The 133,675-nt window shown below is 44.0% G+C and overlaps 5 protein-coding genes and 2 pseudogenes across 6 annotated transcripts; 5 read left to right on the forward strand and 2 right to left on the reverse strand.

Moving 5' to 3' along the window:
• Positions 1-11,319: 11,319 nt before the first annotated feature.
• On the forward strand, positions 11,320-13,655 carry LOC129069487 (ubiquitin-like protein 4A; annotated as a pseudogene).
• Positions 13,656-19,527: 5,872 nt separating this feature from the next.
• RAD54L (RAD54 like) lies at positions 19,528-42,839 on the forward strand. The gene is made up of 18 exons (XM_054572217.1): positions 19,528-19,566; positions 19,665-19,751; positions 21,251-21,370; positions 28,344-28,404; positions 29,128-29,263; positions 29,667-29,736; positions 29,856-30,144; positions 30,588-30,712; positions 31,010-31,160; positions 36,006-36,132; positions 37,379-37,453; positions 37,568-37,698; positions 38,234-38,344; positions 38,502-38,625; positions 38,968-39,046; positions 39,373-39,552; positions 42,369-42,532; positions 42,629-42,839. Exons 1-18 carry the CDS (start codon positions 19,528-19,530, stop codon positions 42,837-42,839), a joined length of 2,280 nt encoding a protein of 759 aa, XP_054428192.1.
• Positions 42,840-42,967: 128 nt separating this feature from the next.
• On the reverse strand, positions 42,968-60,927 carry LRRC41 (leucine rich repeat containing 41). 2 transcript variants are annotated; one of them, XM_054572167.1, is made up of 10 exons: positions 60,729-60,927; positions 56,959-57,045; positions 55,791-55,861; positions 48,644-49,787; positions 45,610-45,870; positions 44,891-45,055; positions 44,692-44,790; positions 44,030-44,152; positions 43,768-43,843; positions 42,968-43,655 (listed from the first exon to the last, which is right to left on the reverse strand). In XM_054572167.1, exons 1-10 carry the CDS (start codon positions 60,925-60,927, stop codon positions 43,436-43,438), a joined length of 2,445 nt encoding a protein of 814 aa, XP_054428142.1. In that variant the 3' UTR covers positions 42,968-43,435. The 2 variants fall into 2 exon arrangements, with proteins under 2 accessions (XP_054428142.1, XP_054428143.1); XM_054572168.1 differs by lacking the exon at positions 45,610-45,870 and having other exon boundaries at positions 60,729-60,893.
• A 314-nt stretch (positions 60,928-61,241) lies between these two features.
• On the forward strand, positions 61,242-67,994 carry LOC129069416 (cytochrome b-c1 complex subunit 6, mitochondrial). Its single transcript, XM_054572170.1, has 4 exons — positions 61,242-61,425; positions 64,297-64,323; positions 65,077-65,238; positions 67,699-67,994. Exons 1-4 carry the CDS (start codon positions 61,372-61,374, stop codon positions 67,729-67,731), a joined length of 276 nt encoding a protein of 91 aa, XP_054428145.1. The 5' UTR covers positions 61,242-61,371; the 3' UTR covers positions 67,732-67,994.
• Positions 67,995-69,882: 1,888 nt separating this feature from the next.
• On the reverse strand, positions 69,883-70,476 carry LOC129069415 (proteasome maturation protein-like; annotated as a pseudogene).
• Positions 70,477-76,712: 6,236 nt separating this feature from the next.
• Positions 76,713-99,514, forward strand: NSUN4 (NOP2/Sun RNA methyltransferase 4). Its single transcript, XM_054572169.1, has 6 exons — positions 76,713-76,819; positions 80,696-81,039; positions 85,789-85,943; positions 87,723-87,883; positions 97,354-97,478; positions 98,057-99,514. The coding sequence occupies exons 1-6, from the start codon at positions 76,727-76,729 to the stop codon at positions 98,331-98,333; spliced, it is 1,155 nt and encodes a 384-aa protein (XP_054428144.1). The 5' UTR covers positions 76,713-76,726; the 3' UTR covers positions 98,334-99,514.
• Positions 99,515-110,293: 10,779 nt separating this feature from the next.
• On the forward strand, positions 110,294-129,483 carry FAAH (fatty acid amide hydrolase). Its single transcript, XM_054572171.1, has 15 exons — positions 110,294-110,599; positions 117,414-117,527; positions 119,379-119,513; positions 119,729-119,862; positions 119,941-120,147; positions 120,399-120,439; positions 120,664-120,788; positions 122,252-122,377; positions 122,889-122,986; positions 124,133-124,232; positions 124,538-124,578; positions 125,447-125,486; positions 125,991-126,099; positions 126,557-126,702; positions 126,957-129,483. The coding sequence occupies exons 1-15, from the start codon at positions 110,405-110,407 to the stop codon at positions 127,083-127,085; spliced, it is 1,740 nt and encodes a 579-aa protein (XP_054428146.1). The 5' UTR covers positions 110,294-110,404; the 3' UTR covers positions 127,086-129,483.
• The last annotated feature ends 4,192 nt before the right edge of the window (positions 129,484-133,675 follow it).

Consider the following 133,675-nt stretch of genomic DNA (forward strand, 5'->3'; position numbering starts at 1 on the left):
TAAGGAATTTTATTGCCATTATTGCATCTAAAATTAATAATTTCTCAATATACCTCACTGTTGTGGCTCAGTGGATTGAGTGCTGGCCTGTGAACCAAAAGGTTGCCAGTTCGATTCCCAGTCAGGGCACATGCCTGGGTTGTGGACCAAGTCCCCAATAGGGGGTGCATGAGAGGCAACCACACTTTGATGTTTCTTTCCCTCTTTCCCTCCCTCCCCTCTCTCTAAAAATAAATACATAGTAAAATAATTTATCAATACAATAAAATACAGTTTGTGTTCAATTTTCCAAATTTTCTGATAAACTTTTAACAAGTTTTAGTATCAGGGTGATGCTGGCCTCTTAAAAAGAGTTAGGAAGTGTTACCTCCTCCCCTGTTTTCTAAAAGCATTTGTGTAATATTGGCAGTATTATTCAGTATTTGATAGAATTTATCAGTGAAATAATCAGGCCTGGAGTTTTCTTTATGGCAAGCTTTTTTAATAACGAATTCAATTTCTTTGATACATATAAAGCTATTCAGACTTTTAATTTCATTTTGAATTCATTCTGGTAAGTTGTGTTTCTCAAGAAATTTGTCTATTTCATCTAAGTTATTGACTCTATTAACATAAAGATGTTCATAACACTATTCTTTTAAAAATGACGTAAAATAAAGAACAAATGTAGAAAACACACAAAACAAATATAAGCCTTAATGAACGATTCTGAGGCAAACATTCTCGTTACCACTGCCATGTCAAGGACGAGAACTGGCCCTGGCTGGTGTGCTCAGTGCGTTGAATGCTGGCCTGCAAACCAAGGGGACATTGATTTGATTCCCAGTCGAGGCACATGCCTGGGTTGCAGGCCAGGTCCCTGGTTGGGGGCAGGAGAGGGGCAACAGATTGATCTATCAATGTATCTGGCACACCCATGTTTCTCTCCCTCCCTTCCTCTCTCTCTCTCTAAAAATAAATAAAATCTTTTTAAAAAATAAATAAAAACAATTGATACGTCTTTAAGTTTCTTATTTTCTAAAGTCTTCCTCTCATCCCTTTCTTAATTCTTTATAATTTACTTGCGGATGAACCTTGGCTGTTTGGCTGGCAGAGTTTACTACAGTCTGGATTTTGCTGATTACATGCCATGATGCAGTTTTAAATGGTCTTCTGTCCTCAGTATTTCCTGCAAATTGGTGGCTGGATTCAAAGACTGGATCAGACTCAGATTGAATCACTTTGGCAAGACTATAAGTGTCATATAAATCTAGTAGTCAGTTATGCTTGTGATTTTTTTTTTCAGGTGCTGATGCTTATTGCCTGTATGCATTAATCCACTGAGGGCTGCAAAATGGCACTGTGAATTCTATAGTTTCCTTTATTTCTTAGTTGAAATGATTTTATAAAGAGAAACATCCTCTTATCTACTGTTCGGTTTCTAAGTGGATAGTTCCCATAGGAAAAGCACAATAAATGCTTGAGTCTTTCTTTTTCCACCAGTTTTCAAGATACTGAATTGGAATCCTTTTATCCTCAAAAGGCGACTATTTAAAAAAATATCATCATAGACTTAAGGATTTATATATATTTGATGGGTTTCCATTAACTGGAATTATTGACACTATTGAATGTCAAGTGCCCTTACTTTGGCCAGAGGAGTCTCATCAAGTTGTCTCCTGAGTCCTTTTGATATCACTAGTATTTTTCGTTTTTATTTGGTAGAAGAAAATTTTCCTGGTTCATCATATACATTTCTTGTCCCAGACTGGAATCAACCATTCTCTAAGAAGCTGTTGAGTTTTTTTGTTTGTTTGTTTGTTTAAGATTTTATTTATTTATTTTTACAGGGGAGGGGAAGGAGAAGGAGAGGGAGAGAAAGGTCAATGTGTGAGAGAAACATCAGTTGCCTCTCACATGCCCCCAAGCATGTGCCCTGACCAGGAATCGAACCAGCAACCTTTTGGATTACAGCCCAGCACAGCACTCAGTCCACTGAGCCACACCAGCCAGGTTAAGTGAGAAATTATATTTCAAGACTGCAGCTAGGCCTTATCAATGGACAGAGCTAGAAGAGTACACACACACAGACACACACACACACACACACTGTATATATGTGTGAATGTATGTACAGGCATACACACTATATATAAAATATATGTGTGTATATATACACATATACATACATATGATAAAATAGGAGTACATATTGAGACTTTCAATTCAAATTCAGGATTAAAGAGCTTTTAGTTAATCTCTAGCTCCTTTCTTCCATGCCAAGAATCCTGGTTTTCAAGGACACAGGAGATGATAAAATTAGAATATGCCATAATTGCCCTGACAGGTGTGGCTCGGTATGTTGGGCGTCATCCTGCAAACTGAAAGGTTGTCATTTCAATTCCTGGTCAGGGCACATGCCTGGGTCACTGGCCAGGTCTCTGGTAGGGGGCAACTGATCAGTGTTTCTCTCACACATTGATGTTTCTCTCCCTTTCTTTCTCCCTCTTTCTCCTCTCTTTAAAAATAAATAGCCCTGGCGGGTGTTGCTCAGTGGGTTTAGCACCAGCCTGCAAATCTAAAGGTTGTCAGTTCAATTTCTGGTCGGGGCACATGCATGGGTTGCAGACCAGGTCCCTGATTGGGGGCATGCAAAAGGCAGCCAATCAATGTTTTGCTCCTTTTCTCTCTCCCTTCTACTCTCTCTAAAAATAAATAAATAAAATATTTGAAAATAAAAATAAATCTCTTTAAAAAACAGCATGCCATAACTACTCATTCTTTAAAATCTTATACATGAAGACAGCAACATAGGTATACACGGCTTTCCTTCTCGCATCAAAACTATAGCTGAAATATAGAACGACCGTCATCCAGAACCATCAGAAATTGAGTTGAATGGAAGTCTGACAACTATGAAATTAAAAAAAAAAACACATTCAAACTGGTAGGAGGGATGGAGACACAGAACAGGCTGATCCCACAACCACGTGTGCTGGATAAACATTTGGGAGGGATACCTTGGGAGTGAAGAGTCCCAGCCCCACATCAGGGACCCCTGCCCTGGGGTTCCAGTGCCAGGAAGATAAGTCTCCATAACTTCTGGCTACAAAAACCAGCAGAGATGGAGTCAGTGGAAGAAACCTATGGAGCTCTAAGCAGTTCCTCTTAGAGAGCCCACACACAGACTTACTCAAACTTATTTCCTCTGAGCTCCAGCCCTGGGGTAGTAGCTTGAAAGGCAACAGTGGCATACAGGGAGGAACTGAAGTGTCGGGCATCAAGGTGAGAGCTGGGGGACAGCTTTCTCCCAGACAGAAAGGTTGGCAGAGACCATTGTCCCTTCTCTTAATCTTCCCCTCACCAGAGCCACAGAGCTGGCAAGCAAGTGCCATATCTGAGACTCCATCAACCTGGCTAACACTGTTTTCCCCTCCCTGGACATCCCTTGAGTCTCCATCCCACTCAACTTACCAGCGCACCGAAACAGTTAAAGCGACTTTTCCATATGAATGGATAATCTTGGCTCATTCTTCACAACTCCCTAAATCCTCTCAAACAAGCAACAGCCAGCCTCAGTGAGCCCCCAGTCCCTCATACCTAATGCCAGGCACAAGAAGCAGCCAAGCTAGATTCACAGCTTAGTCTCTCCTAGGAATCTCTAAGCCCAGCACAAGGATCAGCCACCTCAGAGTGCTTTATAGCTAATGCAGGGTGGCCCCTGGCAGAACGCAGGTGGGGGATGACCTTGGCCTGCACCACTTGAGAAACCCCAGAGCCTGTGAGCCCAGTGAACAGCTACAGACCATATTGGAGCATCCCCACCCTGCCTCTGCACAGCTGATCCTCCACAGAGCGTGGTTGTTCGTGGTCAGTGGTTACAGTCAGTCCTTGGAGCTGACTGACCTGAGTAAATCCCTTCCTCTGACCTGCCAACAGAAATCAAGGCTCAACTACAAGAGGAGGGTGTACTCAGCCCACATGGAGGGTGCTACTTGAGTACCCAGCTTGGGTGATAGGGGAGGCTGTGCCACTGGACCCTACAGGACACCTACTACATTAGGCAACACTACCTAGACAGGGAGCGACAGCAGCTTGACCTAATACATAGAAACAAACACAGGGAGGCTGCAAAAATGAGAAGACAAAAACAAAACAAAACAAAACATGGCCCAAATGAAAGAACAGATCAAAACTCCAGAAAAAGAACTAAACAAAATGGAGGTAAGAAATCTACCAGATGCAGAGTTCAAAACACTAGTTATAAGGATATTCAAGTAACTTAGTGAAAACTGGAGGGTGTTGCTCAGTGGGGTTCATCTCAACAGCATAAAAAAGATCCAAACAATTTACAGGGAAACAACAGTAGAGTGGATGAAGCCAAGAATCAAATCAATGATTTGGAACATAAGGAAGAAAGAAACAACCAATCAGAACAACAAGAAAAAAAAGAATAAAAAAAAATGAGGATAGTATAAGCAGTCTCTGGGACAACTTTATGCATTCCAACATTTGCATCATAGGGGTGCCAGGAGAAGAGAAAGGACAAGAAATTGGAAATCTATTTGGAAAAATAATGGAAGAACACTTCCCTAATTTGGTGAAGGAAATAGGCATACAAGTCCAGGAAGCACAGAGAGTTCCAAACAAGATGGATGCACAGATGCCCACTCCAAGACACATCATAATTAAAATGCCAAAAGTTAAAGAAAGAATATTAAAAGCAGCAAGAGAAAAACAGTTAGTTACTTACAGGGGAGAGCTTCCCTAAGACTGTCAGCTAATTTCTCAAAAGAAACTTTGCAGGCTAGAAGGGATTGGCAAGAAATATTCAAAGTCACAAAAAGCAGGGGCCTAAGCCAATATTGCTCCACCCAGCAAAGATATCATCTAGAATTGAAAGGCAGATAAAGAGCTTCCCAGACAAGAAAAAACTAAAGGAGTTCATCCTCACCAGACCATTATCATATGAAATATTAAAGGAACTTATTTTAAAAAAGAAGAAAATTAAAACTATGAATAATAAAATGGCAAAAATACATATCTATCAATAATTGAATCTAAGAAAACCCAAGAAGAACAGAGATAGAATTATGAATACGGAGAGTGTTTTGATGGGTGCCAGATGGGAGGGGGTTGGGGGAATAGGTAAAGAGGTCAGGGGATTAAAAAGTACAGATGGTGACAGAATAGGAAATGGAGTAGCCAAAGAACTTATACACATGACCCATGGACAGGAACAAAGGCGTGAGGATTTCCTGGGTGCAGAAGGTTAGAGGGGGAAAAATAGGGACAACTGTAATAACATAATCAACAAAATATAATTTTAAAAATAAAATTTTTAATATTTATAATTTTTAATATTTATAATTTAAAAATAAAAAATGACAATGCTAAAAAATAATAAAGCGTAATATGCTGAAAAAAATCTCACATGGAAAGCACTCTCAGGATAACAGTATTAATACTACCACCAATATGTTTAATGAAACATTCAAAAAGTATTTTTCAAATGCACTTCCATTCTCCACATCATTAAAAAACTTTGTAATAAATCTATATTGTCAGGGCATATAGTTATTATATATTATATTCTCTTCATCTTAGCCCTTATGTAGTTTTAGTTCTACAAGCAATCTTATAATTAATATTTTCCTCCAGTCCTTAAGATATCTGCTCATCTTGTTTGTCTAAAGCTGGTTTTCTAGTAGATTCCCCAGGAAAGGAATTTAGGAACAATATTCTCTAATACCTTGCATGTCAATAACGGTTTGTGCCTGTTATACATACAAAGTCTGCTTTGCTAGGTTCATGCTTTCCATTCTTGAGTCTCTTTAAATATGTTACTTCATTTTCTTCTGGCATAAAGTATTGATAAATCTAATGATAATCTAGTTTCCTCTTCTAAGTTTTATGGGTATATATACTATTAAATGCCAAAAGCATTTTTTTCCTTAAAATCCAGCCATGTTGTTATCATATGTCTTGGTGCTGGTTATTTTGGGACCATATTCCCAGGTTTGCAGTATGCTCTTTGAATATGTAGTTTCAACTTTTTCCTTTTTTAACTTATTGATTTTTAGAGAGAGAAGAAGAAGTTGTGGGAGAGAGAAAAATATCAATTTGTTGTTCCCTTTATTTAGATTAATTCTTGTTATGTGCCCTGACCAGGGATTGAACCTGCAATTTTGGCAAATCAGCATGATGCTGTAATCAACTGAGCTACCCAGCCATGGTGAAGTTGTTCTTGACTTAAGAAAAATTTTCTTGAATAGTTTTTAGTATTTGTTTTGATCCCTTGCTTTGGTTTTCTTCTTCAGGGACTCATTTGTTTTAAAAGAGTAGATTGCAGTTTGATCAGTTTTGTGGCACATCTTTGTGGTATGCTTTCATTGTCTATAGTAATGTCATTCTTATGGTCCTTTTCTTATAACTTTATATGGGGTTTGACCCTGATACTTGTCTATTGCTCATTTTTTTGTGAAATTAGTTTTCCTGAACTTAATGAATGAAGTGGGGTCTAGAAAAACTTTTATGAAATCCCAGAGCTCCCTCTGCTGCTATTTTGTCTGGCTTGCGTCCTGGGGTTTCCTGGCTGTTCCCACCCTCTATGTTGGTATCCATCTTTCTTCCTTTCTGTTGTCTTCATTCTACTACATTTTAATTCCATTCCCAGCAGTTTCTCCTCAGTGTGGGGCATGGTACTAGAAGGAAGTCCTGGTGGGTCAGTTTTGACAGCTCATATGAGCCTGACCTGCTCCGGCCCCTTAGTCCTCCTCCTCATTGTGGGCCCCTTGCACTTACCTGCTATTTTAAATACAAATTCCTTCTAGTTTCATTTATTCACAATTGGCCTGTCTTGATTCCAGTGAATACCCACTTGGCTATTTTGGGCCTTTCTTGTTTTTATGCTGTCAGATGCCACCCCTTTCTCTTGCACAGATGCTGATTCCATGCTGGTCTGGTGACTATCGGATGTTTGTCCCTTCTTGCTTGTATTTTTGCCTTGTGGAGATCCTTGTCATCAAATTTAGTTGTAAAATGTTGTCCATTTTTAAATTTTGCTCTCCAGTCAGTTTCAGTTTTTATGAGGGGATCTGAAGATTCTGGAAAAACTATGCTGCCACCATAGTTATCATCTTCCCAGAATCCTTTTTCCTTTGATGTTTGTAGGATCTGTAGCAACATCCTTTCTCTCTTTCATTCCTGAAATAAATAAATAAAATGTGTGCTTCTCCATTTTATTCTTGATCAATCTTGTTAGGAGTTTACCCATTTTACCAATCTTTTTAAAGAACCAGCTTTTGGCTTTGTTAAATTTTCTCTATTTTTGTCTGTTTTCTATTTCATTGAATTTTATTCTAATCTTTATTACTTCTTTTCTTTTACTTTAGGTTTAATTTGCTCATCTTTCCCTAGCTTCTTAGGTGGAAACTTAGATCATTGGTTTGAAGCCTCTATTCTTTTATTATATAATGTAAATCTCTCTCTAAGCACTGCTTTACTTACATCTCATACATTTTTATGTTGTTTTTTTTAGTATTCAGTTTTAAATGCTTTATAATTCCCTTTGCTATCTTCTTTGGCCCATGAGTTAATTAGAAGTATATTTTATTAAATATTTGAGGCTTTTTAGAAAGTTTAATTTTAATGATTTCTAATATAACTCCAGAGGGTATACTATGTACAATGTCAATTTTTAACATTTCCAGATTATCTCAACAGCAGTGAGCAAAAGCTAAAATCCTCACCCAGTTCTTTCACCTTCTAGCTTTTTAAAAATTGGACTGCCTGGTGTTTACCCTGAGCATATGTAGGTTAGTAGTCAAGGATTTGGGGGGATTATTTTATACAATGTTGGGGCTCACCTGCTCTGTGATTCTCTTTTCCAGGATTTCTCCTTTCTTTGGTTGCTTTGCCAGCCCCAAACTCTGTTCTCTGACACCTCAAGGCAATGAAGTTGTGTCTTTTTCTACAAGAACAGCTTGTTGATTGGGGGATGCTCTCAGCAAAAAGTCAAATTCATTAATCTCACCAGCTGCATCTGTTTTTCAAGGGTACTTACCTCATTTCTGCCTACATTTGGTCATTCTCCAGTGCCTTCAAATAATTGTCTTTTAAAAATATTTTTTCCAGATTTTGTAATTGTTATTCATGAAAGGGTCAGTCTAACAGATCTGACGTCACTGGAAACCAGAACCAGAAATACTTGATGTTGATGTAGTGATACAAAATATGTATTTTCCAAGTGCCCGAAAACTTCATTTACCTGTTCAGGGAGCCTCTGCCCCTTTCTGAACCTTAGACCCCACACAGAGTATCCCTTGGCCCCATTGAGCTACTATGGCATCCTCCTTTCTCATTAGTGGTATAACCCCCTATATTTCAAGGCACATGGTCATCTGGAATAAAGACTGTATTTCCCAGCTTCTCTTGCAGTTATGTGTGGCTGAGGGAATGTAAAGTGGGTTTTTCAGGTGGGGTTCCCTGGAGTCAGAAGATGAGATGGAATTTAGGGTGCAAGATATTCATTGGCACTTGATCACCTAAGAAGAAGGGTGAAGAAGCAGGATTGGGCAAAAAAAGTCAAACTGTAAAGCCCCAGCCAACCCAGTGGGGAGCTCTGGATCACTGACTGCTGGCCAGAGTGTACATTATCAGGCCAAAATGGCTGGGCATTTAAGCTCCTGCTATCAGTCACCAGGTGCAGCTACTCTGGGATAGGTATAACCTGCTTCAAGCAAGTCTGTCAGTACCATTTTGCCAGCAGGCTCAGGTGATGGTTAGCATTTTTAGCTATAAAGTGTTTTTATTTTTTAAGATTTTATTTATTTATTTTTAGAGAGGGGAATGGAGGGAGGGAGAGAAACATCAGTGTGTGGTTGCCTCTGGTGTCCCCTCACTGGGGACCTGGTCTGCAACCCAGGCATGTGCCTGATTGGGAATTGAACCAGTGACACTTTGGTTCACAGGCCAGAGCTCAATCCACTGAGCCACATCACCCAGGGCTATAACGGGTTTTTAAATAAAGGTATGTACATCACTTTTTTAGACATAATACTTTTGCACACTTAATAGACTACAGTATAGTGCACTGGGAAACCCAAAAATTCATGTGACTCGCTTTATTGCAACCTTCATTTTATTGCAGCGGTCTGGAACCAACCTGTGATATCTCTGAGGTATGCCTATATAAAGTATGCTCAAAATTCAACAGTAAAAAGCAAATAATTCAGTTAGAAAATAGGCAAAAGAGCCTTTGGCAGGGTAGCTCCATTGGTTAGAGCAGGGGTTCCCACCCTCTGGGCTGTGGATTGGTGTGTGTCTGCAAGCAAAGCTCAAAGCTCGCCTGAGCGCCACCTTTTGTGTCCCACCTCCAGCCCCCTCCCCTGTCTTCCACGAAACCAGTCCATGTTTGCAGGTTCAATCCCCAGTCAGGGCACATACAAGAATCAACGAATGAATGCCTAAATAAGTGGAACAACAAATCGATGTTTCTCTCTCCCTTCCTTTCTCTCTCAAATCAATATTCTTTTTTAAAAAAGGAAAGAAAATGGGCAAAAGATATAAAGTGACATTTCATTGAAGAGACAGATGTCAAATAACTCCACCTAAAGATGTTCAATGTCATTAGCAATTAGGAACTGCATATTAAAATCGCAATGAGATGTCACTTCACACATACCAGAATAGCTGAAGTAAAACATAGTGGGTGGTTGGGGTGGGCAAAATGGGTAAAGGGCATCAAAAGGTATAAACTTCCAGCCATAAAATAAATGAGTCCTGGGGAAGTAAGGTACACTGTGGTGACTACAGTTAATACTGTATTGCATATATGATAGTTGTTAAAAGTAAATTCTAAAAGTTCATATCACATGAAAAAAAAATTTTGTAACTGTGCATGGTGACAAATGTTAACTAGACTTACTGTGGTGGTCATTTCAAAATGTATACAAATACAGAATTATGCTGTACACCTGAAAATATATGGGTCAATTATATATCAGTTTAAAAAAATTGTGACAACACCAAATTTGTGAGGATGCAGAACAACTGGATAACTCATACATTCCTGGTGGGAATGTAAAATGAGAAAGTCACGCTGGAAAACAACTTATTTTTTGAAAAATGAAACATTCAACTACTCTGCATCCTAGCAATTGCACTCCTGAGCATTTATTCCAGAGAATTAAGACATACTTACTCAAATATCTGTACACTAATCCATAGATCAACTTATAATAATAGTCAACATTGTAAACAATTCAAATGTCCTTCAACAGTGTGACTAGTTAAAGTGAGGCACATCCATACTGTAAAATATTACTCTGCAACAAAAAGAAACATATTGTAGGTAACTATCTGCTTTTCTCTTGCTGCTTTTAAGATTCTCTCCTTATCTTTAACCTTTGGCATTTTAATTATGATGTACCTTGGTGTGGTCCTGTTTGGGTCCATCTTGTTTTGGAACTCTCTGTGCTTCCTGGATTTGTATGCCTGTTTCCTTCACCAAATAAGGGAAATTTTCTTTCATTATATTTTCAAATATGTTTTCAATTTCTTGCTCTTCCTCTTCTCCTTCTGGCACCCTTATGATTTGGATATTTGTATGTTTAAAGATGTCCCATAGTCTCCTTAGCCTGTCCTCATTTTTTTGAACTCTGTTTTCTTCTTGCTATTCTGATTGAATGCTTTTTTCTTCCTTGTGTCCTAAATTGTTGATTTGATTTTAGGCTTCATCTCCTCCACTTTACTCTATCCAGCAAAGCTATCACTTAGAATTGAAGGGCAGATAAAGTGCTTCCCAGACAAGGTGAAACTAAAGACCCTTCATCATCACCAAGCCATTATTATATGAAATGTTAAAGGGAATTATATAAGAAAAAGAAGATTAAAATGATGAACATTAAAATGGCAATAAATTCACAACTATCAATAACTGAATCTAACTAACAAACTAAGCAAAGGAGCAGAACAGGAACAGAATCATAGATATGGAGGTCATTTGGAAGGTTATCAGTTGGGAGGGGAAAGGGGAAGAATGGGGAAAAAGGTTCAGGGATTAGGAAAACAAACTGGTAGGTACAAAATAGACAGGAGGATGTTAAGAACAGTATAGGAACTGGAGTAGGCAAAGAACTTATGGGGATAAAGTGAAGGGGGAAGGAATTGCTGAACACAGTACCGGGTGGGGAGGGGTAAAGGAGGAAAAATTAGGACAACTGTAACAGCATGTATATATACCTAAAAGAAAATACCCAGCCCACGCACCGGGCAGTGGCACACCTGCTGTGGCTGTTAGGGTGCCTGTTGGCCTGAGTGGATGCCAAGGGGCCCGCCATGCAGCTGACGGGGAAGGCACTCCGGGAATGTGAGTGCAGGCTGCAGGTAGCATCCAAAAGGCCCCTGCAGGGAGCCCACTCACTCACGTCCCCCTCCCACTGCGAGGCGCAGGGCTGGTATGACGGTGGGTACAGGGCTGCCAGGCCAGCTGCTCCAGGGATGCCAGGAGAGTTATCCTGAGCCTGGGTGCAGGCTCAACTCTGCTCCCATCCTCGGCCTGGCCAGGTGTCGGAGGATGAGCTGGTGTCCATGTTACATCTGGTCTCTGAAAAGCCGAACATCTTTGTGCGCCAGTAGTGGCTACTGTTCAGGGGCAAGACCCTGGCAGATGGGAAAAAGACTCTTTAATTACAGCATTGCACCCAATTTCAAGCTCAACCTAGTGGTCAAACTACTGGTGTTAACTGGAAGAAAGCACAGTCCAGAAACTGGTGGAGGCCTCACCCCCATGCCCACCTGCCCGGCAGCTGATTGCCAAAGTCTTGGCACACCACTTCAGTGCTGCAGATGCCAGCAGAGTCCTGGATCAAGTACAGAGGGATTATGAGAGGTCCCTGAGCCACCGGACCCTGGATGACACTGAACGTTTAGCTAGCCACTTCCTGCACCCTGAAGTCACTGAAGCTATGGAGAAGGGGTTCTCCAAATACAATTTATGGCATGTGGGGAGGAGCCCAGCCATGCTGCACGATGCATTAAATGTGTTCTCATGTTGCAATTTGGCTTATAATAATAATAGCTGGTGGGTACCTGGATACCTGTACCCAGCTCTTGCTAGATGCCCCACAACACTGAAAACACTTGACCTGAGTTCACTCTTGCACCTCAAACAAAAGGTGAGACAGCCAAGGATCCTTGCAGTGAAGTGGGGGAGCCACAATCCGAGTCCAGCCAGCCTCTAGAAGTGCCTCAGGATGAGAAAGAAAAGGGCTGTTTGGAAGATTCTGAGGGATAGGGTTTGGTATTTTGTGTTTCACTGAGAATAAACCCTCGAGTGACTTCTTTCCAGACCTCTGGCAGGTCCAGCACTGATGGGAGGCTAAGTGACAATCAGACCTGGTCCCCCTCCGCTGCTGCAGCCAGCGCACACTTAACCAAGGAAAAGCAGGTTGGGAAGCTGGGGATGAACATCACCCAGCTCTACATTGTAACTTTAGGCAATTCCCTATGCCATGTTGGTTCCCAGCTGTTGACTCTGCCCAGTAAAGGCCACTCCTTAAACCTCACTCAATTTCCTTCATCCTTACCCCATACCTGGTGAAGGTCGGGGGTGGGGGCAGAGGTCTACAACAGTCCTGCCCTCTGTATTCCATAAACAAACAGGTCAGAAGATAAGTGATGGCCAAGCATGGCCCAGAGATGGGACATCCTGGCCTTTCCAGTCACAACTCTTCCCTGGGCACCCCCCTTGCTTGTTTCTCACTGGACATGGGCAGTTCTTGCTCCTTAGGGATGACAGGTGGCGGGCTTGAGGCCACTCAGCAAGAGCTAGGCCTTAGCCAGGTCCCTGCACCATGTGCTCATCCACAGAATGGAATGGACCCTTCCCCCACCATGTGTGCACAAGGCTATCACTTTGCACTCCCCTCACTGCCTAATAGGAAGCCTCAGGGTGCCAGGGAAGGGGCAGAAGCATGGCCAGGTGGCACTGGTCTTCCCACCATGACTAGCGTATGGGCGCTAGAGCTCATCTAGGCACCTGCTCCTTGGAGGAAGGCACCCAGGACAGTTGAGGCTGGGAGGTAGCTGTGTGCACAGGAGGATGGATGCTCCAGCCATACTACCCTCCCTGCCTGAGGCCCTCTTGCTGAGACCCTGGGCTGGGAAGACAGACAGAGGCCTGATGGGTGAAGGATTTGAAGAGCAGACGGAAAGCCCATGGTCCCACCTGAGAGCTGGGAATATCAAACAGCAGGGCCCACCTAGGAGCCTGTGTGATCTGGCAGCTCATGTGATAGATTGGCCAATGCTCTCATTTATTTCAAGTCAGGAAGTTTATGTTGAAATTTTAAATAGCACTCAAGATGACTGTGAGACTTTGATCCCAAAAGAACTTTATTAGCTAGGTTGCTTTGGGTTTCCAGTGATTGGTTTAACCGTAATGGAAGCTGATTTAAACAATAAAGGAAAGTTACTGGTTTACCAAACAGAAATTCAGGGGAACTGGCATCAGATGAACTTCATCAAATACCCAGTTTTGTTCTACCTCTCCTCTGCACTCTGCAGTGTCTGCTTCATCCCAGGCTGCTGCCTCAGGATCAACAGATGGCTTCCTGCAGCTTCCACCAAGTCCCGTGTTCATAGCCAGCAAGAAGCACCTTCTTGCCCTGTAGCATATCTTCTTTCGCAGATGCCCCCAGCAAATAAATGCTGTCCTTTTATTGGTAAAAAAAAAAAAATTAAAAAAGAAACATATTGATACACATACATGTAGGGGGCCACATTGAGTGGTATCGGGGGCTGTAGTCCCGTGCAAGCTGGGGCCTGGGAGAGGACCCTGAAGACTTGGCTGGAACACGGGTAATGTGGTTGATAGGCAGGACCCGATAATAACTCAGAGGGCCCCCAGGGGGGATCAGGCCTAGAAGTAAGTTATACTCTTTGAAGCATGTTTTGTTTCTTCCTCAAATTCTGTTAATCTTGTACCAGATAACCAGCTCAAGGCTGGGAAAGAAATTTACAAAATTCCTGGACCCTGACCCAAATCCCACCTGGTTCCATAATGTTTGCTCCTTTCAGACCCAGGCAATTTAGTGTGTTCCTGCCATTGTCTTCTTTAAACATCACTTATTCTCTGTAAGCTTATGTAACTGATGTAATTAGATTACCTGTACATTCCTGCTACCTGTCCCTTCTCAGTAAAAGCCATTGAGCACAGGGGCTCAGGACATTCTACTTCAGAATCTCCTTCCCCTTTCCTTGACAGGCAAACAGTGTCTGGAACGATTCTTTCATCTGTGGCAAATCAGGGGACCTCACAGGCCAGAGTCCCCCATACATACATACATACATACATACATAAAACAATCTAGATAAGTCCCTCGACAAGTATGCTGAGTGAAAAAAGCCACTTTTAGTAAGTTACATACTATATGATTCCATTTATATAACATTCTTGAAATGATAAAACTATAGAAATAGAGAACAGATTACTGGTTACAGAGATTAAAGAAGGGTCTTTAGAAGTGGGCGAGAAGTGGGTGTTGCTATTAAAGGGCTATGTGAGGTGTACTCAGGTGGTGAGGGAAATGTTGTCTTGACTGTATTATTGTCAGTATCCTGGAGTGATGTACTAATTTTGCAAGATGTTACCATTAGGGGAAATTGGGTGAAGGGTACACAGGATCTCTTTGAATTATTTCTTACAACTGCCTGTGAATCTCCACATATCTCAAAATAAAATATTTAATTGAAAAATCAGTTTTTAAAAATTACCATCCACCTTCCAAATAGTAATAGTTATCATCAGAGGCAGATTTACCATGAAGCTAATGATAAGCTTCAGGGCCCACCTGCACAGACCCCAGGAATGCTGGAATTACTGGGGATTTGTCATCAGTATTCTAATTGGGGAGAAGGCAGATGCAATGGGAAGTATTTGTGATAAACTGCCTAAAGAGGTTTCAGAACAAAGGGACTAAATATCCAAGATTCCATAGTGGGTGTTTTTTTTCCTCCCTCATTCTAAGTATTAATATGTGAACCTAATTTTATTTTTTAAATCTTTTTTTATTTTTGTTCAATTACAGTTGTCCCAATTTTCCCCCATTGCTCTCCGCTGCTCCACCTATGCCCCACTCATACAGTCAATCCTCACCCCGTTGTCCCTGTTCATAGGTCCTTTATACATGCTCCTTGACTTGGTCCTTCCCCTTCTTTCCCCCACTATACCCTCCCCCCGCTTCTGGTTACTGTCATTTTGCTTTATTTCCATGTCTCTGGTTCTATTTTGCTTGCTTGCTTTTTGTTGATTAGGTTCCACTTATAGGTGAGGTCATATGGTATTTGCCTTTCACCACCTGGCTTGTTTCATTTAGCATAATACTCTCTGGTTCCATCCATGCTGTCTCAAAGGGTAGTTCTTTCTTTCTGCTGTGTAGTATTGCATGGTGTAAATGTACCAGTTTTTTAAAAATATAATATTTTATTGATTATGCTATTACAGTTGTCCCATTTATCTCCCCTTTCTTCCTCTCTGCACTGCACCCTGCCTCCCACGAGCATTCCCCCCAACCTGGGTTCATTTCCATGGGTTGTACATATAAGGTCTTTGGCTTCTCCATTTCCTATACTATTCTAACCCCCCCCCCCATCTATTTTGTACCTACTATTTATGCTGCTTATTCCCTGTACCTTTCCCCCTCTTCTCCCCACTCCCTACCCGCTCAGAGCTCTATTTCTGTGATTCTGTTCCTGTTCTACTTGTTTGCTTTGCTTGTTTGTTTGTTTTTAGGTTCAGTTGTTGATAGTTATGAGTTTGTTGTAATTTTGCTGTTCATAATTTTTAATCTTTTTTTTCTTAGATAAGTCCCTCTAACATTTCATATAATAAGGGCTTGGTGATGATGAACTCCTTTAACTTTGCTCTATCTGGGAAGCACTTTATCTGCCCTTCCATCCTAAATGATAGCTCTGCTGGATAGAGTAATCTTGGATGTAGGTCCTTGTCTTTCATGACTTCGAGTACTTCTTGCCAGCCCCTTCTTTCCTGCAAGGTTTCTTTTGAGAAATCAACTGATACTCTTATGGGAACTCCTTTGTAGGTAATTGTCTCCTTTTCTCTTGCTGCTTTTAAGAGTCTCTCCTTATCTTTAATCTTGGGTAATGTAATTATGATGTGCCTTGGTGTATGCCTCCTTGGACCCAACTTCTTTGGGACTCTCTGAGTTTCCTGGAGCTCCTGGAAGTCTATTTCCTTGGCCAGCTTGGGGGAGTTCTCCTTCATTATTTATTCAAATAAGTTTTGCTCTTCCTCTTCTCCTTTTGGCACCCCTATGATTTGGATGTTGGAACATTTAAAGTTGTCCCAGAGATTCCTAAGCCTCTCATTTTTTGGAATTCTTGTTTCTTCATTCTGTTCTGGTTGAATGTTTATCTCTTCCTCCTGCTCCCAATCGTTGTTATGAGTCCTGGTTTCCTTCCCTTTACTGTTAGTTCCCTGTGTATTTTTCTTTATTTTGCTTTGGATAGCTTTCACTTTTTCCTCCATTTTGCAACCATATTCAACCATTTCTATGAGCATCCTGATTACCAGTGTTTTGAACTGTGCATCTGATAGGTTGGCTATCTGTTCATCGCTTAGTTCTATTTTTGGAGCTTTGATCTGTTCTTTCATTTGGGCCATATTTCTTTGTCCCAGCATCTCTCCTATGTTGGAAGGGGCAGAGCCTTAGGTATTTGGCAGGGTGGGGCAACCCAGGTTGCTGAGTTGTGATGCTGTCTGTGGGGGACAGATCCAAGAGGGAACAATGCCACTTGCTCAGCTCTCGGCCAGCTTTCCAACACTTCCCCCACTGCCTACAAGCAAATTGGGCCCTTCTAGTGCTGATTCCCTGGTGGGTGGGTTCGTGTATGTTCTAGGACCCTGTGGGTCTCTCCAGTGGACTCTCCTATGGGTCTGGGTTTCTCCTGCCACCACAACTCCCACAGATTTTTACAGCCAGAGGTTTTGAGGTTTTCTTTTCCTGGGCTGGAACCCTGGGTTGCATGGTCTGCACAAAAATGTGGGACCACCTGGTTGACCAGCCACTGCTTTGCCACACTTGTCCTCTCCACCCCAAGCTGCCCGTCTCTGTCCCTCCTACCAGTCTGGATGTATGTTTCTTCTTTAACTTCTTGGTTGTGGGACTTCCGCACAGTTCGATTTTCTGGCAGTTCTGGTTATTGTCTTTAAATTTATTGTGGTACTTCTTTTGATTGTGTGAGGAGGCACAGTGTATCTACCTATGCCTCCATCTTGGCCAGAAGTATCTGTGTACCTAATTTTAAAGGGTCTCAACAAGTATTTACAAAAGCTTCAAGCTCCACAAAACTCGGTTCTGCTTCTCCTTACCACATATAACGTGGTAGCTAAGAACAGTGACTGGGGCCAAATTGCCTGAATTCAAATCCTCTCTAGTCCCATAAGGTATCAGCCTCTCTCAGTCTGTTTCTTCATCTATAAAATGGGGACAATAATAAACTTCTTTATAATTGTGAGCATTAAAGATTTATCTAAGAAGCTTGTAAGTGCTTGGTAGTAAATGTTATGTACAGGGGGGAGGGGGCCCAAAATAAACTTGGAATTATCTTCTGGAGTGTGGGCTCCTTTTAGTACACACTTACCCCGCTAGGTGGGTGTTCTAGGAACCCATCTATATCTGTACACCAGCTGGCCTTGTGAGAGGCTGCATTTGGCCTCAGTGAATTTTTTTTTGAAAACTCTTTCAATGCTATTGCCCATTTTATGATGGGTGATTTACAAGTGCACCTGCCCACACTGTCCTCAGTGTTTAGCAGTTTTTGACCAAAAACAGCGTTACCCTCATGCCCCACCCTCCCTATTCACCCGATCTTGCCCTGAGTGACTATAAAAAAAATTTTTTTTTTATTTCCCGGGATGTAAAAAGTTGTCAAAGGGAAACGCTTTGCTGTTATGCAAGAGGTAAAACAGAAAACAGCAAAAACACTAAAAGGCATCAAAATAGATGAGTTCACAAACTTTTGAGTAGTGGAAAAAAGTCTCGATACGCGTATTTTATCAAACGGAGAGTATCTTCAAGGTGACAAGTTTAAACATATAAGAATAAATATACAATTTTTCATTAATAAATTCCAGGTTTTTCTGGGTGCCCCCTCGAGTATACCCTTATTATTATGGAGCACCTAGGTTGTGCCTGGAGCTATTTAAATACATTAATTTACTTCTCAGAATAACTCTGTGGGGAAGGTACTTAATATAAAGCACATTTTAGATATGGAGAAAGTGAAGGTTTGAGAGATTGAGTCATTAAATCTCTAAAAAACCCTCAAAAAACCATTCTTGCCAAGCAAAACACAGTTTCCTCCGAAATACCCAGACCAAAAAAGCAGACGTCCCCTGGGGACTCTCACTGCTTGAGCAGACGGAATGACAACCCCCATCCTCGAGGACGCGAGGTTTGACTCCCATCCCAGAACTCCGCTCTGGGACGGGCTCAGAGGAGCAGACCTGTACAGCCTTTTATAATCCTTAGCCTTCTGCAGACAGGTTGCAATTCCTTCGGGGTCCAGCTTATTGCAAACCGCCTCTTGAATTGCTGGCAGGTAGTCCACATGTCTAGGACAAACGAGCCGGGGCACCCAAGCTGGAGAACCTCCAGCAAGCTCAAAAACCTCGCCTCGTCTGCTTGCCCCGCCCACTTCGCTCAACGGCTCCCGCGGCTGTTGGCCCCGCCCTTCTGCCTAAATCCCACCTCCCAGCCGCGACGATTCGGCTCCTCAGCTGCAGATCCCAGAACTCCCTCGCGACAGCATCACTAGGCCCGCCCCTTCCTTGGTTTGAGAGCGCCGAACGCATTGAACGCAGCCAATGGGTGGTGCGGTGGCAGCACCGCGGGAGGTTCGATTGACCGGGCCTGGCGGGACCGGAGAGCTCTGGCGGCTGTTAACGCGCGCTTTGTGGGGACGAAAGTTAAGCTGGAGTGCTGGGACCAAATTCATCTTGGCCTTTTTTTTTTTTCCAGCTCCGCCTGGGGTTCTCTTCCCAAGCCCGGGTCTTTTGATTGTCCTGCTTGGATCCCTGTTCGACCCCCCTTAGTCCGGATCTCGCATCTGCACTTCAGACCTGGGAAATTCCCCTTCCCCGGGCTCGGGCGCCTCTCCCTCCTCAGGCCTCGGATTTTCATCCACCTCTCCCTCTCTTGGCCTGTGATTACTCCTTCTTTCACACCCATCTGGGATCATTATACCGACTCCACTCTGCCCAGCCTGACACTCCATTCATCGCCTCCCATCCCAGACTCTGCTTGAATACTTTCTCTTGGCCTGCTCTCCGACTTCAACTAACCGGCTACTCTCAAATTCCGGACCAAGCCCCAGCCACTGGCAGAATTTCCTCCATCTATGTTGCCTCTCTAATTAGCTATGCTCTCGTTAATGTAGCAGCCCGCTCTTTGCCAGGTCCTGGTTCAATATTTTCACCTGCTGCGTGCCTTTGGCTTTTTGCTGATGGGTACTTGATATTTTATGCTCCTGGGTCTAGCTAGGCTGGGTCTAGCTAGGATGGTAAGTGTGACCTAGAGGAGACTCGGTAGTCTGTGCCTGGGTCTGATGGACTCAGGCTGGAAGGTTCCGGAGGGTGCTCAGTTTCCATTGTCTTTCAGAGGAGGAGCTTAGCTCCCAGCCAGCTGGCCAAGAGAAAACCGGAAGGTAGAACCTCTGATGATGAAGACTGGCAGCCTCGGACAGTGGTGAGTACTCGGCCCTCAAGGGGACAGGAAAGGTGAGGATGCGGGAGTGTTTGGGCAGAAAGGGGTCCTGAACAAACCCAGTCACCTCCAGAAGCCTCTTTCAGTAAACTTTAATGAGTGCTTACTATGGGTCAGGCATTGAACAAGATAAAATATTTGTCCTCACAGCGCTCACTAGAAGCTTATATCGACTCAGTTTTCCTGGTAAGAAGGGGTATTGAAAAGCAAAAGAGCACCTTGGGTTCGGGCCTTTGGCTGCTTTGGGAAGAAAGTACTCCCCAACAGCGACTAGCAGCCTACTCTTTTGCTTTTTGTCCCCTTACTCAAAGTCACAGAATAGTAAAATGTATTGGGCCTACCTTAGAGTCCAGAGCTCACTTAGGCCTATATTGGAGGGTTGGTGTCCCTCCAGTCTCTGCTAATATTCAAGTATAGTATGTTCAGCTTCAAACTGGCTCTGCTCTACCTCCTCCTTTCTGGCTTTCTCGGGCTGGTTTACACAAGACCTGTGTAAATCAAAATTAATAGGACAATATGGCATTTACTTAAGACAGAACAGTTGAAGGGCCTGACCATTGAAACTTTGGAGGAAGAGATTAGCTAAAGAAGGGCTAGAAGGCAATTTTGGGCAGGGTTTGTTTGTGAATAAAAGCATGTAGAGAGAGGGAAGGGGCCTGGTGTTTCTGTTTCAGGTGTGCCTTGTAGGATCATTGAAGCTTCAAGTACCTGGGCAAGCCGACACAAGTGGGTTCTTGTCTGATGTCTCAGTGGGCTTGCTCTGTAGCTGCACCACTGGTATACAGGGGGCTCCTCTACCTGTGAGAGAGGCACATTGACAGCCCCTTGCTACTTTCAGGGGTCTCAGACTTGAACTTGGGCAGCACTTGGTGCAGCTCTGTCATAAATGGTGCTCTCTGCTGCTGGTTGCTCCTGAAAATGTTTTTGGTGCTGGGGTCCTCACTGCCATGAAATGAACTGACTGGAGAGTGACCTCAGTGGCCTGGGAGTTGAGGGTAGCTGTGCTCTTGTCCCATCTTTGGGAAACTCAAGGAGGAAAGCAAACAATTGCTCAATTATTCCTTGGAGCTTCTGGAGTGAAGATTGGAGGCAGCATGACTCCATGCTACTGGTGGACTTACCTTTCACAGTCCTACTTCGTTCACCTCTCCCAGTGCCCCATCTCAGATCAGGCAAGTTCTTTAAACTCATTAAGCTCCCATTTTCACCTGTTAAATAAGGATAATAAATACTTAACATTGGGTCACTGTGAAAATGATACATGGTAATATTTGTGAAGAGTTTTTAACACATTGCCTGGCACTTAATAAGCATTTTACTATATCTTTTTGCACTGTTTCATTGTATTTCATTCCATTACCATTTATCCCCCCTATACTCTTCCGCCTCCTCCTACCCCCCACCGCCCATTAAACATTTTAAATGTTACTTGCCATTGTGGTATTCTAGACTTCTTCACATTTCCCATAACTCTTTCCTAGGCTCCTAAGAAATGGAAATCCAGCAGTGAGACCCAGAGCCAGGAGTGTTTCGAGTCTCCTTTTCGGAAAGCGTTGACGCAACTAACAAATCGACCACCTTGTTTGGACAGTAATCAACATGTAAGTCAGAACCATAACCTGCCAATGTATGTATGTGCCCTGTTTTGCCTAGGCAGGCTTCCACCCCTGAAGACTACAGAGTAGCCAGCAGACAGACTTCGGTGGAGAGTTGGGCTTGCTCACAGCATCTGGGAGGCGCCTGAAAGAGGCCTGGCTTCTTTCCTTAGAGATGTGTGCTAATTTGGAGTCCCCTTCTTTTATAAGTACTTGGGCACCAGATCTCAGGGGGCTCAGAAACCTTGAGGACATGAGGGCATAGGAGAGGGAAGGCTATTGCAGGGTATTGGAACCAAGATCTCTCTGTCTCTGACTCTGTGCATGGATTTGAGAAGTACCAGAGCCCTACAGCTTTCACTTGCTGCCTCTATTAAAGTCAAAAGTAACCATCACCATTACAGAGTCTGTGCATTATCTCATGTAACTCTCATTTTTTTAAGATGAGGAGGCTGAGTATTAGAGGGGTTAACTTGTCCAAAATTATAGACTAGTCCATCCAAAGCTTGTTCCACCAAACTTTCTGATGGACAGTGATGTTGAGCTCTTAGAATTTAAGAGACTAAGGGGGATAAAGGTGCCTTTCAATAACCCTTTTCAACCACACCTGAGTTTGGGTTAATGAGATGACTTTTGTAAAGCACCTAACCTTGGGGCTGGTTGCCAGGAGAACCAACCCACCAGTGAATGCATAATCAATCATGCCTATGTAATGCAACCTCCATAAAAACACAAAAGGGAGGGGTTTGGAGAGTTTCAGGGCCCCAGAGCTTACGAGTTGGTGAACAGAACCTCATCCATGTGCCAGGACATGGCACACTACAAACTCCATAGGTACAGAAGCTCTTGTGCTTGGGACCCTTCTAGACCTTGCTGTATTTCTTCGTCTGGCTGTTCGTTCATATCCTTTCTGTCCTCTGAGATAAACCAGGAATCTAGTAAGTAAACTTTTTCTGAGTTCTGTGAGCTGCCCTAGCAAATTAATCAAACCCAAGGAGGGGGTTGCAGGAACTTCCAATGTATATAGCCTGTCCATCAGAACCACAGGCACTTGGGATTGGCATCTGAAGTGGTAGGAGGGAGACTGTCTTATGAAGCCTCAGTCTGTAGAATCTGATGCATTCTCCATGTTGATAATGTCAGAATTGAATTAAATTGTAGGACACCCAGGTGGTGCCAAAGAATTGCCTTATGTGTCAGAAGTGAAGTAGTGTAGTATTAAGAGTAGAGGACACACAGGAGTCTGTTTTTCCTTTACAGGAAGGTTTTGAAGGAAAAATAGGAATCTGTTGATGGAAATATATAATGGAGATTATTTGTGCACTCAGCAAACATTTAGAAACATTTTTATATAATACTTGATAAATGCAAAAGAATACGTATATAACATGTAACATATAAAACACAAACATAGTTCTATGAATCCACCATCCAGAACTAGAACATCAGCAAAGTCATAATCCCTTTTCTCTATCCCCAGAGGTAACCACTATCTTGAATTATGTTCAACATCTCTTGCTTTTGATAGTTTTATCATATGTATATAATTCACTAAGTTTAATTGTTTATTGAGCTATAAAAAATGGTACACATGTTACCAAACTAAAGGGGTCTCTGCCTGCGTGCATCAAAGCTCAGTAAGACACGAGCAGGAGCTTGCCGCAAAGAAAGTAAGGATTGCCCTAGCTGTTGTACTCAGTGGATTGAACGCTGGCTTGTGAACCAAAGGGTCGCCGGTTCAATTCCCAGTGTAGGGCACATGCCTAGTTTGCAGACCAGGTCCCCAGTAGGGGGTGCACAAGATGCAACCACACATTGATGTTTCTCTCCCTCTCTTTCTCCCTCCCTTCCCCTCTCTAAAAATAAATAAAATCTTTTAAAAAACAAAAGAAAGAAAAACAGACAAAATAGCAAGGATTTATTAGTTCAGGAAGTGGCCCACACCTGAGTCACAGATGAGCCAATGCCCAAAGACCTGGCTCCCAGTGGCTTCCAGGGGATGGGTTACATAGGGGAAAAATCATTAATCATGGTGACTAAGAGACCTGAGGGATGTGGTCTCTAGTAATTGATTGGTGCTAGGATAGGGCAGGTTAGTTGATCAGTGCATCTGGTTCCCACATCAACTATGACATCGATTTGTCTGGTTTCCCTGCTTTCTGGAGCTGAAACACAACAGTCTCAGATGTTATCTCTAGTTTGACTGAAACTCTATCTCTGTTTAGCAGACTAGAGGCTTTTGTTCCTAAGATTTTTTTTTGATGCTGATCAGAATAATCTCATTGCCCTGGGAGTTTAATGATTAAGGGAGTGAACATGTAAGGGACTAGGAGGCAAGTGAGTCAGGATGCCGAATGAGGCCAGTTTGAATCACAAAAAAAGGAAAAAAGGTCATGTTAAAGACATGAAGTTTCTACATGGTTACAGTGTAGTCCTCTGGGACTTTTCATTCGGGATTCATTTGGTTCGTCCTGTGTACAATAAACTATATGACATAAGTGCAGGCGTGGTGAGAGCACGAAACGGGCCTAACAGCCTGGAGGTTGGTGAAGACCCGAATCTGAGGGACCTACTGATTCGGTTGAGACCTGAAGACTAGGAAGATTCGGCCAGGTGAAGCAAGTGGGACATTGTCTAGATGGAGGGAACAGCCCGTGTGAATGCTGTGGAGGAAGGGACCTGTCAGGGAGGAAAACTTTTTCTTTATCCTAGGTTCGTCTGGCTGGACTAATAATCAAATAATCATGAGACAGATTAGCAGAATAAAAATTAATACTTAATAACATGTAATAATATGTGTACCTTATGAATACATGGGAGAGACCCAGGAAAGCTAAGTAACTCACTATTTTGGCGGAAGCCATCACCTTAAATACCACTATCAGCTAAAGACAAAAAATGATGAGGGTGGAATCAGTTATGAGAAATGACCAGGAAAAGCACAGTAAACAAGTATATGCAAATTTAAGTCCAAGCCTTTTCCATTGATAATGAAGGCACGCCTGGTCCAGTGAGGGAGACACTTGTACAAATAGATCCCTTAGAAATGTAAATGTCCTTTTACAAAAGGTAACTTCTATTTGGCTTTCTGAGCTTCACTCAAGTCTGCTGTTCATTAAAAATAACAAGGCTAAAACAATTAATATCCCAAAAGACACATTTTGGGGTGTCATAAACTCTGCTTCCCATCAGGCCCCAGGCACAAGTCCCTTAGACCCACCCACAGAAGTCATAGTGCAGCCATGGAAATGAGGGCTTTAACCTTAGACACTGGTCGGGTGTCTAGGTTTGAAGGTGGTTGCAAATGTGGGTGTGGAGCCTGGGAGATAAGTACTGGTGATGGGAAATAGACTTGAAGTCATTAGCATATTGATGATATTTAATACCTCCGAAGTGTATTGTAGTGTCTAGGTGAGTGTGTATGTAGTTGGAAGAGCCTAGGGCCAAGCACTGTGGAACACTGACTTTTGAGGGGGTTAGGCAGAGGAAAAAGGAAACCCATTAGAGGACTGTGCATGAGGTCCCAGAGCAGAGGAATAGTGGGAGAGTTGAGTCAATGGAAGTCAAAAACACAATATCTGAGAAGTGGCCAGCTTTGTCTAGGAAGATAAAAAGTTAACACATTTATTGGAATTAGAGTTGTACAGGCTATTGGTGATGTTGGCCAGAGTAATTTCAGAGGATGAAAAGAGCAGAATGGAAGGTAAGGAAGAGGAGACAGAAAACTGTCTGTACAAGTTCCAAGGGGCGGAGATAAGAGGTCAAATGAATTTTTGTTTAAAAGATAAGCAGTTAAGCATTTTTAAAATGCTGGTGAGGCCTTGCCTGGTGTGGCTCAGTGGATTGAGCGCCGGCCTGCGAACTGAAAGGTCGCCGCTGCAATTCCCAGTCATGGCACATGCCTGAGTTGCAGGCCAGGTCCCTAGTTGGGCGTGTGTGAGAGGCAGCCAATGGATGTTTCTCTCGCACATGAATGTTTCTCTCCCTCTCTTTCTCCCTCCCTTCCCTTCTCTCTAAAAATAAATAAAACCTTAAAAAAAAAAGTGCTGGTGAGAAAGCTAGCTGAGAAGGATAGGTTGAAATAAAGGAGAGATTAGGCAAAACTGATCACGAGTGAATCTCTTCAGAAGAGGGAAGCTTTGACCTTGGTTGAGAGGATGGATATTCCTCCTCTTTTATCAGAAGGAAAGGATGAAATGAATTTTCAGTAACTAAATGAACAAAGTGAGAACATACTCTCTCCCCTGCCTCTGTTGGCATCAACTGAGTATTACCAGATCAGATTCCTGGAGGCTGCCCATTGCAAGTCTTGCAGCCTGTGCCCCCAGATGTTTTTGGCCAGGGGTGCTCACAGTCTCCTATGCTAGTTGCCCTAGATTGCAGTTCTCCCCCGCAGAACCTGAGGCTCCCAGTTTTATTGACAGTCTTGCTTTTAAAATTCTGAGCATAAATTCTTGGCTACACAGAGCCTCGAACCTAGCCTCCTATACTGGTAATCTTGAAAATACTGTTTCAGTTTTAGAACTGAAGGCAGAATTGATACCAAATTCGAAAGGAAATGCGTGTCGATTTCCTTCCTTTTATTCTCCTTTGACTTAAGGATAGCTTTTTTTTTTTTTTTAAAGACTTTATTTATGTATTTAGTTACTTATTTAGAGAAGGAGGGAGAGAAGGAGAGAAACATCAATGTGTAAGAGAAACATTGATTGGTCGCCCCTCCCATGTCCCTAACCAGGGACCTGGCCTGCAAATCAGGCATGTGCCCTGACTGGGTATCAAATGGGTAATCCTTCAGTTTGTGGGAACAAGCCCGACCCACTGAGCCACACCAGTAAGGGTGAGGGTGAGGGTAGTTTTTTTGTTAGCATCTTTCACATATGAATTTCTCATTATTGTTTTTTATAATTATAATAATCATGAATATTAAAAATAGTCAGTAGCCCTGGCTGGTGTGGCTCAGTGGCTTGAGCGCTGGACTGCAAACCAAAAAGTTGCCAGTTTGATTCCTAGTCAGGGCACATGCCTGTGTTGAGGGCCAGGTTCCCTGGTTGGGGGTGTGCGAGAGGCAACCAATCAATGTACCTCTTGCACATTAATGTTTCCCTCTCTCGCTTTTTCTTCTCCTTTCCCCTCTCTTTAAAAGTAAATAAATAAAATCTTAGAAAATCAATGAAAGACTTTAGTCAGCTGCAAAGGAGTATACAAATAAACAATGCATTTGGACCTTTCTCTAGGGTTTCTGCTATCATCATGTTATTTAGTGTGATAATGAAGTTCAGTTCTCTGACATTTCTTTTCTGTCTTCCAATAGATTGCCAAATGTAATCATTACATTTTTCCTATTTAAAGTACATTTGAGTTTTTAGAAATTATAATGATCTGTATAGAAATGGTTCAGAATAAAAAGGTAAACATTTCAGGGCAAGGCAGGCTTGCTTGTTTCGTATTAAACTACCTTTTTGCTAGAAGGAATATTTTTTATTAATTTTTTCCACTAATGTATTTTCATTAAAACTTCCTTTAGGGTTTTTGCTCTTGTTTTCCTCTTGCTTTCTTGGCTTCCAGCTCATTTTTGTTGAGGTTCACAGGCTACTGTAATTTCCTAGAGGGCTCAGGTGTGAATAGCCCAGAACTTTGATGGGAGTTGTCAGAGTCAGCTCAGGAGGTAGCGCTGTGGACTCCCCTGCCTCCTCTTCTGCCCCAGCCCTAGAGCTCAGTGCTGATTCCAGGCCCAGGTGATGGCACAGGGGCTTTCTGAAGACACTGAGGTGGAAACAGCAGGGCCATTCAAGTTGTGTAAAGTTCTTCACTTTTTTCTCCAAGGGTGTTGGGGAGACTGGGGGGAGTCAGCATGATTATATTTTAATATAGAAAATATGACATCTGGATATAAAGTGAAAATAAATATTAAATTGATGGGGGCGGGAAGAAACACCAGGGCCACTCTTCTCTAGGACTTACATATGTCCACCTCCTCTCACCCATTTCCCACTTTCTTTTTCTTGGTGATTGGCTTGCCCTCTCTCTTATGTCCCTTTTATCATGTTGTTCCCTTTCTTGTGCTTTCCCGTGGCAAGAAGCAGCTGACTGGGCTGATCCACATGGCTGTACTCAAACAGGTTAGGTTAGGAGGCCATATAGCTTGCCTCCTGGTTACAAGAAAGGGCCTTAGAATGAGGGAAGTCCTGCATCTTTCATGGCTGTGTGACTTGGGAAAGTGACAATGATCCAGCCTAAATTTGTTCATCTGTAGGCTGGGTATGTTGATGATATATGGACTTCAGAGAGCTGTTAGTGAGGGCTAAATGGTAACACGAATACAAGGGGCTTAGTACTGCATCTGGCACGCACTGTTAGTCATCATTGTTGTCATTTTTGCTATTGTTACTGTTAATATTATTACTTTACTAGTACTACTCCTGTTACTCCTTCTCTTTGAGAGAACTGTTTAGTTCTCAAGGAGGCTGATGTGGGAATTAAGTGCAGTAGGCAGAATTGATATGACAAAAAATAGAAATGTGAGGTATGCTTGGGAAGATGTAGCCCAATAGGACAGTGTTTGAATCCAGACATTGAAGTTCCTTATTGGTTACAGGGTTGGGTAAGTGTGTGGTACTTGCTTATTAAGTGTTGCACCCTAAGGAATAGTTAGATGTCCACAATGGCATGGTCTTTCGTGAGCTAATGGAAATGAGCCTTATGGTTGAATGAGGCTAGTAGACACTGGCCAGTGGCCCTCTGTTGTCCCCAGGTACTTGTAGAACCTTACGTCAAGCCACAATCATGAGAGCTGTTGTACAAACCTAATATGGAGCTCATCTCTTTAAGTTTTAGGCATCTGAGTGAGATGTGATCAAAATACATTGTTCTCACTGTATTACGATGCTTAAATAGACATTTTAGTCTGCATTTGTAGAAATAGTATTCCATAACATCTCCAAACATTGCTGAATCCCTGTTTCTTCTCCTTTCTTTTTAGGAAGCATTTATTCGAAGCATTTTGTCAAAGCCTTTCAAAATCCCCATTCCAAATTATCAAGGTAAAAATGGAGACCTTTCTCTTTTTGACTCAGCCATGTGAAAATGTGCCTGAATAGATCACAACATCAGCTTTTGTACATACAAGCTTACCTTGGAATTGAAGATGCCAGTCCAATGGTGACTCTGTATTGGGTGATTCCCCTGAGACCTCAAGAAAGCTGTGTTTGACAAGCTTCAACAAGGGCTGCCAAGAGTGATTGCCCATCATCTGTTTGATGGGGATGTGCCAGTGCTCAGGAAGCTCCTGGTGGGCCAGGGTGAGGTTTCATTTGGTCCAAGAGTGTTCAGTGGCAACTCCTTTATGAGGCTGACTCTCTTGGAGGCCTAGGTTCTACAAAGTTTTCCCTGTCCTATGTAGAGCATAGCATTGTGCTAAAACTGGGACTGGAAGGAAGGAGGCCAACTCTTAAGAACTCTTAAGTCTTAAAAGGCCCTTTTAGGGTTTTAGACCTTTCCAGGATTGACTTGAGTTGAGAGGAATAAGACCCAGCCCTTCAAAAGTTTGTAGTTGAATAGGGAAGTAAAACAGTAAAAACTCTGATCTGAGGCAGACTGGAATAATGATCGGGTAGAGTTGCCCAAACTGGGTTTGGAGTGGTCTGGGGACAGAGATATAGGTCATGTGGAAGCATGGGAAAGGTTACGTGAAGAATAGGCATTTGAGCTGGACCTGCTGGAGCTCCTCAACTTAGGGGCTTACGTAACAGCTTGTTGGTTTCTAGGTCCTCTGGGCTCTCGGGCATTGGGCCTCAAAAGGGCTGGGATTCGCCGGGCCCTCCATGACCCCCTGGAAGAAGGTGCCTTGATTCTGTATGAACCTCCCCCGCTGAGTGCCCATGAGCAGCTGAAGCTTGACAAGTATGTGTGTTGCTATTTTCTTGAGCAGTTCTGGTCCTCTGTAAGTGCACATACCTGGGAGGGCAGAGAGCATTTTGGCATGACTTGTCCTTGGGCCTGGCACATGTTTTCAGAGTGCTGTCATGACTGCTGCACCATCCAGAGAGTGGGTAGGTGGGGAAGGCCACCGCCTGGGAAAGAGCATGTAGGCATGTCCATTCAGTGGGAGTTGATGACATAGGAGACCCATCCCCTGTCCTAAATTTCCATGGAGCAAGAAATTACTGTGGTTTGGTTACCTGGCCAAGAAGGTCCTTTCTTAGGCAGTTGCCTCTGTGGCTTCTGGATCAGCAGGACACAACTTGCTGAGGGCATGCCCTTGCCCATGTCTGAGCTCCATATTTTCTTTGCTATATTTTCTCAGGGAAAAACTCCCTGTCCATGTGGTCGTTGATCCTATTCTCAGTAAGGTCTTGCGGCCTCATCAGAGAGAGGTAACTGGTGGTGGGGGGTGGGGATGGGGTACGGGTTAGGGCCTGCGCCTGGGAGGCTGCCGTCTCTGGAATAGCAGCAGTGTGGTTGCTGACAAAGGCTGGGTCCCGTTCTTCCCCAGGGAGTGAAGTTCTTGTGGGAGTGTGTCACCAGTCGGCGCATCCCGGGCAGCCACGGCTGCATCATGGCTGACGAGATGGGCCTGGGCAAGACGCTGCAGTGCATCACGTTGATGTGGACGCTTTTGCGCCAGAGTCCAGAGTGCAAGCCAGAAATTGACAAGGCGGTGGTCGTGTCACCCTCCAGCCTGGTGAAGAACTGGTACAATGAAGTTGGGAAATGGCTTGGAGGAAGGATTCAACCTCTAGCCATCGATGGAGGCTCTAAGGACGAGATAGATCGAAAGCTGGGTATGGAGCCTTCACAGTCTTCTACACAACTTGCTCCTTCCTTACATGTGTGCTCAGTGATGGCCAGGGTTGAGGGCAATGAGAGGTGGCAGAGAAGAGAATGCCCATGGAAAGTAATTGAAATAGTTATTTCCAGGCTAAATTAAAGAACTGTCAGACTTTTTCTTTTTTTTTTTTTTTTTTAAGATTTTATTTATTTTCAGAGGTAGGGGCAGGGAGGGAAAAAGAGAGGGAGAGAAACATCAATGTGTGGTTGCCTCTCGCATACCTCCTACTAGGGACCTGGCCTGCAACGCAGGCATGTGCCCTGACAGGGAACTGAACTGGTGATTTTTTGGTTTGCAGGCTGGCATTCAATCAACTGAGCCACACCAACCAGGGCCAAACTTTTTTTTCTTTAAGATATTCTAAAATTTGTTCTCTTGACACCTTTTCTGTCATAGAAGGATTCATGAACCAGCGTGGAGCCAGAGTGCCTTCTCCCATTCTCATCATTTCCTATGAGACATTCCGCCTTCATGTTGGAGTCCTCCAGAAAGGGAGTATTGGACTGGTCATATGTGATGAGGTACTTGACTCTCAAAGGTCTGGGTGGTAGGAGAAAGTGTGTCAGAGCCTCCTTACTGAGAACTGCCATCCCAGGGCTGTGTCAGTCACTGGGGAATGCTGAGCTTGGAGGAGACAAGTGGGAGGAGAGCCCATGGTGCCAATCTGCCAAAAGAGGGAGTAAGCAGAGTTTGGAACTCTGATGAGGGCAAGGTGCTCTGGACTGATGGCCAGAGGTTGGATCCTCTACACAAGACATTGCCAACATTAGGGATGCCACAATGCGCCCAGGCCTAAGTGAGAATTAATTTCTTTTCAGGGACATAGGCTCAAGAACTCTGAGAATCAGACTTACCAGGCCCTGGACAGCTTGAACACCAGCCGGCGGGTGCTCATCTCGGGGACTCCCATCCAGAATGATCTCCTTGAGTATTTCAGCTTGGTGCATTTTGTTAATTCAGGCATCCTAGGTAAGAATCCAGCTTTGTTTGCTACATTAGAGGGGAGCCTTACCTGTAACTCTAGCTGAGGAAAGAAAGGAGAGAATGCTAGTTGTATTTGTAGGAAGACTTTTCTTGTTAGGGGGAGCCATTGGGAGACCTTGGGTCTGTCAAGCAACTCAGCAAGGTTCATTCTGGCCATGATTTAAAAAATTTTTTACTTTTAAATTAAAGTTGCCATCCAATATTATTTTTTTAAAAGATTGTGTTTGTTTTTAGAGAGAAGGGAAGGAAAGACGAAAGAGGGAGAAAGAAACATCAATGTGTGAGAGAATTATCAATTGATTGTCTCTCATACACCCCCAACCTGGGACCTGGCCTGGAACTCAGGCGTGTGTCTGCCTTTACTGGGAATTGAACGGGCGACCTTTGTGTCTGCGGGACAGCCCAACCCACTGAACCACACTATTCAGGGCATAATATTTTTTAATATTAGTTTCAGGTATAAACCATAGTGGTTAGACAATTATGTAATTTATAAAGTGATTCCCTCCAATTATTCAAGTACCCACCTGGCAACATATATCGTTGTTACAATATATGGACTGTATTCTTTAGGTTGAACTTTATACCCCCGTGACTGTTTTGTAATTATTAATTTGTACTTCTTTAATCCTTTTACTTTTTCACTCAGTCTTTCACCCCCACTTCCTCTCTGGCAACCTTCTGTTTGTTCTCTGCATCCATGAGTCTGTTTCTGTTTTGTTTTGTTTTGTTTATTTCTATAGCTTTCACTTAGAAGTGAAATCTATGGATTTGTCTTTCTCTAACTTGTTTTACTTAGCATAATACCCTCTAGGTCCATCCACATTGTCACAAATGGCAAGATTTCATTCTTTTTTATGGCTGAACAGTATTCCATTGTGTATATATACCATTTTTAAAGATTTTATTTTATTTTTTAGAGAGGGGAAGGGAGGGAGAAAGAGGGAGAGAAACATCAATGTGTGGTTGCATCTCATGCGCCCCGTACTGGGGATGTGGCCTGTAACCCAGGCATGTGCCCAAGACTGGGAATCGAACCAGCAACCCTTTGGTTTGCAGGCCAGCTTTCAATCCATTGAGCCACACCAGCGAGGGCTATACCACCACTTTTTTATCCACTCATCTATCAATGGGCACTTAGGTTGCTTCCGTATCTTGTCTATTGTAAATAAGCTGCAGTACACATAGGAGTGCATATGTCTTTTCAAATTAGTTTTTTGGGTTTCTTTGGATACATACCAAGAAGTGGAATTGCTGGGTTATGAGGCAGTTCCATTTTTAATTTTTTTGAGAAACCTCCATACTGTTTCCCATAGTGGCTGCACCAATATGTGTTCCCACCAACTTTGCACAAGGGTTCCTTTTTCTTCACATCCTTGACAACACTTGTTTGTTGACCTATTGATGATAACCATTATGACAGGTGTGAGGTGATATATCATCGTGGTTTTAATTTGAATCTCTCTGATGGCTAGTGATATTGAGCATTTTGTCATATGTCTATGGGCCATCTGTATGTCCTCTTTGGAGAAGTGTCTTTTCGGGTCCTATATCCATTTTTTAATTGGATTGGTTGTTTCTTTAGTTCTTTATACACTTTGGATATTAACCCTTTATCTGATATATTATTTGCAAATATCTTCTCCCATTTGGTAGGTTTTCTTTGCTGTGCAAAAACTTTTTAGTTTGATGTAGTCCCATTTGTTTTTTTTCTTTTGTTTCCCTTTTCCAAGGAGGTATATTAGGAAAAATATTGCTAAGAGAAATGTCAGAGTTTACTGCTTATGTTTTCTTCTAGAAGTTTTATGGTTTTGAATCTAACATTTAAGTCTTTAATCCATTTTTGAGTTTATTCTTGTATATGGTATAAGAAGGTGGTCTAGTTTCATTTTTTTGCATGTGTCTGTCCAGTATTCCCAACACCACTTATTGAACAGGATGTCTTTACTCTGTTGTATATTCTTACCTCCCTTTTCATATATTAATTGTCCATATAGGTATGAGTTTATTTGTGGACTCTATTCTGTTCCATTGATCTGTGTGATCTATATGTCTTTTTATGCTGAAACCATGCTGTTTTGATTACTGTAGCCTTGTAGTATAGTTTGATATCAGTTAGTGTGATCCGTTCAACTTTGTTCTTTTTCATTGCTGTGGTTATTCAGGGTCTTTTGTGGTTCCATATAAATTTTTGGATTATTCTAGTTCTGTGGAAAATGCCATTAGTATTTTGATAGGGATCGTGTTGAATCTATAGATTGCTTTGTGTATTGTGGACATTTTAATGATGCTAATTTTTCCTACCCATGTGCACGGTATTTGCTTCCATTTATTTGTATCTTCTTCAGTTTCTTTAATGTCTTACAATTTTCCAAGTGGATCTTTTACTTCCTTGGTTAAATTTATTCCTAGGTATTTTATTTTTTTGGTACAGTTGTAAATGGGATTGTTTTCTTCGTTTCTTTTTCTGATTGTTCATTGTTAGTGTATAAAAATGCAACCAATTTCTGAATATTTTTTTGTTTCCTGCTACTTTACTGAATTAATTTATCAGTTCTAATGTTTTGTTTTTGTTCTTTTTTTGATAGAATCCTTAGGGTTTTCTATATATAGTATTATGTTATCTGCAAATAATGACAGTCCTGTTTTCCAATTTAGATGCCTTTTATTTTTTCCTCATCTGATTGCTGTGGCTAGGATTTCCCTACTCTGGCCATTTTTCCACTGCAGAAGTGGCAGGCTATATACAAGGCATGGGGTCACCATGAGCTGTGGTTGAAAATACTGTACTCCACCTCCAGAGATTTTTGCTCATCACATCCTAGCTGCCTCACAAGATCTTTGACTTCAGAGCAGACTGTCTTGGGCAGTTTCTTTTTTAAATAATTTTTTAGTGTACAATTAAGTGTCATTAAGTACATTCACATTGTCGGGTAACTATCACTACCACCCATTTCCAGAACTTTTTTTATCTTGCAAACTGAAACTCTACCCATTAAATAATGACCCCTTATTTTCCACTCCTCCCAGCCTCTGGTTACCACAGTTTGGGCAGTTCTTGCACATAGGTGTCTGTGGAACAGTTTGTACCACCCCACCTTGACAGTGTTCAGGAAAATCACTTTAGGCGAGACCCAGCAGAGCAGCAAGATTTTCACAAAGAATACATTTGAGTAAACACCACCAAATCAGTTACTGCCACCACCTCAGTAGCACTCTCCCCCACCTTTTGATCACTATTTTCATCTTTTCCCCCAGAAGTAAACACTGTCCTTACATTCAGGATTGGTTTTTGTATATTTTTAAACTTTATAAAAATGTAATCACATATCCCTTTACATATGGTTTCTTTTGTTTATTGTATTTATGAGAAATCATCCATATCATTGCCTGTAGTTAGTTTTTCATTTTTGTATATTCCTTTAATAAATATTCTCTTTTACCACAATTTATCTATTCTGTTGATAGACAATTGAGTCGGTTCCAGTTTTTTCTTTCTTTTTTTTTTTAAGATTTTATTTATATATTTATAGAGAGCCGGGAAGGCAGAGAGGAGGAGAGGGAGAGAAACATCAATGTGCAAGAGAAACATCAGTTGGTTGCCTCTCGCGCACCCCTGACTGGGTAATGGGCCCGCAGCTGAGGTCCATGCCTTGACTAGGAATTGAACTGGCAACCCCTCAGTTTGCAGGACGATACCCAACCCATTGAGCCACACCAGCCAGGCCAGTTATTTATTCTTTTGAATAACGATGCTGTGACCATTCTTGTGTATGTCTTTACCTGGGCATAGTATGCATTTCTCTGTCCTAAGTGTGTAAATTGCTGGGTCATATGTTATGCATGTGTTCAGCTCTGTAATCACTTTCAAAGAGATTATATCAGCAGAGTATGAGAATTCCAATGTCTCTGTATCAGGGGTCAGCAGCTTTTTCCTGAGACAGCTAGAGGCTCACAGGCCAAACTGTCTCTGTTACAACTACTTAGCTCTGCTAACGTAGCACGAAAGCAACCATAAAATGTATATGAATGGGCATGGGGCATGGCTATGTTTAATAAAACTTTATTTACAGAAACAGGTGGCTTGTCCATGGCTGTAGTTTGTTGACCATGGCACCATATCATCACCAATATTTATCTTTAAATTTTTAAAAAAGATTTTAGTCATTTTGTTGTCATTTAGTGATATCTCATTGTATTTGCCTAATGTTGAATAAAGTTGAATAGCATTTAATAGGTCTTTTGTAAGGTACCTGATCTTTTTATTTCTGCCCAAAAGAAAACCCATTAAGCAGTCACGCCCTGCTTCCCCTTTATCCTTAAGCCCTGGCAACCTCCAATCTGTGTTCTATCACAATGACTTTGCCTATTTAAGTTATTTCATAACAGTGGAATCGTATCATATGTGACCTTCTGTTTCCAGCTTCTTTTACTTAGTGTACTGATTTCAAGGTTCGTCTGTACTATAGCATGAACTTTATTGTACTGATACATGCTACTTCATCTCTCATAAGCAGCATATAGATGGGCTCTTTAAAAAAAAAATCCAGCCTGACAATTGGATTGTCTATTTATTGGATTATTTTGTCTATTTATAGTTAATGTCATTAGTTATATATTTGGATTTTAATTTACTATCTCACTATTTGGCCTTTTTAGTCTTCGATGCTTTGGTAACTCTGATTCATTCAACCAATTGCCTGTAATTTGTTCAGCTTTTTTGGTCTTGGCAGGAAGGTTGGTCTGTAGCAAAGTGGTTTGCCATTAATGGCAGTGGGAAAATCATTCTTTTTCTACATTCTTTAATTTTCCCTTCTCTCCTGTGTTTAGGAACAGCACATGAGTTCAAGAAGCATTTTGAGTTGCCAATTTTGAAGGGTAGAGATGCAGCTGCCAGTGAGGCAGACAGGCAGCTAGGAGAGGAGCGACTGCGGGAGCTCACCAGCATTGTGAATAGGTAATGGCAGGGTGGGGCTAGGTGGCAGCACCTTTCTTTGGGTTCTCCCAACTGAGCTCATCAGAATTGTGAACTGAGTCATCCAAGGCTGATCTTTTGGGGCCTTGGCCTATGAGGGCTGGGATTCTAGAAAGGGAGTGGGATCTGTGCCCTGTTTATAGCCACTAAATAAATGAAGGGGTCTTGCAGGCCAACTCCCCGCTTTCTTCCTGGCCTGGGCCCTATAGTTTGGTTTTGGGTTGCTTAACAACCTGCTGGGGAAGCTCTTTTCTGACTCTGTTGGACTTCCTTAGCAAAATATCCCTTGGAGCATTGTTAATATTTCAGAAGCTCCCTGTCATTTGGTCTTAGACCTGAAGAACCAGGCTTCCCTTCCTAGGCTTCACAGCCTTCTTGGACAGGGAGAAGCATATCTGGTAGATGTGACTCCCAGGCTGAGAGGGCTTTTCCCATGGGGGTGACATAACCAGGAGGGCGGGTCATTCTGGACTCCTCTGTTGTAGGTATATATGAAATACACTTAATGATTTACGTCTTCAAGAGCCTAGCCCTTCTCAATTGCCACCTGTTATTCTCAATTTTATTTTTTATTTTTTTATTATTTATTGATGAGAGAGAGGAAAAAAAAACCCATTGATTTGTTATCCTACTTATTTATGCATTCATTAGGTGATTCTTGTATGTGCTCTGACCAGGAATCAAACCTGCAACCTTGGTGTATCAGGACGATACTCTAACGAACTAAGCTACCTGGCCAGGGCCCTCTCACTCTCAATCTTAGATGGCAGGAAGATGAGTCAGTGTATTAGGAGCTGCTGCTTAGGTGCCTGATTCCTGTTCTTCCTGGTCTGCCAGGAGGTATGGGCTTAATTTCATTGAGTCTTGGGCCATATGACAATAGGCATTTGGGCAAATGCACAAATTCCCCTAAGGACTTAGTGGTTTAGAGCTTGCTTTCCCAGCCAGAGCACCAGGCTCAATGGGAGACTGTGGCTGCTGCTTGAAGACCAGCTATCCTTTTGAAGGGGAAGAGAAAGAGTTGTCAGTCAAAGCTAGACCGTTTGAAAGGGTCTCTGTTTCTAGGACTGAGGCCCCAATATAGATATCTTTGCCATAGGGCTGAAGGGGCTCTGACATTTGATACTACAAAAGAGTCAGTCTTGGTCCTTTGGGTAGTAACTTCTATTCTGGTAGATTGCGTGGTGGTTTTACCAGCCCTTTTATCTTTTTATCCTCTTTTGTCTAGGTGTCTGATACGGAGGACATCTGATATCCTTTCTAAGTATCTGCCTGTGAAGATCGAGCAGGTGGTTTGTTGTAGGTACTGAACTCAACTTAGGGGTGTGGAGTGAGTAAAAGCCCAGCTCCTGAGTTGTCCTTAGAGGGCCAACGTGTGGTTCAGCATTTCCTACTGACCCAGCTTGCCTTTTTTCAGGCTGACACCCCTTCAAACTGAATTATACCAGAGGTTTCTGAGACAGGCCAAGCCAGCAGAGGAGTTGCGCGAGGGCAAGATGAGTGTGTCTTCTCTTTCTTCCATCACCTCACTAAAGAAGCTTTGTAATCGTGAGTTGTGTCCATGCTCTGAGGTCCTCTGTGAGGGTGAGCAAGAAAGTGTAGGCTCCCTCAGGTGATCCGGCCACCTTTACTAATTCTTGTCCAGAGTCCTCATAGAGGCCACATGTGATTCCAGCGCTCCTCAAGGCATGAACCCTGCATTGTATACTCTGTAAACCAGACCCTTTGCTTTGAAAAAATTTAGCTTGTCCTCTGCACAGCCCATACTTGATGCTTGGGGTATATATAGGACTGTGTAAGTGTGTTCATGTACACATGTGCATATAAAATGTTAGGTGAATAAATAACAATCCTTAATGCCTCTGGTATAGCTCCCTTCTCTTTGGGAGAACACATTAGTAAGCAAGATTGTCCATTTATGGTCCCAGATGACACTGACTCCACACTGGAATTTGGGACCAAGGAAACCTGGCACTGAAGAAGGTCTTTTGGGTAGGCTTCTAGAGAGTGTTCTAATGAGCACTGAAGTGGAAACTTTCTAAAGCAATGTAGCTGGCATTTTGGTTTTTATTTTTACCCCCAGATCCAGCTCTAATCTATGACAAGTGTGTACAAGAGGAGGATGGCTTTGAAGGTGCCTTGGACATATTCCCCTCTGGTTATAGCTCCAAGGCTCTAGAGCCCCAGCTGTCAGGTGAGCCCTTTCCTATCAGTTTTTTGGTTTCTGAGAGGAGGGGTGGGGAACTGTCTCTTTGTTCTAGATCTATCTTGACTCAAGGCAGGATATCAAGAGTAAGAGTTGTGGGCCATTGGGATGACCTGGGGGTGCTAATAGTTGCTGATCTCCCCAGGTAAGATGCTGGTCCTTGATTACATTCTGGCGGTGACCCGAAGTCGCAGCAGTGACAAAGTAGTGTTGGTGTCGAATTATACCCAGACATTGGACCTCTTTGAGAAGCTCTGCCGGGCCCGAAGGTAGGGAAGAGAGGCTGCCAAAGGGGTGCCTCTCTACTGTTCCCCTAGGAAAATAGGTGTTCTGATTTTGGTGGATGTGGACCAAGATGTGGGTGCAGGAGGGACTTTTCCTTATTGATGTTATGGTCCTAGTTTCATCACCAAGCAAAACAGCCCCTGGTCTTTCAGGTGCTCCCATAGGTCAGAATCCTGGCTCCTAGCTCTTGCCTTTCCCTTTGGGAGCCTGGGGCCTTAGGCTGTGCATAAACAGTCTCAAGCATGGTTAGCTTAGTCCCTTCAGTAGCTCTGGTTCCAAGGAACTCTGCTTTCTTCTTGGGTTTTGACCTTTGGATTTCCCTTTAGGTACTTATATGTCCGCTTGGATGGCACCATGTCCATTAAGAAGCGTGCCAAGGTTGTAGAGCGCTTCAACAGTCCATCGGTAAAGGCACAGCTTCTGTCCCTGTACCCCCAATGTCGTAACATCAGACTTAAGGGTTGAAAGAGAAGCTATAAGAGGGCTCTGTCCTAGGGTCTTCCTGGATTGTTTTTTTTCTTGTGGGTATGCTGGGGTTAGGCTTGTGGGTGATGGCTGGTATTGGACCTGACTTAGTAGGCTGGGAAGTTGGGTGGTAGGCCAACTGGTGGTTGTCATAATTAGTCTGAGCATAAGAGTACTAATGTGTAAGAGAGAACAGTTCACTGGGCCAAGTAGGATTCCAGTTCAGGCTGCAAAATATTCTTTTTCTCCTGCTCCTCTCTTTCCAGAGCCCGGACTTTGTCTTCATGCTGAGCAGCAAAGCTGGGGGCTGTGGCCTCAATCTCATTGGAGCTAACCGACTGGTCATGTTTGATCCTGACTGGAACCCAGCTAATGATGAACAAGCCATGGCTCGGGTCTGGCGTGATGGTCAAAAGAAGACCTGCTATATCTATCGCCTGCTGTCTGTAAGGGTGGAGTAGTGGTGGGTCATGAAATAAGACCTTCAGGACCATCTTGGGTTGCTTTTCAGTGTCTCTCTTTGGCCCCTTTGCCTCTAGCAGTGGCCAAGGGCTTGGCCTGGAGCCTTGTATTTTCTTCTTTCCACTCCATTCCCTTTTTACAATGCCCTCTGGATGCATCTTCATTAGTTAACAAACTCCCCTGTGGCCCCATCCTTTTCACAGGATACCTGCTTTCCCTCATACCTGATTTCTGCTCTCCCACTTGGCCTTGTAGTCTTCTCATGTTCTATGTTCCATGGTGCTAAGGAGTGGTATTGGCATTCTCCAAGTTCTCCGTGATCATGCAGATTGTCCACCCTCTGGTTCCTCTTGCAGCTCATGTTGTCTGACTTGGTACCCTCTTTTCCTTTCCACAGTAATTTACCTCCTATTTTCCTAATGCACCGATTACTTTGGACACCAGCTCAGTGTTTATTTCTTCTCCAAATCTAGCTGTCATGCTGGTGGACTTCAAGGTTATCCAGCACTCTGGCCTTCCTGTTTCCTTGACCTTTCCCTATTTTAATTACTCCTGGGGCTACACTGTGGAATTTTAACAGTACCAAAACTTCACATAGTACCCAGAACTTTAATAGCTATCATTAGTAATAGCTATCACTTCCTGTCCTTCCAGCTTTCTTATACCTCCTACACCTGCTTCAACCTAACGTCCCTAGTACCATGTCCAGTCCCCAAATCTAGCCTGGCTACCTTTTCTCTTCGGCCTGATCCTAATTGTGCCTCCTTTCAGGTACTCCTTCCCTAATACCTTCTTCATTTGGATCATTACAGCTGTTCTCAGCTTCTACACCAGATAAACTTGCATTTATGGATTGGTACTACCACAAATTCATGTTCACCATTTTGGGCTGGGCCATACCTCATTTCCTTCAACAGCTATTTCAAGTCTTCAACACTGTCCTCATGTTTCCTTGCTAACCCTGTCTGTTATCCTTCTGCAGAGACCTTGTCCTCCTACTTGCAGAAAAAACATAGGGCCCTGGCTGTGGTGGCTCAGTGGATTCAGTGTTAGTCTGCGAACCAAAGGGTTGCTGGTTCAATTCCCAGGCAGGGCACATGCCTGGGTTGCGGGCCAGGTCCCCAGCAGGGAGAGCGCAAGAGGCAACCACACATTGATGTTTCTCTCCCTCTCTTTCTCCCTCCCTTCCCCACTCTAAAAATAAATAAAATCTTTAAAAGAAAAAAAGTTGGCTACCAGGCTTGAATCCTCTCTTCTGTAAATCTCTACACCTGTTCTTCCCTTCCCGTCTCAGAGGAAGATCATGCTCTTCCTCTCTGCTTGAGATTCATTATTCCAGCTCTGCTCCAGAACACTTTCTGTCCTTTCCTAATTTTTTTTATTCCCTGAAGTCTACAAACATACTCAAGTATCTCTTGCCTTAAAAACAATTTCTCAATCCTTATTGTAGCCATTCACTGTCAAATTTTTCCAAAGCTTATACATTAACTTTACCTCATCTTCTACTCACTCATCACACTATTTTATTTTGAATGTACCGTTACTGTCTTTCTAATTGCCAAGAGACTCTTGATTTTTCCTTCTTTGTGTATCTGACACTATTGAGTACTAATCTTAAAACTCTTCTCTTTGGAAACTCCACTCTGGTTTTCCTACCTCTGTGATTATGTATGTTCATTGTATTGACAAGTCTCTAACAAAACTTTTAGCTCATATATCCATCATCAACTGTACATTTCTACCTGAGCACTTTAGATACATCATGACGAAACATCCTCCCCTTCTGAATTTTGTCATTTAATGGCTTCATTATCCACCCATATTTGGGCATCATACTACTAGGCCATGTTCCAGTTACCACTGATTTTACCTTCTTGATATTTCCTTAATCTAACCACCCTCTCCGTGCCATGCTAAAGTCACAGTAATCTCTCACTTGGACATTGCAGCATCTTCCTGATTCTTTATCCTAACCAATTTTTCACATACTGCTTCCAAAATGAGCTTTCTAAAAATTCTGATTTTGCTTTTTCTTACTTCCAGGACAGGGTCAAGCTCTTCAGCCTGGCACCCAAGCTTCTCCATTATGGCCTCTGCTGACTTTCTCAGTCCCAGCTCTTATTACACTTCCACTATTCTCTAGATAGGCTGAACTCAAGAGTCCTCCAGTAGGTCAGACTTCTTCCTTTGTTTCTCTGCTGGGAATGCCTTCCCTTCTCCCTTCCTTTGTAAATTATTGATTCATTTTTTAAGATTCAGCTTAAGGACCATCTTTATTTTCATTCTTTTCAACACTATTCCCTCTGTCCCTGTTGTGAGCTCCTGGGTATTCTATACAGAAACCTATTATTGTACCAATTAACTTATATGTCTATTTGTTTCACTAGTCTGTGAGTTCAAGAGTAGGGATCATATTTGATTATTCTTTATATCCTAGCGTTAGCACAGTGTCTAATGTAGGATACCCAAATAATAGTTACTGAGTGAGACTTGCGCTTGGTTTGGAAGTCTGACGAAGCTGCTATAGACAAACCTCAGTTTACCCTGAAGGAATTTAGCCAGGCCGTGAAACCCTCCATTGGTACAGAAAATATCCCGGGTGGGCAGACATGCACATGTCATGTTCCCAAGAGACAGGCTGGGTAATGGGCTCAGCTGAGCAGAAGTATTCTGCAGGATTCTTCCTTTTCATTTCTCTCTCCTCTTGGTGGCTATAGTTTCAACCCCTGGGTTTTCCTGCCCCCTTAGGTGTGGGTATGACTTAGCCCTTGCTTCCCTGGCTCTCCCCATCCTCTCCCAGGCAGGAACCATTGAGGAGAAGATCTTTCAGCGTCAGAGCCACAAAAAGGCACTGAGTAGCTGTGTGGTAGATGAGGAACAGGATGTGGAGCGTCACTTCTCTCTGGGCGAGTTGAAGGAGCTGTTTACCCTGGATGAGGCTAGCCTCAGTGACACACATGATAGGTGGGTGAAGTATCCTTGCTAGCCATTGTCTGTGAACTCCCTGCACAGTGTGGAGCAGGGATGTATAGTGACCACAGCTTTGCCCTCTGCCCCCAGGTTGCGCTGCTGCCGTTGTGTCAACAACTACCAGGTCAGGCCACCCCCTGATGGTTCTGACTGCACCTCAGACCTGGCTCAATGGAACCATAGCACTGATAAGCGGGGGCTCAGAGATGAGGTACTCCAGGCTACCTGGGATGCTGCCTCCACTGCCATCACCTTCGTCTTCCACCAGCGTTCCCATGAGGAGCAGCGGGGCCTCCGCTGACACCCAGCTAGTCTGGATGTAGTTGTTAAGAGGAAGGAGACAGGGAAAGGGTTTTCCTGCCCCCTAAAGCCCTGCTGAATTTTGTTTTCTGGGAGAAGAATCATCAAGAAGGGCTGCGTGATGTTTGCCCAAAATTTATTTTATAAGAAAAACTTTTGGTTAAAAAAAAAAGAAAGGAATAAAGGTATGAAAGGGACTGAGGCCTGAGAGCAACATGGTGAGCCCAGCAGAGAAGAGGCCTGGTAGTGGGCACTCCTACACTTCTCTAAAGCTTGGGTACCTGCTTGAGGTGGGAAAGCAGGAGCCCTGGGGCAGGGGGAGGGGGGCTGTCCTCAGTGACTGATGACCACTGTAACCTGGCCCAGGGTTCTCAGGTTACTGAGTAAGGGGCCCAAAGGCTCTAAACCCAGTTCTGGGGACGCTTTTGCTGTGCCCCATCAAGGCCTCCAGTTCCTCAGTGCAAGGGATGAAGGAAAATAGAGAAAAAAAGGTGGCAGAAAGAGAAAGATAGAATTGGTTGGGAGTTCTGGGCAGCCCATGCCTCAGCCCCCACAAGCTGATGGTACTGAGCATGGGCCTGTGAGGCATGGGCCCCATCACATGGTGCTGACATAATCTGCAAAGGCCTGGGATGAGTCCCACGAGTCGCTAACCACATGGCAGGTGGCCCGGAGCCGCCGGATAGCTTCTCTGGCTGTTACTGCATCCTGGTCCAGCCAGTTCTGGAAGAGGCGCAGGTGACCAAAGGCTCCACGGCCCCAGCGCTCCAGCCGCTTGGCGAACTCCAGAAGTCCATCTGGCTTGATGCAGTTGGAACTGGTAGGGGTGAGATGGATTAGGCACCCAGGAAGCAACTAATCCCTTGTCTATGCTTTTGCCCCTCTATCCCTTGTCCCCTCTCCTCTTCCCCCCAGCCCCCAATATGTACCTGATGTCCAGCTGACACAGAGAGGAGGAGGAATCCTCTGAAAAAACATCTGCCAGTGCCAGCAGGCCAGCATTCCCTGGGGGGAAGGGGTGAAATGCTGGTAACCACCCAAGAACAGGGAATAAGGGTATCCCAGCCTAATTAAGTCCCAACATACAACTATATTCTAACCCACGTGTTCCCAGTGGAGAGGTCTGTTTCTAGGTCAAAAGAACTGGCTCCTTCCCCCTCTCCCTCTCCCTCGCCAGGGCCCTGCCCCTACCCAGGCGGTTCCCTGGCAGCCGGAGGCCCTTCAGTGTGGAGTTGCCCTTCATAGCAGCAACCATCTCAGGCAGAAATTGGGCTGGGCGCTTCTCAAACAGACGACAGAAGGAGAAGGTAATCTCTGTTAAGAGAAATTAGAATAAATTTTAATGGCTGCATTAGGACTAGTGCTGCTCTCCTGCCCCACTTGGCCTTAGCAAGGGGTGCGAACATTTTATAGGGACCCAAAAAGAAAAGGAATTTTGTCCAAGACCCCAAGTAAGGCTAGAACTAAATCAATTCAAACCAGAGATTAATCCTAGGTGTTCACTGTAGGGAACTTCTCTGCATGGACAATTCTCTGTTCACTTTCCCTCATCCATTGACTGCCCTTTTTTGCAGTTGGGGATTAGAGACAAGTCCATGACAGCACATTTACCCCTCCTCTACCGTGATTTCTATTAGCTATTGAAAGGTTAAAAACTTTTGGGTGAGGTGCTCTGAAAGAGTAATTTCCCCTGTGTAGTACCAGAGGAGTTGAGTTTTGGATCTTTTAGAAGGCAGGCCATGCAGGTTCTATAACAGCAATTTTATAGTTGTACGGCCAAAAAACAACTAGCTTACTCCGTGGCAGAGCCCTAAGAACTCAGGAATGCCCCAGGTTCTGGATGAAAATCTTACCTTGAAGAGTCAGATTCTGTAGCAAAAAGAGCACCTCGCTCTGACAGTCAGCCAGATTCATGTCATGGAAGCTCAGCCTCTTCAGGGCTAGGTTGTACTCTGGATCGGGGCAGAGGCCATAGACCTTAATAGCTTTTCCAAAAAAGAATGCAAAGTTCCCTCCTACTCTCCTCCCTTGACCATTCTAGCTGGTTCTTACCTTTGAGTGTCTGTAAGACAAGCCCAAAATCCTGGGGAGAAGCAAAGGTGGCACTATCCAGAGACAGCTGCTGCAGAGAACCTGAGGCCTTCAGTACAGAGCAGAGCAGTGGGGCTGGCTGGGCTCCCCGTGGAAATCCCATCTCCAGCTGTTCCAGGCAGTTTTCTGGGTATGGTAAGGAGAGAAGATTCCAGCTGTCCACCTCTACTTTACTCCCATAACAGCTCCTATTCTGTCCTTAAAGGGAATCACTAAAAATAGTCACATCTACTTGTCCTTGAGTGCATATGCTATATGCTAGTCACTGCTAGGTTCTGGGAATAGAGCACTAAATATGGAACTTAGTACTTTATATAGCTTTTAGTCCAGGAAGACCAGACTACTTGGACAAGCAAATATATAAAGTATGCACAGTGGTGGTAGAGGAGACATAGGAGTTCATGGAACATACAGCTGGGAGATCTAATTTAGTCTAACAGTTCTGTTCTTAGTTCAGATCCCTTTTCTGGAGGCTGATCTGCCATGGTCACTCCTCACAAGGTTTATGGTCTGGGCCCTGTCTAATCCATGGTTATCTCTAAGAAATAGGATAAAGACAAACATTCCAGATAAGCCAGGAGCGAGTGGTGGCAGGCCTGAATTAGAGATCTTCCTGCTTTTCCCACACAGATGCACCTGCACATTAGTGTGGAAACAGACACACATGCACAGTGCTTCACCTGGTATCTCTTCATCACCAATTATGTGGCTAGGGGGCCCTGCATTCCCTGGCACAGCAGGGTTGTCCCTTTGGCTGGGGTGGTCAACACGAATAGAGAGGACCCGCAGCAGGGGCAGGGCTCGCACAATGGCACGTGTCAGCTCCAGGATGGGCAGTGGTGAGAACAGGTCACTGAGATGCAGGGCACGGAGGCGGCATCCAGCTTGGCCTGACAGGACCCGCAGGCTGTCCAGCAGGCGGAAGATGTTAGAGCCCAGGCCTGTGGCAGAAAAGAGTCATGTGGGAGTGTCAGAAAGGGTAACATTCAGAGACAACTCCAAATATATCTATTAATGACTATCAAATCTCGAGCTTTGGATCAGATTATTTAAAATCACGTCTCAATTATTCACCCATTGTTTTGCTTTTTTCCTCAGGTAACCAGCAAACTGATGTCTACTCTACTGGGCTATGCCTTCAAGCATCAGTGAGGGCAGTCATGAAACAAGATAGGATTTGGTAGGGCAGCATGTAGCTGCCAGCTGTGTGATAGACCCCCACAGTAGCATAGGCCTCTGGACTTTTCCTATGGGTTGTGGGAAGATCTGAGAACTGAGGAGGAGAGTGACAATGATCCAAGATGGAATACTTCACAAGACTAATTGAATGGGAATGGAGCAGAAAAGGATAATCACATCCCATAGAAGGGAGTAGATCCAGGTTAAGAAAGTTGCTTAGTGCCACAAAGCAAGTATTTCTTTGGAGTCCACTCCTTTATCTCCCCTTGGACTGACCAGTTGATTCTTTCATTCAACTAAACCTTACCCAGCACTTAGTAAATAAGGGTTTGGGGTTTTTTGTTTGTTTTTGCTAGACAGTAGTGAGCAACAGATCTTGTTCTGCCTATACAGTCTGATAACGTGATGGGAACTGGGTAAGTACTGTAGAAGTACAAAGGATGGGTACTTAAGACCCAGTGCAGCTTATATCAGTAAACCTGCAGTCCAGCTTTTCCAGCTGAATCCTAAATAACAAAGGAGATAGGCTAAATGGAGGGGGAAGAGTGATTGTGGCAGAGAACCTGGCAAATGTAAGGCCTGAAAGAGAAAATGGCAGTTCTAAAATGAAAAATTAAAGTGGCTGGTGCTTAAAAGTATGAGAGAAAAATATTTTATACAACTATAGAGGTAAGCACGGGAGAGAACATGAATGACCTTGTAAGTAAAATTAAGGTGTATGGAGATAGGAAACCATTGAGTTTTTAAGTAAACAAGTGGCATTTGCATTTTTGAGAAAAAATGACTGGCTTCGGTGTAGACAATGGATTATATGGTGAGTATGGACTCAGGAGGCAGTGTTGAAGTGAATCCAGGTGAGAACTAATAGCCTGAATTAAGGGTGTGGAGAAAGAAAGATTTGAGAGCTAGATTATAAAGATAGGACCTGGTAACCAAACATATTTGGAGTAAGAAATAATCCATGTTCCTTTTGGGGCAACTGAGTCACCATGTGCCATCACTGAGAAGAAGATATGTTCATGGTGATATCTAGTGATCAGCTGGATAAGGTCTGTAGTTTTTGAAGAAATATCTGGGCTAATGTCATAGAATAGGAGGGTCTTCAGCATAGTTAGCCTTTGAAACCAAGGGAACAGACAAAATCGCCCAGGAAGTGTGTCAACGGGGAGAGCTTTGAGGAACTCTGAACATTAAGAGACAAGTAATGTCCAGAGAGAAGAAAAAAATAGGTTTTGAGGAAGTAGGAATGAGTATTTCATGAGGAAGACTGCTTAATAGCAAACACTGCTGAGAACCAATACGAGGACTGAAAAGCGTATATTGAACTTAGCGACAAGGAGGACCTTGGTGACATGTCTTCAGTGCAGTAGTGGGTATGTACGCAAGACTGGAGTAGGCAGTGAGAGAAGAGATAACACAGGTTTTCTGTGAAAGGCAGGAGAAAGGACAGTTAATATGGGATAGAGGTGGTGGTAGATTTTGGTGGATACCCAACTGAATGTTTAAATGGTGGGGGAGAGACAATGGAGAGAAGGGAAGCAACATTTAGTGGTTTAAAAGCATGGACTCTGGAGCCAGGCTGTGGGTTGAAACCCTGGCTCTAATTTACTAGCAAGGTATCCTGGGCAAGTCACTTGACCTTAGGGTTGTAAGGATTAAATTAGTTAACATAATGGGAATACTTAAAATATGCTGACACATACTAAGCAGTACATAAGAGCTCTTAATACTAAGATTTAAGAAACAACCATTCCCAAGAAAGTGAGAGGGTATGGGCCCAGAACACAGAAGAGTTAACTTTAGATAAAATGATCTCTTCTGAGGTGGAGGAGAAAAGGATGAAAGAGGTAGGAAAGTTTATAGGCTAGCTAGTAAATTGAAGGAATTTATGTGTAATGGCTTCTATTTTCTCTGAAGTAGTTGAGGTCATCTGCAGATAAAGGAAGAAATGGTAAGGGTTTTGAAGTGGTAGAGTAGGAATGGAGCTTGTGTTGCAAACATGGGATTAAAGTTGATGACGATGAACGTATAGTAGCACCAATCTTCACAGCTTGATTTTCTCTAGCAGTGCTCCACAATCTAGGCAGACTGCTGGATTTAGCCAGAGATGAAGTTGACTAGCTGGCACAACTAGGTAGGAAAGAACTGCAGGTTGCTAGTCTGATAAAGTGTCCCACAACTCATCTGTACAGCTGCTTTTATATGACTGGTACCAATCTAGCCTCAGCCCTGGCTGGGCTTGCATACACTATACTTGCACCAGCCCTTGGATTGTCTACCGTATCTAAAACATACATTCTCCAGGTTCTCACTGCCCCTCAGGAACCCTTGCTTCCAACTGTAAAGCAAGCCTGCAGACCTCATGTTTCTCTTCCCTAGCACCAACAGCCTGGCATACCTGTGTGCCACCTGCATCCCTGTGAGGCAGGCAGGGCCACATCTCCAGCTTCCTGCTCATACCCCTGTACTCCACAGGATTGGGCCTAGAGGTGGTGCTGCTGGGAGACCCAACCCCTGCCCCTCTAGGGCACTCACCATTATACGATAGTGTGAGGCTCTCCAGAGACACCCAGGAGCTCAGCAGGTGGCACAGTGTCAGAGCTGCTTCTGTGGAGAGTGGAACCGTGAATAGCTCCAAGGTAGAAATGCTACGGAATCTTTGGGAGGCCTCCAGGGCTGGAAGCCCCAGGCAGCTGGGATCTGACCCATCCAAAGCTCCACAAGCCACTTCCCCAATCTCCATCTCTTCCCCATCCTCCTTCTCACCAGCCACAATGAAAACAAAGTCATACAGGTCCTCAGACTCTGCACCAGACCCCTGACGAGTGCGAACACCCTTCTTCCCTGTGGCTCGCTTAAACCGTTTTAGCGGCTTAGGCTGTGGGGCTGAGCTAGCTGGAGCCCTTTTGGATGCGGATGTGGAAGAAGAGGGAGAGGCAGAGGAGGTGGTGGCTGGAGCAGAGGGTGGCCACTTGGTGCCAGGAGCCTCATGGGAGGTGGCTGGAGGGTGCAGCTCCCTCTTAGGGTCTATCCCGCCTGCTCTCAGGCTCTCCTGTGTGCTGCGGCGTGTTACCCGAGTGGCAGGTGCGGCTCTGGCCGTCTGCTTGGCTTCACTCTTACGACGGGAAGCCATCAGGGCTGCAGCACATCGCTCAGCAGCATCCCTGCGAGGCCGACGTGAGCCCAGCAGGAGGGACCCTTCATCTCGGGATGGGGCCCGGCCTCGGGAGGCCTCTCCGCAGAGGCGGCAAGGTGGGCTACCAGGGCCTGGCTGCCAGAAGCCAGCACTCATGGTGAGGATAAGGATGAAAAGGGCCGACTCAGGCACAGGCCAGGAGTAGAGCGACACCTGGCTGACAGCCCCGTGGTGAATAAGCTGATGCAACAGCTGCCGAAGTGACTGCTGAGCAGCCACATCAGAGAACAGCAGGTGGCGAAACTTGAGGGTATGCAGGGAACTGGCCAGGGTCTCCAGAACCCTGCGGTTGGGCTCAGCCACCAGCTCAGTTGCACCCTGCAGCATGTTGCAGATGGTGAGCTGCCGGACATGGCGGGAGCTATGCAGAAGAGGTGAGAAACGCTGATCACAAAGACGCCTGTCAGAAGACACATCGATGGTTCCACGTAGAACATGGGAAAAAAAGGCCTCCATAAACTTGGCTCGCCAACACGTCACACTCTGAAAGCAGAGAACATGCCAGACAGCTGTGATACTAAGAGTGCTACCCATGGAACCATCATACCAGTTTCCTCCCGATAGGTATTTGTGTCAGGCAACATTCTAGATAATTTATACAAATTCATTTAATCCTCACATCTTTGGGCATGTGTTATGATAAGCCTCATTTTACAGGTAAGAAAAGCAAGGCCCAAAAGGTTGTCATTGCCTGTGATTACACAGGTAAGAGGCAGAATCAGGATTTGAGCCCAGGGGATTTGGCTCCAAAGACCAGTTTACTAAAGTGTCTCTCAGGTGAAAATCACTCATTCCTGTAAATCCTTCCATGTTTGTTTCTAGAACCTGATCCCAACTTTCCATTCTTACACTAGCACCTCAGTTCAGAAACCTTATGACTTGACACCTGACCTCATTAGCTTCCCAACTGCTCTCCCTATCTCCTTTTCCCCATTCCAAACTTACACATGTCCACTGGATTTACCTTTGTAAAATACACCTGATTACATTCTGCTTTATTGGGCTTTTTCCTTTTTTGTACGTTATTCCGCTTTTAAAAAACCATCTTTCTACTATCTATTTGAAGCTCCTCATCTAGGCACCTCCACAATATAACCTGTGCCTACCTCAGAAGCTTTATTTCTCACATCTTACTCCATGAATGTTTTCCTCTGGCCAAACTGATCACCTCACTGACCCAAACCTGCCTTCTTTGTCCTTTCCTATGTCCAGAAATGCTCTCCATCGCCAAGATAAATAGATTTCCTGAAAGGACCTACTAACGTTTCATTCTCTGAGGCTATTAGTGTTTGTCTCTCTTGTACCCCCTTTGGCCCTCCCCTTGCCTCCCTTGTTGGGACTACTCAGATCTTAGACTTTGATGGACATGCCTTATGATGTTGAGTCTTTTTGCCTGCACACGTCTTATCCCAAACAGAAATTCCTGGAAAGCAGGGACAAATCATAAATTTCTTTGTTTTTTTCCAAGGCAATAGTTATTTGCTTTGATGGATATGAGACTTCATCAGATTACTCTGATATTTAGAGAGCCTTTGAATGCAAGTGGTTTTTGGACCTTTGGTGTACATCAGAATTTACTCTGGGATTTTATCCCCCAAAATTCATACACTAGGTACCCAGACTTGGATATGCTATTATGTTACATCTGAGGTAAGGTCTGTGAATCTGTTTGTTTTTTTTTAAAACCTCCTCCAAAATGGTTATGATGGTTATCAGAGGTTAGGAATTACTGCTCCCACTCCAAAAGGACACACTGAGACAAAGACTTCCCTAAGCTGCCATTCTAAGGTGCAGTGGAAAGTCTGCTGACCTTGATACAGGTGCCAGCTCTGCTTTCTCCTCTGGACCTTTCTAAACCTCTCTTCATCTGTAAAACCTGCTTCACAGGTTTGTTGTGAAGATCAAATGAGGCAGTTAAAGTACTTTGTAAACTAAAAAATACAAAATGTTACTTCTGCTGCTGTTGATAATCAGCAGAGATGGGGCAATGTGAAATGGACTGGAGGGAGGCAGGGCCTGTTAAGCAGGGTACTTATTCAGCCTGAAGCAAAGGTAGTGGGGGCCTGAGAGTTTCCCAAGATTTAAAGACACTTTGGTACTTACCCTATCTCCATGCATTCCCCTCATACCAGAGTGATCCTCATTCTGTATCTTAGGTCCTTGGCAGGAGTTGGGCCCCTATTATTCTCAGGCAAAAGTGTCATTCCCTTTGCCCTCACTATGCCCCAAGACTGTACTTAGTGATGATTAGGAATGACTTTATGTTTGAGGTAACATCATGGCAAGAAGAGAAGGACCTCTCACCAGTAGCAGTGTGGGGGCATTAGGAGAGTAGGAAAAAATACCTGGCAGCCAAATCTACTCAATCTTGAATAGAAACAGAGGGGGTATTTCTGAATCCAAATCCTACCTAACTCTAGCACTCTTCCTACACATTTGCTGGCCCACACTCACACCCTTGAAAAACAATGGTGGGTAACCCTAGCAAGGCTTCAACTTCACAAATGAGATAGTCAGTTGGTTTTATTGCAGATCTGGGCCTAAGATATGGACAAAGATGTGAACCAATATATTATGCCTGTTTCTGACCATGAGGCATGTGGAATATGTAGTTAACTAAATAGTGGGCTTTTTGAGACATTTTATTGGTTGGTAAAGAAAAGAAGCAAGAATATCTGAAACTGAAATACCCCAGCCATGAAAACTGCAGTGAGAGCAGCGTGACATCATCATTAGGGGCATGCACTCCTCAGCCAGACTGCCTCAACCTGAATCCTGGGTCTGCCTTTCACAAACTAATGTTAGGCAAGTCACTCACTTCACCTCTTTCTGCTTCAATTTCATTATCTATCAAGTCAGGAAGAGAACTATACATCGTAGAGTGGTGAGGATTAAATGAGTAATAAAGTTAGTTATGAAAACTATCTCAATGGCTTTTTTTCTCATGAATTAATGCATGAGCAGACAGTAGTTTGCGGCATTTTATTCTATCACTATTTTTTAGAAGAATCTATGCTAAAATTTTAAAGCTGAAAAATACCTGAGAGATCTAGTCCAAGCCACTCATTTTGTGGACTTGTATACTATAACTCAGACAATGCAAAGTGATTTAAATACTTGCTTTTAGTGACAGCAAGGTAAACGAGGCACCACTAAAGAGGTGAAATGACATTTGCCTCCAACTACAACCCTTGGCCTATCCAAAATGGGCGGGCAGCTCAGGCATTGGTGGGGGAAGAAGTGTGTTTGTGTACAAACCAGGGAGGATGAAATATTTTCTTGTACTAAACTGTTACAGCCAGCAAATGTTCATAAACTATTGCCCACTACTGCTTTTCTAATAGTAGAAATATTGTCTGTGGAATTATAAGGAAGCAAATCAAAAACTGTGTAAACCAACTCTTTGGAGTGTACATATATGTATATTTGAATAGCTTTAGATACTTGTTTTTAGAACTTCGAGACAATTCAGAAGGTTCAAAGGCTGTTTCTTTTAACATTATAGCACCATATCATTAAACATATTTACCACCATGTATTTAAGTATTTTTAGAACATGATTTTATTAATGTTTTGAAAATATGGATGTGCTATATTTAATAATTCCTGTATTATTAAGTATTTAAATTGTTTCTAACTTTTTTTAAAAAAGATTTTATTTAGAGAGAGGGGACGAGAGGGAGCAAGAGAGGCAGAGAAACATCAGTGTGTGGTTGCCTCTCATACGCCCCCTACTGGGGCCCTGGACTGCAACCCAGACATTTGCTCTGACTGGGTATCAAACCTGCGACCCTTTGCTTCGCAGGCCAGCCCCCATCCACTGAGCCACACCAACCAAGGAATCTAACTTTTTGACACTAAACTTTGCTGTAATGAACATTTGGAAATGAATGACTCTTGACAATTATAACCAGCTCCCACCAACAGCATATTAAAATTCAAGTTTTACTCACCCCTGGAATTACCTTTTAAATCAAAACCAAATCAAAACAAGACTTTATAAGAAGTACAATTTTACTTTCCCATTTTTTTTTTAATTACTGAGATTGAACATTTTTCACTTTATTGGAGATTTTTATTATTTTGTAATTTGTCCAAATCTTTACTCATTTTATTCCAATAGAGCCTTTGTCTTATTCTCTGTATCCCTTTATTTTGCAAATGTTGTTGCAAATATTCTTTACCAGTTTATGTACCTTTTAAGTTGTATTTATAATGTTGGCGTTTTATATGGTCAAGTTTGTCCAATTTTCCTATTTGGTCCTGCCCATTTAATAATTAGCACTCTCCATCCCGAGATTAAATAACTAGTAACCTTTATTCCTTTTTTAGTTGTTTTGTGCTTTTACTTTTTACAATTTAATCTTTAATCCCTATAGAAATTATATTAATATATTGTAAAGTGAGGCTCTAACTTTTTCTAAATGGTTAACCAATTACTAGAGAACCATTTATTGAGTAATCCCCTTTGTCTCTAGAATACCTATACTATTATATAGATCTCTTAATACACACACACTGGTACTGTACCGTTAGAAATACTATTGCTTTAAAAGTATAAGCAGTCAGGGACTATGTCTAACTTGTTCACCACTGTAACCCTAGAACCTAGTGTAGTGCCTGAAGCTGAGCAGGCATTCAATAAGAGTTTTTGAATCATGAATGAAGGGAAGGTCACTGTCATGCAAAAGTGGGAAGCAGAAGACACACTCTGTAATGAATATGATCCAAGTCAAGACCTCTGTCTAGGTGACTGTTAGGTCACCAAGGCTGGGGTTTCCTAAATTTCTGAAATGCTCTGTCACAAGAAAACAAGATAACAAATAGACATTCATTTTCAGGAAGATGGAACTAATATTGAGGGAAAAAAGCTTTCTCCCAGAGAAAAATATTACAATCTCCATCACTGGCTAGTCAACCATACTGTCTGGGAAACATTGGGACAAAGTGGGACAAAGTAGATCTTGTGTTTCTTAAAAGGTTGCAAAAGCCATTATTGTTTTCTAATATTATTGCATTGAATTCTCTTCTTAATAAGGCCTAACTCCTGAATACAGTGCCTGAGGACTGCATTGGGACTTAGTGTCATCACACTGAACTCCAGGGGTTGTGTCCAGACATGGGAGTGCAAAAGCTGAAGGACCTGGAGTTGAATGTTACTGAACCCAGTGTACCCCAGAAATGCAATCTACAATTCCTGATCAGAGTTTGGTTTCTTGTCATTTGGCCTCATTCACTATGTAAATCCCAGTTCAAATACTCTTTCCTAGGAAGGACTTTCTTGCTCCCCTTTCCCTCATCCTCCTTGCTCTCTCTATTACACCACTTATCCTACTATAAATGATGTACTTGTTTACAGATTTTTCCCACTTAACAGGTAGTTCCCTCAAGATTAGTAATTGTGTCTGTACTTCCAATATCTAGCATAAGACCTGGTATGTGGTAAGTTTTAGTCAATTTTATTGAACTCAGTCTGTCCTGTCACCTAATTTTGGAGCAGCAAAATAAATTATGCTTAAACGAGAGCTCCAATGAGTTATATCCGAACCAATAAATAACAGAATCTCAGGGTTAAAAGCAATCCTAAAACTCATCTTATTCAGCCTCTCTTACTATGCTGAATTTCCTCTACAATACCCTTGCGTCAAGTAGTTATCCAGGACCTATGTGAACACTTGGAGATGGGAAGCTTATTATCTCTGGAATTAGCTCGTTTCATCACCATTAAGCTCAGAGTTTAAAAGTTATACATGTGGTTAAGCAAAAATTTATCCTCCTTTAGCTTCCACCCAGAACAAGTCTATTAATCCCTCTTTCATGAGACAACCATTCAACTATTTCAAAACAGTTCATGTTCCCCAAGTCTTCTCTTTTTTCAGGAAAAATCTCCAGTCTTCCAAATGTGACTCACATGATGTAGCTTTGACTTCTTTCTCCATACTCCAGGAATAGCCTGACCTCTGCAGAGCTAGACAAGTCTATCATCCCCCTTGTCCTTTGGCCTACATTATAGTTACATCAGTTCACACAGCTTGGTCTTTATATGAGTGGCTTTAACATACTGTTGACTAAAACCCATTAATTTTTATTTTTTAATATAAGTTGCTGCTAAGCCCTCCACCCCTCTTTCCTAAGGTCTTACAACTGGAATCTTTTAGGCTTAAATGAGTAGTTGGATTATCCTATTAAATTTCATCTTGTTAAGTCTGACCATCGCTCCAGCCCTGTCAAGACCTCTATGAACTGGGTCTTCCATTGTGATCACTACCTTTCCCTGTTTTGTGTCACCTGCAAACACGGTGAGCAAGTAAATCAGTGACAAATGCCAAATGGTAAAGTACCTTATGACAAACCATCAGAGCCCTCCTCCCAAATTTACTCCAACCCTGCCCCTGCACTTTACCCATACCCAATTTATATTTGTGTGCTATTCCTGCTTTCACTGTGCAAAGTCAGGCTAGAATTCTACCTGGTGCCTTAACTTACTTCCAGACTGGAGGGCCTTGTCTTCATCAGTTCATCCCATAGTCGGCGCCAGATGGCCTGAGTAGAGAGGCCTATAGGGAGAAATATCACATTTACTTGGCCGCTCCTTGGCCACGATGAATGAAGTACATCAGTTTTTTAATGCTGTCCTCCTCTACATTCACAAAAGCAGCATGGCAAAGTGGTAAAGAGCAGTGGCTATAAAGACAGACTGCCTGGGTTTAAATATCAGCAAACCACACTCTAGCTATATGACCTTGGGCAAGTTACTTAATTTTTCTGTACCTTGGGTTCCTTATCTATAAAACATGGTTAATAATAACTATTTCACAGAATTGTTGAAAAGATTAAATAAACACTGGCTGGTGTGGCTCAGTGGATTAAGTGCTGGCCTGTGGACCGAAAGGTTGCCTGTTCAATTCCTGGTCAGGGCACATGCCTGGGTTGAGGGCCAGGTCCCTGGTTGAGGGTGTAGGAGAGGCAGTTGATCGATGTTTCTCTTACACATCGATGTTTCTATCCCTTTCTTTCTCCTTCTCTCTAAAACTACATAAATATTAAAAAAAAAGATTAAATAAGTTTCTTCAGGTAAAGTGCCTAGGAAAGCACAGTTGGCACATCAGGGTTACTTACATAAATGTTAGCAGAGTTTTTTTTAAAGATTTTTATTTATTTATTTTTAGAGAGAGGGCAAAGAAGGGAGAAAGAAGGAGAGGAACATTGATGTGCAAGAGAAACATTGATCAGTTGCCTCCCAACCAGGGACCCAGGCCAGTGGCCGAAGGATGTGCCCTGACTAGGAACTGAACCAGCAATCTTTCAGTTCACAGGCTGGTGCTCAGTACCCTGTGAGTCACACCAGCCAGGGTGATAAATGCTAGTTCTTAACAGTTATGTCCAGCGAGGGGTTTGGGAGGCCACTTGGGAAATAGAAAAACTAAGATTCAGAAGATATGGGTTCTAGTCTAGCTTTGCTATTAATTATGGTGTGACCATGGTCTCACTTTTATTATTACAGTAAGCATCATATACTTGTTTTGTGTTTTAGGTGTGAAGGTACTTTTTGAAAAACATGAAGTTCTATGCAGGTCAGGTGTAATATTTACCTGAAGATCATTATGGCGCCTTGCTTACAATCACTGACTGAGAAAGAGAGAAAGGCACTCACCTTTCTTGAGGGCAGTTTCCTCAATCCTCTCCAAGTAATATATATTGAGCAGAGGTAAGATGCTTTGAAGTATTGGGCCTGGGAGGGCTACAAAAACCAAAACACAAAATTTATTTTTTTCTTCTTCTAGGGTTCTAAGCATTTTGTATCCTATTGCGGGGGGGGGGGGGGAGGGGAGGGCAGAAACATGGAAGAGCAGACTTCCCACATGACAAATGGAACCTATAGAAGCTACCCTATGTCAAATTCAAACTCCGATTCACTTATCTTCAGCCACTTAGTTGGCAGCTGGAGTTTCAAGGCCATATACATCTACAGGGGTGAGATAATCCCACAAAGCAAGCTAATATGATCATTTAGCAGCTGGTCAGTTCACTTCTGCCCAAGCATAATGAACCATTCTGCATTTAAAAAGTCCTGCTGAATATGTATGATTAAAAAAAGTCCTTTATAATCTGGGCTCTACTAACTTCTCCAAACCAGCTCCCTGATTTGCCTCTTATACTTCAGCCACACTAAACTACATTTTTCAATTATCTAATGTTTTATACTTTTTCTGCCTCTGTGCATGAGATTCACTTTGTTATGCTGTCCTTTCCACCAGGAATATCCTTGCCACTTTCAGGATAACAGCTCTTCATTCAAGTATCACATGCCCTTTATTAAGCATTTTTTGAATTCTCTTCCCACTCTTTCAGGTTGGCTGCTTCCATCCTTTGGGCACCCACTATATCCAGAACTAGTACAATCCTATGAATAATAGAAATAATTAGGTTCTATACTCAAAATTCAATATATCTGAAATACAAAATCTGCTTGCTGACCTCCCGAGATCAGAGAGGTATTACAGCATCGTAGCTAAACAGTTTGGTCTCTAGAGTGGCACAATATTGGGTGAAATCCTGACTGTACCACTTACTTAATTGTGCATCCTTAGGCAAATTAACATCTTTCAGACTAAATTTCCTCAATTTTAAAATGGAGATAATAATAACTATTTCATAACACTGTTGTGAAAATTAAAGGAGATCGTGCTTGTAATCTTTTTAAGACCATGCTTGGCCATAATAAACTCACTAAATGTTGGTGATTACTATTCTTTTCCTGTCAATAGCATCTCTCTGTCCAGCCAAGAGTAAGTTTGAGATCTTGTAGTATATCACATCTAAGGAAAATCTTTAAGAACTTCCATTCCAGGATCTCCTTTTATACTTATTTGTGGAATGACTGAATATTGCGATCCAAGAATCTAGTACAATTTTTTGTACATAGTAGCTACTCAATGCACTTGCTGAATGAAAGCACTAATTCCCTATGCTATTACACTAACGCAAGCTCTCTATTGCATTGAAGATTAAATCCAACTCCATATACTGGCATTCAAGGTATAACACACCTATTCTACTTTCTCTCCTCATTGTATCCTTTCCTGATGCCTCTGTTTTTTTTCTCCTCCTCTCCCAACACAAAGCAAAATTAGTCCTCTACCTCCAAGAAGCCCTTCATGACTCTTAGCCCACACTGAAACCTTCCTCCAAAACAGCACTGCTTAGCAGGCCTCTTACTTGGCTCTTCTAAGAGGCCTAACTTGATCCAGCTTTCCCTGTGTGACTGTTGACCTGGGTGAGGCCCACGGGAGCTCTTTCTCCTCTGTCCCTCCAATCTGCTCCCCTGAGTTTAGCCGTCCCCTCTCACAACCACAGGGATTCTCATCCCCTATTATCCACAAACTCCTCTCTTCCTTTCTCTATTCTTCTTAAGCCAGGGTCTTCCTTGCTACTCTCCAGTTTACACCTTCATTTCTTCCTTTTCCCAACTTGGGGCCTCCACACCCAGTCCTCTTTCCTCCTAGTCAGATTTAGCATCCTGGAAGCTCCAGGCTGACACAGCCAGATCCTGTCTTCCTTCTTCCACGTTCCCCAGGACTTTTCTGAGCCCTCGGCCCAGCTCCACTGAGACTTTTCTCCCATTCCCCATGGGTCAGCGGGACCCTTCTCTTCTCAGCTGTTGGCACTGAGGCTCCACAATCCCCTCCCCCCACCAGGCCTGACCTATTCTAACAGTCTTTCCGCGGTACATAAAGACACAGGCCTCTTCAGGTTCTGTGACCCATCCCCACCACATACTCCTGGGCCTCCTTAACCACTCTCTACAGCCGTGGGAATATTCCCCGAGGCCCAACGCCCCAAACACCTCCTCATGGTGCAACCCAAGCCCCCACCCCAGGACCTCAAGGCCTCACTTTTGACCTTACCAGGTACTTCCTCCTAGCAAAGACACCAACACCACTCCCGAGGCCTTCTCTAGAACCCCCACCCCCACCCCCAAGGCCTAGGGCCTCCTTTCTTACCACCCCTCCCAGTTCTTTCCTAGGCCCAGGGCCTGGCCTGTAACATCCCCACCCAACTTCAGTCCTGGCCTCTGGACCCCACCCCCTCACACCACCAGTGTCAGGCACTGCAGGCCCAAGGCCTCCCTTGCCCCCGTGTAGACAGGCCTATCCTTCAGAGGCCCTTACTTTTCTCTCTTTCACCCTGTTAGTCCCCAAGACGCCGACCCACCTTCTCCTCACCAGCGGCCAAACTGCGGCCGAGGGTACACACCCCACAGCCCGGCCTCCTCGTGCTCATCGGGCGGCAGGCCTACTCTCCCGTTACCCGGCCCACCCGGGCCTGCCGTGCTCGCAGGCCCACCAGCTAAGCTGTTCATTTCGTTCTCCTCAGCTCCTCATCCCGGCGGCCCCAGGATGCCCGCCTTTGCTGCTCAGCCTGGGCGCCCTCCACCCGAGCCGGGCCCGTGGGTCCCCGCCGCTCTCAGGCCTGGGGCCTCCTTTCGCTCCCACTCGGACCAGGGCCTCCTAGCGGCGGTGCGCCCCCCGCCCCCAAGTCCAGGATCCCCGGCCGTGGCCCCGCCTGGGGCCTCCTTGGCCCTTCCCGCCTGTCCGTCATTCGAGCCTCCCGGGATCGCAGACCCGCTTCGGGCCTCCCTTCACCCGCGTCCAGGCCCTTCCTCGCCGCTCAGGCCAATACAAGTGGCCCGGGGCGCTCCCTGCCTTGCCCGTCAGTCTGTCGCTCAAGCAGCTTGGCACCCGAGGCCCCGCTCGTCAGTTCGCTCGCCTCTGCCCTGGGCCATCACACAGGCCTCGGCACCCGAAGCCTTTCGGCCTCTCCCCCTGCCCCATCCTTCGCTCCCCAATCCAATGGGCTACACTCTTTCATCGTTTTGGCCTCCGGGGTCTCGGCACTCCGGGGTCTTGGCCGCTGAAGTCTCGGTGTCTGTCAGGCATATGCCAGAGACCCCGCGCCGTCAGTCAGGTTGGGTGGCCCCGGGCCTGGCCTCTTTGCCTTAGGCCGGGCCTCCCAACCTCGGCCCCCGCCCCCAAATAGCAGGGCCATCCCTGCCCGTCGGCTCGACATCCGAGCCTTCCCAGTCCGGTCTAGCCAGAGTGTCAGTTCGGTACCCACGGCCCAGCCCGTCAGTCCTGCCCCTGCCTTCTGAGCCCTGTCGGCTTTGCCCTAGCCCGGGCCTCCTGGCCTCGCCCCCCGCGCCCCCCTGCCAGGCCGCGGTGCAGGTCCACCTGCCGATTTGGTCCCCATCTTTACTCTGCCCAGACTCGTCAGTCACGGAATTCGTTCTCCGACCAGACTGTCTGCCTTCCAGTGCCCCGGGCTGGGCCTTGCCCCGGGCCTCCCGGCCTCGCCCCCCGTGCCCCCCGGCCGCTGGGCCGCCTCCGCTCGTTGCCAGAGGTAGCCCCTCACCCCGCGACTTACCCCACACCCCGCTCTCCAGAACCCCCATATGGGCGCTCACCGCCCGCCCGCACAGCTCGAACAGGGCGGGGGGAGCGCTGGGGCCCGAGGCCGAGCTCTTCGCTGGCGCCGCCTCCCGGGACGTGGCCTCCATGGTCGTTGCCGCCGCTACCTCACAGAACCAGCAACTCCGGGCGCGCCAGGCCTCGGGCGCCGCCATCTTGGGGAGGTGCGCGAGCCCGAGAGTGACAGCCGCGGACCGCCATCTTGAAAAGGTCAGCAGTTAGGACGGTTTCATCAGCGATGTGGGTACGAATGGGAACTGCGCTAAAGGAACAGCGAATAAATCTGCATACTTTCAAAGTCCTTTAGAAGGTCATATTTTAAATAAGTCTATAGACAAGCATATTTGGGGCTGGCGTGACTAAGGGGGCATTTCTTAGTAAATCCATTTCAGATGCAAAATACCAGCTACCCCTATCCCCTGCCTGTGGACGATAGTACATGCCAATCTGAGCGTGTGTTCGCGACTACGACGAGTCTGCCGCACTTCCGGCCATATCGCCGGATATCCGCTGAGTGACCCTTACAAGTCCTTCTTGATTTTGAAGTGGAAAAGGTGCGGGTTTTGCTGCTGGTATTGGATCTAGAATCGTAGCCGGACATGGGGCTGGAGGACGAGCGAAAGATGCTGACTGGGTCCGGAGATCCCAAGGAGGTAAGAGGATCGATTCGACCCTCTTGTCAAGGGTCAGGACCTAGCCCGCCAAAACACGCCTGGAGCCCCTTTGGCCCTCCTTCCCCCACCTTAGAGTTTGCATGATCTGGAGAGCTGGTTCCCTTGACCCTTCCCCAGAACTCGTCGGATGACCTTGGGCAAGTAGATGACTAGTCTTTCTCTGGGCCTTGACCTTCCCATTCTGTGACTATGGCGAAGGTTTAACGAGAGCGGAAACTGTGTTGACTGCTTTTGAAAAAATAGTATCTGCATTTTTAGTCAGTCAGGTGTCCCTGATTTGACAGGTTTGGGAAGCAAGCGATCAACCCTAACCCTGGCCTCAGCTCTCAGGTTAGGAATCCCTGCCACATCTGTGGAGGTTCCAGAGATCTGGCCTTACACTAGTTTCTGTGAAAAAAAAATGGTTTTTTTCCTTCTTTGTGGGGGCTGGAGAGCGATATCTTTGGGGACATTGTAGGAATGTGCATTATAATTCAGTGATTAAAGAGGAAGCTCTCTTCCAGAGTAAAAATGCCGATGTAATAATGACTGCTTACTATTTCAAGTGCATTATATGTGCTAATTCATTTAAGCCACACACTAGTCCTCTGAGGTATTAGGGACTATTATTGCCATTTTACAGATGAGGAAATGAGTGTAGGGAGGTTAAATATCTTCTCTTAAGGACACACAGCTAATAAAACCATGGAGCCAGGAACTGAACCAAGCAGCATGGTTCCAGAGCTAACAGTCAACCACAATGCCATACAGCTTTACAGAAGCCAGCTAGCTTTTGTTTCCAATTACATTTCCTATCTATTCTCTGTCACTTTGGGGCAGCTATTTTGTGCCTATGGGTTCAGGGTAATTGGAAACTAGTTCATCCCATAATTTTTCCTGGTAGTGTTTTCAGAAGGAGTACCAGAAAGACATGGAGTCAGCTTTAGGAAGTTCAGGGAGTATACCAGAAACTTTAGTAGGGCTCACCACAGCAGTAGATGAGAGAAAGGAAGTAAATAAGTGCTCAGTTTTAAAATTAAGAAAACGGGCTCTTTTATGCAGAACACATACTACTTGGAGATAAATCTTTTTACTTAGTGTGACATAGATTTTTCTCATTGACTGGAAATTTGACATTAGGTAGTTCATATTCAGACTTGTATGTGGATTTGTTTTTCCAAAACAAGCCATGATACTTTTGATGCAAAATTATCAAAGATACAAAACAATTAATGTAGTAGTATTGCTAATAAGGAAATGATATAAAGGTCTTGCTTCTAGGAAGACTAATTTCTGGTTTCTAAGTCAGGCAGAATGTGACTTGTTTCTTTCGGCAACTTTTTCAGTATTTTTTTTTTTTTTTAAGAACAAGGTTAAGAAGACTTATTTAATGAAAAACTAAAATTTTACATCCTAAATGACACCTTTATGTGTAGAAGAGACCTTTGCCAATTGTGGGCATAATAACCTGGGTTACAGCTGAGCTTGCCCTACCCTTCCCAGCTTTCATGGGCTTTAGTTTTTTACCTGAAGGGCATGGTAGAGAATGAGCCAGATTGTGTTGAAGTTTTGAAAACATAATGAGGGGTTGCTGAGCTAGTTCTTATATTTCCCTCTATACCTTTTCTTTTCCTTCTTCCACAAGTGGACATGTGCATGACAATTTGAAGTACTGATCAGATAGACTCTGCTACACCCCAGATTTAGGCCTATGCTGATGTTCCCACATCTAATATTGTTTACACTGTTTCCCTTGGAAGAAAGGAAACTAAGTTTGAGATTCTGCATCAGAATCAGAAATAAATGGGAAGGGCTTAGTGTTTCCAAGCTTGTGAATAGAGACATGTAGATGTTTTATATTGATAGTTTACTTGGAGTCTTAGGAGTTTGGCAAGCCAAAAAGTAGTGGCTGTAGCCATCTTCAGTTAGACTCTGGCTAAAAAAGAGTTTAGGTTTGGCCATTTTCGTATTCCCAATTCAAGTTCAGAATCTAGAAAAAAAATGTGAGTTTTCGTCTTACCTTAGTTTGTGACATAAGGACTAAATTTAGCTAATAAGGGGACCCGCCAGACTTTAGAACAAAACACTTTCTAAAGTTATGGAGGTTCCATATGAACATATGGCAGCATGAATCGGTATCAGAAAATGTCTAATTAATGTTATTTCTCAGCTGAGAGTTCCTTAGGGCGGTTGTGATTAATCAAATTATTATAGATATGGAAGTGCTTTGTAAACTTTATAGCATTGTGCATGCTTTAGGTTGTTGCTAATGAAAGTGAGATAGTATGTCCTTGTTGAAATGTACCAGGATTTGTTTTAAGCAGGTATGGTAATGCCATGCCAGCTAGGGCCACATAGAGAAGTGCCTGACCAGCCAGGAGCAGAAGGGGCAAAGGAAACCGGACCTTTGGTTTGAGGGAAGGAATGGGTGTGGTAGGATAGACAAGCTTTAGCAAGTTTAGGATTGAATGGTTTAAATCATTTCAGTGGGCTCTGGGTTACCGGGGTTGTCCCTCCAGTTGTTTGGTACTTGGCCCTGGGATGATTAAGGCAGGTGCAATAATTGGTTTAGTGTAGGAGAGTTAGTTAAAGGAAGCGGTTAGTGGCAAGGGTTTTGGATTGGTTGTTTTGTATATGAGATGCCTGCTGCCAAGACAAATTGTTTAGTATATCTAAAGTTAGCTAGCCCTGGGAGGGGCAGTCTCTTCGGGATTGGCAAGTCCCCCAAAATGTCAAAGCATCATAAAATACAGAAATTTTAAAACATGATTAATATAATGTCTATAGCCTCAGTAATTGCAATATCAGTATGATTGGGAATACATATGTGATAAAATTGCTGCTGACATTAATTTTGTTTTCTTTTTGTAGGAGGAAGAGGAGGAGGAGGAATTAGTGGTAAGAGCTGTCTTGGGTTTGGAACCATCACAGTAAAAGAAGTTTGAGTCTTGTGAAAGAAACTCTGAAGCCATTTTAAGAAGTTTTTATGTTAGACACCTTGGAGAGAATGGGAGTGGAAAAGCCTTTAATACTTCCTTCCTGTGTAGTGGAGTACTTGGGGATGTGGGCCTGGGAAGCTGAGTCTTTTCTGGGTTTTGGGCTTCTTTAGTTGTGTCAGGAAGTAGAGCAGCATCTAGAGGGCCTGGCGCTCAGTCATCTGCTGTTGGTGGTTTAATAAATAATTCTGGAAGGAATTTTTCCTGGATGGTTCTTCTTTGTATTAAAATTGCTTTTCTAGCTAGGCAGCTGAGGTATATAGGCCTTGCTGTCAGATGAAGGGAATTGAAATTCACAGACATTATGTATCCCAAAATGCTGTGTTAACAAGTAAGGCCTCCTGTAGATCTACTTCAAGTTTGGCCAGGTTTCCTTTACCACCTTGTTTTTCAGATAGGACTGAGGCTTTCAGTGCATACTGGCAACCTTGGAAGGCAGGAATATGAAACTTTTTCCTACTACTTAGCATCAGAATTGAATGGGAGACCCCATTCTGCCATTTCTGGTGGCAGTGTGGCTCTGCCAGCTGGCCTTCTGCACGGTAATTCAGAGGCAGCACCTTGGTTTGGTGGTTGTATTAATCAAAGCATATGGTTCATGGATTGCCTCCTAAAACCCTCATTTTGGTTTTTTGTTTGTTTGTTTCTCCATCAGGATCCCCTAACAACAGTGAGAGAGCAATGCGAGCAGTTGGAGAAATGTGTAAAGGCTCGGGAGCGGCTAGAGCTCTGTGATGAGCGTGTATCCTCCAGGTCACACACAGAGGAGGACTGCACGGAGGAGCTCTTTGACTTCTTGCATGCAAGGGACCACTGTGTAAGTCAGCCTAAAGTCAGGAAGGGGGAAAGTTTACAGTGGCCAGGGAACACTTGGTTCTGACAACCTTCCCATCCTGACATTTATTGTGGCCCAATATGTGCTGGGTATAGTACTGAGCACTTTGCGTAAGTAATCTTACCTAATCCTACCACTTTCCCTGGAGGCAGGTATCATTATCCCTTCTCTGAGCCTCAGAGAAGAGGCATGATATCCCAACATGTATTTCTAAACAGTGGGAAAGCTGAATTTTATACTTTTAAGTAACAGGCTATTCTTTAAAAGAATTTATATCCTCCAATGTGTCTTTTACATAGAAGTTGGTCCAAAAAGTTTTGTTTTTTTAAAAATAAACTTGTGCTTCACTCTTACATATAATACTAACTTAATTTAAATTGTAGGGAAGGCAGAGTTTGACTTGGTTGTTGCTTATGTTAAAACTGATTGTGTGGCTAATAAGCATATGAAAAGATGTTCAACACCATTAGCTATCAGGGAAGTGCAGATTAAAACCACAATGAGATACCACTTCATATCCACTAGATTGGTTCCAATAAAAAAGATAGGTAACAAGTGTTGGCCTATGTGGAGAAATTGGAAACCTCATACACTGTTGATGAGAATGTAAATTGGTACAGCCTGTGCAAGACAGTCTTAAAGTTCTTCAAAAGGATAAACATAGAGTTGCTATGTGACCCAGCAATCCAACTCTTAGGTGTATATATACCTAAGGGAAATGAAAACATTTCTACATAAAAACCTGTATGCATATTCATAGAAATGTTATTTGTAATAGCTAAAAAGTAGAAACAACCTAAGTGTCTGTGAACCGATACATGCATGTAATGAAATATTTGGCCAAAAAAAAAAAAAAAAAAAAAAAAATCAAGCTCTTTAGCCAAAATCTAAATACACTTTACTATATTGATGCAGCAATTCCACTTCTGGTTATATACCCAAAGGAATTGAAACTTCAAGGATTTGAAGACGATATTTCTGCATGCATGTTCATAGCAGCATTCACAAAAACCCATTAATAGATGGATGGATAAACAAAGTGTGATATATACATGCAATGAGATATTACCCAGCTTTAAAAAGGAAGGACACTGACACATGCTACAACATGAATAATACTTGACATACTAAAATAAACCAATCACAAAAAGACAGATACCATTTCAATTATATGAGATGCCTTAAGTAGTCAAATTCATAGAGGCAGGAAGTAGAATGGTGGTTGCTAAGGGCTGAGGGGACTTACTATTTAATGGGTACAGAGTTTCAGTTTAGGACCATGGGAAAATTCTGGAGATTAATGATTGCAGGACCGTATGAATGTACTTAATGCCGAAGCAAAATGTATTGTTGAAAATGGTTAAGATGATAAGTTTTATGTTATTTAAATATTTTTATGAGCAAAGCACTAGATTAAGATCTGAGAGTGAGATAGGCATGGTCCCTCCCTTCACTATGAGCCAGAGAATGGTTAGTAAACTGGTAAGTCTCTTGGCTTTCACTGATCCTCTTATTTATTTATAAATAATATGTATTTATTTTTAGAGAGAGGGGAAGGGAGAAAGGGAGGGAGAGAAACATTGATTGGTACCTCCTGTACCCTGACTGGGGACAAAACCAGCAACCCATTCATGTGCCCTGACTGGGAATTAAACTGGCAACCTTTTTCTTTGCAGGAAGGTGCCCAACCGAGCCACACAGGTCAGGACTGACACCCACATTTAAGGATGCTATGCCTCCCCTCACACCATTTTATTTTCCTTGGTATATATCACTATCAGAAGTTACTTTATGTGTCCTGACTGGTGTGGCTCAGTGGGTTGAGTGTCGTCCCACAAACCAAAATGTTGCCCGTTCAGTGCCCAGTCAGGACATATGCCTGGGTTGCAGGCCAAATCCTCAGTTTGGGGCATGCAAGATGCAACTGATTGATGTTTCTCTCCCTCTCCTTCTCCCTCCCTTCCCCTCTCTCTAAAAATAAATAAAATCTTTTTTTAAAAAAGTCACCTTATGTGTATATTTCTCTGTTTATCTCTAAGTTCCATAAGAGATGTTGTTGTGTTTACTGTTGTAACTCAGCACCTAGAACTGTACCTGGCATATAGATGTTGTATAAATATTTGTGGAATTAATAAGAACTGAGATGGGAGGTAAAACGTTTCTATGGGGGAAGACAGAGGAGGGACAGATTTGTGTGGGGATAGCGCTTGTTTAGAGAAGGCTTTCATTTTAAATTCTAAAGGAAAAGATGAAAAAACAGAAAAAGAGTTCCAGGTAGAAAGGAGATTCAGGTAACTAAGGGGAGTGCACTACGGCTCAGAAGTGTGTGAGTGTGTGAGGAGTGGTGAGAGTAGGGGGAGTGCCGTTCCAGGTCTTGAAGAACCTTGTAAGCCTTGACATTAAAGCTGCCAATTAATGACTTCTTTTCTTTCCTCCATCTAGGTGGCCCACAAACTCTTTAACAGCTTGAAATAAATGTGCAGATTCTTTCACCCATGGGCACCACCTGGGCATCAGGATATTTCCTCATGGTCTTGAACATGCCATTTGTTTCTCATTTGTGTAACTGTAAGTTCATGTGAACTTCATGGATTTGGTTAGGCAATATCTTCTGTGTAATTAGCAGTGGTTCTATCTAATAAAGTCCAGTAATCTACAGACATTTATTTAGAATTTTTTTAATTGGAAAATTTCAAACATAAAGATAGAATAATAAACAATCCTCTGTGCCCATCAAATAGCATGAGTCTCTTTAATGATAAGGACTTTATTTTTTTTTAAATTTACTTTGATGTCTTTTATTTCATTTTATCACATTTAAAATGAACAGTAGCCCTGACTTATGTGGCTCAGTTGGTTGGGTATCGCACTGCAGAACAAAGAGTTGCTGGTTTGATTCCTGGTCAGTGCACGTGCCTGGGTTGCTGGCCCAGTCCCCAGTTGGGGAGAGTGCAAGAGGCAGCTGATCGATGTTTCTCTCACACATTAATGTTTCTTTCCCTCCCTTTCTGCCCCCCCTAAAAAAATAATAAATTTTTTAAAAATAAAATTAAAAAATGAACAGGAATTGCTTATTAAACACCCAGTTCATCTTAAAGCTTATCTCAAAAGTCTCCTGACAGTTTTTGATTTCCGTGTCCAACAGTTTATTTTTCTTAAAAATTTTTTTTTTTTTTTTTTTTTTAATGCTCTGGCTGGTGTGGTTGAGTGGATTGAGTGCCAGCCTGCAAACCGAAAGGTAGCTGGTTCAGTTCCCAGTCAGGGCAGTCTAAGCAGATGAGAAAGGGTCACGTGGGTAGACAGTGCTGGCAGTGAGAGCTTGGTTACATACTTACAGGTGGGATTGACCCAATAAATAAGTGTATTGAAGATAATGGAAGGTAGCAGAGAATGAAGCTGCAAATATGGAAAAGGAAAAAAACCAGAATGAACTCTGCAGTGTTAAGGTATTGGTATAAACTAAGTAAATATAGATTTCAGTGTAAGTAAATGTAGATGCCAATATGTGTAAGTGTGGGGAGTAAATATATTCCCTAGCTCAGCCCACAAAGAGGGAGGGTTTCATTCTCCAATAAAAGGAACAGGGCCCTTGGAGAAACGGGTGATTCCAGGGCTAGGCAGGGGAAATACAAGGTAAGCCTGGAACATTTTGTTGTTCCAGAAAGGAAGTGCTCAAAGAACAATAGGAACATGTTGGAAGTACACAAAACCACTAGTCACATTTGGGACAATTGGAGCATCAAAATATATGATGACAGTATATATTATAGCCCATTGAATAAAATAGGAATCCATGAATCCATACTAACATAAGTGAATCTATTGAAAGTTTGGTGAGGAAGGGAATACATACTACTTACAAAAGGAGGAAGTACACTGGAGAAGCTTGGCAGACAGTAACTTGGATTAAAGTTGACATCACCAGTAATGGGACATAACTACCACCTACAGGCAGCAATGAGTAAAAAAATGCATCACTGATTCTAAAAAAAAAACAAAAACATCTGAATCTAACCAGAAAAAATGAGGGACATAAAATTAGACATTGTATAGAACAGTATATGTTTTCCATATAACAGTAAATAGTGATGAGGCTCTGCAGTACTGCTAGTATTTTTTTTTAATTGACATCTGTTGGCTACTTTATTTTTCACTTTAAAGACAAGACTTAAAACCACCAAATTTACTTAGCAACCTGAAAGAATCAAAAATAGGTGTAATTCTAAAGTGGCTTCAATAACCCAAATATTGTGAGTACTAGTAGACTTTACTGAAACAAGGTAAAATATAAATATTTGATTCTGTACTTATTTTGAAGTGTTAAATCAGTTACAGATGTTTACTCTGAAAGAGGCTACTACTATGAAGACTGCAAACTCAAATACTGATAATGATCATTCAAAGTTCAGTATATGAAATACCTAGATTATAGGTTGAAATGGAACCTGTGGTCAGTATAATATTCATTAGCAACAGTTTTTTTTTAAAGACATAGAAGGATTGTTTTAATATAAATCAGGAGTTTTAAAATGATCTCTAGTGCTTTCAATTGTCACATGCCAATGAACCAAAGACCCAAATAATTTCAAATGATCAGATACTTTTTAGGCAACAGTTTTCATGTGTCAGTACTTTTAATATTGTATACATGCAATTATAGTAAAAAGATAACTATAAACAAGATGTAGCTCCTCCACTTCCATGATCAGCACACTGCATTACAGTAAGCCAAATTTACATTCCACCATCAAGTGTGGCTCTCCCATTAGCTCACTTTGTGATGGGTCATTAAGAATGTCTTCAAATCCAATAGTCTCATCATTACCACTCAAAATACCAGTGAAAGGTTTGAGCTTGGACGAAATGGAAGATGCTAAACCTGTTGTACTGCCTTGAATTCCATTTGCAATTTTAGTGGAGCAAACAGACTGGATGTTTCTCAGTGTGGAAAAATACATTTTATCCTGGTTGAGCTGGAATTTTTTTCTGATAATTCAAGAGGACGACTGGGCAAAAGTTCATTTTTCACACAAGTAAAACCTCTTTGAAGAAGATCATGACTTTCAAAAGGTCCACTTGCTGAAAGTTCAGTAGCTGGAATACTGTCCTTTAGCTGAGAGCCAAGTCCTCTGGTGTTCATATTGCTGTGTGAACAGCCTCTTAGGGCAAGTACTCTTAATGTCCATGGCACTGCTAGTATTGTATGTTGCTCAAGGGATAAGTGGGGTCAGTACTGTCCAATAGAATATTCTGCAGTATGTCCTGGCCGGTGTGGCTCGGTTGGAGGATCATCCCATTAGAAGAAAGATTACAGGTTTGATTCCCAGTCAGAGCGCATGCCTAGTTTATGAGTTCCTGGTTGGGGCACATATGAGAGGCAGCCAATCAATGTTTCTCTCTCACATTGCTGTCTCTCACCCTCCCTCCCTCCCTTCCTCTCTCTCTTAAAAAAAAAAAGGGGGATAAAAAGAAACCATGGAATTTCTGAAGCTTAAAAATATATCTGAAATAAATTTATTGGATAAGATTAACAAAAAAATCAATGTACTAAAATGTTCTTCAAGACAGCAACAGAAACAAAGACTGAAGCGCACACACACAAAAAAGAACAAATCCTGAAGTGTAAGAGGAAAAAAAAACACTAAAAATAAATGACCAAGGAAAATGCTGTGGGATAATAGCAAATGGTCTGGAAGAGAAGTGTGGAAGGAGAGGCAGGGAGAAAAAATATTTGAAGCAGTAATGGTTGAAATTTTCCAAGTTTGATGAAAGTTATAAACTAGTTCCCAGAAACTCAACAGACCCCAGACAGAATAAACACAAAGGAAATCACACCAACTCACTTATCCTCAAATTATTTTAAACTAGTGATAAAAAAAAAAAATCTTAAGAGAAAAGATGCATTACATACAGAGGCACAAGGAATTACTATGCAATTCATAAGAAACTCATCTTTAGAGTTGAAAGAAGAAAATTTTGACTCAAGGATTCTGTATCTGTCCTCACCAGAATAACTCAGTTGGGTGAGTGTTATCCCATAAAGTAAAGGGTCACTGGTTCAATTCCTGGTCAGGGCTATTGCCCAGGTTGCTGGCCTGGTCCCTGGTTGGGACCCATGCAGAAAACAACTGATCAATGTTACTCTCACACATTGATGTTTCTCTCCCTCTCTCCCTCCCTTGCCCTTTCACTAGAAATAAAATCTTAAAAAAAAAAAAATTCTGTATCTATTAAGAATTACCTTAAAGCAAAATAGAAATGCTTAGTCCTGGCCAGGTAGCTCAGTTGGTTAGAGCATTGTTCTGATATAAGAAGGTTGTGGGTTCGATCCTGCATGAATGGGTGGAACAACAAATTGGCATTTCTCTCCCTTTTCTTCTCTAAAATAAATTAAAAATAAAAATAAAAATAAAAATGCTTAAACAAATGAAAGGTGAGAGAATTCACTGTCAGCAGACCTGGGTTGCAAGAAATATTAAGGGAAGCGCTCCCCTGACTGGTGTGGCTCGGTGGGTTGTGTGTTGTCATGCAAACCTAAAGGTGGCTGGTTCAAGTCCCAATCAGGGCACATGCCTAGGTTGTGGGCCAGGTCCCTGGTTGGGGAAATAGAGAAAAAAATCACCTCTGGCTGAAAAATAGAATATCAAGAAATTTCATTCATAATGAAAAAAACACTTCCTTTCCTTCTCACCCTGCATTCCCAAGAAAAAAATTGAGAAACACCCAACTCTAGGCTGTCAGATTGCTTCACTGTTCAATTTTTAATAATTTAAGCAAGAAATAATACCAATTGAATAAAGATTCTTTCAGAAAACATAAGTGAAGGGACACTTCCCAAACTATATGAGGCCAGCACTACCCTGATATCAAAATCAAAGACATTATAGGAAGAGAAAATTGCAGGCCAATATTCCACATGAACGCAGATGCAAGAATACAACAATGTATAAAAAGAACAATACACCATAAACTAGTGTTTGTTTTTTTACAGGAATACAAAGTTGGTTCATCATTTGAAAATCAGTATAATTCATCATTTAACAAAATAAATAAGAAAAACCATGTGATCTCAATAGATGCAGGAAAAGCATTTGAAAAAAATCGACAACTATTCATGGTTTAAAAAAAATCTCAGCAAACTAGAAGTAGGATGGAACTTCTTTTTAAAAAAATTATTTATTGATTTTAGGAGTGGGGGGAGACATCGATTTGTTGTTCCACTTATTTATGCATTCATTCATTGATTCTTGTATGTGCACTGACCAGGAATTGAACCCACAACTGTGATGTATCAGGACAACACTCTAGCTGACTGGGTTACCTGACCAGGGCCAGAAAGGAACTTCTTTAAAACAAAAACAAAAACAAAAAATCGGCCCTGGTTGGCATGACTCAGTGGGTTGAGCTTTGGCCTACAAACCAAAAGGTCACTGGTTCAATTCCCAGTTGGGGCACATGCCTGGGCTATGGGCCAGGTCCCCAGTTGGGGGTGTAGAAGAGGCAACCAAGCAATGTTTCTATTGCACATTGATGTCTCTTTCCCTCTTTTTCTTCCCTCCTTCCTCTCTCTCTAAAAAATAAACAAAACCTTAAAAAAACACACAAAACTATAGCTAACATATATAATAGTGAAATACTGAATGCTTTCCCTCTAAGAATGGGTACTAGGCAAAGATGTCTGTACTACCACTACTCGGATTCAACCATAAATCATAACCCGTAGGTTAAAGCAACAAAAGGAAAGGAGGAAAAAGGCATATGGTTAGGAAAATATAATTATTTTTTGTAAAGATATTTATGTTAACATGTAATGGGTTTATTATTGTTAATGAAAAAGTAAACTTGAAAACAATTTTTAGTTTTTTTTCTGGTTTATTTTGCTCAACTTCTTTTTTCTTTTTTAAAAAGTATTTTTCCATTGTTTTAATTTCTAACCAGTACTGATAGACAAACAAAAGCTTAATAGTTCTCAATAATTTTTTAAGTGTGTAAAGGAGTCCTGAGACCAAAACGTTTGAGAATCATTGATCCAGTCCAACCTCTGCTTCCCCATTTTATAGAGGGGTAAGCTGAGGCATGGAGTGTGAAGGGGCCCTTCACAAGGAGATTTTGGTTGTGGTCCTGACACTCCATATTTGCTTTAAGCCTTTGAGAACTAGTGTGGCTGAGATACCTCTTCTCCAGTGTATTCAATCACTCTTCATTGGACCCTTACCTGGATTGATTGATTGATTTTTTTTTTATTGTTTATTACAGTTGTCCCAATTTTTCCCCCGTTGCCCCTTTCCACCCAGCCCACGTCCTACTTCCTCAGGCAATCCCAGCACCCAGTTGTCCATGTCTATGGGTCATGCATGCTTGTTCTTTGGCTAATCCCTTCACCTTCTTTCAACCAGTCTCCACCTCCCCACTCCCACCTTACAGGTGCCAGTCTGTTCCATGTATCTATGCCTCTGATTGTACTTTGCTTGTTAGTTCAGTTTGTCCATTAGATTACACATATAAATGAGATCATATGGTATTTGTCTTTCACTCACTGGCTTATTTCACTTAGCACAACAGTCTTCAGGTCCATCCATGCTCCTTATCTGCATTTAAATGCTTATGAGTTTTTTTTTTTTTTAAAGGCCCTTCTCTATACATATCTCCCTCCATCTTACAACTGCCAGATTCCTGGGAACATTTTTCTTGAAAATTTTGTTTATACTTACATTTCCACCTTATCATCTTTCACTCACTCATTCAATTAATATTGATTGAGAGCCAGCTATGTACCACATACAATTATAGGTGCTGAAAATTCAGCAATGAATTAAACAAAATTCTTACTTTCTATTATTATTTAATCCTCATCCAAGGATATGTTTTTTTAAATTGATTTTTGAGAGAGAGGGAGGGAGAGAAGCAGAGAGAGAGAAACATTGATCAGTTGCCTCGTAATACTCCCGGATGTGGGATTGAACCTGCAACATATGTATGTGCCCTGACTGGAAATCGAACCTGTAGCCTTTTGGTATATGGTACAATGCTCCCACCAAACAAGTCATCCAGCCAGGGAAAATCCTTGCTCTTTTGAATATTACATTCTACTGAGGGAATTCAGATCCAGAAAAATAGTCCGGAACATGTAAAGGGCAGAAGAGGATTACTGGGTGCTCTTCCATTATAGCGTTGGCATATAATTTGATTGACTTTATATTGACTAGGCTATCTTACAACTTTGTAGGGGTAGAGGTTAACTTGTAGAAAACCACTTACAATGTCAATAATTCTTGTCTGAGAGCAATGCAAATGATTCCCATCCATAGTTATGAATTTTGTCCAGTAGAGATGGAATTGAGCTCCATGCGATAGAAGAGATAATTCTAAACATTAGTTTGTTACTTAATAGGTTATTAATGATTTCACAACTACTAGCATTCTGTTGGCTGATAATCTAAATCTTTGAACCTCAAATTCTCACTTGAACAAGTCCTACCATCTTACTGGTTCCCTCATTATTTAGGATGATAACAAATGAGTAGTTTAATATGATGAAGAAAATCTTTGGCATGTGTTCACTTTATATTTGTATGAGTTATGATTTACACCTTTTTAAATTGAATTTATTGGGGTGACATTGGTAAATAAAATTATATAGGTTTCAGATGTACAACTCTATAATACATCTGTCTATTGATTGTATTGTGTTCACCACCCAAGTCAAGTCTCCTTCCACCACTACTCATTCTCTCTACACCCTCTTTTACCTCCCTTCCCTCCCCTCTGGTAATCACCATACTGTTTGTGTCTATGAGGTGGTTTTTTTTTTTCTTTTTTCTTTTTTTTAAGATTTTATTTATTTTTAGAGAAGGGAAAGGAGGGAGAGAGGGAGAGAAACATCAATGTGTGGTTGCATCTCACACGACCCCTACTTGGAGACCTGGCCTGCAACCTAGGCATGTACCCTACACTGGGAATCAAACGAGCGACCCTTTGGTTCGCAGGCCAGAGCTCAATCCACTGAACCACACCAGCCAAGGCTATTTTTTTTTCTTCCTTAATCCCGTCACATTTTTTACCCAGCCCTGCAACTCCCCTTCCCTCTGTCAACTGTATGTTCTCTATCTATGAGTCTGTTTCTATTTTAACTTATTTTGTTAATTAGATTCCACACATGCATGAAATCATCTGTACTTGTCTTTTCTCTGACTGGCTTATTTCACTTATCATAATACTCTTCAGGTCCATCTTTGTGGTCACAAAGGGTAAGACTTCCTTATTTTATTTATTTTTTTTTACCACTGAGTAATATTCCATTGTATAAATGTACCACAGCTTTTTACCCACTCATCTACTAATGGGCACTTGGGTTACTTCCAAATCTTGACTACTATAAAAAATGCTGCAATGAACACAGGGCATCATAGGGTATGTTTCTCACCTATTAAAAATGATAACTTTGCAGACAATTAAGAAAATAAATATAAGGTAATAAGTCATAAGAATAAAAGCAGGGTAAAAGGACAGCTATCGACTAGTGGTGTACTCTATGCTATTTTATATAGGGCAGATCAGTCAGTAAATCCTGCAATGTCTCTCTTAATTCTAAGTGGGATCTATCCTCTTCTCTTCATCTTCACTGCCATCACACTAATCCAATCATCTCTCATCTGAGCTCTCCACTTACTAAGTGGGATCTATCCTCTTTTCATCTTCACTGCCACACTAATCCAATCATCTCTCATCTGATCTCTCCACTTACATCAGCCATCATTGGCTGTCAGATGACCACTTTTACCAACAACTGGCGATCACTCTACTCTGCCCTAGATGATCACTTTTAAAAACAGTTATCATGTCCCTCCTCTCCACTGGCTCCCTATGATGGTGTCGGTTTCCCTAAGGTGGAGTCAACTTTTGCGGAGCCCAAAGCTTACACAATTCGGGAGGTTCTCTTTAAGAAAAGTAATACATTAGGTACATTACCTAATACATTAGGGCCTTTAAGGGGGTAGTGCAAATGACAGGTCTACAAACTTACGCTTTCATTAGCTTCACTATAAATCCCTCTCTGCCTACACGTCTACTTGGCTCGTTTTTCTCTACCTTACTATCTTTCTCCTGCTACTTCTACCTTCCTGAAGGCCTTTCCCGCCACTATCTGCCTGGGTAACTCAGTACTCCTGCCAGCTCCCCGACCTCCCTGATTCCCCCAGCTGGGGTAAGGACCTTTATGGAGGCTTTCTCAATGCTCCAAGCATCCAGGCGGAGCCACCATTCTATTCCGTGCGAATTATTGCTCTTTTCTAGCATCCTCAAAAGAATCGTGGAGGGGCGAGATTTGCACCTCTGTAAAGGTAAAAGGAGGCCCGCGAGGAGTCAGCCGTAAATCCCTCCCTCTTTCGTTTGGCGTGGCGCACACCACCTCTCCGGAACCTAAGTCTCACGTTGCTGTTCCGGTCGGAATTACCCGGCAGCGCACGCCGTCATGGCTGCGCTGGTAGTGAGAGGTGTTCGGGACCTGCTGAAGCGACCGCACTTCGCGAAGGTCCCGCGGAGACACCGGTATAAGAAGAAATGGGTAAGGTCCAGCCCGGGGCCCAGGAGGGAGCAGTGACAATGGCCTCTGGCGGTCGCCCCACGGGAAACTTCTCCAGCCCTTCCGCTTCGCTCTGCTCTCAAGTTCGCTACTCCCGCCCCTCTGGAACGCCTTTGGGCTCTTTTCCCCGCCCTTTAGGGGGCGTCACGAGGCACCTCCCACTCACGTCTGAGTATTCAGCGTCTCTGTCCTCCCTTTTATTTCGCCACAAGTCTTGGACTCTTCCTCCTGTCCGGTCCGCAGCCCCCTGACTCCGCCTCTCTAAGTTACGTCATCACCACCGCTCTCATTCTTCCAATTACGTTATCGCCTTTAGTTTCCCAGCTCGTCGTTTTCTTCCCCTTGACCCCCTGTACTCCTTACACTTCCCTTCCTCCCTTTTCCCCTCCCGTCCCCTCTTTCTTACCCTGTCCCCTCCCTTACCCCCCATCCCACACGACCTCTTCTCCTTATGGAACTTTCAGCCCGGCCACCTTCACCCCTCGGAAAATGCCAGAGTAACATCCCCTTCCTTTCTGGGTCTCCGCTGCCCTCCGGGAAAGGATTCAACCCCTTCCTCACCCTCGAGCTACCTCTGGCACACAAGAAAGGTTACAGCGATCACCCTGCCCATGCCTCCGGCCCTTCCCCAAACCCGGGCAAAAGGTGCACCGACACCCCACATTCTCTGGGTTCTACCCAGTTCTCCAGTGACCGTTTTTCGGGCCTCACCTGTAGCCCTGGTATTTCTTCCAAAACGTGCACGCCCGGCTCCCTGCCCGAACCGATTTCCTCCCCGCCCTCACAACCTCCTTTGCGCCTGGCGAGATGTCCTTTTGAACCCTGTTCTCAAGTCTTCGGAAGGCCTATCCGCTCGGGTTCGCCCCTTCCGAGCCCTTATTTTGGCAGGTCCAAACTGAAGGAGTCACCCCCTCTCCATGCGCAGAGCCCTTATTGCAGCTTGATGAGTCCCCCGAGAACACCGCGTCCTTGTCCCCGAAGCCCTTATATTGACCAGAACACTTACCCTTGTTACTGTGTTGAATGTCCTTCAACTGGGCCAACAAACCCGGTGACCTACCTTCCCCCGACTCATCGGCCCCCACGAGCCAGTCCAGTGACCTCTCCCCTCACTCATGTTCGTTTGGAAACTGTCCCCACGATTTCACCTCCCCTTGCTTACCGGCCCATGGAATCTAGAGCTGTAATTTCCCCACCCCTTTATCACAGGGTCTTGGAAATCTCACAAATCTCCCCTCTGTACCCTGCCGGATCCTCAGGGAGAAGTTATAATGATCCTCCTCTTTCTTCAGCATCTTCCCCACCCACTGGCCAGCTTTACCAAATCTGTCTTATTCCTCCAGATTCTTCTGAACCTAAACCACAGCTTGATCCACCACTTGAGAAAAATTATTGTGGCTCCCCACTTTCTTCTCGGGCAAATGCACCTAGCTGTTCTAATTCACCTCAGGAGGGCTCAAATCATGATTCCAATCTTCCCCCAGAGGTCCACGTATATGCCCCTGGGACCCCTTATTGTGTCATCTGTTTACCCCCTGGGATTACTGGTTCTTCTTGTTCACCCCAGTTGCAGGCCCCCAAGAAGCCTAGCTTTGAGTCCGTTTTCTCCTGGGAGACTGGTGGGAGCTCTTACCTCTTTTCTGGTGCCACAGTTTCTGCTCCCCCATATTCCCAGGAACCACCGCCTCCCCTGTCCACTCACTGTCCTTATTCTGCTCTCTCTTTCCCTTCACCTGTGGGCAATGAGTTTCTATCTCCACCTCAGCCACCTCCCCACAGAAGATATAATGAACCCCCTCTCGTTATCCCAGTTTGCCCCCAAGTGAAGTCCCCCAAATCCCCAGAGTTAAAACAGCCATGTACTCCCCACAGATGTCGCTCTCTTGTCACCACTGCCCAGAACGCTCCTGACCAATCCAAGCTCCCTAAAGTCAGTGCTTCTCCTCCACCTCCCTCCTGCCCTTCTGGTCTCTCTGATCCTTCTTGTATGGTGACATCCATCACAACTTGTTCGAATTCCTGCCCAAAAAAACTCCAAGGGACTGTCTTACCTACTCTGGTCCCTAGAACCCTCAAAACTGTTATCCCCACTTCCCTTCCCATCCGCCTTCCTTGTGATCCTGTTTTACCCAATATTTATGCTCAGAACCACCCCCAAGGACCCCCACTAGGAGCCCCTTGCAGTACTCATATATATTCTGTGGTTCCCCCTACCCCTGATCCCAGTCCACTCTCTGGTTCCACAGGTCCCCCCCAGTGTCATAACCAGCCCATGGTGTCCCCTTGTGGTACCCATGGCACTCCCAGGGGCCCACCCCAACCCCATCATCAGCCTGTAGGACCTCCGTGTTCTACCCACATCTATTCTTTTATCCCTTTGAGAACACCTTTAGACCCCCGAAGTTTACCCATTGTCCCCCGACCCCAGGGCCACCCTGATACTGTGCCCTGTGGCTTTCATGTCTACTCTGTGGCTTCTCAAGGCTCTCGTAAAGAGCCACCCCAGATACCCTACAGCTGTCCATTGCCTTCACCCAAGAGTTCCAGCTGTAGCAGTAAACCCAGCTGTAGTTCAACTGTTATTATTAGTGAATGCCAGAGTAGTGGCATCCAGAACAAGAATGCCCTCCAAAGCAGAAGTCAGAGCCAATGTGAGAATCTCCACCATCCTGGCAGAAGTCAGAGTAAAAGCAAGAGTCTCCATCTTAGCAGAAGTCGGAGCCAGAGCAGGAGTCCTCATCAAAGCAAAAGTCGGAGCCGGAGCAATAGTCCCCACCAAAGCATAAGTAAGGATCAGAGTGAGAGTCTCCAATATAGTAAAAATCACAACCTAAGCAAGAGTGTCCGCCGTAGCAGAAGTCAGAGTCGAAGCAAGAGTCCCCACCATGGCAAAAGGCAAGGCAAGAGCAAGAGCCCCCACCACAGCAGGAGCAGGAACAAGAGTCCTCACCGTGGCAAGAGCCATGGCCGGAGCAAGAGCCCTGGTCGGAGCAAGAGCCCTCTCCATAATCAGAAATGAGGGCTGAAACAAGAGGTCTGACCAAACCAGAGATCCAGACCAGGGCAAAATTCACAGGTACAAGACTGCTAGGTATAGTAAGCATCCCAGCTGTGGCAATCAGGACCAACTTATGGACTCAGCTGAGGTCTTCATTTTTCTTTTAATCTACTTTCATGCTCTTTAAGCCCGACTGATGTCCCTCTCTGCTACCCCCGTAGCAGTCATTGTAGAAGTAACCCTTTTTATTAACCCTCCTTTTCTTACCTCCCTGGGGTCTGGAAACTCTCCCAAAATGACTCTCCATCCTTTGATTGCATTACCTAAGGGGTATGACCTTAGGTAAGTTACCCTCATCTCCATCAAATGTGGAAGGTCGGTATTTCTTTGTATCCCACTGAACTGTCTGTTGTGGTACTCACATAAGATGGGAGACATGAAAGTGCTTTAGAAAATGGAAGAACTTTTTGGAAAGAGAGAGCCTTTTGTTTTTGCCTGAAGTTTCCCCTAAGGCCTCCATAGTTTCTTCCAACCTTCTGTAGATTTTCCCCAAGAGTCCTCTTCTGAGCTCCCATTCTCTTAAGTTCCTCTTATTCCAAGGACTCGAGTACCCCCTTTCTTGGTGACCCCCACATGCTATCGTGAGAGCTACAGCTTCCTTTCTCTCACAACCATGAGATAGAAAGGCCAGCTCCTCAGTACTTTTCTCTCCCACACTTCTCTGACAGGCAGAGGCAGGACCCAAAGGAAGGACTTACTGGATCTATTCTAGCTCTAGAGATCTGAGGTATTGGTGGGGTTATGCTGTAGTGGATAGAGGCAAGACTGGAAGACCAATAAGCCTGTTCTTTCCCTTGTAGGCTGCCACAGAGCCCAAATTTCCTGCCACTCGACTGGCTCTGCAGAATTTTGACATGACCTATGGTGTGCAGTTTGGGGATCTTTGGCCATCGATCCGGGTCAGTCTTCTCTCAGAGCAGAAGTATGGCGCACTGGTCAATAATTTTGCTGCCTGTGATCATGTGAGTGCTGAACTGGAGCAGCTGTGTGCCAGGGACTTTGTGAATAAAGCCCAGTGTGTTGGGGAGCTGGAGCCTGAGAGTGGCCAAACGGCAGCTCCATCCCCAGCTTCCTGGGCCTTCAGTCCAAACCTTCGATGCTTCACTTTCACCAGAGGGGATGTCAGCCGTTTCCCTCCTGCCAGGTAGGATCTGGAGCCATGGCTGGGGCTGTCCTGAGTGTCTGCTGAAAGTAGACAGGAAGAGACCCAGCTCTTGCCTTCTTTGATTGAGATCATAACATTACTAATATTTACTGAGTGCTTATATATGCTAGCCATTTTTCTAAGTGCTGTACATATGTTATCTTCTTTTGTTCTGTTAACAGCCCTCAGAGGTAATGTTATTGTTCCTCTTTACATTTGAGGAAACTGAGCTTCAGAGAAGTTAAAGCCCTTACTTACTTTAGGTCCCTTAGTAAGTGGTACAGGTAGTACTTAGACTCAGGTGGTCTAACTCCACAGTCTGGACTTTAAATCAAATCTGATCTACTGTTAACTTTTACTTGCGCATTTACTAACACCCTCTCCAGTTAAAATGTGTGTTGTTTATAATTACTTTCTCATTTTTCCCTCATAACCACCCATCAAAGTGGGTAGGACAAGTAACCTCATAGTACCAAAGAAGAAGTGGGACTTGCCTAGGAAACAGGACTTGCCTAAGGGCACAGAGTTAGTACAAGACCAGGGAGAAGAAAATAAAACTTCTGGTCTTGTGATCCAATGCTCAGATGTTTATGAAGTGGAATGAGAAAAGACTCTGTAATAAAATGCTAAATTGTGTTTTACATTTTGAGAAAAGGAGAGATCAGTGTTAGCTGGAGAGTGTGGAATTGATCTTTGATGGATTGAGTCATTTAACACATTTTTATTGTATTCCAAATGCCAGGAACTCTTAAGTGCCTGGGTTACAGGTGCACAAGCCCTCATAGAGCTTACAATTTAGTGAGGAAGATAGCTATTAAAAAACTACTCATGATTCTGTTAAGTACTACAAAGGAGAAGTGTGAAATGCTATGAAGTCTTATAATTAGGGGATATTACTTAGTCTTTTCTAAGGATGCGAAGTTGAAGCTAAGACCTGAAAACTGAGTAAGAATTAAAGCTGGTGGCATGAGGATGGGACAGGGGTAAGAGGCTGAATATGAGACTCCAGAAACAGGGAGGAGCCAGATTATAAAGATTTTATAGGCCATAAGGGATTTTTAGACTTTTTCTCTAAAGGTAAGAGGGAATCCTGAAAGGTTTTAAACTGGGGAATGATATGACCAAATTTGACTTCTTAAAATATCATTCTAGCTGCTGTGTGGAAAACAGATTGGAGAGGGCAAGGCTAGAAATGGGCTAGAAATTAGGAGGCTTTTGCAATAGTCCTAACAACTGAAGGAAGGCTGTATGCCTAAGAGTAGTAAGAGATGAGTCTGGAAAAGTATGGGGTGGCCATATGTGAGAATCTTTAATGCCAGGAGCTTGTAAGTTGGGGGAAGGGGATTTTTTTTTGGTGACCCAGGGTTGCTTAAAAATATCTGGAATTGCTGGGGTTGGATGGCTTCATACTATGTGCTCTTTAGTATGTATTGCTGTTAATCGCGAAGATCTGTTTTCGAGAACCAGCAGAAAGGGTTTCTGAGTAGGAGAAAGGCAATAATGCACAATGGTTATAAGCATGGGCTTTGGAGCCAAGAAAACATAGATTTGGATCCTGCCTTCATCACTTAGTAGACATGTGGCATTGGATAAATAGGCCTTGTTTTCCTTATCTGCAAAGGAATAGTAGTAATAGCTGACACTATAGCTTACTATATGCCAGCTACTGTTCTAAGTGTTTGACTTATATTGATTTCTTTAATCCTTATAATAAAGCTCTCTGGTGGGTACTGTCTTTATAGATGAGGATACTGAGGCACAGAGAGGTTGAGTAATTTGCTGAAGGTCACACAACTAATGAGCAACTGGATTGGATTTGAGATCCAGGAAGGCTGGCTCTGGAATTCAGGTTCTCCTGCCTCATAAGGTTGTGGTGAGGATTAAATGAAATGATGCATGTCAAACATCTAATATATATACCTTCAATTTATCACTCATAAATACTATATCTTACTATTGATATTAATCTCATTAAAGCAATGCTCAGGAAGATCATTTTAGTTGCTGTGGGGGAAAGGGAAGAGATTGGAACAGGTTTGGGGACCAATTTGGAGGCAGTGGCTTTAGGCAGAACTATGGAGTAAGAACCATGTAGTTTCCTAAGTTGTCTGAGGTGCTTGGCTGCTACTCAGGGAGGACACCTTAAAGAGTAGTTGGGGAAGCAGCTCCTATGGGTTTGCGATTTCTCTTCCTCCTCGTCTTGATGGGCTCCCTGTAAATCAAGGGGATCTTAACTTCTCAGACTTGACCTCCTGAACCTTCCTGGAACCTCCTGAAATTGTCTGAAAAGTTGTGCTTGTTTTGGAAAGCCACTGTAGCTTTTAGCACATTCTCAAAACTGTCTGTGAATTAAAAAAAAAAAAATGTTAAGGAGCGATAGCTCCAAAAGGAAGGAACTTGAGGAGAATGGGTTTTGTGGGCCAGTGCTGATGTGATAACAATTTAATGCTTTTCTTCCCATTCTTCTTTTGAGGCATGAGGCACATAGTTTCACAGACAGCCCAAGCATGACTTAACTTTGAAAATATCCCCTCATAGCCTGAGCCCATTTCTGAATGCTGGAGAGGTCACAGCTTCACAATTGGAGATTGTAGCTCCTATAGCTGACCCAACAGTGGTGCTATCTATGTCTTATGTCTTGTCATATCTTTCTCCCAAAGCCTTCCTGTCGGGGCAGCAAGGAAGAGGTTTCTGTCTCCTTGAGGGTGACACCAGTGGCTCTCCATGCTGAGCTGTGCCTCAGGCAGGGGAATGGGGAATGGGTGTACCACCAATTGCCCTCATGAAAACAGGAGTGACAATGAAGAGTCTTTCTGTGACCTTTAGGTTCTTGTCTGTTGTCCCTTTCTCTACCACACCATTGCTGCTTCTCTTCACACCTTGTTGGCTCTTACTTGGACTCTTTTAACAGCCTTTTCACTAGTATCTCTAATATTTTCTTTTTAGCCTACCTAGCTTTCTAAAACTTCAGATCACATCATTTTCCCTAAACTTTTATTATCAACCTACAGATTATAACTCCTTGGCAAAGGGTTTAAGACCACTTTCAACCTGGCCTTTATCTGCTTTCCAAACTCAATCTCATCACTTTGTATTTATTTTTTAAATTATTTATTGATTTGAGAGAGAGAGAGAGTTGTCTCACTTGTCTTACGTATTTATCGGTTGATTCTTGTATGTGTCCTGGCTGGGGATTGAACCCACAACCTTTGTATAGCAGGACGATGTTCTAACCAACTGAGCTACCTGGCTAGGGCCATGCACCTTGTATTTCTATCACACCAGATTATCACTGCTTCTGAAAGAAGCTATGAGTTTCTACACTTCTCTTCCTTTGCTTCTTTTTCGTACTGCTTGGAATACTACTCTTCATTCATTCTTTCTTTCTTTTTTTATGTATTTTTAAAAATGATTTTATTCATTTCTTTTTAGAAAGAGGGGAAAAGAGGGAGAAAGAGAGGGAGAGAAACATCAATGTATGAGAGAATCGGTTGCCTCTCGCAAGCCCCCAACTGGGGACCTGGCCTGCAACCCAGGCATGTGTCCTGACTGGGAATTGAACCAGTGATTTTTTGGTTCCCAGGCCGGCACTCAATCCACTGAGCCACACCAGCAAGCACTATGTATTGTTATTTTTTATTTTTTTACTTTTAATTGAATTTATTGGGGTGACATTGGAAAATTATATAGGTTTCAGGTGTATAAGTCTATAATACATCATCTGTATATTGTATTGTGTACTTGCTACCCCAAGTCAAGTCTCCTGCCATCCTTTTTTCTATATTTAATTTTTTACCCAATGAAAGCCTTTTCCTTCATCAGACCTAACTCAGATCTCTGACAGACATAATTGATGGCACTCTTCTCTGAATCCACAAAGCACTTTGTATCTTAATTATGCAACCCAATAAAACTGGGTTCCTACTAAATGCCAGGCACTGTTTCAGGTCTTGGGGATATTATGATGAACAAATCAGGAAAAATCCTTGCCTCATTCTAATAGGGAGAGAAAGAGAAGAGATATATACATACACACATCTATACATATAAAATAAATAGTAACTGCTTTAAAGAAAAAAAAATCAATGCAAAATAGAGAGATAGAAGGTGATAGGAGTAGGTGGCTTCTATTTTTAGATAGAGTAGTCAGGAAATGGCAGTGCCTCTCTAATGAGGTAACTTGTGAGAAGAAACCTGAGGAAGTGAGGAAACAAATGAGGCATATTTGGGGAAAGAGTGTTGTAGGCAGAAGGTACAGCAACTAAAAAAGAGCCTGAGATCGGAGCACGCATGGCTTAATTAAGGAATAGCAAAATGGCTAGTGGAGCTGGATTAGAGTGAATTGATCTATGTTTTAAAAGGATTACTCTGGCTCTGGCTGGTGTAGCTCAGGGGATTGAGCACTGGCCTGCAAACTGAAAGGTCACTGGTTCTATTCCAGGGGTCAGGGCAAATGCCTGGATTGCAGGCCAGGTCCCTAACTGGGGGCTTGCAAGAAGCAACCAATGTTTCTTTCCTTCCCTTCCCTTCTCTCTGAAAATAAATAAAATGTCAAAGAAAATGTCAAAAAAAAATTACTCTGCTGTGTAGATGAGTGGATGAGTAAGTAAATAAATGAGTGTGGGTCTGAGAAATGATTTTTTGGTGAGTAGAGCTCAGCAGCCCCTGAGGGCATGGACTTGGTGACCTTGACTCTCAGTGGTTCTTCTAACTTGAAAGTTGATGATAAGGTGCTCTTCTCTCTTCTAGGCTTGGCACCCTAGGTGTCATGGACTACTACCTGATGGATGCTGCCTCCTTGCTGCCTGTCCTGGCCCTTGGCCTACAGCCTGGTGACACAGTGCTTGACCTCTGTGCAGCCCCTGGGGGAAAGACACTAGCGCTGCTTCAGACTGGTTGTTGCCGTAAGTCAGAGGGCTGGTGTCTTGGGCGGGGTGGGGGGGGGCTCCCTACCTCAGTCAGGGGCTCACTGAGTATGATGGGCTCTCTGGTTCTAAGGTCAGAGACAGGATAGTGCTTGCTTGCTAAGCTAGTGTACTTTTTCTATTGGTGATTATTTCCTCTAATTCTTTGTCAGTTGGTCAAGGAAGATTGCTGAGCAGAGCAAGGTCTCCCAAGGCAGATTAAAGTAGCACCCTGGTTAATTTACCACATGATACTTTCATTCCTTTTCATCTGTTTACTCGTCTCTAAGATCAAGTTTCATTTCCTTAGCCTGCCAGCTAAAGCAGTAAGATCTGGCTGCAGTGACCCTTTATAGCTTTATATGTTATTCTTCCCCAGACTTTATGTGCTTCAGCCATATCCTGCTCCTCTCTATTGCCCAAATTAGCCTCCCCCTTTATTGGTTTTATGTTTTCTCTCAAGAATACTCTTACCCAATCCCAGCTGGCCTGTTTATAGCCTTCTGACTTTAGAGCCTTAGCTCAAGAGTGCCACCTTTTGGAAGCCTTACCTCATGATTTCTATTGACCAGTTGAGAAGTGATGCTTCTGTCTCCTGCGTGTCCAGCCATGGGCATCACCCTTGCAACAGTTAGCACATTGTTAGCCTTGCCTCAGAGCTCTGCTGGGTATGTATCTCCTCCCTATTCAAGATTATGAATTCCTTGGGGATAGGCCCACGTCTTACCATTTTAGTAGTGGAGTCCAGCCCTCCTATTTTCTGAAGGGGGAAGTTGAGCTTTGGAGAGATTAATTAACTTAAATCTTTTACTTAAAGATTTGTAAGTTGAAGATAGAGCCAGAACTGGACCCAACTTCTCTGTTTTCAGTTCCTATCCAATTGCAAATTCCTCTTGAACGTAGAATCCAATTTTTACTTCCTTGAGTGTCCTCAAAACTGGTATATTTTTTTTGGAACACTAAACTGGTTTATAGTAGTGATCATTCCCATTAAATAAGATATGTACTGTTTAGTTTTTGACCACACTTCCCACCTCCATTTTGCTCCTTGACTCTGAGGCCAGGTATCAATTGCCGTTTATTATCAAGCTTGCAGTAATTTTTTTTTTTAATTGTAGAACTAAGAGCAAAGTGAGATATTTCTTGAACTTGTGTCTGTTACAAAAGAGAAAATGAAAGATAGATGGTGAATCAATAAGGATTAGATTTTCATCATATGCAATTAAAAACTCAACTAATTGGCCTAAAGAAGAAAAGTTTATTTCTCTCTTTCACGAGAGAAGCTGGAATATAAGTAGTCCAGGGCTGGTATGGAGGCTCCACAATCATCAGGGACTTGGGCACCTTCTTTTCTTTTTGCAACCATTATTTGTGGGGTGTTTTCCTGGGCCATGGCCTCTGAAATTTCTTTATTTCCACAGGCATAAAATGTCCGTACTACCCAAAGCCATCTATAGATTCAGTGCAATCCCTATCAAGGTTCCAATGGCATTTTTTATTTTTTAAATATTTTTAAAATATTTTATTTATTTATTTTTAGAGAGATAGGAAGGGAGGGAGAAAGAGAAGGAGAGACATTGACGAGTTCCCCTCTCATATCTCCAGCTGGGGACCTGAACTGCAACCCAGGCATGTGCCCTGACTGGGAATTGAACCAGCGACCTTTCAGTTTGCAGGCCGGTTCTCAACCCACTGAGCCATACCAGCCAGGGCCTAATGGCATTTTTTACAGAAGTAAGAAAACAATCCTAAAATTTCCTAAAATTTATATTCCTACAGGCAATCTTGCTGCCAACGATCTCTCCACTTCCCGAACAGTCAGACTTCAGAAGGTCCTTCATAGCTATGTACCTCAAGATATCAGAGATAAGAGTCGAGTTCGAGTCACCTCATTGGATGGCAGGAAGTGGGGAGAACTGGAGGGGGATAGCTATGATCGGGTGAGTGATTCCTGACCTGGGACATCCAGATAGGCAACTCTGTCCTCCTCCTCCTGACTCCAGGTCCTAGGGCAGTAGGATTAAGGTACATGTTTGACCATATTGCGCTGTTTCTGGCCTTGGTCAGCTCTCCATGGAAATTTGGAGAAAACAGTCATCTGCAGAACTGTCAGTTTAGCTTGGATGACTGGCTACTATCTTCACTAGAGACAGCAGCAAAAAGAGTTTGATTCTGACTGAGTATAAGAAAAGTTTGTTAGGCTTATTTTATTTCTCAACTCAGTCTGTTGCTTAGAAACTCTCATTAAAATAAACATGAATAAGCTCATTTTATTTATTTTTGAATATTAATACAGTACATGGTGCAAAATTCGGAAGAAACAAAAGGGTATCCAGTGAAAAGTACATTTCCTTCTTACTCCTGTTTCATAACCACCTACCTCCTTTTCCTACAGATGACCATTGTTTATATTTAATTTATCCTTGAAAATATATTCTTTGTGTATATACAAATATAAATATGTGTGTGTGTGTTTTTAAAAAATAGGATTAGTAATGTATTATACTCACTATGCTGAATTTGGTTTTCTTTTTTTTTCACTTAATAATGTACCCTGAGATTCTGTCCTTTTTAGTTTTATGTTTCTGAAGTATAATTGCTAGATAACAGTTATATGCATTTAAGATTTTGACAGAGGTTACTAAATCACTCTCTGTGGATATTAAATCAATTTCAATTCTGTGAATGAATAAGAGTACCATTTCCTCTTATTCTGCCACCATTGGTGTTATCAGACTTCTTGTTTTTGCCAAACTGATAGCAACTAATTTACATTCTGTTATTATGAATGATATTGAAAGTAATTTTTATATTTTAAAATTATTTGTATTTTATTTTAATTAGCACATTCTACAAATATTTATTGAAAACATAAACTTCTAAAAAAAGAAAATCTGTGCAGAAAAAGAATACATATACTTCTAAAGATATAAAAATATATAGCTGTTGTTTCTGTGTTGTCATCTGACTCGTCTGACAATCTATTCTCATTGTCCTGCCTCATCCACTCTAAGAAACTGAAAAGAAAGACCAAAGCTTATAGAATCTTGGGTTGTTGTGAGATACCTGCTTCCTACTTGTGTAGAAATCCTCTATTCAGCTTTTCTGATAGGGAGGCAGCAGAACACAGTGGAGAGTGCATGACTTCTGCCATTGCCTAACCTGTTTACTGTATGTATCACAGGGCTGCCACAAATTTCACTTGTGAAAGCTGCTTGATATTGCTGAACTTTAGTCTCTTCATTAGTAAAATAGGGAACATTACTGCATACTGTTGTTATGAGGATTCAGTGAGAGTACCCAGGGAAAGTCCTTACTATTGGACCTGGCCATGAAGATTAGGCAGATAATAGCCATCGGTATTCACACTGCGCCTGCATGCTTCCATTGACAGGGACTCACTAAGTTTCTGTGATTGCCCACCTCTGATGTTAGGAAGTTCTTCTTATGAATTAAAATCTATAGATTGTATGGTATATGGTTGAGTACTAGGATTCTCAAGTCAAACTGCTGGATTGGTGTCCTGGCTTCATCACTTGCCAGCAAGTTACCAGGGGAAATTTGGGCAAGTTAACATTGCATTTAAACTTCAGCTGTTAAATGATGATGATAATAGTAGTGCCTGTTTCATAAGTGAAAATTAAATAAGAATGCATTTAACACAGTTCCTGGCATATAGGAAGCACTTAAAAATATTGTCATTGTCACAATTCTTATTTTTTTTATTATTATTATTCCATTCATTGATCCTAGCTATGCCTTCTGGAACAATATAGAATGAGCTGCCTCCTGTTTTTCTTGAAAGTGCCTCAGATGTTTGAAAACAGTTTTAATGTCCTGAAGATGTCATTGTTAAGGACATTTGTTTGTTGAACAAATAGTTGTATGCAAACTCACAGTTTTCTTTTTTATATGCATGGCAGTTATACCTTTGCCCATCCCTTTATATTAGCCTTGTTTAATCATTTCCTTTTAGGTGTTTCTCATATATACTTCATAGAATTGTTTTGCTTTGTAAATAATTCTGTAAATTATATTATTTCAAAACAATTGGTCCTGACTGGCATGAGTTGGTTGAGCATTGTTCCGTAAAGTGAAAGGTTCAATTTTCGGTCAGGTTACCTGCCCTGGTTGAAGACCTGGTCTTGGTTGGGGTATGTATAAGAGGCAACTGATTGATGTTTTCGTTACACATCAATATTTCTCTCCTTTTTCTCCCTCCCTTCCCCTCTTTCTAAAAATAAATAAAATCTTTAAAAAATAAAGTACTGAATAAAACAATTGATATCACTGATAAATTTGGTCTCAGCTCTGTCAAATTATTTTATTCACTGTTTATTTCACTATGTGATCTGTTTTCTTTGCTCTTTTGGTTTTCTTTTAATTTCTTTTGTTATTTAGGAAGGTTTATGTTTTAGTTCTACATTAGATAATTTCAGCATCAAAATTATTTGGGGGTTTAATACTGTTGCTTGTAGTTTCTGCTAACTCTGTTCAAGGAGGCTTGTTTCCTCTTAAGTTTTGTGGTTATTTTTGTTAACCTGTCATAATTTTCTAATTTTCTATTGGAGTATAACACAGTTGTTTGTATGGAAAATAATATAGAAATTAATAATAATACAAGGATATACTCTGGGTTTCACATGCTCACAGCAGTAAACCTACTTTTGCCCCCCCTTGCATTATTACTACCCTTTAAAGAAGTATATTACCAGCATTCCAGAAAATCTTATGCCCCTTTCTACCCTCTGAGAGGTAATCGCTCTTCTGGCTTCTAAAACCATGGATGTTTTGAATTTTATACAAATGTAATCATATAGTAAGTATTCTTATCTGACTTTTTCTTTCAACATTATGTTTGTGGGATTCATCCATGTTGTTGCCTATGGCAGTGGTTTGTTCATTGTTGCTGGATTATGTCCCATGGTATGAATATATAACAATTTATTTGTTCATTCTTTCCATAACAGACAATTGCGTTATTTCCAGTTTTGAGTGATTACAAACAACATTGCTATGAACATTCTTGTAAATGTTTCATTTAAAGATTTTATTTATTCATTTTTAGAGACAGGGAAAGGGAGGGAGAAAGAGAGGGAGAGAAACATCAACATGTGAGAGATACATCAATTGGTTGCCTCTCATATGCCCCCAGCTGGGGACCTGGCCTGCAACCCAGGCATGTGCCCTGACTGGGAATCAAACTGACAACCTTTCAGTTCACAGGCTGCTATTCAATCTACTGAGCCACACCAGCCAGGGCAATATTCTTGTAAATGTTTTTATGGTGCACTTATGTACCCATAAGTTCTATTGAATTGTTGGGTCATAGATATGTATATGTTCAACTTAAGTCAATACTATCAAATAGTTTTCCAAGTGATTCTGCCAGCTTACATTCCTACTTATAGTGTATGAGAATTCCAGTTGTTCCATAGCCTCATCAACATATACTATATTTTCCCCATTTTAGCCATTTTGGTGGTGTTTCTAATGGTGTAATTTGCATTGTGGTTTTAATTTTCATTTCACTGATGATTAATGAATTTGGACACCTTTTCATGTGTTTATTGGCCATTCTTTTTGAGTAAACATTCATCTTTTGCCTGTTTTTTTCTATTGAGTTGTCTCTATTTTCCTTATTGTTGTGTAAGAGTTGTTAATGTATTCTGGATATGAGTCCTTTATTGAATGTGTATGTGTTATAAATATCTTCTACTCTATGACTTATCTTTTCACCCTCTTAATGTTAAAACAGAAGTTCTTATTTTTTTATTTAATTTTTTAATTCTCACCTGAGGACATGCTTATTGATTTTAGAGAGAGGGAAAGGGAGGGAGAAGGAGGGAAACATAAATTCATTGTGTCTTGCATGTGCCCCAACTGGGTACCGAGCCCACAACCTAGGCATGTGTCCTGATCAGGAGTTGAACTCGCAGTCTTTTGGTTTATGGGAGAACACTCCCACAAACTGAGTCACATTGGCCAGGGCATAAGTTCTTATTTTTGATGTCCAATTTATCACCATGGTTAGTGCTTTTGGATCTTTTTTAAGACACTCTTGCCTACATTAAGGTAATGAAGATATTCTATTATCTTCTAGAAACATTTTTGTTTTACCTCTTTCTCATTTAGATTTACAATCCATTTGAAACTGATTTTTATGTATAGTAACCAAAATAAGGATATCAAAATGGTACTTAGTGGATACAACATTAGTCATTAAAAAGACTGTTCATTTCCCACTGCTCTGCCATGTCACCTTTGTCATACATCAATTATCCATATATTTGTGGGTTTGTTTCTGGGCTCTCTTCTGTTTATTGGCATATTTGTCTTTTTTTTCAAGAAAATATATATCTCAGTTGTAGTTTTATGATGTCTTGATATCTAATCTAGTAAATCCTCCAACCTTGTTTATTTTTGAATTTTTCTTGGCTATTCTTGCTCCGTTGCATTTTCATAAATTTTAGAATCAGTGTACCAATTTTTACAACACAATGTTCAGGGCTTTTGTCAGGGATTACATTTAGTGTAAAGAACAAATTTGAAAAATAATTTCAGTGGACATAGAATGGCAGTATTTTCTTTCAGCCTTTTGAAGATCTTATTTCTTTTGCTATTCATTGTTCCTATTGACAAGCCAGCTGTAAATCTTATTAAAATTTCTTTATTTTTAAAAAATATATTTTATTGACCCTGGCTGGTGTGGCTCTGTGGATTGAGCACTGGCCTGTGAACCAAAAGGTTGCAGGTTTGATTCCCTGTCAGGGCAGATGCCTGGGTTGCAGGCCAGGTCCCAGGCTGGGGGCATGCAAGAGGCAACCGATCCATGTATCTCTTGCACATCAATGTTTCTCTCACTCCCTTTCTCCCTCCATTCCTCTCTCTCTAAAAATAAATAAATAGATACATTTAAAAATGTATTTTATTGATTATGTTATTACAGTTGTCCCAATATTTCCCCCTTTGCCCACCTCCACACAGTACCCCCTTCCCTGAAGCAATCCTCCCACTAGATTCATGCCCATGGGTTGTATGTATAAGTTCTTTTTTTAAAAAAGATTTTTATTTACTAAAACTGAGTTTTTTCATTAGTGTTAGAAAATTTTCAGACATTATCTCTTTTTTAAAAAATTTAATTAATTAATTTATTTTTATTGAACTTATTGGGGTGACACTGGTTAATAAAATTATATAGGTTTCAGGGGTGCAATTCTATAATACATCATTTGTATATTATATTAGGTGTTTAGTACCCCAAGTCTCCTTTCATCACCATTTATACCCCCTTTACCCTCTCCTCAGCCATCGTCTCATTTTTTCAAAAATACTGTATTTATTTTTAGAGAGCGAAAGGGAGGAAGAGAGGGAGACAAACATCAATGTGTGAGTGCCTCTCAAGCGCCCCCTACTGGGGACCTGGCCTGCAACCCAGGTGTGTGCCCTGACTGGGAATCAAATATGCGACCCTTTGGTTTTCAGTCTGGTGTTCATTCCACTGAGCCACACCAGACAGAGCCATTGTCTCTTTACATATTTTTTCTGCCTTGTTTTTTCTCACAGTTTTGAAACTCTAATTACATATTAGGCTTTTTCACAATGTCCCATATATATTTTATATTATTTTCTGTATTTCCTTTTCTCCCTCATTCAATCTAGAGGTTTTCTTAAAAGAGATTTTTATTTATTTATTTTTTCGGAGAGAGGGGAAGGGAGGGAACAAGAGAGGGAGAGAATCTTCAGTGTGTAGTTGCCTCTTGCACTCCCCCTACTGGGGACCTGGCCCACAACGCAGGTATGTGCCCTGATTAGGAATCCAATGGCTGACTGTCAGTTTGCAGGCGGGCACTCAATCCACTGAGCCACACCTCCTGGGGCTCAATCTAGAGGTTTTTATTTTGACCTGAGTCACCAGTCCTTTTTTTAGCAGTGTCTAATATGCTATCAAATGCATGCATTGAGTTCTTTTTTTAAGATAAAAAATCTTTTTTTATCTTTTTATCTTTTTTTTAAGATTGAGATATAATTGACATATAACATTGTATTAGGTTTAGGTGTTCAACATACTGATTTGATATACGTATATATTGTGAAATGATTATCACAATAAGATTAGTTAACATTCATCACCATACATAGTAACAATTTTTTTTTTTTTAATGATGAGAACTCTTAAGATCTACTCTCAGCAATTTTCAAATATACATACAGTATTGTTAACTTTAGTCATCATGCTGTCCATTGCATTCTGGAAGTTTGTACCTTTTGACCTCCTTCCCTGATTTTGCCCATTCTTCACCCCTCACCTGACTTATTTCACTTAGCATAATGCCCTCAAGTTTCCTTCGTGTTGTCTCAAATAGCAGGCTTTTCTTCTTTTTTATGGATGAATTATATTTCATTGTATATAAACATATAATGCTGCATTTTTTAATCCATTCATTTGTTGATAGACACTTAGGTTGTCTCCATGTATTGTCTATTGTAAATAATGTTGCAATAAACATGGCGATATCTTTTCAAGATAGTGTCTTCATCTCCTTCAGATAAATACCCAGAAGTAGAATCGCTGGGTTATATGATAGCTCTATTTTTTAATTTTTGAGGAACTTCCATAGTGTTTTCCATACTGGCTGCACCATTCTATATTCCCACTGCATCTATTTTTTTTAAAAAATATGTTTTATAGATTTTAGAGAGAGATGAAAGAAGAGAGAGAGAGAGAAATATCTCTGCAAGAGAGAAATATTGATTGGTTTCCTCTCATATGCACCCTGACCAGGAGTTGAACGTCCCCCACCCCAAGCTAGGTATGTGTCCTTACTAGGAACTGAAACCCCAAACTTTTCATGTACGGGATGATGCTCCAACCAACTGAGGCACACTAGGCAGGAACCCCTCCATCTGTTGAATTCTTAATTTCAGTTAGTGTATTTTCATTTTAGAGCTTCCATCTGTTCCTTTGAAAAAAAAAATTCCAGTTCTGTAGAAATTGGAAATTATAAAATTTCATGTCTTTTTATCTTAGTTCTTGAACATATTAATTATGATTGTTTTGTCTCATGGGTCAGCTTCTAAAATGTATTTTTTCTCTTGGTTTTTCATCATTTGGCTTTGTTTCCTGGTATTAATTTTTATTTGAATGTCAGATATTTTGTGTGAAAAATTGTAGAGATAATCTGAGGCTCTACATATTTTCCTCTAGAAAGGATTTGGTTTTCCTTCAGGCTGACAATTAACATCGTAAGCAGATCATCTTAATTCAGTTAGAAATGAGGCTGATTCAAATCTAGAGGTTAAGAGTTCTGTTCTGTTTCTAGTTTACCTTTATACCCATGGTATTAAATTTCAAGGGTCCAACTCAAGGCATGAGGTATTTGTTTATTAGGACCCTTTGCATCTTGGTGTGGACTCTGAACTCAAGTTTTTATCCCTAGCCCCATAAGACTGCTGAAAGTTCTGTTCAACTTCTTGCCTCTTAGCCATAGTAGAGATGAATGCTTCTGGCTCATCTCCCTGTACTTTTTCTCTCTAGGATACTAATCTCTCAAGTTCTTGCTTCCTTAGTAGATCTCTAATGATTTCAGATAGATATTTTAAATATTTTGTTAAGCATTTCTAGTTCTTCAGCTGGAGGGCTGGTGTGCTGTAAGCTATTTTGCCTTTACTAGTAGTGAAAAAACCTGATTTTGTTTGGCAGCGTATGATTATTGCCTAGTTAATTATAGAGCCCTAGTTAATTAGAGGATTTGCATTCTTCCATAAAGGGATCTGTATTTGCTTTTTCCAGGTATTTGGAGGATCTGTCAACCTAGGACCATTAATTATTCTATACAGAGTTTCCTGGATCATGCAGACATTATGAATTTGACCTTTCTACTATAGTGATTACAAATTCTCAGGGAGATTTCTTTTTTCTTTTCGGCCTGAATTAAAGCCAAAACAGACAAGTTCCATTGTCTATTGTGGGCGTATTTTTATTTTTTAAGTCCACTCTTTGATTGACAGTGTAGCCTTTTGAGGGTTTTGGCTTTGCTATGGATTTTCAATCCAATTTCCTACATCAAATGGGCCCAGTGCCCTGTTTTCTGTCCCCTTTTTTGGTGGTGGGGGGAGGTGAGTGTTTACTGGGGATTTTCTGACAGATAGAAGCCATTACCTTCAGCTCCAGCATGCCTCCCTAGATTTGTGCTTCTGCTTTTAAGGATTTCTCTAATTTTCTATGAGCTATGCATTAAAAGTATTTTTAAGATATATTTTACCCAATCCTTAGGTATATAGTACAAGGGTTTCCAGGACATCTAGTTTACTACGCTGCTGGAAACTGAAGTATTACTTTTTCTCTGTGATGTGGTTTCTAAACATCCCAGTGGCCCTTCACTGGGCATCCCTATTTAATGTTTCTAAAAAGTAAAAACTGTGAAGGCGAGCCACATCACAGTTCTTGAGATAGGAAACCTGACCAGAATATAAGCTAATCGTTATTTCCTTTTTAAAAAAAAATATTTTTTTTATTTATTTTGAGAGAGGGGGAGTGAGGGAGAAAGAGGAGAGAAACATCAATGTGGTTGCCTCTCACATGCCCCCTACTGGGGACCTGGCCAGAGACCCAGGCTGCCCTAGACTGGGAACCAAACCCACTACCTTTTGGTTCACAGGCTGGCACTCAATCCACTGAGCCACACCATCCAGGCCTAATCATTATTTCTTTTACTCTAGGTTCTGTGTCAATTCATGCAGCCTAGGAATACATCAGAATATTGAACATTTGGATCATTATTAATTTACTTGGAGTTTCTGTTTAACAAAAAATTCACACGTATTTTCTTAGATGATTTTATCTTTTTGAAACATAAATATAGGACAATTAAAATTTTTGTTTTGTTTTTGTTTCTAGTGCCTAGCACAGAATAGGCTCTTAGTAAATGAACGATTTTACACTTCTCACTTTAAAATTTTTCCATATTGGATATGACATTGTCTTAGTATAAGATATTTTAAATCCTAATCCTGTTATTCAGTTTATTAGCTACCCTATGGGCATTGTATGATGTGTAAATTAGATGTTTTTATTCAAATAGCTAAGGACCAAACCAAGGACAGAGCTCTGAAGCACTGAAGACTTCTTCCTAGATTGATATCAATTATTTAATTATAGTTATTCGTGTGTTAGTTTTAGTTTTTTGACCAGCCATGAATATACGTAAGCATACTATTTTCCCACTCATTATCTCACAATTGTCTACCAAGTTCAGATGAGACGCTTTGTCAGGTACTCTATGATGGAAGGATGGGCAGAGGGAACTCTCTGCAGAACCCGCAGGTCAGGAACCCAAAACAGCTCTGGCCTAAGGAAGAGGAGCCTGTAAGGAACTCTGATACTTTACCCTTTAACACTTCTGGGCAGGTGCTGGTGGATGTACCCTGTACCACAGACCGCCACTCTCTTCATGAGGAGGAGAACAACATTTTTCAGCGGTCGAGGAAGAAGGAACGGCAGATGTTACCTATGCTGCAGGTGCAGCTTCTTGCGTGAGTGATAGATTTACAAAAACTCAGAACTTTATGTCAGAGTGCTCTAGAGGTCTTGTCACCTGGGGGACTGGAAGCTCTTGCCAAGACCATCACCCATAAAAGGGTCTTCTGGCTGAGGATCTGCCTGGATGAGACAGACATCATGGGATGGTCCTTCTCTGGAACATAAAAACCCTGTGTGGTAAAACATGCATAGAAGGGTGGGCTGCACAGATTCATTTATGTTCACTTACCTCCATGTTAGTCCCAGTCCCAGTAAGTAGCACAAGTTCGAAAAATAGTTGCTGAGGTCAAGGTTCTGTAGGGCTGGGGTAAGGACTCAACCCATAGCCAGCATCAAGGTTTGGTTCAAAACTAGAGCCAGAGCTCAGGGGATCATTTTGAGGAGGTTTCTAAGGAGAGCCCATGGAGTAAGGCTGGGTTGCTCTCTGCCTTGAGAATGACTTTTCATTGTGGAAGGGACTTCAGAGGCTGTTGACACAGCTACTTATCCCACCACAATAGAGACCTCTATGTTTCCAGCTCCTTTGTTACCCTCCTACTTCTGGGAAGCTCACTGTTTCTGTCTCTTTCAGGGCTGGACTGCTTGCTACGAAACCAGGAGGCCACGTTGTCTATTCCACCTGCTCACTCTCACACTTACAGAACGAATATGTGGTACAAGGCACCATCGAGCTCCTGGCTAATCAATATGGCATCGAAGTTCGGGTGGAAGACCTGGCTCACTTCCGAAAGCTTTTCATGGACACATTCTCTTTTTTCCCATCCTGCCAGGTTGGGGAGCTGGTAATCCCAAACCTCATGGCCAATTTTGGGCCTATGTACTTCTGCAAAATGTGTAGACTGAAATAACATAACTCTGTTCCTGAAATGTAGGAAGACAAAGGGTGTACTCCCATGGAGGCACAAAAACTGAGACTAGTGGCAAAGATGCACTCTAGGTCCTATCTCTATGCTGCTCAAGTCTTTTATAGACAGTTTTTAGCACAAGGAAGTAGGAATTTTTCTGTCCTGCTGTCCAACTGTGGAGCATCAGCAGGTTTCCAACTCACTTATTATACCCCACCTCCCACTTCCCATCTCTGAACCTGTACTAAAGGTTCCTGCCCCATTGGGGGCTTAGAAGAAGGAGACAACGAGCAGGCCCACACTTTAAACTGTAAACTTCGGAAGAAGCATTTAGCCAATAAAATTGTCAAAACTCCATAGAGCTAAGGCTGTGTGGTTGGGGGCTTCATGTTAGTCCAAGTACTGTTCTACTCATACCAGCTGCTGCTACTGAGCACTAGCTGCCAGTTGCTCAGTGCCCAGGACCTCAGCCTGGTTACAGACCTCCTCTTACACTTGAGGTGAGTTCTGCATGATCAGTCTTGAGTAGCTGGTAGGCCCAAACAAGGCTATCTAGTTATTCCATATGGTCCATGATCTAATTTAAGGAACAGGTAACTAAAAGTGTTAAGCCAATGCATAATAATCTGCTTACTTACATAGAGAAAGCTCTCCTGAGCCAAATAATTCCAGCTATTCCTCCTCCGGACAACAGTACTGCTGCCCATTGTAGCGGGGGAAGCTTCTCTGCCACATTGCTGTGATACTCTTTTGTGTGTTTCTTCTATTGTTTATTCCTCTAGCACGTATTCCTCGAGCTCATGTATGAGAGTTAGTCAGGGAACTGCAGGAGATGTAGCATTTGGGATTGTGGAGGATAATAAGGCCTCATCCTTGGGAATGGCAGCTTTCCTTCTTTGCATTCTGAGCACCTAGGAATCTCCTAATGTCTTGTTATATTCTGTTTTTGTTTTGTTTTGTTTCCTTTTTCCAGGTCTGTGGCTGAGCTCTGGTGGCAGTTGTCTGGCACATGCCAAATCACTCAGAGCTCTTCCTCCACCATCATAAGGTCTCACCTCACATACTGTGTGTTTGGGAGCAACATTACATCATTTACTGTTTGTATGCTAGTTATGTTGTTTTTGTAACTATAATGCAAATAAGGCAGTCCCTTAATGGCAGGGATATTAAAAATTGCTTGTGGTCCTTTGCAGATACTGCTTTTTTTTTTTTTTTATTAAAAATTTTTTGCTGAAAAACTGGTCCTTGTGCAGAAAAAGGTGCATAATTTTAGAATACTGGTATTCTTGGTTCTTCATACTTGCTTTATCCTTTCTCTTCCTCTTCTGTTTCTTGCTTTATTCTTTATGACCTTCTTGCTAATCCTTGTTTGGGTGTTAGAGGTCTCAGCTGAGAAGGATTTTAGATGAGGTTAAGCCTTCCCCTTTCTTGGGATTTGCATTATAACAGGTCCCTGGAACACCTTCCAGACTCAATCCTAGTGAAACTAGTAATATGGAGCTCCAGGGAGTAGGAACATAATTAGCTTCTTGTGTAGTATGTGCTCTGTTCCTGCTGTTTACTGAGGTGCCTGGACCTCTGCCTTTGGCGTCCTGGATATGCAGCCTGGTGCTAATTGGGTACTAAGCAGTGATAATCCAAGAGGAGAGGGTCTCCTGCTTCTAGAGTCCCAGTCTAGACAGACCCAGGTAAGAAAAGCAGAGAAGTACTTTGAAAAAGTTTATCTCCTGTAATTGAATATTTGCTTACTCTACAACCCAGTTATTCCAATAATTGGGATAAGTCCAAGAGAAATTCATGTATGTACACCAGGAGACATGTGAAAGAATGTTCATAGCAGCACTGGTCTTGGAAGCAAACCCAAATGCCCATGAGCAAGAGTGGACAAATAAACTGGAATATTCAAACAATGGAATATTATGCGGCTGTTAAAACAAATGAACTACAATGACACATAACAATATGGATGAATCTTAGCAATAAAATATTAAAATTTTTAGTCATAAAAGATTAAATGGAACATGATGTCCTTAAGTTATTTACATACAATATAATTTGTTAATTTTAAGCGTGCTGCCTAATGACTTTTGGTAATTGTATATAATAGTGCAACCACCACCATCATCACAATATAGAAAATAATTTCATCTCCGAAAAGCTTACCTTGTGCTCCTTTACATTAATCCCCTTCCACCATCCCTGGTCCCAGGTAATCACTGATCTGCTTTCTATTGCTATAGTTTCGCCTATGTTACTGGACTGACAGGGTCCAACTTGCCTGCACACATCAAAGCCCAATAAGACATGAACAGGAGTTTGTAGCCAAGAAAGTAAGGATTTATTAAGGAGATGATACCATGCCTGGAGTCAGAGCATGGTAGTTCATGCTCAAAGACCTGGCTCCCTGGTGGCTTTTAAGAGATGGGTTATATATATAATGATAAAATCATTAATCATAGTGAACAAGGGAGTTAGGGGCATGGTTAGGGTCATGGTCTCCTGACTCATCAGTGCTAAGGGAGGGAGTAGTTAGTTGATCATTTTATCTGGTCCTGACATCAGCCATGGCATGGCATTGCTTCATTTGGCTTTTCAAGGATGTGGTCAGGGGGTGTTGTTTTGGAGCTGAAACACAACTGAGCCCTAGATGTTCTCTCTAGTTTCACCAAAACTCTCTCTGGTCAAAAGACCCAAGGCTTGTTTCCAAGACTACTGGATGCTGACTAGAACTTCATTGTCCTGAGGCCTTAATGATTAAACCAGGGAGAAGGGAGGTGGGTGAGTTAGGGCACTAGGTGAGGCCAGTTTGAGTCAAAGGAAAACAAACAAAGGAGCACATTAAAGAAAATAAAGTTCCTGCGTGGTTACACCTGTTGGTAGAATTTCATATCATAGAAGATAGAGAGTTGATTTACAGCTGAATTGCAAAGCTCTCTTTATCTTGATGTCTGAGCTGGCCTAACTGGTTACGTGTCTGGCTTGATTACATGGCCAGAGTAGCATAAAGCCCTGCTGGGAACTTCTAATTTGAGCTTCCCCAACGCCAAGAATCACAGATCAGTTATTCAATTCAAAGACAGAGTGCTTTATTTCATATCCTTGCCTAAAACTTGGCATTGTAAGTTTTCAACTTTATTCTACAAGGTGTTTCTTGGTCTCATTGTGGTTTTAATTTGCATTTCTCTGATGACTAGTGATGTTATCAAATTAAATACAACTAAATTTGAAAAACATTTTTAAAGAACATAGATACATTAAAAGTATATAAGAAGGAAAAAGAATTGATCTTATTGTGGGATTCAGAATAATGGTTCCCTCAGGTAGGGGGATAGGATAGTTTGGAGGAACATATAGTTAGATTAGGTTATTGTCAAGGTTCTGCTTTCACACTTGGTGCTTATTACATTATCAAAACAACTAAAATAGTAAAAGTCTATGCATAAAAGTACATTGTACATGATAAAGGCGATAAAAGAATGTCATGAACAAAGACTAGGCTTAATCTAATTTTGTGCACCTAATTTCCAAAAGGAGGTGGTAGAGATTCAAGTCTGCAGAGAATAATAGTGCCAAATGTGGGAGGGGCCGTATCTAGAGACCTGGAAGCTTAGCCAAGTTGCCTCAGTCTGTGCCCATGAGTTCCTCTTTTGTGACATACAGTGGCCCATCCTTAACAGAAGACCAGCCATGGGTCACAGTAGAGAGCTAGCTTGGATCTGTGATTTTCATTTTTGAGGAGTCACAGTATGTTTGACAGATGCGTAAAAGCTTTGGTCCTTCTCAGGAAAGTACACACACAAAATGCCACATTTTGCACATAGCCTCAGGAGATTGGGCACTCCCTAAAGTCCATCTGCAAACCCAACTTAAAAACCTTTAAATTAGAAGGTCTAAGAATTTCAGGGTCTTCAGTGTAAGGCAAGGGAGGCAAGCAGAGCCCCCATAGCTGACTCAGGTCACCGATTCTCTCCCCTGCCAAACTTTTTCCCTTCTGCATGCCTTATTTCCAAACAGCACCACCATCCACCCTGCTGCCCAAGTCAGAAACTGCAGTTACCTCTTTGACTGATTAGTAATAGCAGTGACAGTAATTACTGTTGCATATTGAAACTCACCTGAGCCAGGCCCATGCTAAGCATTGTTTCACAGGTGTTGTATTGTTTCTTATCCTCACAAAAATCACCATCCCCCAGAGATAATTACTCTTTTTAGTTCAATTTTATAGATAAGAAGATAAGCTTGGCACTTAGGTAACTTTTAAAAAATTACAATATGAAATTTCTTTCTTGAAATATCTCTTGTATCTTAGGTCAGACCTTATTTTTCACTGAACAACAATAATAGCCCCAAAACTGATTTCTCTGACTCCAACCAGTCCTAAATCCTTCCATTTTCTCCAACATTCTCAAGCCACCTCTTACCTGTTTTATGGTAGCTGACCACAATTCTTTGCCTCCTGTCCCAATGCAATGAGACTTTGCCACTTCCCTCATGAAGAACAGAGTTGATTTCCCCATCCCTTAAATCTGGGTGGACCTTATGATTTGCTTTGACCAATTAAAAGTTCCTGGTGGTTAGCTTGGAAACACACCAACCACACTTCACCTTAAACCTGTTTCAATCCAGGCCCTTTTTGGCTATATTGTACACAAAATACTAGGTTTCCTCTTTATTAAATTTATTGAAACTGTGGGGTAAGTTTCTTCACCATTCTACACCTGAATTTCCTCATCTCTAAAATGGGGATATTGTATTTACCTCTTTGGTTATTAAATAAGAATTAAGTGAGTTAATATTAGTGAAGTGTTTAGAACAGTATCCGACATAGCATGAGCTATATAAAATAAAATAATAAGATGAAATGATGTTAAATATATGTATTTTGTTGATTATGCTATTACAGTTGTCCCATTTTTTTCCCCTTTACTCCCCTCTACCCTGCACCGCCCCATCCCCCAACATTCCCTGGCCCCCTTAGCTCATGTCCATGGGTTGTGCATATAAGTTATTTGGCTTCTCCATTTCCTATACTATTCTTAACCTCTCCCTGCCTATTTTGTACTTACTATTTAGGCTGCTTATTCCCTGTACCTTTTCCCTTATTCTTCCCTCTCCCCCTTCCCCCTGTTTTACTGTTCATAGTTTTTGATATTCTTTTTCTTAGATAAGTCCCTTTAACATTTCATATAATAAGGGCTTGGTGATGATGAACTCCTTTAACTTGACCTTATCTGGGAAGCACTTTATCTTCCCTTCCATTCTAAATGATAGCTTTGCTGGATAGAGTAATCGTGGATGTAGGTCCTTGCTTTTCATGACTTTGAATACTTCTTGCCAGCCCCTTCTTGCTTGCAAAGTTTCTTCTGAGAGATCAGCTGACAGTCTTATGGGAACTCTTTTGTAGACTAATTGTCTCCTTTTCTCTTGCTAGTTTTAAGATCCTCTCCTTATGTTTAATCTTGGGTAATGTAATTATGATGTGCCTTGGTGTGTGCTTCCGCGGGTCCATCTTCTTTGGGACTGTTTGAACCTCCTGGATCTCCTGGAAGTCTATTTCCTTGGCCAGATTGGGGAAGTTCTCCCTCATTATTTTTTCAAATAAGTTTTCAATTTCTTGCTCTTCCTTTTCTCCTTCTGGCACCCCTGTGATTCAGATGTTGGATCGTTTAAAGTTGTCCCAGAGGTTCCTAAGCCTCTCCTCATTTTTTGCAGTTCTTGTTTTTTCATTCTGTTCTGGTTGAATGTTTATCTCTTCCTTCTGCTCCCAATCATTGGTTTGAGTCCCAGTTTCCTTCCTTTTACTGTTGGTTTCCTGTAAATTTTTCTTTATTTCACTTTGTATAGCCTTCGTTTTTTCCTCCATTTTGCGACCATACTCAACCAATTCCCCCTCAATACTCATACTCACTTCCCCCTGCTACCCACAAGCAAATTAGGCCCTTCTAGTGCTGATTCCCTGGTGGGTGGGTTTGTGTACATTCTAGGACCCTGTGAGACTGGGAGTTTCTCCTGCTGCTGCAACCCCCATAGGATTTTACCTCCAGAGGTCTGAGGCTTTCTTTTCCTGCACTGGAACGCTGGATTGCACAGTCTGTCTCACTCCCCAGCTGTTCCTCTGGTTAATTCTTACGCAAATGTGGGATCATCCAGTCTGCCAGCCACCGCCTCACCTGCCTGGTCCTGCAGCCTCTGCCTTGCCACCTGGCTGCTCCACTCAGGCTGTGTGTCTCTGCCCCTCCTACCAGTCTGGCTGGATGTTTCTTCTTTAGCTCCTTGGTTGTCAGACTTCCATGCAGTTAGATTTTCTGGAAGTTCTGGTTATTTTTTGTTTTTAAATTTGCTGTTGTCCTTTTTTTGGTTGTGCGACAAGGAAAAATGTATCTACCTATGCCTCCATCTTGGCTGGGTATTCTGATCCTGAAAGGTACTTATTTTTCACTTGGATCTGGTAACATCAGTATGAGTATGGAGTCAGCTTGTGTACCATAACCTTTTCTCTCCAAAAAGGTGTGGGAGACAACATCTTGCAGGTGGCAAACCAGTTTTTGAAAACTGACGTGCAGAAAAGCACATGCTTCCCTTCTTGAGAAGCACTGGTAGGATATTATTATACATTTACCTCCTATTTCACAGAATATATTATTGGTAAGTTGTATATATATCAAATCCTAACACACACACACACATATATATACATATATATGTTATTTATTTAAAAATACTTTTAATCATTACCCAAGGATATGATTATTTTTTAGAGAGGAAAAGGAAGAGAGAGAGTGAGAGACAGAGAGAGAAACATCGATATGAGAGAGAAACATTGATCAGTTGCCTCCTGTACATACCCTGACTAGGGATTGAACCCACAACCTAGGTATGTGCCCTGACCTGGGGATCAAACCCACAATCTTTTTGTTGTAGGAGACAACACTCCTACTAACTGAGCTGCCCAGCCAGGGAATATCTATGTTATTTAAAGAACTCATCTGGGGAATCATTCTGTAAAATGAAGATGGCTTCTGTAAGGCAAATTCGTTCCTTCTGAGGGGTATTCAAATTTTGACTAGAGATGGGCTGAATTTCTTTGTGTTTAAATCTGCCTGCCCTGAGTAGATTTCCCTCAGGGGACTCTGGTCCTCTCTCCTTCTAGTTAAATTTAGTGGAACCAATGTTTTGCAGGTTCTAAGCTTAGGTCTTAAGTGCTCTTCCAACTTCCACTCTGACCTTGGAACTCTCTGTTTGACTGGTGGTTCTACTGAGGTAAGCTGGGTTTGGCTAGGCTCACTCATGTATCTACAATCAGGTGGCTCTGCTCATCTTGTCTGGGCTCTCTCGTCCATGTAAGGAAGAGTCTGAGGAGGGACGACTGAGCCGAGTAAATTCCACTTCGCATGGCCTCATCCTCAAGCAGCTCAGCTTAGACTTGTTCTCATGGCTGAGGCAGGGTACCAGAGGTAGTGCTCCAGAAGAGAAAAAGAAAACAATTCCCTTGCAGCCTAGGCTCAGAACTGGCACAACATTCTTTGTACTGCTTTCTACAAGTTCAAGCAAGTCACAAAGTTCAGCCCACATTTACAGGGGTGGGAAAATAGAGTACACCTTCTGAAGGGAAAAGCTACAAAGTTACTATTTAAAAAAATATGTGTATTGATTTTAGAGAGAGAGGAAGGGAGAGAGAGAAACATCGATTCATTGCTTCCTATACATGCCCCAATTGGGGATCAAACCTGCAACTGTGGTGTATGGGATGAAGCTCCAACCAATCAAGCTACCCTGGCAAGGGCCAAAGTTATTTTGCAAAGGGCACGGATGCAGGAAGAGGTAGAGTATTGGAATCATTTCTGTAATTAATTTACCACAGGAAACAAACTCTCCCCTAACTCAGAGGTAGTGGGTGGCCTCTGAGGTGGTAGTGGGGCTCAGACAACTGAGGTCAAAGACCTGATGGTGCTTTGAAAATTATAAAGTGCCCTACAGATAGTGGTTCTGAGTGTGGTGTCCTACCTCACCTGTGGGACTGTGAGTTCCTTGGAGCAGGGCTGTGTCCCCCTCCTGACATCCCTTTCAGTACTAATGAGAGGTTCACAGAAGTGAAAAGAAATAGAGAAGCAGAGCAGTTAATGAGAACAGAGGCACACACACTGTTCTCTCATCCCTAGAACAAAGACGGACTTCAAATACTGTGGAATCTGAGAAGCTCCCTTCTGCAAGTTTCCCTCCCACTCCTTACAACTCTGGCCCCACTTCTAAGGGAAGTTGGCAAGGTAGTACCTGTCTTTCCATTTGAGGCCACATTAGAATGACTTGCTTAGAGTCACCAGCTATGGGGGAGAACCCCATCCTGCCTAAGGAATCCACCAGGTCTGCTTGAGGGATTGCAGGTAAGAGATACACTCACGGTATCCTGCAGTATTGACTCACAGATGCTTTCCTGATAACATGGGAGCCCTGGAAAGCCATTCCCACTGGATCCTTGTATAATCCTGCTTTTCCATAGTCTCTGCCTCCAGCTTGCCTTTCCTCATCCTCCTCCACATCGCCTTCCCCAAAACACTGATAGGACTGTATTACGTCTCTGCTTAAACTAATGAGCTAATGTTTATTGAAACTTATCATGGGTCAGGTGCCATTCCAAGCTTTTTAAAATCTTTACAATTCTCTGAGATAATCATTATTTTTAGCCCCATTTTGCAGATGAGGAAATTGAAGTACAAGAGACAAGAGATTACAGTGACTTACTCAAGGTTACACAGTAATTAAGTGGCAAAGTTAGTATTTTAATCAGGCAGTCTGGCTCCTGAATTAGGCTTCTCAGGCCAGAAAACCTCTCTTTGTAGATTTCTATTTTTCTAATAATAATATAATGATTAACATTTGTGGATTGCTTACTATATGCTAGGCCCTGTTCTGTCTATGTTACATGTTAAGTCATTTGAGTCTTAGAGAATTGGGCTGTAATATTATTAACATATAATAATTATCCTCATTTTACAGGAGGAATTTGGGGCACAGCCATATAACAAAGATGGGTTACCAAACACTTCAGCTTCAGAGCCAAGTTTATTTATAAACGGTGCTATCTGGTCTTGGCTGGTGTAGCTCAGTGGATTGAGCACTGACCTATGGACCAAAAGGATGCTGCTTTGATTTCTGGTCAGAGCATATGCCTGGGTTGCAGGCCAGCTTCCCAGCTGGGGGTGTGTGAAAGGCAGCTGATCAATGTTTCTCTCACACATCAACATCTCTTTCCCTCTCTCTTTAAAAATAAATAAAATCTTTAGAAAAACCAAACTGTGCTATCTGGCTTCCCCACGGCTGTTCAGCCCAAGGTCCCAGTAGCCAAGCCTCTTTGGGTTCATGCAGCATGATCTCTGCATTGCTGCCAAAGCATGTCTTTTGTTTCTTGCTCTAGGCATGTCTTTTTTCTTCCCAAGCAGACCTGAAGTTCCACAAGGCCAGATTTGAGATCTAGTATGTGCTTCAATATCTTTGGCTCACAGCGGTATCAGTGGATGTCTATTGAATTAAACTATGGAATGCCAGAGGTGAACTGCCTTGGGACCTTCTCTCAGAAGAAAGGAGTGACCACTCACTGTGACCTGAACATTAGACTCAGTTTGTTACTGATACAAGGTGTGTGTGCCTGATGCGTCAAAAGACCAATATTGAAGACAGCAGAGTTTGGAGTAAGGAAAGATTTATTCCTTTCCTGATGGAGAGCGTGCCAGCTCAAGAAGATGGGGGCTGTTATAGCTTCCACAAATCCATATTAAGAGAGCTCAGAATTTAGGCTTCTTTTATGTCAAGGGAAGGGAGAATGAGTGGAGCAACAGGTGTGTGACATTTAGGTGCCAACAGGGATCCAAAGAAGAGTGAGAAATCTCTAAATTTCCTTGTTCCCTGGTCCTGACCCCTGATGATCTGAGTCCTGTCTTGAGGCTTCTGAAAATCTTTGCCAGAGCTCAAGCCTCAAGTAGTTTTCTAATAATTAGTATATACATGGCAGGAGATGTTCACTGAAGGTCATGGGAGAAATGCAGGCTAGAATTAAGATAGAACCAGAGGGAGTGAGCATTTCACTCCCTTACAAGCCCAAGACTTGCTGTCTTGGCCTCAATACCCCATCCAGATCCTCCATATCCTTCTTTGTAAATTAAATCCTGTTTAATATGGCCCCAGGAAGCTACTACTTAGAGAAACCATCATCACAGGAAAAAAACAGAAGTGAATATTTTGTTAATGGAATTCCTAAATTAACAAATTTTGGCCCAGCTCATGACAGATTACCAACTTGGTGATTAAGCCTCAGGAATGGTCAGAGTTTCCACATAACTATAATCTTATTTTTTCCTTCTTGAGAGGGAGAGAGGGTCAGAAAAAATGCTTCTCATTTACAAAAGGGAAAATTGAGTTACCCAAGGTCACCCTCAAGTGATGGGTGAATCAAGGGTGAGAATCCCTTTATTCCATCAGATTGGGTGAGGTGACCTTGCAAGAGCTTTAGATTAGAGTTTCGATGACCCTGCATCTGTCAGCTCTCTTTTTCTAGAAAAACTGAGGTTCAGGGATTTGAAATTTATGAAGGCCCATCAGTGTTGAGGTGGAACTCAGCAACATTCAACAGGGGTTGAAGATTTAGAAACAATGCTTCGGACCCCTCTGGAATTTGCTCAAGGGCCTCACAGTGACTCTAAAGGCCCTCAGGTCTGGCTTCTTGAAATAACATTCAAGGCTTTCCCCCAGAGGGCCATTCATTCAGTCACTGAACATTTATGGAGGGCCTGCTGTGTGCCAGACACCACTTGTAAAGGACCTCACAGACTCCTAACAATCCGACAAGGTAGGGATGATAACCGTTCCCTCTTCAAATGTAAAGGCACAGATTCAAGGAGGTAAAGAGAGAACTGGAGTGACTGCAGTTTTTCAGCAAATAATATTACCAGTCACAAGGCACTTTCCTATACCCCTTTCTACAGGGCCTCACTTCCAGGGGCAGTGATGGTGGTACTGCTTTATGAGTAAGAGCAATGGTTTAGGGTTAGGCGAGATGGAACCCCCTACTCAGCCACTCGTGTGACCCACAGAAATTATTTAACCCTTCTTGTCCTCAGGTACCTCATCTGTAAATTGATAATAAAATGCCTTCCTTACCGGTCTGTTGGGAGGACAAACGAGATAAAGCACATAAAGCCCTGTGTGTGTGTGTGGGGGGGGGGTGTGTGTGTGTGTGTGTGTGTGTGTGTGTGTGTGTGTGTGTGTGAGATCCTCTACCCTCTGAAGGGCACCAGGTCCCCAGACTCCTCCTGGTCAGGCGTTCCCACTGGATGTGAACTCCAGGAGGGCCCAGGACTGGAAAAATATGACCTGGGAAGGTCAGTCTGCAGGGTCTGATCAGGACGACAAGAGATGTATGGTTCATCTATGAAAAGAGCCCAGGGCCAGAGACACGGGATCCCAGGGTTGGATAGAGGGGAGGGAACAGCAGGTGGGCGCTCCAGAGGAACCGGTCCCAAGGCTGGCCCCCGGGCGCCTTGCGCTGGGGAGAGGCGGGTACCCTGTGATGCGGGCTCTGACGCAAGGTTCCTCAGAAAGGATGCTGCTAAACAGTTTGCGGCGATTGATTAGGTCTGCGAGCCCAATCTGTCTTCCAGTCCACTTGTCTTTCCCTCAAGGGCGTCGTTTGTCTGAGTCTTCCGGGAGCTGGGGCTCCGGGGTGCGTGGGGCTGAGGCCGGGCAGGCGGAGCCGGGGCGCCGAACTGCTGCTAACGCTCGTGCTTCTGAGAACGCGCACAGGAAGCGGGTGCTCCTCGTCCTCCAGCTCAACCTGACCCTGCGCTTGAGGACACGGGGAGTGACCCCAGCGGGGCAGCTGGGCATCGCAGGCAGACCTTGACCGTTGCGCGCCGCCGGCTTCCGGCCCGGTGCCGGGCAACGGCGCGCTCCCGGGCGGGCCCGCTGCAGCGCAGCTGTCCTCCGGCTCCTGCGGCGCAGGTGATTCCAGGCCGGGTTTTGCGGCGGAATCCACTAACATCAGTTCTTCTGTCGCTTTCGGCAGCCCTCGGCGGTGGGAGATCATGGTGCTGAACGAGCTATGGGCTGCGCTCTCCGGAGCCTCCGGGGCTGCCTTGGCCTGCTGCTTCGTGGCGGCGGCCGTGGCCCTGCGCTGGTCCGGTCGCCGGACGGCACGGGGTGCGGTGGCCCGGGCGCGACAGAAACAGCAAGCGGCCCTGGAAAAAATGGACAAAGCAGCGCAGCGCTTCCGGCTCCAGGTGAACGGTCGGGGTCGCGGTCCATGGGCTCAGGCTGGGAGTACCCCCAGCAGCAGTTTCAGCTGTCCCGACGCGCGCGGAGGGGCGTGTGGCGGGCAGCGCAGGTGTGTGGGCAGCGCAGGTTTGTAACTTTCGGAACCCCTTCTTGCGCAAATGAATTCAGTACCCTTTCTGAGCCAGGTGGGGCCAAGGGGATGAAGGGAAACGAAAGAGACTGGTTAGATTTTATAAGGTTAGCAGCACTAGCCCAAAAGAGGAACTTTGGCCATGGACGGGTGGGTCAGTTGTTTGGAGTGTTGTCCAGTGCACCTAAAGGTTGTAGCTTCGATTCTGGTCAGGGCACCCACCTAAGTTGCAGGTTCGAGCTCCTCGGAACGCGTACAGGAGGCAACCTATCGTTGTTTTCCTTTCTCTTTCTCTCTCTCTCTCTCTCTCCTTCTCCCTCTCTCCCCCATCCCTCCCTCCCTGTCTCCCTTTCTCTAAAAATCAACGAAAACACACCCTCCGGTGAGGATTAGAAAGAAAAAAAGGGAGAAAGAAAAAAGAGGAGCTCTGCTCTTTGCCAAAGAATCTCAAGATCACTGACTATTAGAAGGGTAAAACGCAGGCATGAGAACCAATAGGGGATACGAGGATTAGGACTTTGAAATCACCGAGTGATGACCAAGGGATAGCCAAGGGAATCCGGACAGCTTACTTAAGTTTAAACTCGTTGATTTGTGCGTGAGGAGCATAAGAGGGGCAGAGAAGGACTTGCCCAAATGCACAAGGAGTTATTCGCAGACCTCGGCTGGAATGGAAGTCTTTCCAGCTCCTACAGCTCAGTAGCTCATGGCCAACTCCTGAGAAGCCCCTTCTGTGAGCAGGTTTAGTTCCGGATCTTCCCTGGGTGATCTGCCAACAAGGTTTTCTCCTTCTGGATCAGCTCAATCATGTGTATGGGGCAGAGGAGGGGCCTAGAAGAGGAGGCTTTCTCTCCAGTTATATGAGGTACCAGACCTAGTTAGAAATCAAAATGCTGAACTGTGGCTGTTGTCGTATGTTCTGAGAGAGAAAAGACTTACCATGAGTGTTTGTGAGAGTATGTGTTTTGATAGGATTTCTATCTGACCGGTAAGAAGGTGGTCCAGGTGATGGAGACAAGAGGCAGGAGGGTGTGCCTTCCTCAGTTGGAGACTGGGAGGGAGTCACAGAAAATTGCTCTTAACAGATACTCAGATGCAGCAAGTGATTTTTGAGTTGAGGTTGAGCTGAAACTAGAACCTAGATGCCCAGCGGGACTAACCAGCCTCATTCCAGAGGAGGGGAACAGTGGAGAGATATTAGGAAAGGAGACTGGACCTTGGATGCCAGCCAGGCCCAGGGTGTGGCCTTGATTGTAGTGAGATTTTGGCTAGATATCATGGGATAAATTTACTCCATACCATTCCTGGGCTAGAAATATTATTTATTGAAATAAAAATGTATCTGGTTCCAGCCTCCACTCATCAAACAGGCTGAAAAGTCTACCATCAGTCAATGTTTAGGGTCCCCTCTGCCAAGATTGGGAGGCCCTGGTGTTCAGTCCCAATTGGACACTTCCCCTACTTGGGCACAATCCTCCCTCTCTGCCTGAGCTCCTAGGTGCCCTGCTTGGGGATCTTCTCAGCTGCCCCCAGTGCACCAAGTCCTTCTGTGCAATCAGCTGAGTTCTGCCACCTCCAGAACAGCTGCAGGAATCTGCCCACAGTTTCTGCCTACAGAACTCCCTCCCCAGTTGCAGGAAGCCCACCTGCTGGCAGGAGTATGTGTGTGGGGGGCGTGTAAAATGGTGGGTCTTCCCTTACTTCAACTCCAAGCATCAGTATCTAGTTTCCCTCTGGAACCATCACCTTTCATTAATTTTAAGAATGGAATCCTCCAGGGCAGAAATTTTGGCCCTGAAATACAAAAGATGTTTACATACACTCTCTGGGGCAAGAGAGCTTGGCCTTAGGACGCCAAAGCTTGGTTCTTCCAGGAGGGGAAGCCAGGAAATTGTCTTTTGGTTTTACTAAGACTGGAGAAGAAAGGGAGAGGTACCTGGGGAGTCTCATTGTTTTGAACTAGGAGCAAAGGGGTGGGATCTTGATGGCAATACTTTTGTAGGCCTTGGGAGCAGGTAGGAGGTAGACTGAATTCAGCCCTAGCCTGAACCTCCCTGGCTCTAAGGCTCCCTCTGCTTGACTGTGGAGTCACTGGAGGACTGGCAGGTGGGTTTTGACGCTGTCTTAGCAGCCTTTCTTCTGGGGCTTTCTCCGCCTGACCTTGAATAGCAAGGGACACTAACAGAAGCAGGGCTCTGAGCAGGCCCCGGGAGATTATAGCAGCTCGTAATACAGCTCCTGCCTAATAGACTCTGCACAAAGCTTGATGGGAACCTAGGTACCTCCTGTATTCCAAGGCAGTGCTGGAGGAGGGGACAGTCGTAAGCATTTCCTGAATCATCACATAATGGTTGTCTCTTAAGATCTAGAACGACTCTAGTGCAAGGAGTGTTTCTGGTTAACTCTCTGTTGACCTTTTGGGCTTAACAACCTGTAACAACTCTTTATCTCTTTCCCTCCACCGTGCTTCCTAAGTGAGCTTTGATATCCTTTCTAGATTGATGAGATTGATAAAATTATGACCCAGACTTTAACCTGGACCTAATCAGGAGGGCCTGTGGGAGGAGCTAGAGGTTATGGGAGGAGTTCTGGTACTATATGTCACTGTATATCCCTATAAGGAAAAAACTTACGTTTGAAACAGTTCTATGGTTGCAACAGCCCCTCCTTTTAACTTCCACTGTCCTCTTTATAAAGTCTCTCCTCTGTCTTTGTTTGGTTCATTGTGCACATATGGTTTGCCAATTCTGTGCATACTGGATTACAATCCTTTACTTTTCCTGAATAAACTCTTTTTTGGTGATGAATTACCTAGTTGATTTTATTTTTTCGGTCTATAAGAGGGAGCACTATTAATAGAATATTATGGCTGGGAGAGATACCACAGAACAACTGCTCGTGCTTCTGTGGCCTTTGCATTTGTAGTTTTACCTTCAATGCCTTTTCCCCACATTTGTTACAATCGGTTTTGTCAAAATCCCACTAGTCTTACAAATGTTACTTCCTTCAAGTGGATCTGGCCTGTAGTTCCGTCACTTAGCCTTCTCCAAAGCCTACCTTGAACCTGATTCAGTAGATGAATCGAAGGACAATGCAGTTTTTGTTGAGACCAGTATCAGTGGCATACATGATCAAATGGAAGAGAGATTTGAAATAGAACAAAAATGATTCTTAAACCATGAGGGAAAATAAAAAGGACACGGAGGACCATCCAGGGTACCTGAAATTAGGACAGTAGGTGTTTCAGAAGGAGAAAAACAATTGGAGGAGTGGCAATGATTTGTTGATGTAGAAATGCCCAGACCTGTAGAGTATTTTTATGAGTTTATTTGAGACAAACATATGCTGGGGAGCAAGATCTCCGTTGCTCCAGAGCAGCGATTTTCAACCCTTTTCATGTCATTGCATGCATAAGCTAGTTACTGCAATTCTGTGACACAACAACAAAAAAAATTTTTTTGCCTATGACAAAAATAGGTATAATTCTGATTGATTTACAAAGAAAATAATAGTAATTACCTACCATTTTGCTCCCTAGTGGCTTAAAAAAAAACAACAGGTGCCTATATTTATATATAAAGATTTCTTTTTAAAAAAAATTACTGATTTTGAAACTACTGGTCAAGATGAAATAATAGGTAAACATGCCTCACCTCTGCACACAACTATAGCAAAAAATAAAGCTACACTACACAACAAATATCACCCAGAATTGTCAGAAAATGGAGCTGTGTGGAAGTCTGACAACTAGGGATCTAAAGAAGCCATATTCATCCAGACGGGTAGGAAGGGCAGAGATGCGGAGAGGTGTGGAGAGGTGCAGAGAGGCGCAGAGAGGCACAGAGATGGGAACGGGGGGGTCCCACATCCTAGTGTGGTGGGGATTTAGGACTCACACAGACCCACCCCTTTTGGGATTCAGCACCAGGACAATAGTTGGAAGGGCACCACTGGCAAATGGGGAGAAAGTGACGTACGAGTGGGGAGACAGCTTCCTCCTGGGCAAAACTGCAGAGGCCAGGCAGTGGCATTGTCGCTCCGTCCCTGGCACAGAGCAACAGCATTACATGGGTTGCCCCGTCTTGGTATTACCTAAGGCTCTGCCCTATACAACTTAACAGGTGCCTTAAGGGAGTCAAAACAGCTCTACTTAATACGCAGAAACAAACACAGGGAGGCTGCCAAAATGAGGAGACAAAGAAATATGGTCCAAATGAAAGAACAGAACAAAACTCCTGAAAAAGAACAAAATGAAATGGAGATAAGCAACCTATTAGATGCATAGTTCAAAACACTGGTTATCAGGATGCTCTAGGAACTCACTGGATACTCCAACAGGAGGGTGGTCCCAGAGTTGGGAGAATGTACACTTTTCATTTTGTATATTTTTAAAGAAATATCCAGGGAAGAACTAAGGACTGCATCATCATGATGTGCACGTGTGATGTCTCCATTTGAACGAATAAAGCTGTTATACCAAAAAAGAAGTTAAGCCTTTGGAATGAGGTAAAGTTCAGCTGGGTCAGGATGGCTAGAGATCAGGAGACCATGGGGTAGGTGGAGAGCCTAGAGAGGAGGCTGCCAGAAAGAATGACTCTCCCAGCATCAGAGAGCGAAGTAGAGATGTCCGGAGGGAACCCCAAGGAACCACTACCTGTCCCTACTGTCTGGCTCCTTCTCATCCTTCAAATCACGATGAATGTCACTTCCTAGAAGAGGCCTGCCCATGCAATCTGGGTCTGTTCTCTGCTTTTTTCTACCACAGCACTCTTTGCTTTCTCACACTTGCCATGGTCTGTTCATTACTTGTTAATTTGTTTCCTTGAATGTAAGCCCTCTGAAAGCACGGACTTGCCTTTCTTGGTTACCTCTTAACTTCATAGTCCTTACCATAGTCCTTGACACATAGGGGATGCTCAGAAAATGTATTTTGACTGGCTGAATAGGTGGATGACAGAAATAGCTGAAAGGCACCAGGAAAATCAGGGAGGGTGGTATCTCCAGGCTCAGGAGAAAATTGAAGAAAGCTGATGTGTGATCAGTGAGACATGGAGCAAAAGAAACAAAGTCAAATTTCTGTTGGATTTGGCAACAAGAGAGCCCCTGGAGACCTTGCCAAGAGCAAGAGAGCATAGGGAGGACAATGGGTGGCTGTGACTCCGATCTCCTCTAACCCAGTTTGCTAATTAGCCCAGTACCCTTGAGAAGGAAGCAGCTTGGTGTTTGCAGGTCCGTGATGAGCCCAGGCGCTCTGGGAGCCTTTGAGACCTGGCAATGAAGTGTTTGATCAAACCTCTCTCCTTCAGAGAGCTCTTCCCTGACCACCCTGTACCTGTATGCTGCCCACTTCCTGTACCTGGTTTTATTTTCTTTATGTTATCTCTCATCTACAATTCTTACTTATTAACTTATTATCTGCTCACTCCTAATCTGCACCTTGTGTAAACCTCCCAAAGCATGAATATGCCTTTTTTGTTCACAGCTATAACCCCATGCTTAGTGCGGCACCTGGTATAGAGTAGGCACAGTATCTACTCAATGAATGAAAAAAAATCCTCTTCTGTATGTGGCTTTCAGCTGCAGCCTAACCACCCACGGTGGGATCTTCTTGTTTTCACCTTCCCTTGTTAGTGGTTGGGTGATCAGGTGCAGGGGGACAGCTAGTGGGCATCCTGGGCCGAGTGGGCAGAGAACTATAGTTTGCCTATACGGTCCTAAGCAAGGCACTTCCCTCTCTGAGCCTCAGTTTCTTTGTTGTGCAAGCAGAATGGTAGTAGATTTAATCAAAACACAGGGCATAACAGCACGATGCCTGGCACACAGGAGGCAGCCGTCGATGGTGGTACTTGGTAATAGTTCAGAGGTTTCCTCCCGGAGCCAGGTCAGCTAGACCTTTCTTTGTAATGTACAAATTCTGAACATCCCTTTAAGGCACAAGTTTTCATTGCTCTGGGATAAATATCCTGGGGTTGAGTTGCTGGGATGTGCAATAATTGCATGTTTTTGATATTGTACTTTGTTTTTTGAAATTATCATACTGTTTTCTAGAGTAACTATACCATTTTATATCACTACCATCGATGCACGAGTGACTGGTTTCTCCACATCCTCACCAGCACTTGGGACTGTTATTATATATTTAGTTTAGGGTGTTCTGGTATATGTGTATTTTGATTTTTTCATTTGCTTATTTGCCATTTGTATAGTCTCTTCCATGAAATGCTTGCTCATGTCTTTTGCCTATTTTATAACTGGAGTGTTTGTTTTCACTGTTACATTTTGAGGATTTTTGTACATTTGGACATTACCCTTTGGTTGGATATGTGGTTTGCAAATATTTCCCTCCAGTGTACACTTTATCATTTCATCTTACACAGAGCCTAGGTTTTTAATTTTAATAAATTCTAATTTATTTTTAAAAAAATCAGCCTGAGCATGGATTCTCCCTGGGTGTCTCATCCAGGAAGCTTCTCGAAGAAATAATATCTGTACTGTCCAAATTGTCAAGGGCTTGTGCTGGCTGGGTCACAGTGTCATATTTGTGTGTGGGCATGTCTGTCATGGATTGGTGTGTGACAATGAACATCTTCGTCGTGGGTTTGGGGACATAAGGATGAGGGCCACAGGTGTCTGCTGCAGGTGTGTGGGGCCTGCAGGGAGTGGGGGACTGATTTGAAGTGTCTCCCCAGAACCCTGACCTGGACTCAGAAGCGCTGCTGGACCTGACCCTGCCTCAACTGGTGAAGAAGTTACACAATGGGGAGCTGTCCCCACAGGCTGTGCTCTTCACCTATTTGGGAAAGGTAAGGTGAACCGGGGCCAGCCTGTGATCTCTGCTCTTTCCAGTCACTCTCAGGCACAGGCTGTGGGGAAAACCTGGCCTGGAGTTTATCCTGCTGAGGGCCATGGTGGGACCACAGTGCCAGGGGCTGCGGGGGAGGGAAGGAGCCAGAGCTGCAAGGGTTGTGTGTGTGTGCGTGTGTGCGTGTGTGTGTGAGAGAGAGAGAGAGAGAGAGAGAGAAAGAGAAGAGAGAAAGGCTAACTTTGTGTGTACGGGGAGGAGGAGGACACTGAGCATGTTGTCTTAGCCAGAAACCTGGCTTTCAGCCCAGATTTCCCTATCCCTCCTGCCCCTACTCCATCGGTTGCCAAGTCCAGTCTGTTCTTTTTCTGTGGCTCTCTCTAGTCCAGCCCCTCATCCCCACCCACCTGCAGCCACCTCGGTTCTCTACCACACGGCATCTCCCTTCATGATTAAGTGCCAGCCTCCTGGCCAGATCCCTTTCAGGCCTCCAGTTCTTCAGGCTCTACCTTTCTGTTTCTCCTCCATCTCCAGCATCCCATCTGGCCAACGCCTGCCTTCGGGAGCTTGGGGCATCAGTAGTAGTTCAGCTGTTGGTAGTTCCCTGATACCCAGGGCCTGCCATGCCCTGTGGTAGCTTTTGTGGGATTCCTTTATTCTGGAAGGCTCTTCTCCCTCTTCTTTGCCCTGCTTGGTGCAACAGACTCCCCTGGCTGAGTCTTCAGGGCTCAGAGAAAGAATCCCCTCTTCCATGAAGCCTCCCTGACCCTCCTCCCCTCCCAATCCAAATTAGCACATTTCTCATCGCATTATAGTACCTGCCTTGTTTTTCTCTTTCCCATGTCAAATGTGAGCTTTTTGGGGGACAGAGCTTGTCTTATTTGTCTTTGTATCTCAATGCTGGGCACTATGTCTTTCATATTGAAAGTGCTCAAAAATATGTTTGAAATAACATTATGAGTGTGACTTGTGTATTATTTCTTGAAAGAGGTCACAGGAAAGCATTCTGATTATAAGTTGGCCTCCTACTTCCTGCCTTAGGTAGCCTGGAGACAGATTTCATGAGCCTGAGTGTGACAACAGGACCTACACACATTTTCTCAGGTGTTTCACAGGAACAAGAGTATTTATTGAAAGCTGTACCTCATTCTTCCCTGGCTCTCCCTCCTTAGGGCCCTGTTGAGTATGGTGTGAGGGCTTTAGCAAGGCCTAGTGGCAGACATCCACTATGAGCATGTCATTACTTTCAGTCAAGCTCTTACTCCCTTACTACACGTCAGTCACTCCTCCATGTGACTTGATTATCAGATTCAAGATTTCCTGGGAGAGGGCACAGTTCCTGGGGCAGATGTGGGCCAGGCCTGGGACAAATGAGAGTGGGCTGGGCTCTGGGAGGCTGGAGTCTGGGTCTGCTGATGCCCAGGGTGGTCTGAGATGGGGATCTGCCCCTGTCTGGTTCCTGTCTGCCTCACTGGGCAGAGGAGGGGAGTGGCCATGGGTCATCCTCTTCCCTGCTCATTCCCTCTGGGGAGTTTCTTAGGCTAGTATCTTGCTCCTTTGAGGCCCCCAGTTGTGCCTTGGCCCTGGGCCAAGTACTTTCTCTCTCTTCATTTTGGGGTTGAAGACCAGAGAAAGCCAGCGTGAGGCTGGGGCTGGCTGTCCTCAGAGAGGTGGGTTCTGGGCCCTAGACTCTCTGCTGTGCTCTGGGCCATGTTGCTGACTACCCTTTCCCAGGATATACTTTAAAAGGCCAGGTTCATGTTATATATATTTTACCACAGTTTGGTTTTTTGTTTTTGTTTTTTAAAAGGCCAGCCTCACTCTGTCTTGTGTCCATTTCTGTTCCCCCTAGGCCTTGGAAGTGAACAAAGGGACCAACTGTGTGACCACCTACCTGGCAGACTGTGAGACTCAGCTGTCCCAGGCCCCAAGGAAGGGCCTGCTGTATGGTGTCCCTGTGAGCCTTAAGGAGTGCTTCAGCTACAAGGTATGCCCTGCCTCAGTATCAGGCCTCAAATTCCCCCATCCCTGCCAGCCAGCTCTGAGGGTTACGCTGGGCCCTCAGGAATTATTGGGTCCAGAGGCCTTGCGTGGGCACCGTGGTGTGCCTTGCCTTGGCCTGTGACGGGGGGCGGGGGGGCGGGAACGGGCCCTGTGCTGCTGAAGAGCCATGTCCCTCTCGGTGCCCATCTTTCCTTCTAGGGCCAGGACTCGACCTTGGGCTTGAGCGTGAATGAGGGGCTGCCAGCGGAGTGCGATAGCGTGGTGGTACAGGTGCTGAAGCTGCAGGGCGCTGTGCCCTTCGTGCATACTAACGTCCCCCAGTCCATGCTCAGGTTGGGTCTCTGGTGTGGGGTGAAGGCAGGGTCACTTGTGCCAGTGTGACATGGCTGACTCATTCCTGCTCCCTCCAGCTATGACTGCAGTAACCCCCTCTTTGGCCAGACCACGAACCCGTGGAACTCCTCCAAGAGCCCAGGTGGCTCCTCAGGGGGTGAAGGGGCCCTCATTGGAGCTGGTGGCTCCCTCCTGGGCTTAGGCACTGACATCGGAGGCAGCCTCCGCTTTCCCTCCTCCTTCTGTGGCGTCTGTGGTCTCAAGCCCACCGCGAACCGCCTCAGGTATGGTGTAGACAGGAGGCAGGTGGAGGACATTTCTGGGACCCTCGCTGTGTGACCTTGGCCTAGCTTCCCACCTCTCTGGGCTGCAGGCAGGGGTTCCCTCATGGGGGTTTTTCTGGGAGGGAGTGTCACAACACCACTGGCCCTGGTTCCTAGTTTCCAAGTGGTAAGAATTCCGAGCTGCTGGGTGGGTGTAGAATGGGGCAGGGGGTGCTCTTTCCTGTTTCCAGCATCTTGTGTTTCTTATCCAGCAAGATTGGCCTGAAGAGCTGTATCTATGGACAAGTGGCAGGTGAGGTCTGCGGTTCCCTTAGTGCCCTGGAGAGGGGGGTCCTGCCTCATCCACCTCTGCCTCTGCCTCTAATGGGGACAGAGTTTGGCCCCCAGTCCACTCTAGGTCTGAGTTCTTACATCCTTGTCTCTGCCCACATTCCTCGGCCCAACCTTTGCTTGGATACACCCCCTGAGTCCCTTGGGGCCCAGTGATCTCTCTTCCCTCCCTCCTCCACCTGACAGTACAGGTCTCAGTCGGCCCCATGGCCCGGGACGTGGAGAGCCTGGCACTGTGCCTGCGAGCACTGCTGTGTGAGGACATGTTCCGCTTGGACCCCACCGTGCCCCCACTGCCGTTCAAGGAGGAGGTGAGCAGGGTAGAGGTGGGCGTGGGGGTGGGTTCAGTGTTGCTGGAGCCCAGAGAGCAGCCCCCAGGCAGTGAGGGCAGGCCTTGGTGGCCCTGAAAGCCACCCACAGCAGTCTGAGACCAGGATCAGCTGCTGCTTCCAAGATAGCCACCAGATGGAACCCTTACCTGAATTTAGAAACTTCACATTGGCAGCTGGGAACCTCTGCTGACGACAGGCCCTGCCTTCTAGCTCCAGCCTCTGCTGCTGTAACTGAGAAACGGCTTCACATTCCCGAGAACAACTTGAGGGAGAACCCCTGTACCTGCTCTATTTGATCCTCAGCAAATAGGAACCTTTCTTCAGTGTTTGTGTCCATATCCCCAGCCCTCACTGTGATGCTTCGCATGTAGGCTGAGTGAGATAAGGACAGTTAAAGGCAGAGCTGTCTCCTTGCCAGAGAAAGCTGGGATCTGAGGACAGTATTGAATGCTGGCTCCTCAAAATACCACCAAAACACCGTGTTGATCAGGGTGGTGGAGGATGGCTGGAGTGGGCGTCAAAGTAGGGATATTTGTTGAGATTTTAACGTTTGGTTTAAGGCAGGTATTTTAACATGGGGATTTGTAAAGAGCATGATGTAATAATAGTTTAGGACTGGTGGACACAGCAAGGTAAGGATTTTTGAAGTGAGGGATTTAAGGAGTCTTAGAGTATAAACTCATTTGATACTTCTACTAAAGAGTTGATGGGTTTTTCAAGAATGAAAAATAAAATTACTTGTACTTTTTGTACAAAGCATTCAGGAGTAGTCAGCTTAGATGGATTCAGAGAGTGGATAGTAAAGTCACATTAATGTAGACAGTAAGCTCCATTTCTCCCTCATCCAGCCCAGGTTGCCTTGGAAAGGCTGAGGGCCCCTGGACAGGATAGTGAGCCTTGGTGTTGCTTGGCAGGTGGGAAATCTGGGCTAATGGGTGAGGTCCCTGGCCCCAGCAGAGGAGGATGTTCTAACTGAACCCAGTGGTTCATGAAGCCCTCCCCAAAAGGGAGGAGAGGTGGAAAATAGGTCTTTGTCCTGAGGCCTGGAGCAATTTATCATGGAGTCAGGACTCTTATTCTTGAAACAGGCAATGCAGAGCCTTGGCTCAGAAGGCAGGATGCCTGGGCTTCAGACCTAGTATTGTCACTCTGTGTTGGGTGGCCCTGGACAAGTTTCAGCCCCACTGTGGGCCAATCTCTCCCTATCTAGATCTGAAGACTTAGCTTCCTCATATGGGAATCTACCCATCTGTGGAACCATCATGAAGGTACATTGTGAAAGGGGCTGGCCTTCCTGGCAGTCAGTTTTCAGAGGACCCAGGGTGCAGTCTGGCAGCTGAGTCAGGCTGAGTAGCTCCTGGTCTCTGGGAGCCCTGATTTGGCTCCTGACCTAACTCTCCTGCTCTCCTGACCTGGTTCTGATTCTTGGGTTTTGTCCCCAGGTCTATACAAGCTCTCGGCCTCTGCGTGTGGGGTATTATGAGACAGACAACTATACCATGCCCACCCCAGCCATGAAGCGGGCCCTGCTGGAGACCAAGCAGAGACTTGAGGCTGCTGGCCACACGGTATGGCTACAGAAGCCTAGAAATCCTGGAATGGCCCTTCCTTCAGGGAAGCCTTCCTGGCACCCATGGCCTCCATCCCTTCCTGGCATCCTTGCACCCTGATTGTTTTGTGGTTGGGGATGGGAACTGTGTGCCTGTGGCATCAGTATACAGAGGGCTAATCAGGAGTGTTGGGGTAAGTGACTGATGGCAAACTCAGCCTGTGCTAGGGATGTGTGAGTGTGGCACTGGGAGGGCTTCATCAGCCACAAACAATGGTGCACCGCTGTGCACAGGTTGCTGGGGCCCTGAGATGGTGGGCCAGTGGGTTTTGGCCTGCTCATCTCAGACAAGTTTATGTGTGGCTCCAGGGAGTTTTCGTGGGCCAGTAAGGCTACCTTTGTGGCTCCAGTGAGAGCAACTCTGTGGCAGGGTTGGTCCAGTCCATCCTCAAGGCCACCTGGGCAGTATAGGGGTGGTGGGAGCCAAGGGTTTCTAGGTGTGGAGGTCTTACACATTTCAATCCCTGCAGCTGATTCCCTTCTTGCCAAACAACATACCTTACGCTCTGGAGATCCTGTCGATGGGTGGGATGTTCAGTGATGGCGGCAGCAGCTTCCTACAGAACTTGTGAGTGCTGATGGGCTGCGGGGTCTGTGGTGGGATCAAGACAGAGGTAGACCCAGGAAGAGCAGCAGGGTGCGTTGACCGCCAAGAATGGGCCACTTGGGGGAAGATAGGGGACAGGCCTTAGCTGGACACAGAGGAGGACTAAGCATTCAGAGCAGGGACCACACTGTGTCTCCAACTGCAGGTCGAGCCTGGAGATTCTTTACAAGGGAGACTTTGGAAAGGTGCCGGTGCAAGGGGAGGCTGGGTTGAGCATCTGTGGCCTGGCCCGGAACTGAGCCTTTTGAGAGGTAGAAGATGGGCAGGGAGCTCCCTGTCTGTTTGGGAAAGATTGAGAGACAAGGGCAGGATCAAGCAGGAGGGCAGGAGTCTGGACATCATACTGTGATTCCAGGGTCTTCTGACTTGATCCATGTCCTTCCCTTTCAAGCAGAACCTCAGTTTTCTCTTTTGTAAAGTTGGTGGGTTGGACCAAACCTGCTTTAGGGGACTTTGCAGAGCTCACGTTGAGAGATGCTCATTCCACTTGAATGTTTTCAGACCTTACACATTGACGGGGGCAGGGGACAGGGCTGTGCAGGTGCCTCATGGTGACATACCTGGGCGGACTGGACATCCACCAGTAGCCAAGTGTGGTCTAGGCTTCAGTAGAGGGTGCTACCCCTCACTCTAGCCCTGGAATTGGGGCCCAGGGTCAGCTGTCTGAGACCTTTCCCTGCGATTTAGAGCCAGGGACGGCTCCAGAGACAAGCATCATAGGTGGCCCACTCTGGGCCCCATTGGTGCCTCCAGGCTGGCATCATCAGTAGGGTGCCCTCAGTATCAAGCCCTGGCCAGAGAAATGTTGCCCTCAGTCCTTATTGCTCTGAGCTGAGTTTGCCAGGGAGTGTGACATGGAGTCCTGCCTTGGGGAGCTGCACTGGGGTTGGGGTAGAGCCCAGGCATCCTGAAGAATTAGCAGAAACAAGTCACACATTTGAAAGGCAGATGAAGGGGTTGGAGACCAGTGGTTACTGAGTCTGGTGAGAAGGGAGGTGCATAGGGGTTGCTGAATAGAAAATGGGGCGGGGGGGATGCAGTGGGTGGGGGTAAGCCAGGAGGGATGTCTGGGGTGGGAGTGCCTAGAATGGACCCTTTGTCTCCCAGCAAAGGTGATTTCGTGGACCCCTGCTTGAGAGACCTGATACTGGTTCTGAAGCTGCCTAGGTGGCTTAAAGGACTGGTGGCTTTCCTGCTGAATCCTCTGGTGAGGGCACAGGGAGTGGAAGGGGTGGGGTGGGTGAGAGGCAGTGTCTGGGGCTCTTCCCCTGTCTCCTTAGCCTCTCTTGGTTTGGGCAGGCATGGTCTCTTCTTTTCAGTTCCTACCCAGACTCTTCCTCTCCCCCCATGCCCTATACTCTTTAATCAGCCTGTGTGCTGAGAGAGTGCCAACTTGGGATGCTCTGAGGGGAGCGACTGAGGGAGGGGGCATGGGTGGTTTGGCCTGCAGAAGATTGTTGTCAGCACTTGGCCCAAAGCTGAGTCACTACCTCTGTGTCTGTCCTTCTGCAGTTCCCAAGGTTGGCAGCCTTTCTCAGAGGCATGAAGTCTCGGTGAGAATATTTCCCTGCCCAGATGCCTGCCTCTCTCTTCCTCTGAGCTGAGTTTCTGACAGAAAAGGAGGTGGGAAGTATCTTCAGAGGCGGGAAGTGGCCCAGACAGGGTGGCAGCTCTGTCATTAAATATTTCCAACTTGACTAATGCTGAGGATGGGAGCTCTTTGTTCTTAAGACTATTCAAGCTGGAGAGCTTGAGTTAGAGTCTATTATGTGGTCCCTGTGGCATTCAGATGGGATCTTGAAGTTGTGTTAGCAAAGTCCCAGGTCTGGCTGGAAAGCAAGGGCCTGGGGTGATAACAGGATGGGGGCGGTGGAGAGGAGAAGATTGACCAGGCTGGGGCATGGGTGGAAAGGACCAGGGAGGAGGTCCTGTGGGGCTGGGGAAGGGGAATACTGGGGACCCTGTGAGAGATGCTGCTCTTAGCGATCTGAACTGAACTGAGCTGCACTGAGTCTTACCTGCCCCTTAGTGGCTTGAACAGGAAAAGCAGGGCATAAGCTCTCCCATTTTCAGGCCCTGGCACCCCGTGGACTTGCTCCTTCTCTAATCACCGAGCATTTAGGACCTTTGACTGCTCTGTCTTCTGCTAAGGGTAGCTAGGAATCAGGCCTGGTCTGGTCCTGGCTCTGCTGTGGAGTCACTAAGTGACCCAGCCTAAGTCCCTTTTGGGACCTGATTTTCTCAACCGGGACCATAGGGATTTGAACTTATGCCCTGCACTACTTCCCTCTCAGAGCTCCCATAATGTTGAGAAGGGTCCCTGCAGGAATGAGACCTGGGAGGTATTAAGAATAGGGTTCCGATGTTGCTAATCCTCATGGCTGTGATCGTCATGGCTGGTGACCTCATTTCCTCTGCCAGGTCTACTGGAAAGCTCTGGAAACTGCAGCACGAGATTGAGGTGAGGCCAGAGCTCCTAGGCTAGACTAGGGTGGGGTGGGCCTAGGCTAGACTAGGGTGGGGTGGGGGTGTGGGTAGACAGGGCACCTGCCAGTGGGGTCTCTTGGGCACTGGTCCTACTGGTCTCCTGGGACTTCCTGTCATTCCCTCTTCCCCTCCCTGGGTTGGCCTGCTTGGTCCCTGCTTCCTGACCCCTACTTGCCCAAGTGCACATCCCTGGGGTCTGGGTCATCCAGGGGCTCCTATTCTGGATGCCTCTTCGGCCCTCTTTGCTGTCCTGGCAGGAAGGGTGGTGTCTACAGTTCATGTAGGAGGAGGAGAAATTGATTCCCCCTGGAAGCAGCCATGCCTGTGTGCCCTGAGGACCTCCATCAAGTTATGGCTCAGTTTAGATCCCTGGGCAGGTGCTGGGGCCAGAGCCACCCCAGCCACACAGTGCCCGCTTTGGAGAGTTCATGTAGGGGGCTGAGCCTGAGTGCTTCACCTGTGCTGATACCCTCCCCAGATGTACCGCAACTCCGTGATTGCCCAGTGGAGAGCACTGGACTTGGATGTGCTGCTCACCCCCATGCTGGGCCCTGCTATGGACCTGAATGGCCCAGGCAAGGCCTCAGGTGAGGCCTGCTGCCCCACCCATCCCTTCTCTTCTATGAGTTCAGCCCTGTGCCTGGTGGGACTGCTGGGAAGTAGAAGAGGGTCCCTGGGGGAGGACCTGGCTCTTGGGGGCTCATAGTCTGTCTGGCTGGAGAGATGGGAGTCTTGTGGGATGCCCTGGGAGGGAATGAGCTCCCTGTCCTCCCCACTATTCAAGCTGGAGATCTTGAGTTACAGAGTCTGTGGTTTTGGGGGGTGGTATTTGAAGTCCAGGTGGGATTTAGGTAAGCCAAGAAAATAGAAATAACACTCCAAGTGGGGGCTTTGTCACTCACTCAAGTCTCAGCCCTGGGAGAGAGCCTTTCCCTGTCTGTAGAGACCAGGTGCCATTTCACAGGATGGGAGACTGAGGTGCAGACAGGACAGTTGGCACTGAAAGTCACCGAGCCTGCTCCAGCCACTTGTGCTGTGTCTCAGGGGCTGTCAGCTACACTATGCTCTACAACTGCCTGGACTTCCCAGCGGGGGTGGTACCTGTCACCACAGTGACCACTGAGGATGAGGCCCAGATGGAACATTACAGAGGCTACTTTGGAGATATCTGGGACAAGATGCTGTGGAAGGTGAGGTCGCAGTGACTGGCCTGGCCATCTCCGGGTCTCTCTTCCCCTGGACTCACTCATACCCTAACTCTAGCTGCTGTGGAGGAAACAGTATAAGCACATGTAGTCTTTGCCTCTCTTTTTAAATGCAAAACCCCAAAAGACTGCAGCCTGGCCCTGCTGTGCTGCCTCTCCTCGTCAGCTGGGGTGCTTCCTGGACCCAGGGTGGGGTCCTGCCTTACTACCTTCCATCCTGATCCCTGTATCCCTTGCAGGCCATGAAGAAGAGCGTGGGGCTGCCTGTGGCCGTGCAGTGCGTGGCTCTGCCCTGGCAAGAAGAGTTGTGTCTGAGGTTCATGCGGGAGGTCGAGCAACTGAGGACCCCTGAAAAACGGCCGTTCTGACTGCTGCCCACCCAGCTGCCCAGCTGACTCTGGAGGACCCACTCGATCTGCACCCAGACTGGCCAGGGCACAGCTGCCACCCTGCGAGGAAGTGTTCACCTAGGGGCAGGGGCTTCCTTCTCCTCACCTCTCTAAGAAGCCAAGACCCCCTAAGTCTGGACCTTGCTCCCCCGTCTGGTCCCCAATCTCTGCCCTGACCCCTCCCCATGTGGCAGCCAGTGGGTATGACATGGGCAAAGGCCCACGAACAGTCAAAAATGGTTTCTATCCTGTGTACTTCCTGGCTGTCATTGTTAGGGCACAGAGTTGGAGACTTGACCTTCTAGAGCCTGCCTCCAGCCATGACAGGGGCCTGCCCCCAAACCGCCTCTGGTTCCCATCACATGCAGGTTGGACACAGGCCTCTCAGAGTGGGCGTTGTAGACTGAGCACTTTACCCTTTCCCTCCCCGCACCCCTGCCTTAGGCTGAGTTCTACTTTGCTAGAGACAGTGTCCCTTTGCTTCTTCCTTTTTTTGCTGCTTCCTTCTGCTGAGGATGCCCTTCCTGCTTGTCTACCTTTAAATATTTTGAGGCCTGCCCAGATCCCTCTTTCTCCAGAAGGCTTTCCCTCCTTCCTCTGAACCTCAGAGTAGGTGGCCAGTTTCCCTCAGTTTGCCCCATGAGTTGGACATCTGTGTGTGCATGGGGGTGGAGGAGGGGCTGCCTCTCTTAGCACACTGGCTGTCTTGATGGCAGGGACCCTACTGTGCATCTTAGTCCTTAGTGGCCAGCACAGGGCTGGGTACAAAATAGCAAGGAGTCTGGAGTGCTGACCCTGAGTTGGTGCTTTTGGGGAGAGGAATCCACAGGCCTGGGAAGGTGAGCACCAGACAAGGCAATCTGGTAGAGTGCTCACAGGGCTGGCCAAGGACTATATCGGTTTGAGAAGGCTTCCTGAATGAGGAGGATCTCTGATGAGTCTAGAAAGGTCCCAGAGGCTGAGATAAGGAATGAGGACATCCCAGAGAGAAGGAATAACAGTATGCCCAACGACCAGGATAAGTTGGGTAGAGGAAGGCATGTTAAATGGGCACAGGAGAAGCAGCAAAGATGTATGTGGGGCCAGATCAAGGTGGACTTGTGGGGCCAGTTCAGGAATTTGAATCCTGTCTCAAGGGCAATGGGGAGCTTTTAAATAACCACACAAGTGCAGCGAGGGAGAGTAGACTGGATGGATGGAGGCTGGTCAGGGAAAAGGGGGTTGTTCCATTATCCTAATCTGGGGAAGCGGCCCTGAGGCCTGAGCTAGGAATGTGATCCAGGGGCAGAGAGATCGAGGTGGTTTGGGAAGTGGCAGTTGAGATGCACGTGAGCTGTCTCAGCTCAGTCTACCAGGTTACCTTTCACTGCACTGCATTATCTGGCAGGTGGAAGGCTGTCTCGCTGGTGACAGAGACTTCTTGGCCCTACCAGCAGAGCCAAGCCTTTGTCCCAGCCCTAAATACCCTGCTTGCTGTAGTAGGTGTTTCTGAGCCTGAGCTCTCTGGCACGGTGGGTCCGAGGTTCCTACCTGGCCAACCCAAATTCTTTTCAGGGCTAGCTGCCTGACTTCTCAAATGTCCTGATTTTTCTGCTCCTCCAGAGGGGTTTTCCCTCCAGGTTGCAGAACCAGTGGGGCTGACATTCTCTGCCAAAGACTTCCCTGCGTTGGTGGCACCAGTCTCAGAGCAGGCATGAAGTTCCACATCCCGGGGCTGACTGGAGGGCCTAACCCATGTGAACACCTAGGTGGGGATGACCCAATAGTTGCTGTGCTTTGCCCTGGTTCCTTGTAATTGCTGTGTAATTTTGCCTCATTTAGTGCCAGGAAACTATCTGCAATCTGCCCAGTTTTTTCTTTTGGTTGCTGATACCCTTCTGCTTTCAGATGCGAGGCTGCATTGGGGGCTCCTCTCTTTCATTCCTTCACTGGTCCATTGATTGACCTGTGGAGCCTCTCCATGATCACACCCGCCCTGCGCCTAGAGGTGCTGGAGCTCAGCCAGGACTAGCTCCCATCCTTGGGTTTCTGGGCTTGTGACGGGGGTGGACATTGACACAAATATGTATGTTTCCCAGGTGATCAAGACTGTGGGAAAGGGTGTTAAGGAGGTCAAAAGCTGCTGAAAGACAGGGGAGGTGGTCATTGTGCAAGTACCATTTCCACTGCTCCTCTCTGATCCAAGTCACCTGCCTCTCCTAGACTCTACAATAACCTAATTTGGCTCCCTACGTCCATCATCACCTGTCTCCCAACCTATTTTTCATATAGTAGCCTGAGTAATCACTTAGAAGTGTGTATGAGATTAAGTCACTTCTCTCCTCAAAATCTTCCACTGGCGTCTCATCCTACCAAGAATAAAATCCTGTGTCCTACAGGGCCCTGTGTGAAGTGACCCTTGCTCACCTCTCCAGCCTCCCCTTGGGTGTCTCTTCCTCCAGCCACACAGGCACCTTCAGCTGGTCCATGAGTCACAGCCTCAGTGTTAGCTGTCCCTGTGCTTGGAAGACTCAGCTCTAGTGTCACCTCCCCTAATCACCCTCTGGTTAAACAGCTTCTCTGACACTTGTGTTGTCCTTTGTACTTTATAGCATTATCATTATCTGGAATCATGTGATTTTTTTTGGTCTTGACCCAAACACTCTTTTTGAGAGCTGTGCTTTGTCTTGTTCATCCTTGACATGTGGAATGGTGCTTATAAGGTGTTCAATTCTATGAACATTAAGGGAGCATCATCTAGGGTCCAGGCTCTGTACTGGGTGCTGGGACTGCAGTGATGAATGAGACAGATGAGGTTCTTGTCCTCTTGGAGCCTACATTCTGGAGAATATTTGCTGAATGACGGGAGGAAGGGAGGTGGCTTGTGTTAGTGAAGACCCTAGCTATTTAATGCACGGAGTAAAGAGCTGACTCTTGATCAGGTAAAAGGGGGATGGGTGTATTTAATGACATTTACCAAGTACTTACTACAATCTATTTACCTTCTGGGCACTTAATAGTCATGTCATTTAATCCACTTATTAACTGAATTACAGTTGTCTTCCCATTTTATAGAAAGGTGTCATACCTTGCCCAAGGTCCCACTGCTGGAAGTGAGGGAATTAGAATAGTAAACTGGATCAGTCTATGTCAGTGCCTATGTGGTGAGCTCTTCCTGGTGTCCCATGACGCTAAGGCACAGAGGAGTGACAGCATTATCAACCTCCTCTTCCCCTCTGGCCACTGGTCCAGCGGCACCAAGACTCTCTAAGTCATGTGGCTACTGCCTGCTTTCAGCTTTTTCTCCTTTCCTGGATTCACTGCCACAGTTCTTGCCTGGCCTTCCCCATCTCCAGACTAATAACAAATTGTCCGTCATATGGCAGTTGGATGACCTTTTTACGTTTTTTAAAAAAACATCAGACATGATCAATTTATTTCTCTTTCATGTACCTTCTGTTTATGTTGCCTGATTCGCAAGATAGACGAGTGGTAGTGGTAATAGCTTTCTAATAGTTTATCTTTTTATCTCAGATTATTATTCAATGTTCTGATTATTCAATGTAAAAATAAAACAGAACACAGCAGCTTAACAAAAATCACAATTCCTTAAGTCCGGAATTCAGGCAGAACTTAGGTAGGTAATTCTTCTGTTCTATGTGCCATTAACTGGAATCATTCTTCAATGATACTCAGCTGACAGATGACCTAGTCTGAAATGACTACAATGACCTCACTTACATGTCTGATGCTTTGGCGGGCAGAGCTGGTAGGTGGGCTCAGTGGGGCCCTTCACCGTCTCCATGCAGACTCAGGCCCTCTCTGCATGGTCACTGAAGCAGGCTAGTCAAACTTTTGGCGTGGCCGCACAGAGCTCCAAGAGTGAGCATTCTAAAGGGCCTTTCTAGGAGCTACAAGTCTTATTGTGATCTAACTTCAGAAGTTCATAACATCCTTTCCAACATATTCTATTGAGCCAACAAGTCATTAAGGCCTGGCCAGGTTCAAGGAGAGTGAGGAATGGACTATACCTCTCAAAGGGGGAATGGCATGTGCATACAAGGAGCTGAAGGACTTGACGGTGGTCCTCTTAGGTAGAAGCTACCATATTCAGGAAATGGGTGACGTTAGTAAACGTAAATTTGAACACACTTAGGACCTTTAGTATCACTCTCAGTCCAGACTCTTGACAATGACCTACAAGGCCATGCTTGATGTGTGTGCTGCTGACCACTTGTCCCTTCCCTTCCTGAGCGCACACATCCTGGCCACAGGACCCTCAGATGTTGCTTGGGGCACTGTGCACAGCTCCCACCTCTAAGCTCACTGTGCTCTCTCTGCCTGGAATGCTCTTATTATGTCTCCACCTCAAGAATTCCCACTTATCCAAGGCAAGGATTGTCCTCTTAAAACTGTCAGGTGTGTTGAAAGGGCTTATTTGTATACCTTTGAAATACAAAGTACATGTGCATGTCTGAAAATCCATTGAGTCTTCATAATAGGATTCAACATCTGATAGGCTGTGGAGTTAATAACTATCTCACTGGAAAAAAAAAGAAACAGGCATCATTATTTCTACTTTATAGCAAGGGAAACTGAAGTTGAAAGAAGGGTACTGATTTACCTAAGACAAAAGAACAAAGAAGACATGAACCCACCTGCCTGACTCCAAACTTTCCTCATGTGGACAAGCATTACAAGACTGTGTGCTAAACATCCTCTGGGTGCCAGGTTCTCTGCAAGGTAAAGCACACTCACTGGAGATAGAAGCTACTTCCATGCACTGTGCTTCTTTGCTGGTATCTGTTTATAGGAGGTGCCAGTCATGTCCCTGTGCACCCTCCTTTTCTCTCCCCGGGGTTGTGATGTTGGGTTTCAGGACACAGCCATGGTACTTGCCATTGTCCCTGTTGAACACCATCTTTTAGGGTCACTGCAAGGCTCCAGACTATTGAAAGCCTTTGGAATTCTGCCACTGTTGCCCACTCTTTCTGCTCTGCCTCCCAGCTTGTCCAACCACAAGTCTGAGCACTGGACCCTTCCAACTTCATCCAAGTCACCAATAAATATATGGATCAGACCAGGGCCAGGAAAAGAGCCCTGGGGTGCGTCACTCCAGATCACCCAACAGGGCAGCCTGATCTGGTGCACCCTTAAGAGAAGGCCATACAGCCCTGACGAGGTGGCTCAGTTGGAGCATTGTACACCAAAAGATTGTGGGTCTGATCCTCAGTCAGGACACCTACCTAGGTTTCAGGTTCAATCCCCATTTGGGACACCTGCGGGAAGCTGCTGATCAATGTTATTCTCTCATATCGATGCTTCTCCCTCTCTCCCTCTAAAAGCAATACATATATCCTTGGATGCAGATGAGAGAGAGAGAGAGAGAGAGAGAGAGAGAGAGAGAGAGAGAGAGAGATTGCGAGCCAAAGAATTAAGTTCTACGCCTCCCAACCAACCTTGGCTTGGTCCTTCCAAATTTCCCGCAGATAGCTTGGGAGTGGTGACACTGGATGCCTTAGGCAGGGGAGGTCATAGTTAATAATGATATGGTGTATGCCCTTGTATGGCCAGCACCCAGCATAGTGCCTGGTACTCAGTGGGTACCAGCAGAGGCTTGTTGAATAGAGGAATGGGTGGCTTGTTATTAGAGAACCCATTTTGGCCTCTTCTGATTATATCCTCCTCTTGTCCCCAACAGGACATGTCCCAGTCTCTCCCTGCCCTTGGCCCTTTTCTCTTTGTCTCTATTTACTAATATAATCTTGATCAGTACCCATAAGGGCAAATAACTCCCAGTTTATATTCAACCTATGGCTTTCTCCTGGTCTGCAAGTCTTCATCCAGCCACTGTCCCCTAACTCCCTACCCCTTCCATCCCTCCAATAAGTCTTTTGAATTTGTCTCACAGTGCGCTCAGGGAAAACAATCAGAAACAGTCCCTGCCTGAATGGGGCTTTCATTCTGCTAGCAAACATACATCAAATGCATAATTACCCAAAAACACTTGTCAGAAGAGCAATAAAGCAGAATCACCACTTTATTTATTTTATAAGATTAAACCAAGTGGGACTTGATCTGGCCTGGGGTGTCAGGGAATGCTTCTGAAGGAAGTGACATTTAAACCAAGATCTGCATTGGCACAGACGCCAAGGAATGAATGTATTTCAAGAAGGGTGGGGGTGAACTTCAAATGCTGCTGATTTAACTCGAAGGAGACCCTTGGGATGATTTGAGCATAAGCAGACTGGATTGGGTGGAGAAGCGAGTGAAAGGCAAGGAAGTAAAGGCAGCAAGTGTGCATAACTTGAGAAGCTTGGCTAAGAAGGGGAGGAAAGATGTAAGCATAGTACTTATGAAGGATGTAGGTTTGAGAGGATTTTTTTTTTAAGATGGGGGGACTTATGCATGATAAACGCTGCTAGAAGGAGCTAACAGAGATACAGAGGTAGAGATGGGAATGGAGGGCTCAACCCTTGTATCACTCCTTCATTTAAGACGTAAATTGATCACCTGCCATGTGTCAAGCACTTTGAAAAAGGCTGACAAAGCCCTGTTTGGGGGGAACTTGTTTTTTTTAAGGAGGGAGG

This window comes from Pteronotus mesoamericanus, unplaced genomic scaffold (genome assembly GCF_021234165.1).
Source record: "Pteronotus mesoamericanus isolate MK-2021 breed Mesoamerican mustached bat unplaced genomic scaffold, CSHL_Meso_final contig_221, whole genome shotgun sequence".
In the NCBI taxonomy this organism is placed as follows: domain Eukaryota; kingdom Metazoa; phylum Chordata; class Mammalia; order Chiroptera; family Mormoopidae; genus Pteronotus; species Pteronotus mesoamericanus.

What these genes read in the sequence shown, in the direction of transcription:
- RAD54L (XM_054572217.1), top strand. Translation starts at nt 19,528, where the DNA reads ATGCTCCTGGGTCTAGCTAGGCTGGGTCTAGCTAGGATG. An exon ending in TGCGGCCTCATCAGAGAGAG is followed by an intron (nt 29,737 to 29,855) that starts GTAACTGGTGGT and finishes GTTCTTCCCCAG; the next exon opens with GGAGTGAAGTTCTTGTGGGA. An exon ending in AAGCTCTGCCGGGCCCGAAG is followed by an intron (nt 38,626 to 38,967) that starts GTAGGGAAGAGA and finishes ATTTCCCTTTAG; the next exon opens with GTACTTATATGTCCGCTTGG.
- LRRC41 (XM_054572167.1), bottom strand. Translation starts at nt 60,927, where the DNA reads ATGGCGGCGCCCGAGGCCTGGCGCGCCCGGAGTTGCTGGTTCTGTGAG. An exon ending in CAAGGCCCTCCAGTCTGGAA is followed by an intron (nt 49,788 to 55,790) that starts GTAAGTTAAGGC and finishes CTCTGCTTTCAG; the next exon opens with AGTGTGACGTGTTGGCGAGC. An exon ending in CCTCACACTATCGTATAATG is followed by an intron (nt 45,871 to 48,643) that starts GTGAGTGCCCTA and finishes TTTCTGCCACAG; the next exon opens with GCCTGGGCTCTAACATCTTC.
- LOC129069416 (XM_054572170.1), top strand. Translation starts at nt 61,372, where the DNA reads ATGGGGCTGGAGGACGAGCGAAAGATGCTGACTGGGTCCGGAGATCCC. An exon ending in GGTCCGGAGATCCCAAGGAG is followed by an intron (nt 61,426 to 64,296) that starts GTAAGAGGATCG and finishes TTCTTTTTGTAG; the next exon opens with GAGGAAGAGGAGGAGGAGGA. An exon ending in AGGAGGAGGAGGAATTAGTG is followed by an intron (nt 64,324 to 65,076) that starts GTAAGAGCTGTC and finishes TTTCTCCATCAG; the next exon opens with GATCCCCTAACAACAGTGAG.
- NSUN4 (XM_054572169.1), top strand. Translation starts at nt 76,727, where the DNA reads ATGGCTGCGCTGGTAGTGAGAGGTGTTCGGGACCTGCTGAAGCGACCG. An exon ending in AGCCGTTTCCCTCCTGCCAG is followed by an intron (nt 81,040 to 85,788) that starts GTAGGATCTGGA and finishes TCTCTCTTCTAG; the next exon opens with GCTTGGCACCCTAGGTGTCA. An exon ending in GCTTCAGACTGGTTGTTGCC is followed by an intron (nt 85,944 to 87,722) that starts GTAAGTCAGAGG and finishes ATATTCCTACAG; the next exon opens with GCAATCTTGCTGCCAACGAT.
- FAAH (XM_054572171.1), top strand. Translation starts at nt 110,405, where the DNA reads ATGGTGCTGAACGAGCTATGGGCTGCGCTCTCCGGAGCCTCCGGGGCT. An exon ending in TATCTATGGACAAGTGGCAG is followed by an intron (nt 120,440 to 120,663) that starts GTGAGGTCTGCG and finishes TCCACCTGACAG; the next exon opens with TACAGGTCTCAGTCGGCCCC. An exon ending in GGGACAAGATGCTGTGGAAG is followed by an intron (nt 126,703 to 126,956) that starts GTGAGGTCGCAG and finishes TATCCCTTGCAG; the next exon opens with GCCATGAAGAAGAGCGTGGG.